This window comes from Siphateles boraxobius, unplaced genomic scaffold, assembly GCF_051911475.1.
Source record: "Siphateles boraxobius isolate OS27281-9 unplaced genomic scaffold, OSU_SipBor_1 41, whole genome shotgun sequence".
Lineage (NCBI taxonomy): Eukaryota > Metazoa > Chordata > Actinopteri > Cypriniformes > Leuciscidae > Siphateles > Siphateles boraxobius.
This window is the reverse complement of record NW_027509042.1, coordinates 2,309,436-2,453,614: the sequence shown is the minus strand read 5'-3', so window position 1 is coordinate 2,453,614 and position 144,179 is coordinate 2,309,436. Positions and strand designations below refer to the sequence as shown.

The following is a 144,179-nucleotide window of genomic DNA, read 5'->3' as shown; positions in this document are numbered from 1 at the left end:
AGTCTCAGCACAACCTTCTTTCACTGAAAGCAGCGCATGTGCCTGATCGCCTGAATCTTGGACCAGACAGACTTTTTCCAGAAACAATGTTCCAGCAGGAGAATGGATGCTGCGCCCGCAGACGATCCGACCGCTGTGGGAGATATTCGGCAGAGCACAGGTGGACTTGTTCGCGTCCCAAGAAAACGTTCACTGTCCGAACTTTTTCTCCAAGAGCAGGGATGCGCTGGCCCACGTATGGCCCCGCTGCCCCCTCTATGCTTTTCCCCCCGTCTCGCTCGTGGAATGAATCAGGGAAAACGGATGCCCAGTGCTGCTCGTGGCTCCGCTCTGGACGAACCAGATTTGGTTCCCAGTCCTGATGCGGGTGACCAGCACTGCCCCGTGGCCTATACCGGAGAGGAGAGACCTCCTCTCTCAGGCAAAGAGCTCGATTTGGCATCTTCGCCTGGATTTATGGTCCCTAGATGCATGGGCCATCAACGGGCACCCGCTAACCTCCCGGAGGGAGTGTTAAACACGATCACGCAGGCTAGAGGCGTGGCCTCGTCGTGGGTGTGGTCTAGCGGGATTTCCTTGCAAGATATCTGTATGGCGGCAGGCTGGGCCTTGCCGTCTACATTTATAAGGTTTTATAACCTAGAGGTTCCCGCCTTAGCAGGCCAAGCTTCTGTTGGTCTAGAATTCAGTACTATCTACCCCGCTGCGCCGGCGCAGAATGCTGAGTTTTGCTTGTGCATCGCTCAACTGATCGATAGAACAGCTCGATGGGTGTTGAATAACCCGTACTGTTACCCAGTTCAGGCTGAACACGTTCACCCTGTCTGCGTGAAACACTGTTAACATAACTAGTTCCTGTAGGATGCTATTTCATGGGGAATGATGCTTGCAGCCTCTCTTCTCCGACTCTCTGTAAGTCTATGGTGATTATGCACTATATGAGCCCCGGGATTCTGCCCTTGGGACTTTGGTGTCAGATCCCAGTACGCACGGCGAGTTGCATTGTGTTCCTCATAGCGTAAGATATTACGCAATACGAGAGATTACTAACTCGGTTACTAACGTAACCTCGGTTCCCTCTAGAGAGGGAACGAGTACTGCGTATCTTGCCGTGCATACAACAGCTCTGGTTCGCTTCAGCGATGAAACCAGTTTGTATCAGCCTGTCGAGCTGTATTTGTAGGCCAAGGCCACGCCTATTCTGGCGGGACGTGACGTAAATGGGCGCAAAGCGCCCCCATTGGGTATCACATCACGCAGGGCCTCTCTCGATAGGCTGCTGCTGTTGCCACAGGTCAGTCAATAGGCACGCGAGCCGCCTTGCCTATGTCTGCATGCTGTTGCAACGTGTTTTACATTGATTCAAAATTAACGAAAATTTTTGGCTTAAATATCTTGTGGAAAATAGGTTTTCCTCCCTAGCGTAAGATATTACACAGTACTCGTTCCCTTTCTAGGGAGAACCAAGGTTACGTTAGTAACCGAGTACGTTTCTCAGCTTCTCGTACCTCGCACCTCGCTTTCTCGCACCTTAAAACATCAACCTGTGCTCTTGACGAACTTCCCACATCTTTCTTCAAAAGTGTGTTTAACTGTTTAGAAGCAGATCTCATCACACCGCATCACAGCACAGAGACCGCGCTCATAAAGATAATAAACGATATTCGCTTAAATACTGATACAAGCAAATTATCAGTGCTGGTACTACTCGATCTCAGTGCTGCATTTGACACTATCGATCACAACATACTTCTTGACAGGCTGGAAAACTGGGTCTGGCTTTCTGGGATAGTCCTAAAATGGTTCAGGTATTACTTAGGAGGGAGAGGTTATTATGTGAGTATTGGAGATCATAAGTCTGAGTGGACATCCATGACATGCGGAGTCCCTCAAGGCTCAATTCTTGCGCCACTCCTATTCAACCTGTACATGCTCGCAAGTACGATGTCAGGCACTGTAATTTGCTCTGGCCCCCTTCCTGTTCAAAGGAGTGATGAGATAGTTAGCAGATTGTCATCACTCAATGGCTGGCTGTCTAAGTGGTGTCCGCAAATAATATAGAATTCATAGACAATTGGAAAAGTTTTTGGGGCAAACCTGACCTGTTGAAAAGAGATGGTATTCATCCCTCCTGGGATGGTGCTGCTCTTCTCTCTAGTAATTTGGCTCATAGTCTTAGAGACAAAACATGACAATCTGGGGCTCAGGTCAGGAAGCAGACAAACTGGCTAAACCGACCGTCTGCTAGCGGCCTCGCGTCACCAAGGTCAGATAAATCCCATCACATAGAGCCTCTTTCACCTAGATATCATCATATAGAGACTGTGTCTGTTCCCCGAATTTGGAAATCCAAAAAACGTCCAAACCGATCTAAGGTTAAAAATGTAATTGATATTCAACAAATAAAAAATAGATATAATACAGATGAGCAAACGATAAAGCTTGGGTTGCTGAATATTCGATCCCTTACTTCAAAGGCGCTCATAGTTAATGAAATGATTTCAGATTATAACCTAGATGTGCTGTGTATGACAGAAACCTGGCTAAAACCAGACGATTACATTACTTTAAATGAGTCCACCCCCCATGATTACTGTTATAAACATGAACCTCGCCTGAAAGGCAAAGGGGGAGGTGTTGCTGTAATTTATAGTAATATTTTCAAAACCACTAAAAAATCTAGTTTTAAATATACTTCTTTTGAAGTGTTGGTGCTTAATGTAAAAATATATAATGTAAACGACAAATCAAGTTTGAGAATTCTGCTGGCAACTGTATACAGGCCACCAGGGCACCATAAAGATTTTATCAAAGAATTTGCTGACTTTCTATCAGAATTAGTATTGACTGCAGATAAAGTCCTAATTGTTGGTGATTTTAATATACATGTAGATAATGGAAAAGATGCATTGGGATTGGCATTTAAAGACATTCTTAACTCTATTGGAGTTATACAAAACACGTGTCAGGACCTACTCATTGTCGTAATCATACTCTAGATCTAATATTATCACATGGAATCAATGTTGATGCTGTTGAAATTCTGCAGCAGAGCGACGACATCTCAGATCATTATCTATTCTCATGTAAATTACATTTAGCCAAGGCTGCAAAGCCAACTCCGTGTTACAAGTATGTTAGACCTATCACCTCTGCCACTAAAGATTGCTTTATCAATAATCTTCCTAATCAGTTTCATCGTCTCAGCATCCCAGATAGCTTAGAAGAACTTGATATTGCCACAGAAACTTTTAACTCTCTCCTTTCCAGCACTTTAGACACAGTTGCTCCGTTGCGCTTAAAGAAGATTAAAGAAAATAGTCCAACGCCGTGGTACAACGAGCACACCCGGGCCCTTAAGAGAGCAGCCAGAAAAATTGAGCACAACTGGAAGAAAACAAAACTAGAGGTATTTCGGATTTCATGGAAGGAGAGCTCGATTGCTTACAGAGAGGCTTTAAAAGCTGCAAGATCTGCTTATTTTTCAACCCTATTAAAAGAAAATAAACATAATCCAAGGTATTTATTTGAAAAAGTGGCTACACTAACGAAAAAGAAAGCTTCAAGCCCAGAAGTTTCCAAGAAACACAGCAGTAATGACTTTATGAACTTTTTTACTTATAAGATTGATAATATTAGGGACAAAATTATAACTATGCAACCGTCTACTACAGCATCACATCAGGGAGTGCATTATAGTCTCCCTGAGGTAAAATTTGATTCATTAGTTAGAATTTTGCAAACTCGTTAATTCATCTAAATCGGCAACATGTATGTTAGACCCTATACCGACTAAACTACTGAAAGAGATGCTTCCAGAAGTCATAGATCCTCTTCTTAACATCATTAATTTGTCTTTGTCTCTAGGATGCGTACCAAAAACCTTTAAGCTGGCTATGATTAAACCGCTTGTTAAAAAAACGCAACTTGATCCTACAGAATTAGTCAATTACAGGCCGATCTCAAATCAACCTTTTCTGTCAAAGATACTAGAAAAGGCAGTATCCTCACAACTGTGTTTCCTTTCTTGAAAGAAATGGTATCTGCGAGGATTTCCAGTCAGGATTTAGACCGCACCATAGCACTGAGACAGCTCTCATTAGAGTCACAAATGATTAGCTCTTATCATCCGATCGTGGTTGTATCTCTCTATTAGTGTTACTTGATCTTAGTGCTGCATTTGACACCATTGACCACAATATTCTCTTAAATAGACTAGAAAACTATGTTGGCATTAGTGGAATTGCATTAGCATGGTTTAAATCATATTTATCTGACCGCTATCAGTTTGTAGCAGTAAATGAAGAGATGTCTTATCGGTCAAAAGTTCAGTATGGCGTACCACAAGGCTCAGTACTAGGACCGCTGCTGTTCACTCTGTACATGCTACCTTTAGGAGATATCATTAGGAAACATGGAATTAGCTTTCACTGTCATGCTGATGATACTCAGCTCTATATTTCTTCCAAACCTAACGAAACTCACCAATTCACAAAATTATCGGAATGCATAGTTGATATCAAAAATTGGATGACTAGTAATTTCCTACTACTAAATTCAGAAAAAACAGAGATTCTAATTATTGGACAAAAAACTTCCGCACGTAATAATCTAGAATACCGTCTAACACTTGATGGCTGCTCTGTTAAGTCTTTGTCGTCAGTTAGGAACCTGGGTGTGCTCTTTGATACCAATCTTTCATTTGAAAGTCACGTGTCTAGTGTCTGTAAAACCGCATTTTTCCATCTTAAAAATATATCTAAATTACGTCATATGCTCTCATTGAAAATGCGGAACAACTAGTTCATGCGTTCATGACATCAAGGCTAGATTATTGTAATGCTCTACTGGGTGGTTGCCCTGCACGCTTAATAAACAAACTACAGCTAGTTCAAAACGCAGCCGCTAGAGTTCTTACCAGAACCAGGAAGTAACGCCATATTAGCCCGGTTCTGTCAACACTGCATTGGCTCCCTATTAAACATTGTATACATTTTAAAATATTGCTGATTACTTACAAAGCACTAAATGGTTTAGGTTCCCAGTACTTGAGTGAAAGTGAAAGTGAAAGTGACACGTGATGGCCAAGTATGGTAACCCATACTTGGAATTTGACCTCTGCATTTAACCCATCCAAGTAAGTGCACACACATTAGGAGCAGAGTAGTGAGTAGTGAACAGACCCACACACTGCAAACGTGGATACCCACACCCCGAGCAGCGGGCAACCTTGAGTGGCGCCCGGGGAGCGATTGGGGATTAGGTGCCTTGCTCAAGGACACCTCAGTCATATTCCTGCTGGTACTGGAATTGAGCGAGCTCTTAACGCATTATAGTCCTTCACGTCTATTGCGATCTCAAAGTTCTGGCCAGTTGATAATACCTAGAATATCTAAATCGACTGCTGGTGGTAGATCCTTTTCCTATTTAGCAACAAAACTTTGGAACAATCTTCCTAACATTATCCGGGAAGCAGACACAGTCTGTCAGTTCAAAGCTAGACTAAAAACACATCTCTTTGACCTAGCATTCAAATAACACTCTATAGACTTCTATAATTCAATATTAGGCTGCTTAGATTAGGTCAGCCGGAACTGGGAACACTTCCCTTAAATCCTGATGTACTCGTTACATCATAAGAAGAATGGCATCTACGCTAATTTTTAGTGTCTTTGTTTATCCCGAGGTTTTCCCGCAGCCTGCCGGATCCAGGCCGTTTCCAGATCTGACGAAGGACTTTCGCCTGGACCTGATGACAATGCAGTGCTGAAGTGCCAACTAGCCTCTCCCTATGGAGGATCCCTATACCACTCTACAGATAAAGCGTTGTGGAATTTTTCGGTTCTCGTACCTCCCCGAAGTGATAAGATAAAATAAAATTCTGCATCAAAATTTATAGACAATACAAGTAGTTTGTTTAGGCATGGTTTGTAAGGAATTACAAACCTGTGCACATATATTCAAACGCACATAACTATAGAATCAATTCTTAATGCGCATGTGAACGCCATCAGCGTCTATCACAGGTTCACATTTAAAGTCTGTTTAGAGTCTGTCTTAGCGGCCCCTAATTTAATAACAAAAGATCATTTAGACGGAATTGAATCAATCAAAACTAACTTTAGCTGGAAAAAACATTTTTCAAGAACCGCTATGAAACCAAACCAATCTCTGTTACCTTAAATTATATGCTTATCTCTGTAAAGCTGCTTTGAAACAATCTACATTGTTAAAAGCGTTATATAAATGAGGATGACTTGACTTGACTTGACATGCTCCCAATGAGCCAAATAATGAGAAATAACCAAATCGCTTAACCACAGCTATGCAGACGACACACAGCTCTCCTTAGCCCTATCACCTAACGATTACAGCCCCATTAACTCACTGTTCCAATGCATTGATGAAGTAAACAATTGGATGTGAAAACTTTCTTCAGTTAAACAAAGACAAAACTGAAGTCATTGCGTTTTGAAACAAAGATAAAATTCTCAAGGTAAACGCATACCTTCAGTCTAGGGGTCAAACAACTAAAAATCAAGTTAGGAATCTTGGTGTGAATCTAGAGTCAGACCTTAGTTTCAGTAGTCATGTCATAGCAATAACTAAATCAGCATACTATCACCTGAAAAATATTGCAAGAATTAGATGCTTTGTTTCCAGTCAAGACTTAGAGAAACTTGTGCATGCTTTCATCACCAGCAGGGTGGATTATTGTAATGGACTCCTCACTGGCCTTCCCAAAAAGACCATAAGACAGTTGCAGCTCATACAGAACGCTGCTGCCAGGATTCTGAGCAGAACCAGAAAATATGAACACATCACACCAGTCCTCAGGTCTTTACACTGGCTGCCAGTTACATTTAGGATTGATTTTAAAGTATTATTACTGGTATATAAATCACTCAAAGGCCTAGGACCTCAATACATTGCAGATATGCTCAGTGAATATAAACCCAACAGATCACTCAGATCATTAGGATCACATCAGCTTGAAATACCAAGGATTCACTCTAAGCATGGCGAGTCTGCTTTTAGCTACTATGCCAGCCGCAGCTGGAACCAGCTTCCAGAAGAGATCAGATGTGCTCCTACAGTAGTCCCATTCAAATCCAGACTCAAAACACATCTGTTTAGCTGTGCATTTACTGAATGAGCACTGTACCACTGTTCGTCCGACTGCTCGAACTGTATTTTATTTTATTATTCTATATTTTATTCTAAATTGTTTTAATTAATCTGTATTTTATCTTTTATTCTAAACTGTTTTAATTATTCGGATTTCTTTTGATTATTTCATTTCTTCTATGTAAAGCACTTTGAATTACCATTGTGTATGAAATGCGCTATATAAATAAACTTGCCTTGCCTTGCCTCAGAAATCACTTACTGCACCTTTAAAAGATCTTTCATTTAAAAAAAATATTTCTCTCTGGCAGGTACAAATCTACAGTCACTAAGAAGCACTCCTGGATCATTGCCGCTGTGTGCTGGATACTGGCGTCCGTACTGGGCTTCTTACCGATGTTTGGATGGTACAACCATGACACACTGACACATTACAATTCCTCCTCTATAGACTGTCAATTCATTGCTGTCATTCCTGATTCATACCTGGTCCACTTCATCTGTGAGTGGTGTTTTCTTCCTCCACTGGCAGTCATGATTACTCTGTATGGCTATATCTTTTTTAAAATGAGGAGACAGAGGGTGAGAGCAGGTGTGGCGGCTGAAACTGGTGCATATAACCAAAAGGAACACAAACTGGCCAGATCTCTGGTTTTGGTGTTGGCTCTTTTTATTGTTTGCTGGGTGCCGTTACACTTGATACAAGCCATCAGATACTATAACCAGAATATACACATACCGTCTATTGCTTTATACTTTGGCATTCTCCTTTCTCATGGCAACTCGATGGTTAACCCTGTAGTGTATGCCTTCAAAATCCCAAAGATTAAGCAGGAGTACAGGAAGATTTGGAGGAGGGTGATTGGTCGAGAGCAGCAGGCAGATATAAACACTCCTGCTAATAATACCTCAGACAGCCATGATAGACGAGTTCATCCGGAAATCAGCCCAGAGGTGGGATAATTCCATATACTGTGGAACTGTCACCATTAGGCTTCTTTTGACTTTCAGTTTGTTTTGATTTGCCATGTGTGTTCCCCATCTGAGTTTCCCGCCACCAATCTGTATCTATGGACACTGATCACCTCCCTCACAGCTGCCTGTCATTTGTAATCATCATTACTGTGTATTTAAGTTCCTGCCTGTCTTCTGTTCAGTGTCCGGTATTGTTAGTGTTTAACATGCTGTCACACCTGTCACACCTGTCACACCTGTCACACCTGTCACACCTGTCACACCTGTTACACCTGTTACACCTGTCACACCTGTCACACCTGTTACACCTGTTACACCTGTTACACCTGTCTGCCTGTCTGCCTGTTTGCCTGTTTGCCTGTCTGCCTGTTTGCCTGTCTGCCTGTCTGCCTGTTTGCCTGTTTGCCTGTCTGCCTGTCTTCTGTTCAGTGTCCGGTATTGTTAGTGTTTAACATGCTGTCACACCTGTCACACCTGTCACACCTGTCACACCTGTCACACCTTTTACACCTGTCACACCTGTCACACCTGTCACACCTGTTACACCTGTTACACCTGTTACACCTGTCTGCCCGTCTGCCTGTTTGCCTGTTTGCCTGTCTGCCTGTCTTCTGTTCAGTGTCCGGTATTGTTAGTGTTTAACATGCTGTCACACCTGTCACACCTGTCACACCTGTCACACCTGTCACACCTGTTACACCTGTTACACCTGTCACACCTGTCACACCTGTTACACCTGTTACACCTGTTACACCTGTCTGCCTGTCTGCCTGTTTGCCTGTTTGCCTGTTTGCCTGTCTGCCTGTCTGCCTGTTTGCCTGTTTGCCTGTCTGCTTGTCTTCTGTTCAGTGTCCGGTATTGTTAGTGTTTAACATGCTGTCCCACCTGTCACACCTGTCACACCTGTCACACCTGTCACACCTGTCACACCTTTTACACCTGTCACACCTGTCACACCTGTCACACCTGTTACACCTGTTACACCTGTTACACCTGTCTGCCTGTCTGCCTGTTTGCCTGTCTGCCTGTCTTCTGTTCAGTGTCCGGTATTGTTAGTGTTTAACATGCTGTCACACCTGTCACACCTGTCACACCTGTTACACCTGTTACACCTGTTACACCTGTCACACCTGTCACACCTGTTACACCTGTTACACCTGTTACACCTGTTACACCTGTCTGCCTGTCTGCCTGTTTGCCTGTTTGCCTGTCTGCCTGTCTTCGAAATTAAGTACGTTTTTGGATTTTATCTTCTGCTTCCCTGAACCTCCCCGTGACAGAATACCGGACCAAAGAAAATGGATAATATTGATTTTATCCAACTTGCTCAGAAGAGCAAAACTTTTCTGTCTTTCAAGAGAGACTTTTTTGTTCTAGCAGTCACCAGCCCACTTGACGACAAGACCCTAAAAAATCTGTTCTGGATCAGGGCCAATTTCCATCAACGCGTCAACCTTCCAGACACCTCCAACTTGAACTGGATGGAGGCCATCATCAGGTGTCTGGAAAGCGTCGAGCCCCGATCCAGCACACAGCCAGACCCAGAGCCCGGATTACCACCCTCGACCACGGAGAACCCGAGCGTGCCCCCTGCAGACGGAGAGCTACCACCTGCCGTGACGCGTCAGCCAGAGCCTGAGATGAAGAGGACAGAGCTGACCCCTGCCCTAGAGGAGGAGCTCCAACAGCAGTCTGACAAGGGGTGTGAGCCCACGACATCTGCGGACGAGGGGACCCAATCTACGGAACACGAAGACGGGCAGATAAACTTCAGTGACGAAGCAACTTTTCCCGCCCTATCCCACCCCTCATCTGCATCTTCGTCGTCTTCTGATTTGTCCAGTGACTGTGTCTGCCCTATCATCAGTCTGTTCAATACCAGTTTAACACCCAGCTCAGCCAGTCCTCCAGCCCTGCCGCTGCTGAATGTGCGCAGCCCTGCACCGTCTCCAAGGAGTACCCCTGACGTCAAGCCGCAGGTCAGCCCACCATCCGCAGAACCTGTACCTGTTTAACATGCTGTTACACCCGTTTGCCTGTTTGCCTGTCTTCGAAATTAAGTACGTTTTTGGATTTTATCTTCTACTTCCGTCTTCCCTGAACCTCCCTGTGACAGGAACGTACCAAAAGAAGGGGGGATTTATATGATTTTCTTCGAGTGTAATTGCAATATTGCTTTTTCAAGCTTTTCTGGCCTAAATATTGACAGATTGCAGTTACACTGTTGTGCCAGTAGGGCTCCTCCAAACACCACTGTCAAAGTCTGAGAGTAACTATAGGATTTGTTATTTTCCTGTTATCACTGTTAAGCTGCTTTGAAACAATCTGTATTGTAAAAAGCGCTATATAAATAAAGGTTACTTGACTTGAGGTGTCTTATAGCTCAATCTGAATAATAGAGGACTGTGTACTTTAATGCACAATAATATGGTTGTACTGTAGTGCAAATATGAGCCTGCAGTGATGTTTAAAACTATCCAGCTTTATATGTTCGTGTTGCACCTTTCCTGATAAGTTACGATATTATTTTTTTAAAAAGTTTGAAGCACTTAAATGAGGTGTGCAATAAATAAAATTATGCATAAGCACATAATTCAATTATTTGTGCATTTTCATTATGTTTATACAGTATTCATATTTTTCTTTGGAGAATAATACATCTTGTTCAGAAGAGACACTAAAAGTATCATCCATAAAAATTATTTCAATTTTAGTGTCCTTTATTAGGATGACAAAAACTGTAATTTTTATTTTCCAACATGTTTGCAGAATAGCTGTGAAAAATTGTGCAATGTAAAATAAAATTCATTCATTTATGTCTATCATCATAATAAGGTTTAGTTTTGTTTCATGTTTTTATGACTATGCAAATGAAATGTGACTTTTGCAATTTTCCGGAAAACAAAAATAGGATTAAGCAAATTTAATTTGATCTCAGACTTCTTGGTTTCTATGAAACAGTTCCCACTTATAATGGACACTACAAACCAGCCACAAAACTGACCTCAAACCTTTACATCCACAGCAGGGCTGTAACCACTATAATAATTATAAATGGCAAAAATTGAATTTCACACACTTGTATTAAAAATTATTGAACCCCTCTGACCTGCAAGACATTCTGGTTTTGTTTACAAAATTTATTAAAACACTTTAAACTAAGCCATCAGTAAATCATAAATTATTACACAATTGAGTGATTCTGAGAAAATAATGTTACTGAGTTCAAAAAATCAAACTGGCTATAAACAATATACAAAATTATTAAACTCCCAAAAGTACATTTTGTAGAGAACCCTTTACTCTCATTGTACCTTCTCTCTCCTTATTTCTTCTTTTAACACTGATTGTATTCTGAAGTATATTATGTTTTGGTGTTATAATATAGGTTACAAATCTGTACATGTTATTTGCTGTTAACAAAGCATTAAAAAAATCCTTTACTCTCGCTTACAAGCTTCTGACACCCTCTACTGGAATCTTAGGCCGTTCCATGTGTGAAAAAGCTTTCTGCTCATTGATATTCTTTGGTTTCTGTGCTGCCACTGCTTTCTTCAAACCTCATCAAAGATTTTCAAGGACCTTTTAATCTGGAGACTGAGCAGGCCAGGACTGATCCCTGAACAAAACTTTGGTCAATTTGGATGTATACGTCGGATCATTGTCTTGACCCTGAAGACAGTGTTTTTCTGGTCATAAGTCAAGCCTTTTTTGTGCCAGACTTCTGATCCATGGGTCCAAAAAATGGGATCATAGACTTAAAACGTATAAACAATGCAGCCAGCTGTGTCTAGGAACTTTTAGTGTCCTGTAGATGTTCTTGTAGCCATAGCCTTCTTCTCTGGGCTTTTAAGAGCTTTTTTGTCTTGGCCATATTTGCTACTCAACTTCGGCACATGGATGGGATACTTTTATGCATGGATTTCAATTGAATCTAATTAATTGTCATTATAGAGTGCCCAAAGGTTTATAGTAACCCTAAGTAATAGTGTAGCATAAAGAAGAAATTTTGATACCCATTTAATGAAAATGGGTTCAAAATAACATGAGGCTCCATTAACTTTCATTGTACAAAAAACCCCACTGATACTCATATTTAAAAATCTGTTGTGTTTCACAGAAGAAGAAAGTCAAAGGTTTAGTAAATGAAGTGGGTCATTTTTTGGGTGAAATATCACCAGTCTGACTCTATTGCGCCAGCAGCTGTTAGTTATAGAGAATCTGAAGTTGTTTGATTGACGTGTGTGTACACAGTACATTATGATTGTAAAGCTTTTTTATGAAGGTACAAATCTTTCTGTAACAGTCTCTAAAACTAGATTTAATTTCTTTGATAAAATGATGAAAATCAATGATGAAAAAATCAACAACCTTTTTTTTATGATTGCAATGCAATGCAATCTTGTTAATGGAAAAAGAAAATACAAAAAAACATAATCTAAAAAAATAGGTTGAACATCTAAAACCACAAAATTTGTCGTTTTCTGGAAGAGATCTGTAGAGAGTTTTATCGAGAGTAAATATAGCCTCTATAGTTCCTCTTTACATAAATTGTTAACAGAAAAAGACAATACAAAAACTAAATTTGTCTTCATTTTCAGTGACAAATAGGTAGACAAGAATTTTTATTTATTTATTATTTTATTTATTTTTTTGGTGGATTTTGTTAAATAAAACCTGACTAACAAATAAAAGGTCATGTTGAACATATATTAAACCACAAAACTAGTCTCTTTTTCAGGAAGAGAGTAAATCCAGCCTCTATATTTCCTCTTTATATAAATCAGCCGCTCTTTGTAACACACACATAGTCCTATTTCCAGTTCTGTAAGCACTATGGTATTAGGTGGAGGGATAATTTACATCTCTCTTGAAGTGCTCATCGCTGTGGGATGCTGTCTGGGCAATGTGCTGGTGATCTGGGCCGTGTGGAGGAGCGGAGCCCTGAACCAAACCCCTTTCTGCTTGATCGTGTCTCTGGCGATGGCAGATTTCCTGGTCGGGGCCGTGGCCATTCCTCTGTCTGTGGTTGTGGACGTCCAGTTGAAGATCCCTTTTCATGCCTGTCTGTTCATCAGCTGTGTCCTGATCGTCCCGCTACAAGCATCAGTGCTCACCCTTCTGGCCATTGCTGTGGATCGTTGCCTGCGGGTTTGTATCCCATTCAGGTGAATTAGCCTAGATGATTTTGAATGGCTTTAATGAACGTAAAGTTTGTTGAAAATTAACCTTTAAATTAATGCAATGTAATTTAGGTTTGCATTTGTCATGCTATGTTGTAGCCAATCAGCAGTAAGAGGGCGTGTCCACTCATGATAGGTTGGGAGAGAGAGCAAGAGGGAGATTTAAAGAAAGACTGTAGAAAGAGAGATGGCTGAGAGACATTACAAAAAAGAAAATCTCAGAGGAATCTCAGTGGATAAAGAAGGGTTATGATCAAAGAGTTTAGGACCTGCATCAATAGAGGGTTTCGCACCGGGTAGTTCTAGAAACTAGCAAACAGGGGGGTTCCCAGAGGTTGCATTCATACCGTTACTCTGAAGTGACGTAATCCGGGTTTGTTGTTGTGACTTTTATTTTGCCTGATCACAAAGCGCTCTCATTCTCCATCTTCATTAGTTTACGATCTGTTTAACAATCCAGTCTAATACTTTATTATATAGGCTAGAACTGTTATACAAATAAATTAAACTGTATATGAAAAAGTATTAGCCTTTGCCATGTGGTTGATGTCCAATCTCGCTAGCTGAGCATGTTCATAGAGTTAGTTTGTGACGTAAATATATAAGCTATAATCTGTGTGTACACGGCTCTTTTTTATTAAATGGTGGGTGCCGGTGTTTTGCGTGCGTTTGGCCAATCAGCGAACACTAACGTCACTGGTATTTCCTATAGTGCTGGTTTAGACCTGACTCTTAAAGGATTAGTTCACTTTAAAAAAAACTTTTGCTGATAATTTACTCACCCCCATGTCATCCAAGATGTCCATGTCTTTCTTTCTTTAGTTGAAAATAAATTAAGGTTTTTGATGAAAACATTCCAGGAATTTTTTCCACATAATCGACTTCAATAGGACCCAAACGGTTCAAGGTCCAAATGACAGTTTCAGTGCAGCTTCAAATGGCTTTAAACGCTACCAGACTATGAATAAGAGTCTTATCTAGCGAAACGATCGGTCATTTAAAAAATTAATAAAAGAGTTTAAGTTTTATAAGCACAAATGCTCGCCTTGCTCTGTTCTGTGATGCGCGTTCGTGACGGCACGTAATACGCAATTACGTTGAACAGGTCACGCTGACGTACTGAGTCAGTGTTTACAAATGTATACTTTTAGCCTTTTTAATATTAAAACACCCAGGATACACACACAAAATGGGCATTTAAACGGTAAACTGACACAAAGACATTTAAATATGTGTAAATGGTCCTCCTTCCTCACATTTGTAAACACTGAAGCATGACCTTTTCAACGTAATTGCGTATTACGTGCCGTCACGAACGGGCATCACAGAACAGAGCAAAGCGGGCATTTGTGCCTATAAAACTTAAACTTTTTTATTTATTTTTGAAATGACCGATCGTTTCGCTAGATAAGACTCTTATTCATCGTCTGGTGTCGTTTAAAGCCGTTTGAAGCTGCACTGAAACTGTCATTTGGACCTTGAACCGTTTGGGTCCTATTGAAGTCCATTATATGGAGAAAATCCCTGGAATGTTTTCATCAAAAACCTTGATTTCTTTTCGACTGAAGAAAGAAAGACATGGACATCTTGGATGACAAGGGGTGAGTAAATTATCAGCAAAAGTTTTTTTTAAAGTGAACTAATCCTTTAAGCTGATTTAGTTCCTCTAAAAGGAGTTCCCAGAACTAAAAGTATTCACAGTTCCTGCGGTGCTAATATGCCAAAAACTGTGTATTTCCGCCAATAGGAACTATATGAAAAGGTCCCTCTGATGCGAAAGCCTCTAAAATTAGAAAAGCTTTCAAGCGCTGGAGAGACCTAAGCAGGAAGGCCTTAAATCAGACACAGAGGACTCAGACTCAGTGTTGTTCTTGCTTCATACGTTGAGAAACATTGGTTTTGCTATTTCACAGAACCAAATGCTGTTGTTGTAATGTTAGCTGTAGTAACAGGACAGTTTTAAGTGTCATTGTTTGTCTGGAGCTGCTGGCGACTAACAACCAACTCTTGCTTATATTTACTCTTGTGTACTGTATGTTCTTCCTTGTTGTTCATTCAACATCTCTTTATTTTTTGCAAAGCATTATTTTGCTTGGTTTCAACTATAATAAAGAGACAACCATTCTTGCATTGTGTGTTCATGCATTTTTGGGGGCGGAGCAATGAAGGGAGGGGTGTGTTTGTTTGGGTTGATTGGTTTAACTCAAAAAATTTGAATATCGTGCAAAAGTTTGTGTATTTCAGTAATTCAAATTAAAAGGTGAAACTAATATATTTAGTATAACTATATACATATGCATGTTCATACTTTTCAGAGGGCCGACATTTCTGTATTTAAAATCCTTTTTTTATTGATTTCATGTAATATTCTAATTTTCTGAGATTTTGAGTTTAGGGTTTTCATAAGCTGTAAGCTATAATACCAAGCTCCACCTCTCGACCAAAACCTCGTCCACCCCAGTTAAGAGTCTGGGAGACTTCCGTCTACGAAACATTAATCGCCTCCGCCCCTCCCTTACCCCCCGACACACACTGCCGCCATTCTTGTCCACAGTCTTGTCACTTCCATTTTGGACTACTGCAACTTGCTTCTTTTCGGCCTCCCTCACAAATACCTCCATAAACTTCAAGTGGTCCAGAATTCAGCTGTCCGCATCATAACTCGAACACCCTCCATTCACCACATCACTCCTGTTCTCCAACAGCTTCACTGACTCCCAGTCCAGTTCTGTATCCAATACAAAGTTCATCTGTTAACATTCAAGGGCATCCACAACCTCGCCCCCCCATATTTGTCTGATCTCCTCCAGGGTTCAACTTCCACCCGATCCCTTAGATCAGTGTTTCCCAAACCAGTCCTGAAGGACCACCAACACTGCACGTTTTCTTTGTCTCCCTATTCAAACACACCTGATTCAACTCATCAGCTCTTTAACCCATGTGTTTTAAGATCCAATGTTTTAATGTTTGATTAGGGAGACAAAGAAATCATGCAGTGCTGGTGGTCCTTCAGGACAGGTTTGGGAAACACTGCCTTATGCTGCGTTCCAGGCAGGTTGTTGAGCACGTAAATCACGACTTCAAACCACGACTCAAGACTTTGTAGCGTTCCAGGCCAGTCACGCCAAACTACCTGAGCGCAATATATACTTATTGTTTCAGAGACACATAAAATTGTAATATATAATCGTGTGTGTATTATTATCATTATTATATTATGATTAATTTGACTGAAACGTTGTATTGTCCTAAAGTGTATTCTCACCGCGGGGGGGGGGGATGCTGCCATTGTTGTTTTGTATGATTTCGCGGGCTATTTGACGTCAGAGCTCGTAACTGGGAGTACATTGATCTAGTACGAGTTCAGGGGTGGGAAGTCACGGGTTTGACTGCCGTTTCAGTGCACTTTCACGGGTATAAGGTTGGAAAAACACGGGTTACAGGTTGCCTGGAACGCGGCATTAGATCCTCTTCCTCCATTCACCTGTCTGTCCCCCCCGCTCGTCTCACCACTATGGGGAGCAGAGCATTTAGCCGCTCTGCACCCCGTCTCTGGAATTCATTACCACTTTAACTCAGAAACATTGATTCATTCTCCCATTTCAAATCACAACTCAAAACACATCTGTTTAAAAATGCCTGTCTTACTTGATGTAAATTACACTGCCTCTTTCTATTGTTGTTTTATTTTCTATTTTTTGCTGCTTTTAATTGTCTTATGCATCCTTGTCAATGTCCTTGAGTTCCAAGAAAGGCGCCTTTAAATAAAATGTTTCACTTGTATACAGTGTTTCTCCGAAAACACTTACTGCACCTTTAAAAGAGCTTTAATTTTAAGAAATATTTCTCTCTGGCAGGTACAATTCTACAGTCACTAAGAAGCACTCCTGGATCATTGCCGCTGTGTGCTGGATACTGGCGTCCGTACTTGGCTTCTTACCGATGTTTGGATGGTACAACCATGACACACTGACACATTACAATTCCTCCTCTATAGACTGTCAATTCATTGCTGTCATTCCTGCTTCATACCTGGTCCACTTCATTTATGAGTGCTGTTTTCTTCCTCCACTGGCAGTCATGATTACTTTGTATGGCTATATCTTTTTTAAAATGAGGAGACAGAGGGTGAGAGCAGGTGTGGCGGCTGAAACTGGTGCATATAACCAAAAGGAACACAAACTGGCCAGATCTCTGGTTTTGGTTTTGGCTCTTTTTATTGTTTGCTGGCTGCCGTTACACTTGATACAAGCCATCAGTTACTATAACCAGAATATACACATACCGTCTATTGCTTTATACTTTGGCATTCTCCTTTCTCATGGCAACTCGATGGTTAACCCTGTAGTGTATGCCTTCAAAATCCCAAAGATTAAGCAGGAGTACAGGAAGATTTGGAGGAGGGTGATTGGTCGAGAGCAGCAGGCAGATATAAACACTCCTGCTAATAATACCTCAGACAGCCATGATAGACGAGTTCATCCGGAAATCAGCCCAGAGGTGGGAGTCAATGGCATTAATTTAACTTAATTCCTTGTACCATGGAACTTACCAAAAGAAGGGGGGTTTATATGATTTTCTTAGAGTGTAATTGCAATATGGCTTTTTCAAACCTTTCAAGCTTTTCTGGCCTAAACTAATATTGACAGATTGCAGTTACACTGTTGTGCCAGTAGGGCTCCTCCAAACACCACTGTAACAGTCTGAGAGTTACTATAGGATTTGTTATTTTCCTGTTAAAGCTGCTTTGAAACAATCTGTATTGTAAAAAGCGCTATATAAATAAAGGTTTCATGACTTGAGGTGTTTTATAGCTCAATCTGAATAATAGAGGAGTGTGTACTTTAATGCAGAATAATATGGTTGTACTGTAGTGCAAATATGAGCCTGCAGTGATGCGTAAAACTATCCAGCTTTATATGTTCGTGTTGCACCTTTCCTGATAAGTTACGGTAGAATATTTAAAAAAAAAATTGAAGCACTTAAATGAGGTGTGCAATAAATAAAAATATGCATAAGCACATAATTCAATTATTTGTGCATTTCATTATGTTTATACAGTATTCATCAGAATAATACATTTTGTTCAGAAGAGACACTAAAAGTATCACCCATAAAAATGATTTCAATTTTAGTGTCCTTTATTAGGATGACAAAAACTGTACTTTTTATTTTCCAACATGTTTGCAGAATAGCTGTGAAAAATTGTGCAATGTAAAATTAACTTATAAAATTAGAAAATAAAGTGAAATATCAGTAGTGCAAAATAAAAAGTAGCAATGTAAAATAAATTGGAATAACAAAACAGTGCAAAGTAAATTAAGAAAGTTATTAATCTTTATTTAAACTACAATATGACGTTGCAATACTTTATATTATTTTTTATGTAGTTTTAAAGGGACAGTTCACAAAAAATGTAAATTCTATCATCATTTGCTCACCCTTAAGTTGTTTCTTTCTTCTGCTGAACACCAAAGAAGAAATTTTGAAGAATGTCGGTAACCAAACAGTCGCTGGTCCTCATTGACTTCCATATTATGAAAAAAAAAATACTGTGGAAGTCAATGAAGACCAGAAACTGGTTACCAACATTCTTTAAAATATCTTCTGTTGTGCTCAACAGAAAAAAGAAACTGATAACTAATGATGACAACATTTAAATTTTTAGGTTAACTATCCCTTTACTTAAAGTTTTTCATTCGATCCAGACTGGTTAAAGATACTCCAGTAACTCTTTCTCTTGGTGTTCAGAATGATCTGTTTTCACTCTCGCTCATTGCGTCTCTCAAGGAAGGCAATAGACTGTATAGTTATCACCCAAATAGGATGTGATCCTTCCCACAAACTATACAACCTACTACCTCAGCTTGTAGAAACACAGATCTGCAGGTTCACAGTACGGGAGCATGAACTCCACACAGCTCCAGAATATAGAGTAGTTACACAGAACAGTGTTTCACACAGTCTCTTCAGTCGACAGCTGGTTAATCTGCCTCCGTAAGAAAGACAGTAGATTGTATAGTTATCTCAAAGGGAGGTTTTATACTCCACAACTATTCAATCTACTACCTCAGCTTTAGGGACAGCAAAAAAACATGCCGTGGCTTTAGTTTCTTCACCGGGTCTGCACAGGGACGAGAGAAAGAGGGGGAGAGAAATTATTTATTATGAGTCATACAAAAAATGTGCCTTTCAAATATTCATATTGTTCCTTTTAGAATAATACGTTTTTTTCAGAAGATACTAAAAGTATTATTGTTATTATTTATTTTTTACATTTTTAGTGAGACAAAAACTAAATTTTTATTGCCAAAGTGTTTGCAGTATAAAAAAATTGTACAATATAAAATAAACATAATAATAACATGTATAACATAATAATAACACAGTAGTTACCATAGTTATAACATAGTCATATAAATTCATTAACAAATAAAATGAAATATAAGTAAAAAATACAAATTTATTTGTCCAAAACGTTATTTATTTCAAATGTACGTATTTATTCATTGCAAATAGACTACATTTTTATCTTATATTCATTATAAATATACAATATAATGAACATGTATATATATTGCCTTTTACTTTACAAAAATGTAATTTTTTATTAAAATATCAATAGTCAAAATCACACATTATAAAGTAAAATGCCGGACTCCACCTTTGCATTTCCATTTATTGAAAATGCCACATTTGTTTTAGTTTACAAAGACCTTAAAGTAAAGAGGGAAATTTCAGTATGTCCTTCTTTGTCTCTTTCTGCTTTCATTTTGAAAGATTAGAAAAATAATGCACAATATGTATAACAATATATACATATCATATAAAGGTAGAACTCCTGGCATGAAGCAGAGGTGAGCAGAGCCGCACGACAAAATACCGTCCAATGTCTTTGCAACCTCCACACGCCTGTGGTGGGGCACGCCGCTTAATTGCCTGAAGTAAATCTTTGAATTTGAACGCAGCTTTCCCTCCTGTCTGCCTTTAAATATGCTACATGTTGTCTGCTAGCAAAGCATGAAAGGGAGGGAAAAGGTCCAAACAAAATGGCCGCCTTCCTGCCATCTTAAACGAGTGTTTAGTTAGAAGTCAAGAACGTGTAAAGACGAAACCTTCTCATACTTATTTCAAGAAAGGTGAATGAAATCACTCATGTTCTTCATATTGATTAGGAGGAACTGTAAATATACTGTAATACCGTGGTCTGTTTGATCAGCAAATCATATTAGAATGATTTCTGAAGGATCATGTGACACTGAAGACTGGAGTAATGATGCTGAAAATTCAGCTTTGATCACAGGAATAAATCACAGTTTAAAATATATTCAAACAGAAAACAGTTATTTTAAATTGTAAAAATATATCAGAATATGTAATATTTTTACTGTATTTTTGATCATTATTTTTAATAAATTCAGCCTAGGTGAGCAGAAGAGAAAAATATTAATAATTTTAATCCAAACTTTTGACCGGTTGTGCATATAACATATTTAAATTGTGAAAATATCTATGAAAATACATAATTTGTAATAATTACCTGCTGACTGTGCAATAGCCCATATATATATATATATATATATATATATATATATATATTATATAATAAAAATGTTGCATTGTTGTAATGCCATTTAATCTACACAGATGATGGTGTGGTGGACGGGGGTCACCAGGACAGGCCAAAAGAATGGACTGCCATGGCAAATCGTGGGACAGCGACACCGTCTCTTTGCATAAATTAGCATGTGAACCGGAGGAACTGAAAGACACTGGAGCAGGACATTAACATTCAGAATTCCTCTTTGGCCTAATTAATGGCAGTGATTGAAATGTTTTGGCCTGGCAGTGAGCCGAGACAGTGGGCCAGAGTGAAAAAGACCAGGCGGAGTGGAGGCTGAAGTCTCATAATTGAGATGTTGGATCAGACAAAGAGCTGATACAGATAATACAGAGCCCCGCACATGACATGCAGACAAATATATATATATATATATATATCGCGACCACAAAATAAGAACCCATTCCCTCGTTTTGGTAAATCGGAGCCACATTGAACTAATTCAATCATACGTTTTAGTAAATCGTACATACGTTGGACTAGTTCAATCCCTCGATTTAGTAAATCGTAGATACGTAGGACTAATTCAATCATTCATTTTAGTAAATCATAGGCATGTTGGACTAGCTCGATCCCCCGTTTTAGTAAATCGTAGATACGTTGGACTATTTCAATCCCGTGATTTAGTAAATCGTAGATACGTTGGACTATTTCAATCCCGTGATTTCTCAAGTGTTTCTCCGGGGCTGTTTCTATCTGGTACTATAACCTCGTTTGACATTTTTCTTGGATCTCAAAAGGACTGTTTGTTATTCCATCACAGTATATGGTCCACGTCTCACTGAAGTCCATGGATCATTACACAAAGTAATGGCTATGTCAACATGAGGCTAAATCTTCATGTCTTGTGAGAGATAATGTATGGAAAGCTAAGGAAAGGAGCTTTACAGTATTATATAAACTCTCTCCTTCAGCAGAGAGCAGATTCATGAATATATCTACTATATATGTATACTGTATACAGAACTCGATCATATCTGTGATTAAAAGACCATTTGGTATTATACATTTGGCAATGGCATGTTTGGAATAATATAGTGATTTCAAGAAAACTAGCAGCATGCTTGTCAGCGGAAGTGTTTAATTTTTTCTACAATCTCGATCTTGTGGTTTTAATTTCCACCTCAGCTGTCAACATTTCCCCATGTGTTAAAACCTACTTAACTTTTATTTGAACGTTCATTTAGCTGTAGAAAGAGAATACATCATACTTTTGTGCACAACATGCTACTTATTTTCTTATCATATTTAATAAAAGCTTAATTCAAGAAAATATTTCACTGATATGATGTCTAAATCATATTTTTCGCATTAGTTTATACCTTTTAATTATTTTTATTTATTTATTTTGGTTAATGTAGACTAATGCATCACAAACAATAAGTCACTAAACAATATTATAGGGTGAAATTTGATTTCTCAAACTAAGTTCTTTTTCAGATCCTAATCTGGTGCCATTTTTAATAAGAAAAGCCATTATTGCTGCAGTACTAGAGCATTGTAAGTTGGGGAACTGTTGGGGTATGGGAAACATGGGGAACATTTTTCAGCACACTTGATCGATATGTGTCTCAGTGTTATTAAATGTATTGTTACCATTAAGAAAGTGAGTAAATATAGTCCTACCTGCTCATTTAAAGTGAGATGACACTTCACTTCCCACATCTGAATTAGTAAAACTGTCATCTGCACCATTGTCTGCCAATGCAGGGTGTTTAAACCCACGGTTGTGCAGTGGTACAAATCCAGAGGCCTTTTAACACACAAAAATATCAATTCTAAACAGGAAGTGCCTGTTGACCTTGTTTGTGCATGCGCTCATGCTAAGTTCAGTGCTTATCAATGTGATAGCTGTATTGCAAACAGACACAGCTTACAACATTTGGATCTATGGTTGCAAAAATAGAGTGTTTCCAGAGCAGATAAACCGGGAAATGCGAAACCCTTTTTTCCTTCTAATTTGTTATCACAATTGTTCACACTTGTTAAGTAGGCCTCAACATATAATAAAAGCACATAAAGTGTAATTTCTGCACAACTATCATCACCTAATAGAATTGCAAAAATAATTATTGCTTTTAAAAAAGTTTCCCAAACACTCTATGGATGTTACATTCGGCCAGATAGTCCTGCCCTCAAACTCATGCCATTGGTCGAGAAGGTCAGGATTCTCAAACAAGCCGTTTTGAAAGAGTCTAAGTGTTATTTTTTAGGGGAATCAACCTCTGAACAACTTACTAGTTGTTACATTAAGCTAGGATAGCAGAGTGTATTTTAACATTGAAAAGTACAGCTTTAAATGGACATGCAGCATGTGCATGAAAACGCCATGTGCTTTGAAAGAAACTACTCTAACAAATAACTTGATCTGTTAATGTTTTTGTTGATACATGTGAGACAAATGTGATCTGAACTGCAACAAAATAAGACCTCGAATCACAAAAGCAACAAATACCTGTTCTGGTTAATGTCAGCCAGCTCTAAGTTCCTGGGTTCGGCTGATATCCTCTTTTTCTCCATAACGTGATGCTGTTTGTGGTGTTATTGCTTCTGAATTGCAGGTGATTACTAAAATATTTTTCCAGATAAAGGTACTGTGACTTTGTTTCTGGTTACCACACCGACACAGAGAGAAAGAGTGAAGAGAGAGAGGGAGGGAGCACAAAAATAGCAGGAAGTAGAGAGGGCAGGCCAGAGAAGAAAAAAATCATCAAGTAACGTGACAAGTTCATCTGAGGATAGTGAGGGAGGGGTGGAGGAAGTGTTTTCATTTTTTTATCTATCTCTCCACCCACCCACCACCTTATTGCTTTTTTTTCTTACTCCGTTTTCTCTTTGTAGGCTATAGTGTTCAGTGCAGCTTTCATTTACATCTTCTCTAAAGGAATTACAATTCTTTGTTGACAGTGTTAATGAACTAAAAGTAGTTGGACTAACAAAACATGAGCTACTTTGGTATGGAAACGCGATGTATAATCAAACTGCATAAAAAAGTCTTTTAATATTATTTGCACCATTACTTTTTGTTGTCATTTTAAAAATCTAAACATAGATTAAACAGGATTTTTAAAAATCTAAACATAGATTAAACAGGATTTTAAAAAACAGCTATATCAAATTATAACTTAAATAGAAGCATTTGCTCTATATATTTATTGTTTTATATTAATTATTAGTTGTATTTATTTATTTTTTATTTTTATTTGTAATATTAATTTGTATTATATTCATATACTTAATTTGAAAGTCTCGTTCTTTTGCCCCTGATCTTATTTAGCATATTCTTCTCTGTGGTCTCAGTGTCATCCTATCTGGCTCAGTTCCTCTAAACATGGTAGACGAGGTACAGATTTGTATGTGGTGTACCACTTAACAGCCAGAAGTAACAAAGAATGAATATGATATGTCAGTATTTTGCATCAGTTCTAGTGAGATTGTAAGGTTAATTTTTCTTCTCCCGATGTAGTTTGGCAAAGCACTGCTCTTTGTTTTGAAGGCCTCAAACGTGTAACTTAGCACAATAGAGAGTAGTTTAGCTTTATAATAACACGATGTTACAGTAAATGGAAAACCCCATGTTTGAATAGCCTCTGAAAACTGTTTATTGAAAGCTATTATGCGAACAAGTTGTATATAAAAAGAAAGACTGGTCATGCACGAACACAAGACAAATAAGGTATAAAAACATGCAAAATCACTAGCCGCCCGTTATATTTGTGGTTTATCTAACAATACTTTGTTTTTTCAAACAAATAAAGTGTTTAATGTCTCATCCAACAGAAACGAAAGACACTTTATAATGGCGGCGGCAGATAAAAGACATGTGCTGGAGGAAAATGAGGATGAGGAGAAGCGAAAGTCAGAGAAAATTACATTATTGCAACACCAGAAAGTAAAAAATGCAAGATGGACATTCAAACAAAAAATAAAATGCTGGAAGTACCTGAGTAAAGAGATTTTTTTTTTTGTCGCAGGACGGCGCGGGAGACTCCCCTTGGGGTAAAGTACAACTCTACGACGATCAAAAAATACAATAAAAACCAGCAGGGAGGAAAAAAGAAGAGGAGAGACCGTTTCCATGTCACTCGCAAGACAAGGGGAAAAGCAGAGAGAGGTGTTCGAGCGAACAGTCCTTCTCACACGAGCCCTTGCCAACGCTGAGCAGATTCAGCTATGCCCTCCTATTCGCCTGCCCACTTCAGCCCCACTGCCAAAAGAGCGAGAACGAGCGAGAGAAAGAAGGAGAGAGAGGTCACAACAGCATGAGAAAGGAAAAGAAAACAAGGCGGCTACTTTTGCTGCCACCTTTCACCATTCATCTGTTGTTGTTGGGTTAGCAGTCAGTCCTCCATGTTTAAGACCTCTATAGGAGTTGGCATGAAATGCAAAACACCGTCACCTGGCTCGGGCCTGAAAGAGGGGAGTGAAACTTGGTCCAAAACCAAGGCGAAATAAGCAAATCTCAACCTATCCCTCAGGAGTGTGTCGTTGCTCAAATGTTGATATGAGGAACATGTACTTACTCAGTCCCAGACAGCGTCAAAGATCTGACACAAGTCCTGAAATAGAGTTAAGTCTCCCCAAAGAAGTCTTTTGTCAGCATTTGGCATCCGTCTTAGGTATTACAAGCCTTTCGATTCCTCTTTTTCAGAAGTCATCGCAGCATCTTTAGCTGTCCTGCAATTGCCTGCATTTTTCATGCAGTATACTTTGAGATTTAATAATAGGCATATGTGTACATCAACTTTTGTTAGTGCCTTTGCAATGTGCATGTTCAAACTGAATCAAAGGTTGAAGTAAGGAAGGTTCGCGATCGTCAGCTTTTCTAGGTAAAACTAAAAATAATAATAATAATAATTCTGAAGAGTCTGAGTCCTCAAAGAGTTCTTGCTGTGCTGAAGCGAGAGGATGGAGTGAGAAAGTTCAACCCGAGACGCCAGGACAAAGAGAGCAAGGCAGTCACTTGTCACAGCACTTGTGATGAAAGTTTGTGTTAACGCTGCTCTGCTCAGCTGTAGAGAAAGCGCGTCCCAGCCAGAACGCTCTGAAATAATCCAGTCACCCTGCCAAAAAGTGTGCCACCCCTTTCCTGACGGGACAGAGATGGTGACAGAGAGGGAGAGAAAGAGTTGCAATCGTCCTTCTTTCAGGCATTGTCATGGGCAGCACAGTGTGTGACGTCAGCGTCCTTTTGTTATTTGTCCATTTATTTCTCACCATACTGTCCTCGTGTTGCATTTTCTCCCACTTTTGCTCTTTTGTTTCTTGACGCCTAACTGGGGGGGAGAGAGAGAGAGAGAGAGAGACAGAGAGAGAGAGAGAGAGAGAGAGAGAGAGAGAGAGAGAGAGACGGATATAAATAAAGCACAAGAGCACAAGTGAATAGAGAAAGAGAAGCTGTCCTTACAAATCTCTCAGTCTGTCTTCCTGCCTTCCGACCCGAGCGCTTGTAAAACTTTCAGCTGTGGCGTCCAGGGCCGGCCTCCATTGGCAGCGGTTCAAGAAGAGGGCTGGCTGCATCTAAAGGAAGATGAGCTTGTGGAGAGAGAGACAGAGAGAGAAAGGGGGTCGGGCTGGTACCCATGAGGAGGGTGCCGGTGCGGACAGTGGGTCAGGGTAAGGGGGGCGGCAGAGGTAATGCATGTCCCAAAAGAAACAGCTCTGGGAGTTCAGACAGGGAGCATGAACCAGAGTAGAAAGAGGACAATCTACATCCCAAAGTTCTCAATAAAACAAAAATTTGGGTAAAAAAAAGAACCTTTCATTGAAGAGTTCAGTGAAACCCTTTTTTTCTTATAGTGTGAAGAACATTTGAAAAATCTAAAGAATCTTTTTTGGAATGAAAAAGGTTCCATGGATGTTAAAGGATCTTTATGGAACCATGAATGCCAATTTTAAAAAAAACTTTATTTTTAAGAGTGCAAGACACAAAACATTATGCATATTCTAAAAAGAACCACTTCTCTTGATGGAACAAGATCTGTGTGTTGCAGGGTTCTGCACTATTTAGATTTGATTTGGTAATCCAGTTCAATTTCTGTTTTTGAAATAAGGATGAAAAAGGGGCACACAGTTGCAATTTCATTGGAATATTATAGAATCAAAATTGATTGAAATTTACAGATATTTATATAACAGACATTTTATTTAGAACAGAAAAAATTGCCAATACAAACATTCAGTGTATTTTGTAATAAAGTCTCCTCTGCTCTTCAAGGCTGCTTTATTTGATGAAAGATACAGTAAAAACAGTAATATTGTGAAATATTAATACAATTTAAAAGCATCAGAAATCATTCTAATATGCTGTTTTGCTGCTCAAAAAACATTTCTGATTATTATCAATGTTGAAAACAGTTGGGCGACAAAGGGCAGCCCTGCCGGAGTCCAACATGCACCGGGAACAAATCTGACTTACTGCCATCAATGCGAACCAAGCTCCTGCTCCGGTCGTACAGGGACCGGACAGCCCTTAGCAAAGGGCCCCGGACCCCATACTCCCAGAGCAGCCTCCACAGGACGCCGCGAGGGACACAGTCGAATGCCTTCTCCAAATCTACAAAGCACATGTGGATTGGTTGGGCAAACTCCCATGAACCCTCCAGCACCCTGGAGAGGGTATAGAGCTGGTCCAGTGTTCCACGACCGGAACGAAAACCACAATGTTCCTCCTGAATCGGAGGTTCTACTATCGGCCGTATTCTCCTCTCCAGTACCCTGGCATAGACTTTTCTGGGAGGCTGAGAAGTGTGATCCCCCTGTAGTTGTAAAACACCCTCTGATCCCCCTTCTTAAAAAGAGGGACTACCACCCCAGTCTGCCAGGCCAAAGGTACTGTCCCCGACCGCCACGCGATGCTGCAGAGGCGTCAGCCAAGACAACCCCACAACATCCAGAGACTTGAGGTACTCAGGGCGGATCTCATCCACCCCCGGTGCCTTGCCACTGAGGAGTTTCTTGACTACCTCGGTGACTTCAGCCAGGGTGATGGAAGAGCCCAGCTCCGAGCCCTCAGCCTCTGCTTCCTCAATGGAAGAAGTGTCTGTGGGGTTGAGGAGATCCTCAAAGTATTCCTTCCACCGTCCGACGACATCCTGAGTTGAGGTCAACAGCTGCCCATCTCCACTGTAAACAGTGTTGGTAGGGCACTGCTTCCCCCTCCTGAGGCGCCAAACGGTTTGCCAGAATCTCTTTGAGGCCAGCCGGTAGTCCTTCTACAGGGCCACAGCCAACTCCTCCCAAGCCTGATTTTTTGCCTCCACAACCACCCGGGCTGCAGTCCGCTTAGCCCGCCGGTATCCATCAGCTGCCTCAGGAGTCCCACAAGCCAGCCAGGCCCGATAGGACTCCTTCAGCTTTACGACATCCCTTACTTCCGGTGTCCTCCACTGGGTTCGGGGATTGCCGCCTCGACAGGCACCGGAGACCTTACGGTCACAGCTCCGAGTGGCCGCGTCGACAATGGAGGTGGAGAACATGGTCCACTCGGACCCAATTTCTCCAGACTCCCTCGGGATATGGTCGAAGCTCCGCCGGAGGTGGGAGTTGAAGATCTCTCTGTCCCCAAATCAATATTTGACGCGATTTGCCCCGTATTCTTGAGCAGAGAACTGTTGATTTCTCCGTCACTTACCGCATCTAGGTTTCCTAATTCCTTCGGATGAGTTTTGCCGCTTCACACAACCAAATGTAACAGCCTCTCACAAGTTAGAAAGAAAACACAAAACCAATCAGTTTAGCGATGTGTGTTCAGGAGGCGGGACTCAGATCTATTAAACGTTTGTGTAATTGGCCATTTTTTGAACGATGACAACCCGAAATGAAAACAAGCCGAAATTAAATAGGAGTAACGAGGCTATTTATAAAATGTAAGGAGTAGAAAGTACAGATAATTGCGTGAAAATGTAAGGAGTAGAAGTAAAAAGTCGGCTGAAAAATAATTACTCAAGTAAAGTATAGATACCCACAATTTCTACTTAAGTAATGTAACGAAGTATTTGTACTTCGTTACTTGACACCTCTGGCTATAAGCAGACCCACACCAGCCCGCCGCCTCTCACCGTGGGCAACTCCAGAGTGGTAAAGAGTCCATATTCTCTCAAGGAGTGTGAGAGAGCCCAAGGTGTGCATGGAGGTGATATCGACTATCTCTAGTCAGTATCTCTCAACCTCACGCACAATCTCAGGCTCCTTCCCCACCAGCGAGGTGACGTTCCACGTCCCTTAAGCTAATTTCCGTGTCAAGGGATCGGGATGTCGAGGCCCCCGCCTTCGACTGCCGCCCGATCCACTTTGCAGCGGCCCCTTACAATCCCTCCTGCAGGTGGTGAGCCCACGGGAAGGCGGCCCCACGTCGCTCCTTCGGGCTGAGCCCGGCCAGACCCCATGGGGAGAAGTCCGGCCACCAGGCGCTCACATACGAGCCCCAACCCCGGGCTTGACTCCAGGGTGGGGCCCCGGCTGCGCCATGCCGGGGGACGTCATGGTCCTTGTTTTTTTATGGATCATTATGGTTTTCGAACCGCTCTTTGTCTGAGCCGTCACCGACATTATAAATGTCTAACTGTCATATTTGATCAATTTAATGCGTCCTTGCTGAATGAAAGTTTTTTTTTTGATCATACTGACCCCTTTTGAACAGTAATGCAGACCAAACTCAGTGCCCAGGAAGCAAAGATGCCAAAGTATGTATCAACTGTCAATTGCCATTGAAATCAATGGGATCGCAGACAGATGTTTCCCTCAGATATATTAGAACCCCATGATTAGGTAAAGCAGTGTTTGAAACAGTGTTTGAACTCTTCAGAAACTCAACCTAATAACGCCTTAGAGTTGCATATTAAACCGCATGTATTTTAACATAGGAAAATTACATATATCAGCATTAAATAAATGTTGTTGGTGTTTATTTTTATCTCAGGGCTCCATTCACCTTCAACACACTCAGTGCTACCTGAGACCCCATCTGACCGTGCAATGGCAAAATGTCTCTGATAGACCGTTAGTCCTGCCTTTTTCTGGGAGATCTCGCCAAATGGCCCCAACTACCTTAATGACAATTAATCTTATCTAACATTCACATAGATAATGCAGAGAACAATATGGCAAAAGAAATCAAAACTGTTTTAAAAACTTTTGATCTGACTCAGCATGTACATGGAGCCACACATAATCGTGGACACACTCTAGATTTACTTATCAGTAAGGGTCTAAACATTTCATCAATTGTTATTAAGGATGTAGCACTGTCTGATCATTTTTGTATTTTCTTTGATATATTGATCTCTCCTGCCATTGAAGCTAGATCTGTGTCTGTCAAGAAGAGATGCTTAAATGAGAACACTAGTGTACTATTTATGAAGGCTATATCTTTAACACCAAGCATATCTGCTGACTCTGTTGATTTTCTCCTTGATTCTTTTAACTCAAAAGTTAAGAGTGTAATTGATGATATTGCTCCTGTGAAAGTCAGGAAGAAGAGTGGCAGACAAAAAGCACCTTGGAGAAACTCAACAGCAGTGCAAAATATGAAAAGACAATGCAGAAAAGCAGAGCGCATGTGGCGGAAGACAAAACTTGTAGTCCATTATAACATCTACAAAGACAGCATCCATGCTTTCAATAAGGAACTAAGCAAAGCTAGACAGACTTTTTTCTCGAATATTATAAACAGCAACATAAACAACACGCGCACTCTTTTTGCTACTGTAGAGAGACTGACAAACCCCCCAAGCCAGATTCCCAGTGAAATGCTCTCAGTGAGAAAGTGCAGTGAGTTTGCTTCTTTCTTCTCTGAGAAAATCAATAATATCAGAAAGGTGATCAGCTCATCCTTGAGTTGCGCTGGGGTCAGGCAGATCAGACTACAGGACGAGAAAGTAGCCACTATGTCTGATTTCGAAGAAATTGATGGCAAAATTTTGGAAGAAACCGTACAGCAACTAAAAACATCAACCTGCGCCCTTGATGCACTTCCCACATCTTTTTTCAAAAATGTGTTACACAGCTTAGAAGCAGATCTCCTAGAAGTGGTAAATGCCTCACTTCTCTCTGGGAGTTTTCCGACCTCCCTGAAAACTGCTGTTGTCAAGCCCCTCCTGAAAAAGAGCAATCTGGATAAGACCATATTAAACAACTATAGACCGATCTCAAATCTTCCTTTCATAGGCAAGATCATTGAAAAAGTTGTCTTCAATCAGCTGAACAAATTCTTAAGCTCGAATGGATACTTTGACCATTTTCAATCTGGTTTCCGACCGCACCACAGTACAGAGACCGCGCTCATAAAGATAATAAATGATATTCGCTTAAATACTGATACAGGCAAATTATCAGTGCTGGTACTACTCGACCTCAGTGCTGCATTTGACACTGTCGATCACAAAATACTTCTTGACAGGCTGGAAAACTGGGTCGGGCTTTCTGGGATAGTCCTAAAATGGTTCAGGTCATACTTAGGAGGCAGAGGTTATTATGTGAGTATAGGAGACCATAAGTCTGAGTGGACATCCATGACATGCGGAGTCCCTCAAGGCTCAATTCTTGCGCCACTCCTATTCAACCTGTACATGCTCCCAATGAGCCAAATAATGAGAAAGAACCAAATCGCTTACCATAGCTATGCAGACGACACACAGCTCTACTTAGCCCTATCGCCTAACGATTACAGCCCCATTGACTCCCTTTGCCAATGCATTGATGAAGTAAACAATTGGATGTGCCAAAACTTTCTTCAGTTAAACAAAGACAAAACTGAAGTCATTGCGTTTGGAAACAAAGATGAAGTTCTCAAGGTGAACGCATACCTTCAGTCTAGGGGTCAAACAACTAAAAATCAAGTCAGGAATCTGGGTGTGTCTCTGGAGTCAGACCTTAGTTTCAGTAGTCATGTCAAAGCAATAACTAAATCAGCATATTATCACCTGAAAAATATTGCAAGAATTAGATGCTTTGTTTCCAGTCAAGACTTAGAAAAACTTGTGCATGCTTTCATCACCAGTAGGGTGGATTATTGTAATGGACTTCTCACTGGCCTTCCCAAAAAGACCATAAGACAGTTGCAGCTCATACAGAACGCTGCTGCTAGGATTCTGAGCAGAACCAGAAAATATGAACACATCACACCAGTCCTCAGGTCTTTACACTGGCTGCCAGTTACATTTAGGATTGATTTTAAAGTATTATTACTGGTATATAAATCATTCAATGGCCTAGGACCTCAATACATTGCAGATATGCTCAGTGAATATAAACCCAACAGATCACTCAGATCATTAGGATCACATCGGCTAGAAATACCAAGGGTTCACTCTAAGCATGGCGAGTCTGCTTTTAGCTACTATGCCAGCCGCAGCTGGAACCAGCTTCCAGAAGAGATCAGATGTGCTCCTACAGTAGTCACATTCAAATCCAGACTCAAAACACATCTGTTTAGCTGTGCATTTACTGAATGAGCACTGTGCCACTGTTCGTCCGACTGTTTGCACTGTATTTTATTTTATGTTTTAATTATTCTGATTTCTGTATTTTATCTTTTATTCTAAACTGTTTTAATTATTCTGATTTCTTTTGATTATTTTAATTTCTTCTATGTAAAGCACTTTGAATTACCATTGTGTATGAAATGTGCTATATAAATAAACTTGCCTTGCCTTGCCTTGCCTAATGGCTGTAGCTGAAGGACGGCTGCTGGGGAAACGTCCTAGGCGTGTTACTGGAGCGCTGGGGTTACGCTGCGGGGTCGAATCGCCTGCTCGCGCCAGCAGCTGAAGGACACGGCCTCTCCGGCAGGAGCCATTACAGTACTAGAGTCCCACCACACTGATGTCATCCTGTGCAACGGAACGCTGAAGCCCCAAAGAGATCCAAAGTTCTGTTCACTTCCCCCTTCTCTGTGCCATGACATTAATCTGAAATAAGGACACAATTAAAGCTACTTCCTATATCGGTAACACAGTACGTGCACTTTCAATGTACTTACAGTGTTCTTACCACAAAAGTAATGAGTAGTGTATGGTAACTACATGGGTTAAGTTAAGGTTTAGGGGTAGTTTCAGGGTTAGTACCTAGTTAGTGTCTATTACTACAACAAGTACATAGTATGTTCATGCGAAACAGGACTGTAAAATAAAGTGCTACCGCTATCGTCACCTGCTTTGCAAGTGTATGATTGGACAAGAGTGGTAACTTTCAAAACAATCCTTGCACATTTTTCATTCACACTTAAAATAACTGAGAAAAAAACTTTGCAAGATGTTTCAGCAGGGATTTCTGTTGTAACATTGTTTGTGCAAGACCTTTCCTGATATGACATTGTAATAGATTTGAGTTTTACATTTTCTAACTAGATTATACACTTTTTATGCAAGGTTGGCAAAAGTATTGATTAAAAGTTTTGAAATAGTTTAAAAAATGTAAAAAGACAAATGGACAGACAGACAGACAGACAGATAGATAGATAGATAGATAGATAGATAGATAGATAGATAGATAGATAGATAGATAGATAGATAGATAGATAGATAGATAGATAGATAGATAGATAGATAGATAGATAGATAGATAGATAGATAGATAGATAGATAGATAGAGCATTATTTTGGGGGTTGCTGGTTGGTTTCTGATCTTTCTTCAATATGTCTATTTAATTTTTTTGCTGATTTTTACCAAATTATCTCTGATAAATTAAATTTGATCACTTGGAAAAGTTATAACACACCTCTCCTGAACAAGCTGATTTTAGGTACCATTCCTGTCTGTAGCACATGCAATTTTTAAGTACATCATGTTGCAGTGCACCTCTTGAAGCAGACTTCAGTTTAAGTAACAACATGTACTATTTATGCATAATTCATCAGCATGAGCATAAGAAACGGTACCTCAAATGCTCCAATATCCACACAACCAATCTTGCATTACAGATCATGTTTCTATTTTTTTTTTTTCGGTGCGATGTCAGAGGTTCCCGAGGGCATTATCACATGATCTTTGAGAGTTGTTCTGGGTAATCAGTCCCTGACAAAACCACACAAGTTTGAGTTAACTGTTCATTGACCAGCTGGTTACAATTTGGCACAGTAATTGCATTGCACAAAAGGGACAGTTGCATTTTAGTTGCATTAGACACTATGTTAAAAGATGATTAAAGGGATAGTTCACACAAAAATGTAATTTCTGTCATTAATTACTCACCCTCATGTTGTTCCAAACCCGTAAGACCTTATGGTTAGGGATTTGAATGAAAACCATCAAATCTAGCGATAAGAATATCTTATGGGATGAGCCAGAAAACTGCACTTTAGAAACTCTGTATACATTTTAAAAAACACTCTGAAAACCTAATGCTGTCACTTTACAACACACTGAAATACCTCAGCAGCATCTTTGCAACACCCTGGCAACCATACAATGCATCACAGTAACATTAGCCACATGTTAAAAAACACTCAGAACTTAAAAGCTGCATAGTAACGCCCTGGTAACCACTCAGAACATTCTACTTACTCCATAGCAACACACTAAAAACACTCCACAACTTGCTCAAAACCTGGCAATTGCTCAGAACATAACATAAGGCACCACATAGCAAAACATTATTATACCTTTTCATCTGTTTAGCAATGTCCTAGTAACCACCTAGAACATCTTAGTAATGGCATATAGCAACACACTAAAAATATCCTAAGAACTGCATAGCAACACACTATACCTTAGCAACTGCATAGCAATGCTCTGGCAACCAACCAGTGCATCCAAGTAACTGCAGACAAACATGCTAAAAACCACTCACACCTTAGTAGCTGCATGGCAACGCCCAGGCAACCACCCAGAACACTTTATTCACCACATAGCAACATGGTAAAAGAGTAGGGCAAGATTTGCATGGGCAATACCACTATAGTTTAAAATCTTTGCTTTCTATACTATTATCCCATTTTCTGGCAGGAGCGATTGCATCAGGGGAATACTCATAAAGGAGATCAGCAGGGCACTTTCATACTGTACTTTCCTCTGTGTGTTTATCTGGTGGTGTATCCTTGACCTATGCATTTGTTTTACAGTGAGACAGTTTCCTGTTGCCTTCTGTTTAGTTTGAGTCACGTTCAGCACACACACACACACACACACACACACACACACACAGACACATCCCTCAGGAGCATGTGCACTCCTCTGACCCACATCTCCATGGGTTGTCCTCATTGTGTGTGATCGTGAAGACAGGATGGTGAGTGTGTGTGTGAGTAATAAACCCACTGGAGTGACGTCATGTCCTTAAGTCACACAGTTGCAGCTGTGTGTACTCCGTTTTTCTGCTAATGCATTATTTAATCTCATCAGTTTCAATAAAATATCTTATATAACTTAAATAAATAAATATACATTTGTACTATAAATCACTGTTAGTCTATACCTAACCTATATAGGTTAAAGAGGAGCATTTCAGCCTTCCAGTTTCATATATAAAATTGTTTATACACAATACTGTACAGTTTCATCATAAACTGCACTGTGTCTTTAAGATCTTGAGCTCCACCTCTGTACTTAACCTCTTTTTCTGATTTCACTGGCCCTCCTTGAGCTCTGAGATCCTGATTCATGAACAGGAAGATGAAGGGAACAGCGCCATCTTGCCACCGGAAGAAGCACTGCAGCCCAGACAGCTTCGTTGAACAGGGGTGAAAAATCGTTCAAAAAGTTGAATCTGGATCAGAATTATCTAGATTTGGAAATCCCATGATTTGCTATCCAGCATCAGGTAATCCATCTTACTTTTGTGCTGGTTTTTCAAAGTAAAATAGGATTGGATCACCCTCATGCAGACACACACTTTTTTTTATATCACTAAATCTGGATTTGGATCAAAATCGGCTACCATTTCACAATGCAGGCTGCTATAAAGAACCAAAGGTAGAAGAGTCCATATGGGTGACTTTAGGCCAGGGTAGGATCGAAGAGGCTAGCAATAGCGAGCTAGCTTTAAAAGCATAATATCCCACCCTCCCTTCAGAGTCTCCAAAGTCTGAAAAGCGTCACGAGACACCGGTAAAATTACCTCATGTCTCAAAGTACAAAACATTACAATAATAATGAACATAAACAACTTACAGAGCTCTAGTCATACCACTTGACTGTTGCAGTTATGACGGTTATGACATGGCATGAACGCAGCATATGCTTGTTGTTTTGGTTTAGAAGGAACTATTAAAGGTGTCTATGTTTGTTTGTGGCGCTCGGTGACTGTGTGTCTACAGCTCTGCAGAGTCTCATGAAATCCTCTGATGGCGTGTAATGTCTGCGCCATGCATGTAAATACATAGACAGGCAAGTAGGACATCCTATCGTTCCATTCAGGCCAAATGCTATGATTTGACGAAAATATTTTGGTCCTGAGACTTCCACAAAAGTTATATGTAATTTTTAAAAATATTTAGACTATCTTCTATTATTGGTTGATATCAGGATGTGAAGAGAGTTTCAACCAGAATAGCAAAAAGTGTATTTGAAAAAACCTACCCTTTAAGTGCTTTTGTTTGAAAAGAAAGAAAACAACATAAACAAACAAACATGCACTTTAAATTTTCAATTTCCTTTAAACAAACAGACCCTTACAGAGGCACTAAAGGGATATGGTGATTGAAAAAAAAAATTGAAATGGGAGAAGAAATATTTTGCGTTCCCCTTAAGAAACTCTGCGTTCATTTGCAACGAAAGTTGAAAGAGAACGCAAATACATTTGCCTCCCATCCTTCAGGGTTTCCGTAGCCCGTCATCTGACCCACAACAAAAACAAACAAATATACATTCAATATGTGAACTATACATTCAGGGATGCAGCTGTTACAAACTACTTTCGACTGGTTCATCTCACATGAATATGCCAATGTAGTTTATATAGTAATTAAAAAAACACTGAAAATTATTATTATTATTATTATATTATGATAATAATAATATTATTATAATATTGAACTAAAGTCTCTTTTTTAATTTACTGTTTACTGAAAGGCTTAATAGGTATCCTAATGTCTACTTCTACTTTATTACTTTAACCGTTAAACTACCGGTGATCAAGAGCAAAATTAAAATATAAATGTGTGTATATTAGCCTGCATGCATGGTGTATTTTCTTTTTGACCAGTTTTAGGCACAGTTTCACAAACTTAGATTTAGCTTAGATTAACCAGGATTAGGCCTTAGTTTAATTAAGAAATTTAAGTAGCTTTTAATAACGTGCCTTGGAAAAAAAACATTACTAATGGCCAGTATATATTTTAAGATGTATTGCAAGTTGCTTTCAGTTAAAACGGCTCCAACATGCATTTTAGTCTGAGACTAGATTTAAGCCTTGTCTGTGAAACTGGGGTTTAAAGTTTTATTACAATTTTGTTTCTGAAATCCACCCTAATGTTGGGATCAGGATAATCCTCTTTTTTATCAAAGGTATCCCAATCTTACTAAAAACCGACGTTTTGATCAAAACCAAGGTGACCTTTTTTTAGAATCCCTTTTTTTTTTCATTTGAACAACCCATTTTAAAGATTTAATCCAATTTAATAGTAATTCATTTAATTTGCTCCAACATTATTTCCTGAAAAGGATTTTTTTTTGTCTAAATAAATCTATAAATATAATGTAAACAGATTCTAGCCACGCATTTTTTTACATTTACTGGAAAGATGCACTATCTTTAATTGCCTGTAGGTGGTGCAATATGACCATTCTAACAATACCTTCATCTTGAGTGATAATTAAGATAAACACTAACTAACATGCATTCTATGCCCAGTTACACAGAGGGAATATTAAATTACCTCTCATAGAAACTATATTGTATGGTTATTTGCCTGCTAAAATAATGGCAAATAAGATAAATGACACTTTAAAAATATGCATAGACTCATGCAGGTCGTTTAGTGTGAAATATATGTTAAAATCTTTAAATGTTTATAGTTTAAACAATGTGCATACTGCAAAAATAGTGTGATGGTAAAAAGTTGACTAGTTATGAATTATTGTGAACATATTTGATATATTGAGATATTTATTCCACAAGCGCACCAGCTTTTCTCTTTCTCTTCATGACCTGCTTTTTCACAGGCCAAGTACAGCTAAACCAATAAGAGTAAAAATCTCTAATTTCCCCCAGCGATAAGCTCCACATCCTGCGGCCTGGTTCTGTTCCAGACGGCTTTTACACCTCGTGATGGACAGATACTCTGCTTCGGCTCACAGAAGTGTATGTCAAAGGTCACAACAGTAGTTTCATCTTTGAATGAGCAAGCACCTTGTCTTCACAAAAGTGCACAAATGAAATTACAATATCTTTTCGTTCAGAAACAATAGAAGTGGTCTGATGTAAATGTGTATTTTGAGACTTTATTAAATGTTTGATCTCCGTTATGTATGGGTGTGTTTATCCTGCCTGTCTGCCCGCTTGGAGAACTTTCATTAAAATACATGTTTATAATGACCTTAATCTGTTTGTCTTCGTCTTCCTATCCAAGCAAACTGTGACAATAATGTGTTAAGTGGGAAACGGTGGGAAATATGGAGGACTTTTTATTTCTCAGTATTAATAAATCAGTTGATGGTATCATATGGTAATTATGACAGCTTGTATCACATTATTTGCATGGTAATGTAATGTGGATCATGTCTAATTGTAAGAAATCCCAGTATTTAGATCAGTTAGACTAATGTGCATTTATATGATGACTGTGCATGTATTGTTGTTAAATATGTTCATCCTGCTTGATGTTCAGCTGTAGGTCTACTGTACATATGCAGATGCTGAGATCTTTTTAGGCCAGATGACAATATTTCATGATTTTATTCAAAATAAATACATTAATTAAAATTTAATTAAATTTAATTAAAAGAGAAATATATAAAAAACAAATACAATGTCAATAAAATAAATAAGAAATAACATAAACAATTACATAAATAAATGAATAAAGAAAAAACGAAATCAATTTTATTTTATTTTTATAGTTTGGCTGGATAGCTATAAATAAATAAAAATCACAGAATATATCCATAATCATAAAATGATCTATTAAAATTTTTGTATTAAATTTTTTTTTAAGCAATTTCAAGTGAAGTGTCTCATCATTATTGTCACCGCTGTGTTCGTGGACTTTTCAGTTAGTTGTCATTTGTCACGTTCCTTTGTTCAGTTTCCCGCCACTAGTCTGTCTCCCTGGTTACCATCATTAGTTAATTTGTATCACCTGTGTCCTATTAATTACCATCATCTGTGTTTGCTATGTAGTTCCTCCTGTTCACTCTGTCTTTGTCTGATCTCCGTTATATATGGTTGTGTTCGTCCTGCCTTTCATTAAAATAGATGTATATAATGAGCTTAATCTGTTTGTCTTCGTCTTCCTATAAACCAACCGTGACAATAATTTGTTAAGTGGGACTTTTTATTTCTCAGTATTAATAAATCTTGAGAGGTTTATGTGGATATATGTCCATGCTCATTTATTCATTGAAAACAATAAGGCAAAAAATGGGTGAAAATTTTAAATTAAAAAAATGGTGATCAATCACAGCATATAATACATAAAAGTTCCCTTAATTAAAGTTTAGCCTACAGTCTTGAAGTTGATGTCCATTTGACACATCTCTTCTATTCTCTTTATTATTTCTTCCATAATGAGACATTCTCAGTAATGATCAGAAAATTTCCACTTAAATTTTTAAGTAGGCTATAATTAACTTGAATGTTTAAGTCCTTTTAACTTAATTTACATTAAACTCTTGTATAACTTGTAAAAAAAATTGTTTAACTTATTTTATTTTGAACAACAAAACTAAAACTAAAAATTGAATTAATAAAAAAAAGGGAAATTAAGATAAAAAGACAAGAGGGTAAGCATCAGTTTACAATGTCATAACTTATGATCATAATTTTTTACAGCACCTCACATCCAAAGATCTCCATGTGCTTCCCGTCCGTCACAGAATTGTGTGTGTGTGTGTGTGTGTGTGTGTGTGTGTGTGTGTGTGTGTGTGTGTGTGTGTGTGTGTGTGTGTGTGTGTGTGTGTGTGTGTGTGTGTGTGTGTGTGTGTCTGTCTGACAGATGGGGTCAGTGTGAAAATCCTCTTAGCAACTTTCTGCTGATGGAGGTTCATTGAGTAAAGCTCCACACTTTCGCAGTATAGCGAGGCCTCGCTCACTTTGAGTTCAACTTCATTGGATACAGATTCAGGATACGGACATGTCTACGGAAAAGGTAAGTTTGTTTTAATATACTGATTGCATGTTTGTTTTTTATTAGCCTATAGGCCTATCATTTTTTGAATCCCTGATCTAAATGTTGATTCTTTAAAGGACATTTGGTGATCATCTGTATTAGGCTAGTTTAGGCTAAACTACATACATCTGTTATCAGAATTGATCTGACCACACTGTATATTTTTTTTAACTTTAATAATTAAAAAAATTACCGTCATTATCTTGTTGGTTGATGTCATATGTTTAAATCAGTGAGTTCTGGTGAGATCAGTTCTAGTTTTTCAGGAAAGATCAGTGATATTAAGTGAATAATTGCGAAGCTTGTTACACACATTACTGAAACAAACACTTCCATTCATGAATTCACAAATATGTAACATGATGACATTTGCAAGTATTTCTTACTAAAATAGCTAGTAAGAAATGTTAGACTTTGCAGATTTATATATATATTGGTGATATAGTCCTTCCTTATAATCATGAATAGCTACATTTGAAAACTTTAGCTCCAGGGTTCAGAGCTTAAAATATATTTTTTTAAATTATAGAATTATAAATGGAACTATGTGAATGTCTCATTCAGCGCATGTATATGACCTGCAAACCCAACTTGAGTACATTTAGACAGCACAGATATGATAATTTTCTTTTCTTTATTTACCACAGAGGTTGTATTTAAAGTGACTAGCCTCATTGTGACTGATTTCAAAAATATCTTTGGTAAAATGTATAGAATTTGCTGTTAATTTGATGGAAACATGATTGAATTAGGGTTTGTGTTTTTCTCCACAACTCATGACAGGGATTGACTGAGGTGACGGTATTAATAGCCTTATTCTGGCTGTGTCTTAAGTGGATCTCTCACACACACACACACACACACACACACACACACACACACACACACACACACACACACACACACACACACACACACACACACACACACACACACACACACACGCACACACACTTGTCAGTACAGGCCACATTGAATATCTCATGCTTTTGGTCATTTACGGTAGGCAGTGGCAGAGGTTCATGTAGGTTGTCTACAAACTGAAAGGTTGGTGGTTCAATCCCCGGTTCCACCTGACCAAGTTGCGAGGTGTCCATGATCAAGACACCTAAACCCAGCTGCTCCCGACGAAATGAATGGCGCCTTACATGGCTGACACCGCCGTCGGTGTGTGAGTGAATGTGAGGCGACATGTAAAGCGCTTTGGTGTCCATTGGGTCTATGAAAGCGCTATATAAATGCAGTCCATTTACCATTTTACCATATTTTTAACTTACACATATGAAGACAGTCTACAACGAAAAAATGATGCATAGATATGATGTGTTTCCATAATTGACACCTTCGTTCAACAACAGGATGAGTTGCATAATGTTGTTATGCATCAGATCACTGCTATCAATAGATCTAGATTATGCATTTAAAACATATTAAATATCAAGGTGCATCATAAGTGATTGTTATCTAAATAAATAATGCATAAACAAAACTTCAAATGCATGTTGATAGAAAGTGTTTTTGGATGCTGTTTGACATGAATTTGTGTGCAGTGTTGTGCTTCAGATTTTTCTCCCACATCTTTTTTTTTTAATGTTCCTTTACATTTTCTTAGGATGGATGAAAATAATTGACTAAAACATCTTTTATCTTCCTCCGCATCAGACACATCCGTCAGCACAATTTAAGCAAAAATATGACCATTTAGCAATTAGGTCCTTCCATGTCAAATCAACCATATTTTGGAAACTTCCTGCTTGATTTTGATCATAGACAAACATTAGTAGTGATGAAAGCCAAAATATTAAACGAATCCAAATGAGTAATCCACTATTTTGCGGAGGGGATCAAAATTACTATTTTTATCAGAGATTTGGAGCCAAATTACAGGTGGGCGAAAATGACGTTAGAAAGATGGCAGCATTATTATTTTATTTTTACACAGAGATTGGTAGGTTTACTATTAAATTATTTTGTCTTCAGCAATCCTTGTTACATTATATGCCAATGGTGAAAGTTCAAAATGGGAAAAAGCACATTTCCTGTTTTCCCCCAAAGTTTGCATGCCTGTAACTCAAGAAGTATTAAAGATATCTTATTTATTTTTTCTCTGAGAATAAACCATATAGAGTCTTAAAAATGAAGAAAAGAAAAAAAAGCTGGTTAAGAACCAGATTCTAAAAGGATATTGAGATATATTTACTACTTCTTGAGTTACAGAAAAAAAGTTACAAAAACAAAAAGTGCTTCTTAACATTTTGAGCTGTCACCGTTGGCATATAATGCCACAAGGATTGCTAAACACAAGATCTACCAATCTCTACATAAAAATAAAATAATGAATGCTGGCATCTTTCTAAAGTCCTTTTCGCCCACCTGTAATTTGGCTTTAAATTTTAGGTGAAAATTGTCATTTGACCACACACCCCCACAAAATAGTGGATAACTCAGTAAATATTCATCCATGGCATTTAAAATTTAGTCTTTCTTCAGAGAAAAATATTAACAAAATGAATGATTTGAGCCTGGGACCTCTGGTTGAGGAATGACCCATATGACTCAGACAACACTAAATAACTTATAACCAAGTTACATAAATCCATTTAACCTTGAAGAAAATGAAGTGTGCAGTAGGATTAAGGATTAAATAACTTAAATAGATTGAGAATGATATTCAGAATGTTGTTCTCTTCTTATTTGTTGCTTTCACATGCATCATAACTGGTGAGTTCTCTAATTTTCTAACAAAAAATCTTTGTCTGTGCTCTCACAATTCCTTCATGCCTCCCTGTTTTAGCTTGTACTATTCTGAACGATATCTGACACTTTGCATTACTAGCATTTCTCGTGTTTATTGACTCTTCAAGATGAATTTCTTGATGTATTCCTCAATTGTAAGTCGCTTTGGTTAAAAGTGTCTGCTAAATGAATAAATGTAAATGCTTTATTTTTTATCTCTCCAACATGCCATTTACAATAATGTCATTTTATGGCTGCGCACATCAGAATATTACAGAAGCCCAAAAAGAAGAAGCCTGAGTCCACTCCAGTAGAGACCAACGGAAGCGAAGCCAAACCCAAAAAGCCCAAGAGCAAGAAGAGCGGAGATCTGTCGGCCGAGAGCAGCCCGGCCACTCAGAGTACGCCAGAGAGTTCATGTCCCGATTGTCACATCAATACAGAGTTCTGTCATGAAACTCTAGATGGTCTTTAACTCAAACTGCTTGCAATCACATCATTCTCTATAGGCATAGTTGATTGGTTCCTGCTGTATCAGTAGCCAATGAACTCAGTGCTCAACCTTAAAGTCGTCATGAAATCAAATTTTACCATTCGTATTTTTATATGTAATATTGTAGTGTTTATTATAAATGATTTATCTGTGCACTTCAATATTTTTAAAAAAAATTCATGTACCCTTATAATCTTTAATCAAATACGTTACCCTTCCCTCCCTCCTGGAATCGACTTCTCTTCCGGTCAAAATCTATTAAAGCGTGGCTATTGTGGTCTGTCTCTCTCTGTGCTCTCGAGGGTGAACGTGACTATCAGCCGCCTCATCTTAATTCGCGGGAGGCTCATATAAATATGGGGTGATTCCTTCCGGAAAATTTGTCTGCTCGTCCTCGTTCTCAGCGTCGGGTTCCTCAATTAAAAATGCTTCATGGGAGTTAACGGTGGTGAGTCCGGTGGAGAGAAATCCTCCACAACTGACTGTAAACTGGCATTCAAATCTGCTTCCATTTTGCCCAACCTCCAACGATCCAATCAATTCCCGAAAGACGAAATCAAGCACCACCCTACATTTTTTTTCTAATTTCAGAAGCCGTTTCACTCGGATATACGTCACAATAAGGAAAAAATGACAATCTCATCTTCCATTTCATGACGACTTTAAATACTTGTTAAGCATTTGCTGTAGCAGTTTGCTTTCAGAAACCCTCCACCTTCCCCAGCTCCACCTGTGTAGATCTGCAATGGGTAATTCATGTGCTTTATGTCTTACTTGCTCACAAGAGCGTGTCGTGTGTGTATTGGCAGTAGCAAGTATCGTACTTGATCTACAGCAATAACAGAAACAACAGTGTAGCAGATCTATTATGCCAAGACCAACATATAAACATTGTCATATCCATTAACATACCAAACACTCCAAGAGTTGTCATGACAGAACTGTGCTTCTGTCAGTCTGTTTACACAATTCTCACAAACCTCCCTCACAGATGGAGAGAAGGTGAAGAAGAAAAAACTAGAGAAGGAAAAAGAATCAACAGAGAAGGAGAAAGAATCCAAAAAGAAAGCGAAAAGTGCCCCAAAGAAGAAGAAGAGTAAGTGAATTGTGTATTGATATACTATTATAGTTATTCATATTATTAATTGGCTTTTATTTTTGTATTTTCAGTTTTTATTTGAATTGTGTTTTATTTAAAATGTGCTTTGTCGTATTTTTTGTGTACATTTTTATTTAGCTTTATTTTTATTTTATTTTTAGTAATTTTAGTACTTCAACTTGCCAAGGCAACATCTCCAATGTTAGGACATCATCTTTAATGTTAAGTTAAAATTAGTTTAGATGTAAACACTAACTAGAGTACATCAACATTTGAAAGAATGACTCTTCAAATAAAGATTGTATCATTACATCGTTACACCAGTAGGTGGCGACGAGTGACTGTTAAAAAATCTATTTGTCATTGAATCATTCATTCAAGAGATTAATAAAAAAATGCTGATTCATCCAGTAATGGAAGACGTGAGGTCTTAATGAGTGAGTCATTGAATCAGTCATTCGAACGATAGTACAAAAAAAAGAAAAATCACATTGAGACCTAGTCAAGACACGGTCGGATCGGAATAAGAAACCAATCACAACATCATCATTAGATACAACAGAAAACACAGCAAAACAAGTCTCCACAACAACATGTTATACAACACCAGGACACAGTACAAAACACAAACATTTAGGTATTACATAATACCCTACATAGTAGAAACAAACAGTATTAGATCATAGGTTTAATAAGAAGTTAAGTGGTAATAGAATTGGCAACGCAACTGCAATTAGTAGTGACCACCTCCTTTATTCTATGTTTAAAATCATTTAGAGAGATGAGGGATTGTAGTTTGAGTTTGGTCTGCACATCATTCCAAGACCAATGGCCATAATAGAACAGGGTTAGCTTTCCAGCCTCTGTTCTGATAACCGGCACTTTGAACTAAAGCCAATTATGTGACCTGAGATTATGATGGCTTTGAAATGATAAAAATTTCCTGTTTACATAATTTGGAAGTTTTCCTAATATATCCTTATAAATTAAAATATACCAATGTTCGAGCCTGCGCAAATGAAGAGATGACTATCCCACCAATTTGTACAATGTACAATGATGTGTCCTAAAACTGGAGTTAGTGACTAACTGAGAGCTGAGTGATAAATGGGCTCAAGTTTGGACAAGGTGGACAGAAAGATAATTCAGAATCGAGGGAGAACCATGATCTTTTGATTCTCAATTTATCCAGAATCGTGCAACTCAAGTTTCAGTTTTCATCTAATATTTTTATTTATTTAAGCTTTATTTCGGTTAATGTTTTCAGTCATTAGTTTTTATTAACAATAACAACACTGAAGTGACCTTTCACAAATTCGGTTTTATTGACGTCTCAATTTGTTTTTGAAAAACTATAAGACAATAACTGAGATAAATTAAGAATATATAGTTATGAATGTTTATAGCATCTCAGATTGGAAGAATTTTATCAGAAGTATTTGAGCGCATATTGATACTTTTGATTACAGACTTAAATATCTTGAGCTCATTTGAAACATTGATAATTGAAGTTTGTTTCTCAGGAGAAAAATCAATTCAACCCATTTTTCTCATGCCTGTCTTGGAGAAACAACTGTAATAATAAGCAATGTCTTCTCTCTCCTCGATGGTGTGACATTTGTACCAATTTTTTTTTACTGAGCACTTAAATGTGTTTATTGCAAAACAGGTTCTACAGAAGATGATGACGATGATGAAGAGGACGATGGGGAGACCTCTCAGAAGAAGACGAAGAAAAAGACTTTAAAAGAAAGTTCTGATGGAAAAGGAAAAGAAAGTTCTGATGGAAAAGAAAAAGAGAAGGAAAAAGACAAGAAGTCCAAATCAAAAGGTGTCCTCTTTTCAAATTAGTATCAAAGCTGTTTAAACTTTCTATTATGAGCTCTAATGTTACTTTCAACAATACTTGCTAACTATATTTATTCATGGATTTGTTTATTGATTTCTTGCTTTATGTGAATATGAAGACATCAAAGAGGACGCAGACAGTAAAGGAAAATCTAAAGCCAAGAAGAAGGAGCCGGCCTCCATGTTTCAGATAAATGGAGAAAAGCCTGAAATCAAGAGTAAAAAGAAAGGTAATGTTCTGAGAGCTTTTCTACATGCATGTCCGCTTGATGATTCAAAATAATGTATGTTTGCTTAACTTTTGGATGATAAAGTTGCCAAATCTGAGAGTGAAGATGAGAGCGAACCAGAAGCCAAAACCAGCAAGACGAAGAAGAAGAAGAGCAGCTCAAACCCATCCTCCATGTTTCAGACAGCAGGGGACAAAGAAAAAGACAAGGACAAAAAGACAAAAAAGACCAAAAGTAAGTTCTTTTCTTAAACCATTATGGTATGCACAATTTGACGTAAAAAGACATAAAAGCTTAAATTCTAAAAAAATATTTCATGTTATTATGTTAAATGTTACTATATTACTTTTGTTATATTATATATTTTGTTAATGATTACACTAAATTGTACCATTATAAATACTTCACAAATAAATAAATAAACTCAATGAATAACAAACAAATTCTATTTTAGAATTTGCTTTTATTCCAACAAGGCAATATGTTGTATTTTTTAAGAGAGCTAAAATTAAAGAACCATATTGAGGGTTATACCATGTCATTGTGAAGATTTTATATATATATAAATCTTAACTGATTTGTTTCCATAAAATGACAGCACATGGCTGTTTCCATGTCTGATTTGATCTTTTTCTCATCCTCAGATCCTGCTAAAGCAGAAGAGACTGAAGAATCTGATTCAGAAGTGACACAGAAAAAGAAAAAGGGCAAAGGGAAAAAAGGGAAAAAGGTAAATTCATTGTATTCAACATTATTCTCATTCTAGTATTCATTTTGTGTGGGATATTTTGTATGGTTACCTCTTTTCCTCATGTGAAGGAGGAGCGAGCACCTTCTCCTGTCGTCGAGTTTGACAATCTGGAGGAGTTTGTACTTCAACCCGCTCAACAAGGCGTCACCGTAAAGTGCAAAGTGACCCGGGACAAGAGAGGGATGGACCGAGGCCTTTACCCAACTTACTACCTGCACCTGGACAATGAGAAGAAAGTATGACATCTACTGTAATGCTTGTATTTATCCGTAGTCTCTCATGCTGTTGGAACATTGAGTTGTTGAGGACTTTGCAGTTTGCGTACTCTACTCAGCCATGATGGATGAGTGGTAAACACAGACACTCTTAGAAAAAAAGGTTCTATATAGAACCTTAGGGTTCCGTCACGCGCTTCATATATAGAACCTTATAGGGGTTCCCATCATGGGATTATTTTATGGATTTAGTTTTAATTAATTTTGTTTCAATTATTTTTTAACTTCAAATAAATGTTATGAATTAAGCAACATGAAAGTATTGCACAATTTTTTAGGCTCTCCTTATATAAAACCTTTTTGGTAATAAGTAAAGAGTCAAGAACCTTAGAGTTCTAAATAGAACTCCATTGGACCTTTTTTGAAAAAAGAGTTTCTTCAAAAGTTTGTGGCGGTCAGTAAGATTTGTTTGAAAGATGATTTATTTATTTATTTGTTTGATCAAAAATTTAGTAAAAGCACTAATATTGTGAAATATTTTTACAATTTAAAATAACTGTTCTATGTGAATTTATATTCTGCTATAATTTTCAGCATCATTATTTCAGTCTTGAGTGTCACATGATCCTTCAGAAATCATTCTAAATCTATAAATGTCTTTAATGTCACTTTGATTAATTTAATGTGTCCTTGCTAACTAAAATAATGAATTTCTTTCAAAAAAACTAAGAAAAACTTTTTTCACTAAGTTTAGCTTTGCAAATGGGAGTAATATGAATTCCTATGTAACACATCTTTTTTTGTCCATTGTACATCTAGGTGTTTTTGTTAGCGGGAAGGAAGAGGAAAAAAAGCACAACGTCAAACTACTTGATCTCCATAGACCCCACCGACCTCTCCAGAGGAGGAGAAAACTTCATTGGGAAGCTGAGGTACGTGGGTTTGGACCATTACCAATGTAACTGCTCTATGATACTTTTGTAGGTCTATGACACAGTCTCATTGATTTAAAGGTTATTTGCAATTGTATTTCAGGTCAAATCTGATGGGAACTAAGTTCACGGTGTTTGATAATGCACTGCATCCGGACCGAGCTCTGCCGGACATGTCTAACGCTCGGCAGGAATTGGCAGCCATTATCTATGCAAGCCAACATTACAATACTGCTATATTTTTGGTTGAAGCACTAATCAATGAAACAATATCAGTTATATTTCATAATATTAATTTGATATTATATTGTGACTTTAGGAAACAAATGTTTTGGGCATGAAAGGACCGAGAAGAATGATTATAGTTATTCCTGGCATGACCAAAGATGGTGAACGAGTCCCCATACGACCACGTAGTGTAAGTAAATCACAAATGTATACATACGTACACACACACAACCATTTTAAAAAAAAAGGACAACTGAATATTCTGCTTCCCAACAGGACAATAATGGCCTCCTCATGAGACATCAGAACAGAAATATGGAAAACTTGATAGAGCTGCGCAATAAGACGCCAGTGTGGAATGAAGATACGGCGTCACATGTGTTAAACTTCAACGGCAGAGTCACACAGGCCTCCATCAAAAATTTCCAGATTGTGCATAGCAAAGACCGTAAGTATCTCAGCTACTGCAGAGCTGTGTTGATACTGCTTCACAAATAGATTATGTTTGAAAAAGCATTCTCAAATACTACTAATTTTGCAGTATGCAAATCATCACAGCTACTACAGTTGCCCAAATGTGAATTTTATAACCTGCAGTGTTATTTTAGGATTCTTATATACTATTATAGTATTTATTCATATTTTAAATTAGCATTTATTTTTATATTTTAATTTTAGTTTAAGTTTTAGTACTTTTGTTGTGCTTTATGTCATTTTTATTAGTTTGCTTTTAAATTTCTATTTGGTGATAATTTATTAATTTAATTTAATTTAATTATTTATATATAATTTATTAGGTTGTAGTACTTCAACTATTTAAAGCCAGATTAGTGCCAAATTAGTTAATGCAATATACTGTATCCCACAATGCAATGCACTTGACTTCACCATCCATTTCCAATGTGACAAACGTACCAGAAATAATATCAACAGCAATTTTTTTATCTCTTTCTTGACTTACTGTTTGATTAAACTGCGAAAAGTTAAGACATTTAAATGTAAAAATTTATTAAAAATGCTAAATAATGTTATGTGTTTCGAGATGCAACACACTGAATTAAACATACAAAATTCTAAAGTGTTGCGTACTAGTATTTGAAAAGCTTATTGTTCCATATTGCATGCTTTTTCACTGTTTTATATAATAGTACATACAAAGTGTGCAGTATACACTGTGCAGAAGGATGTTGTCAAATACATTTATAATTAATGGAAGTATTAATATGTTAGTAATGTAAATGTACATGACCATTTTTATTCTGTATTTCAGTGGACTACATTGTGATGCAGTTTGGGAGAGTTGCAGACGATGCTTTCACTCTGGATTACAGGTATCCTCTTTGTGCCGTACAAGCCTTTGCCATCGCCCTCTCCAGCTTTGATGGCAAAATCGCCTGCGAGTAACAGTGGCAAGATTTCCTGCTGGTCTCTTTCTGTGATTTTCTCACATGCAAACGTTCTCACTAGGCATCAGCTCAATTCTCTACAGGAAGACCGAAACCCATAACTGTAAAAATAAAGCACTATTGCTTGTGGGGTTGCATGATTTTACATGCCGTAGAGAGATCTGTTGGTCATATCCTCTAATATGGGCTAAAATTTAAATAATGGGTGTACTGGATGTTTGATTTGAGGATGTGAAAGATGCAAATGACCCCTGGTGGTGAGGAGGTCACATTAGACGTGGTATGTGCTTAAAAAGGGGGGGAAAGAAAGTGAACTGTGTTGTATTCTTTGGTTGTATAGAATTTAATTAGTATTTTAAACATGTCTTCACATTTTAGCAAACAGGGTTAAAACAGTGTTACATAACCTAATTTCACAAGTAGAAAAAGCACAGTTGAACTTTTTTTTTATTGTATGTTTTATTGGCAGTCGTGCTATGTTTTGTGTGTGTGTGTGTTTGTATGTGTGTGTGTGTGTGTGTGTGTGTGTGTGTGTGTGTAACTGTGTAAAAATGTGCAAAAAAGATGTCTGTGCAAGTGTGCCGAAAGCTGAAGATTAAAGCAAGGTCCAGATTTATCAGAGCTGATGGCAAATTTGAGATTCTTGCACATGCAATATCATTGGCATGACTGATGCGTGGAGTATGTCAAACATCTCAAAAACTCAAGCGGTTTCTTGCTTACTCGGGCAAAAAATTATCTGGAATTATATGTGTCATTGCTGAAATAATTCTTTGATCATCTGATACAGCTGCGAAAACCCATTGTTTGATGTTTAATTTATTTTGTTTTGCCTTTTACATGTCATTATAGTTTATGATTACTTTAATGAAATTGATAAAAAACCCATAACTGTCTTAATGCATGCAGACAAAAGTAAATCAAATTAGACATGTTCTTCCATTTTTACTCAATGTGAATGTAAATTTAGGAAGGAAAATGCAATACTGTGAAATTAAATAAAAGTGATTGTAAAAACGTGCTTCATTTAAGAATTTCTTTTATATGTGTGTTTGACTGATGTGCAAAAGTTAAAGTCAATATGATATAAAACTACTTTAATAATGGTATTTTTTGTGCATGGTATTTTAAAAATACTTATCTCTACCAGCCACTTACTTTTTCACTTGATGCCACCTAAGCAGCTTTTACAGGGAAAATTATGTTAACCAATAGCCAATTTTGACATTTGTTTTAGGCTTTTAAAGCTGCCTAATGTTAATTTAATAAATCCCTAGGCAATAATAGCAAATTTACAGATTTAATTTTTTTTTGTAAGTCCAGTGGATTGTGAATGCTGATTTATATTGACTAAATGCCTTTCTAAAGCGCTAGTAAAGTAAAAAATATACATATTGAAGATTAAGTCATTGCATGGGGATGAATTAATGAACTGTACAACAAATGAAAGTCTCTGTGGTAATATTCTCACTTCAGCGCAGCTTTAGCTGTGATATTACACTGAGGATCTCTCTTTAAACCTTCAGCCTCAGGCCAGACCAGATGATCTGTCACAGCCTGCTGGGTTGGTTGTCCAAACATGTAGATCTTAGAAAAGTTTACCGCGTAGAGTTGCTGTGATAGTTTCAACTACTTCCTCATCTGGTCCCTGTTGCTTTTCGTAACCTTTGTAAAATGTTAACTTTTCTTAGCTGATCTTTACTTTGGACTGTTTACTCACATGTTTCAGGTTTGACCTACAGACGGAGCTCTATGGCTGTAGAGATGCGTGTTAAAGCAGCATATAATAATCTCAGGCTTCCTTCCAGGATATTACATCACTGAGTTTGACTCTGCTCCCCTGAGACGGTGGTTGTGGTGAAGAGGTTTCACTGTACACACTCATCGCTCTGGAATGTTGCATGGATTCTATTAGAATTCCTGGACAATGATGATGATGATGATGAAGGACTTCTAAAAAGGGTTTGGGAACCATTTGACCTGCAAAGATAACAAAGATAATCATTGGTTCATTTAGTGATTTTTGGCGGATTTTATGAATTCTTCAGAATTTTTGTTCAAACCTTCTTAAAAGTATACAACAATTTATTTTAATTAGCACGTGTATAAACCAATGTTTGATGAACAAATCTATATCTAAAAATATACATTCAGAAAAATATCTTTTATATCTACAAAAGAAAAATACTGAATTAGTTAACTTGTAAAAATCTAACTTTATTAGTGTTTATGCACTAATACAGTACAAATTAATTGTTTGAATATTTTAGATAAATGTGTAATAATACAATAAACTGTGTTGGTGATAAAGGTGCAATTTAAGGAATGTGTTTCTCTGTTTTTGTATTTTTTTGTCAAGATTATTCTTTGCATTTCACATGAAATAAATAATTAGTTCCAGGGGCCAGTTGCATAAACATAGCCGACAAGTTAAGACTGTGTCTTATGAACTAGTCTGACTGATAACTAGCAGTTAGTTAGGACTAATTACTCTTAATCTTCAGATTCAGATTAGACCAATCTACTTTTTCATGTAAACACCTTATGATCAGTCTTAAAGAAAAAGATAGATTGTAAGACTATTCTAAGCATTTTTATACAACCGGCCTTATTATATTTACATATGATCTACCCAACGCTCCCTGTCAATGGGAAAAGTAATTACTTTAATCTAAACTTTGGTTTTTCATTTGTACAGTAGGCTACAGTAGCTCAAGTACAGCTTTTCTTCATTTGGCCCAAAAGTGGGCGTGGTATCTGGAGAACGCTCCGCCCCCAGCCGTGTTGATTGACGCTCAACAGTGGCCCCTCCTTAAACTTTTTTCCCTCCTTCGTTTTCCACTGAAGTGCGTGAATTTCATACCAAACCCATACTTCGCATTCCACCTTTACTGTCAAACCGGGAGAAATATAACTGAAAACAATAGAGCACCAAGATAAATATAACTTTAAAGACATAAACCTCGTCCTGTTCTTTCGGTAGAGGTGTTTCCTAATAAAGGTGAGTTTTAGATTCACTCGTTCCCTTTGTCTGATCGCGTTTTTCACTAGCGAAGTTTTCAGATCTTTGTCATATTTTGCATTTTTTCTCGGAACTCCCTGCGTTGGGTGGGATGAGGGACACAATTCCGTGTGGATATGCTGTAATTGTGCGTGTGTGAGGTCGAGGAAGCCGCTTTAGTGTGATAGCCGGGAACTTTTGCCTTAGAATTAGACTTTTAAGCTAGAAACATTATTCCAAGTAACGCTTCCATTGTTGCACGTAGAAGTTGAGTCGAAAATGTCATGCTCGTTTGCACAGGCTCTTATTTACTCTGGTGGCAGGATTTTCCAAACACTTGTATTTGAAAATAAGCAACAAGGTTTTGTTGTTCCAGAAAATTGTCAGAGAGAAAAGACAGAAGTGTTTGGAGAGATCGTTTGCCCTTTTTTCTGCGTTATCAGGTAAGTGTAACTGTTTGTTTCACTTGACAGGCTCAAGAAGTGTACTAAGATTTCATATTTAGTGATTTTTGTGAGGTTAACACTGATATGTTTTTAAGAGTAGAGAAATGTATGCATAAAACGTTATGTCCTTTGTTTACAAGACTTTCTTGTAAATAACTTTTTATTTCATAACGTAAATGAAAACAAATGACACTATTGGGAAGAAAAATATTAATGTGGATTCAGTAAACTATTTAAATATTTTCATAATATATTGTTTTTAAATTGAAACTATTTTATAAAATATTTTATTATGAAACTCTTTGATATGATAATGTCAACTGATTTCTGTGGAAACGGTCGTATTTGCCTTCAGGCACTTTTCATATGGCAGCCAACTGGTTTATCAACACCGATTTATATAATTTTTATATTTTTGTATGGAGCTTGATGTCTTAATGTCTGTAATATATTGTTTATGCTATAATATTTTTTTATAGTATTGAAAAAACATTTTTGCTAATAAAAAAAACCGATCAGTTTACCTCAGGTAAAGCAGTGACGTTGAGTGATCTTCCCGCCCAAATAAAGTTTAAAGGTTTCGATATTAACCCTTCAATGGTTTTAACATAATGTTGACTCTTTTTGGTGTCTGAAGCCGGCTTTTTGACATTTCTAAAAATATCTAAACAAAAAAACATAAAAGCAGTTGAGAGTTTTGTGTAAAAAAATAGTTTTTAATAAAAAATATCAATTTTTCATCTGTGGTCTTTATGGACAAATTTGTCAACGAACCAATCATGCCCCTTCAACATATTATAAAACATTATATAGTTTCTGTAAATCTATGAAATAATTTTTTCAACATCATATAATTTGCGGCCAGATTAAATACATTGTCCGTAAGGAGAGTCTTTAGACCCTTATGAATTTAATTATTTGCAATGTGACGCAAACCACGGGTGGATGAAGTTTCTTGGGACAATAGGAAGGTTAATGAATTCTCATATTATTAATAACTTTTCCATCTCATCAGTGTATTAATTTGCACTTTACAGTTATTTTTTTTTTATTGGTGAGACCTAAGTATTTTCAGTTTTGTCCTCCTCGTAAATATGTGAATTTGTTTTTATTTCTGCCACACATATGGCAAGTATGTGTAATGATGCTCTCCACATTTTTATTGTTCCTCTGACTTACTATTAATGGACAGGTTTCGTTAAACAGAAATGCTGCACTTCAGGTTCGACTTAGTCAGTTCAGCCCAAACTGCTTCTTCAAGTTCTGCTGCTTGTTTGGGTTGACTTCTGATTTAACTTCTTTTAGAAAGGTTGGGCTTCTTAAAAAAAGGTTGAAAACCATCTAAATATAGGTTAAGTGCTGTCAAGTTTTGCTTAGAAGTGATTGTTGTTGTGTGAAATTATTTTCTATGTTTGTATATTGTTTCTCTTTGAATAGACTGTATGCACACCAGATGCTGTGGTGTTTTTTGTTTAGTCAACAGTTGAAGTAACTAAATGTTTTCTAATTTGTTTTGTCAAACTTTTTGTTTGAATTTTGATTGGTTCATTTAGAGTCAAATCAATGTTGTTTTTTTTGCCATGTTCGAATTCTGAAATTTACTGAAATGTTGCCCCAATATCTGATCAACAACAAATTAAACCAATCAAGAGATTTACACTAAGTATTTTTAAAGTTTGGTCTAGTTTAGCGTGTGACGTGCACTTTAGGCAACCTGTCCTGGTATTTGCCACTTAAGTGAAATGTGCACTTTACTGTAAGTCAATGCTGTGGTACGGAAATGTCTGTTGAAAAATTCCTTTGGGTAAATATGTAAACAAAAGCCCTCTAGTGTCAATGTCAGTTGTCCCTTATGCAATATTCAGTGGCTAATAGTGATGCAGATCAGCATGGATAATATCAACACAGGCACCACTGGCCTAATGGTTAGAGAGTCCGACTGGTAACCGAAGGTTGTGGGTTCGATTCTCAATAGTGGCAGGAGGTGTATGTGTTCACTACTCACTGCTCCTAATGTTTGTGCACTCACTCGAATGGGTTAAATGCAGAGGACAAATGCTGAGTTACAGGTACCACACTTGGCATTCTCATCATGTCACTCACAATAATAGAATGCTAAGTATTTTAGACTTGATACAGTTTTATGATCGCAAATGACATGAACAACATTTAGGTAATAAAATGATTTCCACAGCATTGTTTTACAAAGTATTCGCTCAAAATTCACAAAAATGTGAAGCAGATTTTTTTTTCCATTGACCAGGTTTTGAGGAGATGTATTGGAACGGAGGGGATTTTGTATATTAATTTATGCACAATTGGATGTTTTTCTCGATTGTTTTAATGGCAAAACATTTGTGCATTGCATTTTAAGCAGACATTAAAAATATTTTTTAGGGGGGTGAATTTAAACAGATGCCGCACGCACGTTGCCTTTTATGGCTTCCGCGATGGGCCACATTTGTTTCTCAGCTGCACATTTTCTGTTTGCGGTTCTCATTTTTTCAGACATCACAAACTAACCCCGAACTCCCTCCATTGTCACGCTTTGCCGAGCGAGGGCATTTGCTCTTCCATGCTAAATAGAGCTTCACTGTTTAATAAGCTAACAAATCAATTTTAATGATTTGTTTGTTCTTGCATTGAGCATTCAATCCAGTACACAAACCAGTCCTGAAGTTTGCAATCATCTCCATGGCATTTCTAATAGTTCTCGATGCAGAAAGTCCCGAGCGTATCCTCCTAAAAGGATAGAGCATTTGCGATTGGAGCAGATTGTTTGTGCCATATGTGTTTATGTTGCTGGCCAGTTGACAGTTCCTTTAGCTGGTTTGTGTTAAGGGCTCAGCTGAGAGCGTAATGAGCCTCTTTCCATTTGTGCAGACTGAAGCGGCCTTTTAGCACCCGCCACAGAAGTGGCTCTCCAAATGGTGACCACTTACCTGTCTGTCAACAGAGCTCTGAACAAATATCTAGCTGTGTGTGTTTTCAAGCATTTGAGAGAAAGAGAACATCTTGCATGATTCACTGCCGTTTGGCCTCCTCACCTCCCTGTGTTTGCAGAAGGAAACATTTTATATGGTCTTCAGTTCCCCCAAAATTTAATTTTTCCCTTTCAAATTAAAGTCCTTTTATTAAAGCCTGTGGCGAGACATGAGCCAAAGCATACAGAATGTGTCGCTATGCTTTATTAATTATAATGCAGAGGCGACCTATGAAAGCATGTTTACATTGCGCTGGAAATTAATGCCCGCTCTGGGGACTCTTGTTTACATACATTTCCTGCGTGAGACATTGGCAGATAAGATTTTCTGGCTTCTCCGTGGCCGTTTTTGGATTGAGGGAGGGGCGAGCCGTGGGCCAGAACAGTATAGCCTTTGTTTCTGTCTGTCTGAAGTTGCTAAACTTTCCAGTTGTTCTTGAAACCAACTGTTTGTGGCAGTGCACCGGTTCACACGGCAGTCAGATACGCTCCACACACACATGCGCCTGAGTTGCATCGAATCTAAAAATGTGAATTGAAAAAAGGAATGCTTGTTGATTATTTTCAGCCTTCTCTCTTGTAGTTACTTTTATTTGAAATTGTTTGCTAAGAAGATCTTTCAGAGTGTGATAATCATTTCAGTGAACATTGTTGGCATTTTTTTGTCATATCATCATGACTTAATGTATATATTATTAATTGCCTTCAGTTATGGCTCATACTTGGAGGCTTTGGGTTTCTTCAGATTAGGCTACTAGCTCTAAGTATTAAAAGAATAATTGACACAAAAATAAAAATTCTGTCATTGTTTACTCACCATTTAGTCATTAAAAACCTGTACACAAAAGAAGATGTTTAAAAAAAACTAAATGGGATGCAAAACAACATTGGACCCATTTATTTTTATTGGTTTGCAGTGTCGTTTTGGACCCCAATTAGTGTCCAAATGTGATCTTTTGCGTTCCACAGAAGTCAGTCATACAGGTTTGAAATGTCAAGAGGGCAAGTTTATTTTTTAGTGAACTGTCTCTTTAAATTATGTATGAGATGTTAAATCATGAGGCTTATTGAAAAGATGTGCTTTTCTTTAAGGAAACAGACTCGCCTGGCAGATGATAAAACAAAGGAAATATTCCCCTAAATCTAGTGTTGTTTTTATATATTATCACATGCATCTACTCCAGTTTTAAAGTTGTACAGATAGATAGTTTATCTTTTTAGATCAAACAAATGAATTTTGCTATTTTGGTGGCTATCTTTTATACTTTTGCGATATTTTTTTTAGAAACCTCTTATCTAAGTATTTTTAATATATTGAAAAACATATGGTGTAGGATTTACTTTGAAATCTTTTTCACTCAGAAATAATTACAAAGAAATTGCAAGTAACACATTAAAATAAACATGATATTTTAAGTAGAAAGTCTAAAATAGTATTTTCTTGTTAAACATACTCCAATAATTTTTCTTTTATTCACCACTTTGAAAAATCAGTTTTACAGTGTACTCAAGGAATGAGATTTTCAAATACAATTTGTATTTGCTTGAGTAGATTGTATCTTTTTGGTGTAGGTGTGACTCAGAGATCAGCACATGAAGCCTCTTTCTCTCTGCCTTCCCAAGAGTCCTGTGAGCGTTTGTCTCCTTATGCATGTCTTTTCGGTTTTCATGGGGTTTGGCATGAGCCCCTGCCTCAGCCACTAAATGACCAAGTCAGGCAAGAGCACTCCTTCACAAATTCGCTTGACGCTTTTCCTCGGAAAGTGCTGAATCAGACGTTCGAGCGAGTCTTCTGGCACACACGGCGCTCTTTGTGTCAGTCTTTCCTCTGCTGACTGAATCAGCACAAGAGTAAACCATATGGGGAGATCTGAGAGCAGACGGCCATCCTGGAAAGTAACCCCCATGGATAATGTCGAAAGACAGGAATCGGGAGCTGGTAATATACTGGAGATTCATGTCTAGCTGTCTCGTATGCGTCAAGGGTCATTTCCACCAGGGGCTTGTGTGCATGTAAAGAGTCATATAAGGCTCTTAGTCGAGTAAGAGTGTTTTATCCCTAAATTTACTCCCTAAGTAATTTAACACTTTCCTCGTCTGTCGAGCAGATCGGCAGCTCGCTCTCTCTCTCTCTCTCTCTCTCTCTCTCTCTCTCTCTCACACACACACGCACACACACGCACACACACACACACACACACACACACACACACACACACACACACACACACACACACACACACACACACACACACACACACACACACACACACACACACACAGACTCTTCAACTGTGATTGTTTCCTGAGTGCCGAGCCAGAAAGGAAGTAAGAGGAAGTTGTTGGAGGAGAAGGGTAGAATTTATTAGAGCTAAATGTAGAGAAGGAAAGAACGAAAGCGGGTGAATGAGCGTGACGGGGAGATGGAGAATTTAAGAATGAGATACAATGCAAGAGAGATGTGTTGAGACCGAAAGCGTTTACTCTCTCAGACAAGCTAATAGTACTGTAAGGGATTTGAAGTGATGTATCTCTACTAGTTCTCTGACTTTTAAACAAACTTAATATAATAGCTTACATTTTGTGCTGGAACTCAGAGCTTTGACCTGCAAGACTTGATTTAATCCTATCAAACTGGGTTAAGATCACATCTAAGGCTCTAAACATACTCTATGCAAGTATGTGTCGACTGATATTACTAGCTACAGCAAGCTTGGTCATGCGTTGTAGCTTTCCTACATGTGTCCGAATGTAAATAAAAATTAGTTTAGTATGGTAATGTTTAACTGTTAGCATGTTTGAAGCTAGATATCTGCATAAAAACACATCTGGTTTAAAGGATTAATTCACTCCAGAATTAAAATATCCTGATAATTTACTCACCCCCATGTCATCCAAAATGTTTGTCTTTCTTTCTTCGCTTGAAAAGAAATTAAGGATTTAATCTCCATATAGTGAATTTGAAGGTCCAAATTGCAGTTTCAATGGAGCTGCATTGGGCTCTACACAAACACAGCCGAGGAATAAGGGTCTTATCTACCGAAACAATCTGTAATTTTCACACAAAAAAAATTGTATATACTTTTTAACCACAATTGCTCGTCTTGCACTAGCTCTGCAATGGGCGTCCACGACTCAACGCATTACTTAATCACGCTGGAAAGGTCACAAAATGTAGGGCAGCTCCATCTCAATTTCTCCTCCAACTTTAAAATCGCCCCGTCATTGTTGTTTTACCTTTTTTTTGTAAAGGGCGTTTGCACGTTCGCTTTGTAAACACTGGGTCGGTACTTGCGCCTACGTCACGTGTGAAGTCGTATGTAATGCGTGAAGTCGTGGACGCGTATCGCAGAGCTAGTGCAAGACGAGAATTTGTGGTTAAAAAGTATATACATTTTTATTTATGTTGGCCACCCATAGGTTTTATGATGTCCAGTTCCTGGTGTGTGCCCTTGGGTCTACAGGCCATAAACGGTGTGTTGACCATCAAAGCCAATGAACTAAGAAAGAGAAACCAACCAGAGCGAATGGCAGGTTTACGTATGTTTGTCACTTTTGGGCCCACGTATATCAATATAGACATGTTCAGACTTGAACTGCTGCAACGATCATGTGAACAGACACTGAAGTGTGAAAAACCTCGAACCAATCACAGTCTCTGATTTTGATTGACCCAGCCATCAGATTTGCACTAAACTCTAATAAATCAAGCTAGTCCTTTCCAGTGATTCTCATTGCCAGCCAGTAAGAGTGATGCTGGGAAGACACAACTTCCCTGGAATAGATTGAGTCATACTCTCTCTCAGCCTAGTTTAAGAGGTTATCTTCTACTTTGGTGAATCATATTAGTAAGGGATGGCCTAAAACACATTTCGTCTCCAGTAGGAAGTAGAAGAGTCTCATGGTGTGAACCATGTGTGTAGTTGGAAATCTGTGCTGGACAATGAGGAGAAGAGAAGGAAACACTCTAAACGTCTTTATCTGTAATCTGAACCCAACCAGCAGCTGCTGCTACACTTGTCCGGCCCTGTTGTTCTCCCGCTGCTGCTATGTGTGTGTGTGTGTGTGTGTTTGGGAAGGAGCAGAATACACTGAAGTGTATTCGGTGTGTACTCTCTGTGCGTGAGTGAAGGGCGGGTGTGTGTTGGAGGCTGCCCTGAGGGAAAAGCTCCCCGGAGGCGTCTATTGCCAACAAGTGTTCCAGCTGCAACAGTTTCCTAACAAATCTCACATTATGAGCTGCGTTAGACAGAAAAACAGTTTGTTGAACGAGCTTTATGCTTTACTTTCAATACTAAAAAAGGGAATTCGCTGTCTTGTAAATACCAGGCTAGTTCTGACACCTTAGTGAAGTTTCCTCCAGATCTCCTACATCTCTCTGTTTAGGTTTCATATCTGCACGGAAGTGTCTGACTCCATTGAGTTGACCAAGAATTCACGTTTGTGTAGACTTTTCTTATGGGATGCACGATTTATCGGTACCATACATTATTGTTTGTTTAGAGCTTTTTTTCTTTGATGTTCTAATGCATCATCATCATTTAAAATGGTAAAGTTTTTAATTGATTTAGACATGGAATAAACAATTTATATATAATATTAATATATGATAATAGAACAGTAAAAAATGTAACATTCACCAATTGTTGATTAATGTCCATAACATGAATATTATTATTGGCCAGAATTTTAATTTTGCTGCATTCCTATTTTCCTTGCGTTATATGATATTAACATGTCCAACAGACGGGAAAACAAAAGGTAGGATTTGGTCGTTAGGTTTGGCTCCCTGCCGGGCATCCATTACCTTCCCCCGATCCCTTCTTTCGCTGGCAGGATGGTGTGAAGACCTCCTCCTGGACAAGACCCTCCACTCGCTTGTTTCCCGCCAAAAAAGTCCGACTGGGATGACTAACACGCAGATGGACTCCAGCGCTCACTCTATGCACTGGAAAGTCCCTCCGCTCCTCTGACGATTAGCGGAGACCCTGAAAATGTAATAAGACTTATTGAGAGTGGAAGAGACTTTATAATAAGCAAGACGTGGAGATCTTGCTTCTTTTAGAAGCATAACACATTATGAGATTATAACAGCGTGACTTATGGTAAAATAGTTTTGAGGTGATGTAGAAAAATTTAGATATGGATTAAATTCCATGATAGATTCGTGAATCACTCTGTTCTGATTAACCGAAAAATTGATTTCTGCCGAGACTCCTCCACGGCATTTTCTTGATATTGGGCGATAAATGTGACTTTTATCTGCATTGGTCTCTTATAATCACATTTCTAGTTAACTTGCCTATTGTAAAAAAAAAACAACAACAACAACAAACAAATTGTTATTTAGGGCATCAAAGATTTTTTTAAATCATTTTGTAATTCCTTAATTGATTTTTTTTTAATTATATTTATATAAATTATAACTAATATTATTTATATTTTATTTTTAAAAGTTTATGAATGCATTTTTTATTCTAATAGTAGGCCTAACAATATGTTAAATTATTGTGGGTTAAGATTTTTTTTCTGTATTTGTACTGGTTTTAAATTTGAAAGCAGTAGATTGATATTATAGACCTAGAAGATCTAGATTAGTCTGCCTCATAGATCAAATTAATTGGTTATTTGCTTCAAAATATAAATAATTTTTTGAAGCTAATAACCAATATTGTTATTTATAATTTTATTATTTTGTCATTTGGCTTTGGTCGATCGCTGGACAATTTCCTATTTTATATGAGCCCAATTTAAGCTTTGTTGGCTTTTTTTAATCTGTTTTGCGATTTTCTGCGAATTTAACAATAGGCCTACTCCATTTTATTCCACTGGACATGGAATCTCTTGTTTCTTTTCCCAAATCTTCACTTATGTCTCACCCATTTTCGCAGGGAATCAGCTGTGTAATTTGATGTGCTACGTCATGAAGACACTAGGGCTAGGTGATATATCAAATTTAGCGATAATATCGCAATAATTTTGACGACGATGTAAAATTTGATAATATTGTCAATATTGAATATTTCAAATTCAAGCGTACTTATCTAAAGAACGCGCCGAACTTCCAATATTACGCCCCCTTTTCGTGTTGTCATGTATTACAGCGCAAGAGACGTGAGGTGGGGGAGGGTCTGCAAGAAGATAACATCTACAGAGTGTGGTAGCACTACTAATCTCTTTCATCACCTCAATTCTGCGCAGTACAAGCAAAGCAGCATCACTAGCCTCGGCCTCTTCATCCGCCGAAAAATCTGGTAGGCCTGTTGTCCCTAAACAAATAAAGCTGGTCGATTCATTCTATGGAAGCTTGTTTCCGCCACAGAAAAGTCAGTCTTTTTTTTCTATAGAATTGGACTTTATAACTCGCAATTGAGAGTTTATATCTCACAATTCTGAGAAAATATGTCAGAATTGCGAGATATAAACTCGCAATTATGTGTTATAAAGTCAGAATTGCGTGATATAAAGTCGGAATTGCGAGAAAAAAAGTCAGAATTGTTCGTTTTTTTTCTCGCAATTCTGACTTTATAACACGCAATTAAGACTTTATTCACGCGATTCTGACCATATATCTCGCAATTCTGACTTTATAACACACAATTGCGACTTTATTTCACGCAGTTCTGACTTAATATCTCGCAATTCTGACTTTATATCTCACAATTGTGACTTCTTTTCTCACAATTCTGAATTTTTTTTTAAATGGAAAAACCTGGCTTCAAACACCTGCTAAAGGCAATCCACCCCAGATACAATTTGCCTTGCCGTAAATACTTCGCCCAGGATGCGCTCCCGAAATTTAATTTTAAAGTTGGGGAACAGCTGTCACAGAAGCTTTCTCAGATAACACACTTCGTGACCACTTCCGATCTGTGGACGAGCCGAACCTGTGAACCCTACATCAGTCTTACCATTCATTTTATTGATGGCTGGGAGCTGAAATCCGTTTGTCTGCAAGCCAGTTACTTTCCAAATGAACACAGCGGGGAGATCATCGCATAATGCACTCTCTGTACCTGTTTTGCTCTTCTTCAGTTACATTTACATGTGTTCATTTAATAAAAAGCAGGAAGTGATCACAGATTTTTTTTAACTGCTCAAATTTGCACTAAACATTTTTTATTGACTTCGTAACAATAGCTGTTCTATCTAAATCGTTTTTGTTGTTTTTTAATTGGGGCAAAAGAAAATCATGTTTTTTTAATATTTAAAAGAAAATGCAAACATGTGGAGATGTATATCGAATATATATATATATATATATATCGAATATCGTAAAAACGTTGACAATATTGAGATATAATTTTTTTTAAATATATCGCCCAGCCCTAGAAGACACCATTCAGATTGCCTTTCCATGTGCAATGTGACCACAGTGTCTGACGTTGAGTCATAAACAACCTCTCTGAGAGGAAAATCCAAAGAGGCCACCAAGTAAACCTCAATCATTGCCCCTTTCCTGGAACGGCCGGATGACTAAGTCTTTATGATTCTGGTAAGAATCATATGAAGTCTGGCAACTTCAGTTCCCCCCCAAACTCCTCCATTATTCCATGCCCGAGCCCATTGGTTAGAAGTGTCAGCTCTGGGAAAACCTGGATATAAATCAATGTTTTGTAATTGATATTGGATCATGCTGTATTTTGAAGTACGTTTCCCTGGACTTTCCCCTACAGAGATTGCGAGGAATCGGTGCTGGAGCCAATTCAACACTTCAGCCGACAACAATACGCACTGTGTTGGAGCTCTGTGAGACCGTGGGCAGGGAGGGCTTGTGTTCATTCAATGGGCATCTCAATGAATGTGTGCGCTGCATTGCTTTTACTGCATTATTTACATTCCTGGACCACATGGAAATTCTTCTGCATTATATACTGACTAAGAGCTCTGTTTGGTTGGGAGGGAGAGAGAGGAGGCGGGAAAGTGAGCCTGTTTTGGACTAAATATGTGTACCATGCCATTCAAAGTTAAGTCCCTGCTGCCTTATGGGAAAATTAAGTTTTTGTGTTTGCATCGACTGCATCACGTTGAGCTGAATGGCCTTTAGCGTGTTTGTTTTGCAACAGATGTTTTGCAGTTTTGTCCATCTGACCTATTCTTGCTCACTTGCCATGTCTCTTTTTGAAAGAAACTGAAAGTTCATGTTGGAAAAGTTGATTCGAGATAGGGGCTAAGATAGAGAAAATGCACTGCCAGATGTTAGTTGCCTATTAAAAATAAGCTTTTATTCTTTGTTCTTTGTTGTCAGGGCATTGCATCAGTGTGTTTTGCAACTGCTTGTGTGTGTGTGTGTGTGTGTGTGTGTGTGTGTGTGTGTGTGTGTGTGTGTGTGTGTGTGTGTGTGTGTGTGTGTGTGTGTGTGTGTGTGTGTGTGTGTGTGTGTGTGTGTGTGTGTGTGTGTGTGTGTGTGTGTGTGTGTGTGTGTGTGTGTGTGTGTGTGTGTGTGTGTGTGTGGACAGTTTTGTGAATTTGTATTTCTCATTTTTTCCCCAATTTATTTTTCACTACCAACGTGATATTAGCATAAAAGTGTTTTTTTCCAACTTAAAAAATACCATGGTACAAACATGGCTTTTTTGACATGCATGTAATTCAACACCATGGTGTGTGTTTTTATATGTATGTATGTATATTAGGGGTGTAATAGTTAATTACTCTGTAATCAAACCATACCGGTTCGGCACACACTTGCACCGTAGTTCATCTCAAATCTGATGACGCATCTATAATATGGTTGGTTGAAAATAACAACGCGTAAAACAGACGCTAATGTATGTTTCTGCCTATTGATGCACATGCTGGCTCCCCAATAATACATTACAATAGCGATAATTAAAAAAACATGAACAAAACTGTCACTCTTTGTAAACTTTGCTCAATGCGAGTGCCGTTTGCTCGATCAGACCTGAACAGCACACGTTGCTATCTGTCTGTGTTTAAACTAAACTCAGTTAAGCCTTGCTAATTTAAACATTCAAGAGCAACACAGGAAAGAGAACTTTAGGAATATGCTAAGTAGCCCCGCCTCCAATCACTCACACCAGCTCAGAGATTCACTCGGCCAACTTACTGAGGTAAACGCTGCACACAGTATCTCTCTTTATAATGTAGGACACATAACAGTAATTAATATGATTAGCTTTTTGCTTGACTACGTATGTTAGCATACAGCTAATAAAGTGTTGCTAATGTTACACAAACTATGTTCCCATTCGCATCTGAGTTAGACCGCTGCCTTCTAACAATCATCAACTTTCATCAAAGGCATATAGTTCATCATAACATCGTAATATACATCATACACCCGCTATATTGCTAAATCTACCTGATTTTTTCATATCAACTGAAAAATATACCGGGATAACCTAGCATCTCTCGAGACTCCCCTGCTAGTTCAATCTTAATGATATGCTAAAGCACATCGGCACGTTGACGTGATTGGTTACCCCAGCGATTTCAAACCACGTTTTTGAGACTGCGCAAAGACGACGCATATGTAACAGTATCAGTATTTTGGATCCATGCATTATCTACTGTATGTCTTAAAGTGACAGCAGCCTAATACTCCTGCTGTCTGTTTGTATATGGTGGTTTTCACAATACACATTGTTTCAGAAGCAGCTTTACAGAAAATCATGATCTTAAAATCTTAATACCATAGTGTTCTTTGAAGTACCTTACAGTGCATTTCTTCAATATCCCATGGTGAATGAATATGTTATTTGTTTTATTTTCTGTATGAATAAGCCATGTGAGTTTCCCACTGTTAGCAGTAGTACTAACTTTTCTTTATCAGGAGTGCCGAGAACGCTCCGGTCCCCAGGCGTGCTGATGTTGCGTTTTGTCCAAAACAATCCCACCGTTTTTCAGACTCTGAAGTAGATGTCTAAATTGGTCAGTCCTCCCCTCCCATCGCTCCTGCTTTGTCCCGTCCCCCCCTTTCCCCACCGACACCCCTTGACTCCCACACTCCTCCCTCCTCTACCTCCCCCTCCCCTCATCCTTTGCTCGCCTCTCCTTATTTGGGCAGAGTGCTTGGGAGCGCAGGGTGGGGAAGAGAGTAGAGGGAGAGGGGGCTCGGTTGACATAAGAGAGAGAGAACTCACGCCGCACTTCCTTAATAAGGACATGTCTGGAATTCAAGCCCAACTCTCCAACAGAACGGCTTCTCCGTGCTCCCCATGCACACACTCGTCTCTTACCCTCTCCCCTGAGCCCTAGTACACACACACACACACACACACACACACACACACACACACACACACACACGCACAAACACACTTAATGGAGTGTTCTGGTTTTTTCAGGGCAGGCATCCATGCCTTTTTTCATTGAAAAGTTAGCTTGTTTGTGTTACCTTGCATTATGTGCATTATTTGGTGACATTGCAGAAATCACTGCATATAGATGTGTAGAATCCAGACCCTATGGCCAGCTTCAGCTCCATATCGGCGTGATGAATCAAAATTACAACATGTTCGTTCATTGTCATCCATTCTTCATTCTGTCACCTGATGGAGTTTGGGTTCCTTGGCACTGTTCCTCTGGCTTGCTTAGTTGGGGACACTTACCCCCGGTTTCACAGACCAGACTAGTCCCACACTAAAATGGATGTTTGAGCTGCTTTAACTGAAAGCAACTTGCACTGGCACATCTTGAAATATATCAGGGTCATTGTTTTGTCTCAAGATGCACATCAGTAAGGTTTCTTCTAAGGCACGTTTATAAAAGCTACTTGGATGTCCTAATAATTAAACTAAGGGCTAAATATGTGTCTGTGAAACCAGGCCTTTATATTCAACAGTTTTATCAGTACGCCGGTAGGCTATATATTTGAGTTCCCCTTTGCATCTTATCATGCTTGAATGAATAAAAAAAAAGCACTTGAATGAATGTTAGCTGATCATATAATGTAACGCTAGCCAAAGGATGCCAGGAAAAAACGGATGCTGCATGAAGGCTGTGGGCACTTCAGAGCGCTTCGGTAGTGGAGCGTTTTTTTTATTTTCTTTTTTTTATTATTAATAAAAAAAATTCAGTTTAGACGCTTTCCTTGCTATGATACGGAATTTCTGCGGAAGTGTTACTAGTATATAATTTCACAGATAGTTTTTCTGTATTAAAATGTTGATAAAATTTTAATTATTTGCTTTGACTCTTGTTTTGAAATAATTTACTTTCATTATTATGCTTCTTGTTGACGTTGTATGAGCAGAATGTGGCAGTTGGTCATTGATGTATTTGTGATTGGGTGACTGGGTAAAAAGTGACAGTAATAAGCACTGTGTTTTGTGGAACATTCTTCAACTCTCGGCGACTGGTAAAAACCGGCCAGTGCTCAGTGTGAAATAGACGCTCAGCGCCTCGTAACGCTGCTGCCGTTTTAAATAAAAATACGCTAGCCTCAAGGGGAAAAAAGCACATAATTAAATTATTGAAACTTGAGCTAAAATTTAATATTAATATTAAATATTAATAAAGTAATATTATTTTTAAATAATATTAATACATTATTAAATTAATTCAAATAAATTAATACATATTCAAAACATGAATAAATACCAGAATATTATGTAAATAATACTAAAATAAAAAATGGGTATCGATTCAGAAGTTCCAATTCGATACAATTTTCGATTTCAATTCAAAATTCGATTTTAATTCCCGATTCGACTCAATAAATATAGTTTTAATACAAATCCTATATAGAACAGTGAACATAAGTATACAACACGTGGTTAATTAATAAGAAATTAAGAGCCACAAACCTGTATATTAAACTCTTTTTGTTTAGGTACACTTGGGTACATTAAAACAGAACCTATATTTCAAATGCATACAATGAATAGACAGGATTTTGATGCAAGATTAAAAATTGATGCTGAAAATTGGGCAAGTCAGAACAGTCGCATGCCTTGATCAAACAGGATCAAGTTATTTTATGTTTAAGATAAAACAAACATAAAATCTCACAGTATTAGCTGTAACATGGAGGCTGCAAGCTTATGAACAGTGTAGAAAAACTAATACTGACTTTTGGGTGATCGATGGATAAATATGGGGAAAAGAATCTCTTGAGAGAGAAGCTTGAAAAAAGCTTTTGAGAATTGATTTTGAATCGACCAAATTTAAAAAAACGATGAATTGAAAAATTTTTTTTTTTTTTGCCTAGCCCTACTATTTAATTATCAATATCGGAGTATTCAATTATTGAATATGTTGCATTTGCAATATCTTTTCTCTTAATTTCCTTCCCAAAGAGAGTGCTTTTTAAAAACTTCTAATACTCATTAACTTCCTATATTAAGGGATTCTCAAAGGGAAAAAAAATCAAAAAATCTTCCATTGTTTTTTACATTTCGGTAAATAATGGAAATGTTTCTGTTAATGCATCCTTTCATGTGACATGCAAGTAGTGATTTGCATTTTAAATCTCTTTTTGATCACACTGGAGATGCTTTGGAATGGAGTAGGCCTAAATTTAGTCCTGCTAAAAAAATATATACAAATACTATCCAGATACAAAATGTCATGAGAAAAAGCATTGGGCATAGATACTTGGGAGTGGGCACTTTTGACCTAGCAATGCACTAAAAGTCTCTCAGATCATCTTAGCAACCGCATAGCAACACCCTGGGAACCGCCCACAAAAACATAGTATTTTGGCGGCAAGTTTAACAAGTGCATTCAAAGCTTATTTTGCTTGAATCCCAGATCATAGTCTTTTATAATTCAGTTTTGACTGTTTTGGAAACTGATGCCTAATTGCACCAAATGTTGGCTCTTACCTTAAATTATATCTTTATCTCTGTAAAGCTGCTTTGAAACAATCTACATTGTTAAAAGCGCTATATAAATGAGGATGACTTGACTTGACTTGACTTCTGCAGGATTAGACATTCTGTAACTTCTGTGGAACATCCAGTGACTACAACCATCCAGATTGCACTTCATGAACATTGTTTCTTGTCGACTAAGAGGCAAATGAGATTTAGAAATGTATCGCTAATTGTCCTGCAGCATTAAATTGCGCTTTGGTCTGAGGTCTGCAATGTCGAAAAGTAATTAGTCCGCTCACTTATTCCAGCGCTCTCCGCTCCGCTCCATTGTTTTGCTCATTCTGTGTCTTCGGGCTGCCAAGTCAAGCTTATTCTTTCAGCGTGCGTGTAACCAGAGCGTTTGAATATCCCCTAAGGAAGGTCTCAATCGGAGTCGGCCGTATTTACCCAAGCCGCGTTTTTTCGTCAACATCAGCAGAAAGTGAAATAAAAGAATGAAATATGTGGGCACACAAGTGACTCGGGACCCAATCCTCATGAACAATACCATGCGAAGAAGAGGCAGCCTGAAAAACGCTTAAGATCCTTGAACCATTTTCAGACATTTAGACAGCCACACTGGACCGCGCGCTCCCGACCACAAGCATTTTTGCAGGCTAGTCCTAATTATCTAATCCTTTTAAATGGGGCTTTATATAATGTTTAAAAATTCATTTGTCATTTTGGGAGCCTTTGAGGAGAGGAAATGGTAATAAGAGTCACAGCTGCCGTTGTCCTCAGTTGAATTGAACACGAGCTTTAAAGGTGTTGAAAATTGCACAACTAAAGAGAGCGGTTTTGAAAGGATTTTCTCTGCATAATTGCTTAATCTTTATGCCCACAATAAAGTAACAATCCCTTTCTCTCTTTCCTTGCTTCTTTCTCGCAGTACTTGTGTAGCGTGGGGGCTCGTGGAAGGGCCCGGTAGGAGCCGGCACCATTGCGTCCAACAAGTGGAGTGCCAACGGCAGCCCGGAGCAGGGGCTGGAGGATGGGGGTGACGAGCTGGACAAGGCCATGGACGGAGACGCCGAGGGTGTGTGGAGCCCCGACATCGAGCAGAGTTTTCAGGAGGCACTGGCTATATATCCGCCCTGCGGACGCCGCAAGATTATCCTGTCGGACGAGGGAAAGATGTACGGTAAGTGAGCTTGCAATGCGATGTAGCGACATGCACAAAATTCTTCACTTTACAGGGCTTGAATTTCGGTGCGGGATTGCGGGTATTGCGCATCATTTTAATCATTCCCGCAGGTCTTGCGCTTATAATGCGGGAAATTCCCGCAAACATTCATTCAATCTAGCATGTAGGCCTATGAGTAAATTTAACCTAACAGATTATAAGATCAAATCAGTCATTTTAAAACATTCTGCGAGACGCAATTTCACAAACAGCGTGAGTGATTCTGCCAATGCCGCGTCTTCTCTGTCTCTTAAAATAGGTTACACAAGGCAAGCCAATCGCGCTGCAGCTGCAGGCGATGACTCTCGCGTATCAGGAGTCGGGACATATGATGGAAATGTCACTATCACAATCGGGCCATTGCATCGTCACTATTGTTTATAATTTGTGCGTCTTTTTAAGTCTTACCTATTTAAACATTCAAGCAATTTTAAACCGCATAACAAACAGCTCGTGAGTAACAAAACAGTTATTTTTCTTGAATTATAGCGCTTTAACGGTCAAAAGCACACAACATTGTCTAAATTCCGGTCTTGGGGAGTATCCTCTCAAACACAATCGGTTAGATCTTAAAAAAATAATACAAAAAGAAAATGCATGTGAGACTATAATGAAAACAGTATGGGCCGTTCAAGTTACGTCTTTTGCGCGTTCATCCTTTGCTGAAACGTCTTCGTCTTCATAGAGAAGGTGGCTCATGATTGCTTAGCAACAGGGAGCCCTTTTTAAAAGAGGAGAAAGTGGCGCGGACTGCGCTTTACACGCAACATTTGAACGGCCCCTTAATGGATCCGTGCACTAGTTCTTAAAGTGAGAGTAGCCTAAAATGTGTCTGTCATTATTGTATATAAAACAACAAAAGATAGCGTTAATTGTAAGGAATCAGGATTAATAGCCTATGTATTCAAATTATACAGGACTAAAAGACTATTCCGTGGTATTTTTTAGTGTTAGACCTAAACTTTTCTCTTTATTTCATGTATTTATTTGTGCTACTTTTTTCAATTTAATTCAAAGATTGAAATCAAGCTTCCTTTTGTTGTGTAAACTAAAAAAAATGACCCCATTGTAAAAACACAAATATAATGAGTGAGCAAACATTTAGTTAAATGTATTTTTTTAAATAGTCTAAAAAAACTCCCCCCTCGAATTAATAAATCCCCCCCATAAGAATGGCCTAAAGGGGGATTTCCCCCCTATTTTCCAAAACGAAATTCAGGCCCTGCTTTATAGTAGGGGTGTAACGATACACAGCGTCAGTACGGTACAGCAGGGGGGGGAGAAAACTAAACATGAAATTGCTTTTTTTTAAAGGTGGTTTACTGAACAATTTGTGTCTGTTTTTAAATGTATTTAGCTATAATTTAAAGTTTCTTAAGGATAAAAGAAATTATCTACTTGCAGTGTTTCCCCTAGGTTTACAGCTTTGGGGGGGGGGGGGGATTGACAGACACAAACACTTAAAGGAGTCATGGTGTTCACTTGTTTCTTTTAATGGCCGCAGTGAATATATTAACTGCATTTTATAAATTATTTAAAATTTTAAATTATAATAAAAAAATATATATATAAATAAAAAATGTAAAATGATTAAAGCATTAACACACAAACCACTGTTTGTGTTATAACATAAAAGCAAGCAGATACTGCGTGCATGGTTTGGCATGACTGCGGGCAAAGTGCGCTCCCTTAATAATTCCTAAAAAGCTGTCATCAGTTCATCGATCTCACACATCTCTGTTATTATCAATGAAGCTGACTGCACAATGAATCTTTAATAATATATACACTTTGTTTGTTATAAGTAGAGGATTTGCCAGCATAAAGAATTCAGCACTGAACAAAACGTCCGTTTTGAGCAGTGAGGGGAGTCTTATCTTGAATGCTTCTGATTGGCCATTGCGTTCAAGAAATCAACACATATGTCTGTGATTGGCTACATCGCTCAACGCTGCAAACATGTTATAAAAAGAAACTCTGCCCTGTAAATCGTTTCTATTTTGTTTTAGTTGTTCTTGTTGCTTTTCTGCAACAGATGAATAAAAATGTATTAGTTTTTATGTTTTATTCATAGATATCTCTAGTTTGCGGGAAAGGTTAACAGAGCCAAAACTATTAGCCTTGTAACTTGTAACTTTAATTATGTTTGAATTGAATTCTTTGGAATGGTTGGAAGTCGATAATCCTGATATACTAGTAATTGTTCCTACTCAACCGCTGTATCCAGCGCGCTCCTTTGGATTCACCACATCGTGCCACGTTGAATTTTAACTTTAGTTCTTTGTGGTCTCTTTTAGGGCTGCAACTAACATTTATTTTGATAACTGGTCTGATTGGATAAAACAATTTTATTGACAATAACATAATATTCCACAATCGGCCCAACATTGTCTGTCATTTAAATTAAATGTAAATCCAATAAATGTAAATGAGCCATAATATACACATAAGCCATGATGTACATATTATTAGCGACCCCCATTTTCGCAGCCCTGTTCTATTTTGCTCATGTCGGCACAAATCATAAATGCTAATTTAAAATTAAACACTATCAGTATTAGCTTTGTTAGTTTTTGCTCTTACCTGTTGTACTGGGTAACACCTGTTGTAGAGTCCTTGTGACTAAGCTTATAGCTAACTAATTATTTTGATGTGATTTGAGTTATGTAATTATTGGCTTTGTAATTTGTGCTGCCCCTAGTAGTATTTTTAATATTTTAAGTAGTAAACTAGTTTGCATTTTTGAACTGAAGAGAGTCACTCATGGACTGAGATGAGTGTTCAACGGCCGAGATTGTATCACTGCAGTACAGGTTTTCTGACGGAGATGTTTTTGTACATTTAATGGCTGCAAGACAAGTGTTTCTAGATAGAATGCTTCATGGGAAGGGTTGTGAAAGGAGGGATGGAAACTAGAAAAAAGATAAGAGGGTGGGAGATAATGGGCAGATAGGGCTGGGTTGTGATATCCGACACACTTTCATCTGCATGCACGATCCACTTGAGGATCCCGTTGCACATGCCACCAGCGAAATCCATGCATGCATAAACCATTTCCACTGTTTCATATAGCATCGTAAAGTGTCTCTCGTTCGTACGTACGCCATCTGCTCTCTTACATAATCTTGTATTCAGTCATGCTCAATGTCTAGTAGTCATTCACTACCACCCGTCAATGGCTTTATACTATGATGTGGGTGTTCAGTTTTGTTCGATAAACTGAGGTTCTCGTTCACTTATACACCCACGCACCTTACAAACACAGATACGTGCATGTCTTAGCCAGCAGTTGTGTTTTTTCAGAGCAGATAAAACAGGCCTGCACTTGTCCTGGAGTAGTGCTGTGGACTACAGGCCTGGCAACAGACAGGTTTCTCAAGAACATATCTCTCTTTCTGTTGGTTCTTTGCCACTGCTTGCTTGAATGCCCCCTTCTCTTGTTTTTCTCTTTTTTCAGTTCCTCCATTCACCCTCAAACTGGATTTATTTGTCATATCCGATCATTGGCAACTCTTTTTTTTTCAGCCCTGTAAGAGAGTTGTCGTTTTATTTTCCTTCTGCCTCCCTCTCACCCAGTTGAAAAAGTGGCAAAACCAGCTCTGTTTGTCTTGCTCAATCCAGGTTTTTTCCCCCCACAAGATCTCACTCACCCTCCCTCCTCCATTTTCTTGTTGTACTTTTTTTTTTTCCTACTACTTCTTCCTCCTAAACAAGGTAGGTCTTCCCCTGAGGCAGAGCACTTTAATAACTCCAGGTGCAAAGTAGTATTTCCAGTGTTAAAGCGTTACACTCAGACTGAGGACAAGAATCTGTTCAAGTATGTGAAAGCAAACATTTCTAGAGGTGTAATCTTGATTGTTGCGTTCCAAAATTTCTAATATCACAGGTATGTGATGCAGTCTCAACATTGGTCCTTTGATTAAATTGTCTATTTCTACTGTCAATTTTCTTTTATGGTGAAGCAACAGTTAAACTATAGATAGCTACCTGTTTCTAGTCTAAAACTGCTAATTAGTCAAGGCAAGTTTAAAGCAGTCTGCTTTATAACTGTAAATGTATTGATTTACGGATTATAAAACAGCTGTATCCAAAAGTTAACAGGACAGAACCAGCAAATCTGTTGTTCAAGTTGTTAAATTGCGAAAGTTACCAAATCCGGTTGGTAAATTCTAGTTTTGAGCGATATGTCTCTTTTTCAGTTGTGTATTCATAATGGCAGATGGACGCTCAAGTTTGGCTGGAATTGGGAGGGTCCAGGTGTTTGGCGTTGGTCCCCTCCTCCTCAAACTGTCGGCTCTCCTTTCTTCTCCTCTGAGAAACAGACAAGACAAAACCCAAGCGCTGGTTTGAATTAGCAAGCCAAGCCTCGATACAAACCAGACCAAGAGAAGCCATGGCAAACTGACAGAGAGCGTCCTGAACACAAACCAGTGTTCGCGAAGTAACTTTGAGGATCATTTACGGTTGTGATTGTCTTTCCTTGGAGAACCCTATGTTAAACGCAACTCTTGTGATCATATTCATTCTTATTTGTAGTGCATTACTCTAAAACAAAGTTGTTTTTAATTCAAAACATTTCTTTTTGGCTAGACTTATTCAGAAGACATATACTTCATATCACACATGTTCCTTGCAGGTAGTTTCCTCAGATCAGCGTTTATACAGGCTACTAAGGAGATTTATTCATAGAAACCAATCTGGAAACACTGATCTGATCGCAGTTTCCACCTTCCCGGGGTTTGAGTCACTGCTAAGGGACTCTACTGATCGTAAATCAGTCATAGTCCTTGCATGGCTGCTGGTTCATAAAGCTCAAGTGTGGCCACCCAGTTATTGAAAAAAAAACGCTGCACTGTTCCAAACCCCAGTGAGCGTTCTACCTAAACAGCATTGTATCATAGGTATGCTCCTAGTGCAAAAATGTCTAACAGTAGCTTGCATCTTAGATCCAAGATTCTTTTTGTTTAGTCACAGAATGCATTGCGACAAATTTTTTAAACTTTTGATAGACTTTAATACTGTAGGGCAGGAATGTCCAATCCTGCTCCTGGAGGGCCACTATCCTGTAGAGTTTAGCTCCAATTCTAATTGAACACACCTGCACCAACTAATCGAGGTCTTCAGGAATACTGGAAACGTCTGGGCAAGTGTGTTGGGTTGAAAGCTAGGGGTGTACACAAATTGTAGAATATTCGATCTTTAGTTATTATTATTTAAAAAATAAAAATACTATTTTGAATTCGGCACGACAACTGGCGCAGTCTGCTTTAGCGTTTTTTTTTTTTTTTTTTTTTTCGTTAAACTTCATTTAAATAAACAAATATTATTTTTTTTATGAGCCCAAATATTCTAAAACATTATTTTTGAAAAAAATTCCATTCCTAGTTGAAGCTAAACTCATTGGCCCTCCCGAAGCAGGATTGGACACCCCTCCATTTGTCATTTTTATAATTCTCAAGCTTGGCATTTGGGACAAGGCCTGGGTTGAGGGAAATGTCAATTTTAAGTTTTTATATATTATTCGCCTATGAAGTGTGTATATACACAACAGTTCCATCTAAATTAAAGTGAATGAATTAAGTGAAAATTTTTTGTGTTTGCTTATTAGAGGTTTTCTTTAGTCTAGCTGCATGTTAACACCAGTCTAATAGAATTTACTGTGAGCGTTTGTGCGTCTCTTGTGGACTTCATGCGAGAACCTTCATTTATGCTGCATGTGTGAGTGAATGTCAACAAAGCTTCTGCCTTTTGTAGAGCAAATTAGTCTGTTTCATCGTGCCTTAGAAGGTGCAGAGTTGCTTGTGTTGACTGTAGACGAAAGGACGGTGCACTAAATCTTGCAACCAAGCCTCCAGAGTCTCTTCTTTAGTCAGGGATTACATCATCCAGGCTTTATCCTCCTTTCGCCGGTAAATCTAAACATAGACTGACTCACTATGAAGTCAGAAGGACATTGCGCTGCACTGTGCGGTGCTGCAGATGCCGAGGCTGATTCCAGAGAATTCTGGAATATTGACATTGATGACATTGTTAGCATTTTCAGAAAGCTTATGCATAATATCTGTTTTATATCTGTCTCTTTTTGTTGAGGGATTCCCTTGAAACCATGTAGCCTCATGTTGGTAACCTTGGTTATGCTTTCTGTTGTCAGTCACGGTATGTTTGACTCATACGCCGCAGGTTTGGTTTTTTCAAATGGGGGAAAACTGGTGTGTGAGTTAATTTGACATTGAGGTCTTACTGATTAAGCAATTCATTTCCACTAGCCACAAGTCATTGTGCCAATTATGAGTTTCAGCAAGTCATTGTGCCAATTGACTTCGCAAGGAGTTTGATTGATAGGCGATCTGACCAATCATAATCCGCCATCCGCCATTTTTGTCCGACAAGGAAGTCAGTAGAGTTAGTATATTAACATTGGAGGATTTTAATTTGAAAAACTAAGTGTACTGACGTCTTTCCGCGGTTAAAATAACATTCCTTCTTGTTCATTCTTGTTTATTCGATGCTATAAATTAACTAGAAGGAAGAGATGATCAGCTCACGAGCAGCTGTAACTGAGGCTCTTAAAGCGATCAGTCAGACACATTAAAGAGCCACAGAACGGTATTTATTGTTTAAATTTCTTTAAAAAATGACCAAATTTGAAAGTTGTTACTTTGTTTCATATCAAAAGTAACCTGGTCTGTAGTGTCTGTCAGCGCGTTGTCAGTGTCCTCTCTGCTCTGCATTGTATTTTTCATGGTGTGTGTCGTGAGAGCGGTGTGGCTTGTCGGACATAGCAACAGTAACTAAAGGGGGCGGGTCTTTGCAAACGGTCAATTATGTGAAGTTCCACAAATTGGATTTATTAATAAATCGAGTTTTAAACGTATCCCAGCATGTCATTGACACTCTTTGCTCTCGCCCTGTCCAGGAAAGCGTGTGCTGGCCTCATGGAGAGCCTGCTCTTTCCAGCGACTGTAAACACCTTATCCATTTACATGCAGTCATCTGCCTGAGCTCTGCCACTGAAGAAGCCCACTCACGAGGAGAATGACGTCAGCGCTCTTAATACCACTGCTGACGTGAGGCCTTGGGAACGCCGACTGCTTCGGTCCTGTTAACGCCGCCAGTATCAGGCCTGAAAAGCTTGTAGTGTAATGTGAAGTGCAGAACCGCCACTTCTTCTTTCTTTTTTTTATTCCACCAACATTGATGGGTGGAAATGAGTGTGTTGCACTGAGACAACTTTTATGAGAATGAAATTTAATTTAGTCATCTCTCCAGCAGGAAATGCCTCTAAGAGCATTAACTTTTTTGTAGTTGTATTTCAAATCATCGCCCAATAGCAATTTTTTTCTGGTAAATGTAACTCATTGTTGTAATGACGACTATATCGCAGAATTGCACCTTTATATTTTTTAGTTGAGGCCTCAGTTAAAGAAATAAATAAAGATGTGAGGTCACAGAGATTTACAGTTGTTTTTACGAAAAGTTCTCTTGATCTTCTCATCCATCTCAGAACAAACACACACGTGACATCTGTACATTTTGTGCACCAAATGTCAAGCCAGAGCTTAAATGTATGAGTTTTTGTACAAGTTTTGATGCTACCTGGCCTTCCATCATCTCTGCCTCTCAGCATCTTGGCTTTGCCTGGTTGATTTACAGCCCAATTGAATGGCAGAAATGCCGTCTGTCTGGTTTCATAGTTGTTATGGTGGCAAGATATTTTCCACCTTTTGAGATATTTTTCCACCTGTGCTTCAATGGGAACAGAGGCTTGCAAAAATGCCCTGCTCTCTGAGGATGTAGCAAAGTCCCATACACTCCTTGACTTATCAGATCCATCTTAGCTGTCGTCTTTGCTCAACAGCTTCTTCTTCATGCTCCGTCTCAGAGTATGAAAGGCTTTTGAAGGGAGGGCAAGTCTGAAAGATGCATATTATTTGATATTGATATTGTAGTTCGATTAGTTGATCACACCCCATTTCTTTCAGGGATTGATCCAGCAACCTTCTAGTGACCAGCTATGAGGTTTGACCACTGCATCACACCACCCCAAGAAGTTATCAGGTGTTATCCCGGACCGAAACACTCTTGCTTGAACTTCCTTTACAGACACACTCAAAGAGCAAAGATTGAGAGGAAACCTGATGAGGGAATCAGAGCAGGGAGAGCAGTATATGTGACACAGGGGGTCTGTGTTATTCTTTGCCTCCTGCAGGGACTGTTCGTGGCAGGTGTGGGTGTCCGTTTGGTAGGACGATCTTCAGCTGCCAGTTGTTGGCAGAGACAGCAAAGCTTTGTTTCTCTCTCTCTCTCCCTCGCTTTTTTTCAGGCCGTTCTTTCGCTCTCTGAACGCATGCTCCAGGCTGTTGCCCTCATCAAATCAAGTTGTGTGGGGCAGATGTCACAGGCGCAGTGGAATGCGAGGAATGCGGAGGCTCAGAGAGAGAGCGAGGGAGAGGAGGGTGTGTCTGGGGAAGGGTGTACAGACACCAAACTCAAATCAGTGCAGTGCTTTCTCTGCTGTTGAAGCCTGTTTCCGCCTCAAGAGTAAAAAAAACAAGACAATTGGTGCATTGTATTAATAACGACTTAAATTCTCAGAAAATGTATATAAGAGTTGCAACTTTATTTTGTTTGTTGTTTCTTTATAACACTTAGGCCCTGTTTACACAAGAACGTTCGCGGGTGAAAACGTAAAAATATTTTATCAGAAGTGCCTTTCGTTTACACGGCGACGGCGTTTTGGGGGCTTAAAACGCAAAAAAGTGAACGCACCTTCCAGAGTGGAAATCTTAAAAACGCTCCACCGTCGCGTTCCCGTCTAAAGGGTAAAAAACGCAAATCTGCTCACTGTGGCTCTCGTCACGTACGCGTTTGCGTCACAGGCATGCGCCAGTACAGGAAAATTACAACCAACATGTCGGATTACTTCCATACGTCGGACCTTCAAGTTGCCCAAGCAGCTCTGATAAACGTACAAGAGTCTTTTTGCAGTTCGCTTCGCCATGTTTTGATTTTGCGCTACTAGGCAGAGAAGTAGAAGGAAGGTTGTACGCAGGCGCGCGGACTTGGTGTTTTTGTGTGGCAGTGCTTCACATCGCAGAATAAAAGCGAGACGGCCACCATTCAACCCGAAAAAAGTCATATAATCATTCCAATAACTCCGAAGCTGTTCAGTTAAGCAAAAAAAAACTGCATAGTTCCCCTTTAAATACAAACACTTGTAAATGTGTCAAAATGCCCGTCTTTTCAAGTATCCTTGTAAATACAGTAATTTATGTCTTAAGTGAACAGAAACACAGTTGAGAAAGGAAACACATCTGTAACACAGTATATTGGATCCGGGGAGTTCTTAAAGTGATAGAAGCCTAATATTCCTGCTCTCTGTCATTCATGTTAATCAAGCAACAAAAGAAATTTAAAAAATCTCTGACTGCTCTTGACTAAATCACTTTTTGTAAATTTAATAAGAACAAATGTATATTTAATTTACACAGTGGAGACCATGCAGTGTTTTTTTTTAATACATTTGATTATGTTTTTCAGGTAGGTCTTTTTTAGTTGTCTTTGTTCTAAGTAAGTGTTGTAGGGTTTTTTTTGGACTATTGCCTGTAATTATTTTATCACTGACTGTTTACATGTCTTCAGTAAGCTTTTTTTTAGTTTTTTTTTAGGTAGTTTAGTATTAGTTTTTTGTGATATTGAAATTGGTGGTTTCTGTTTAAATTACCATATTATATTACACAAAAATAGCAAATATTGAGCATGGTAGATTCACACTGCAATTTTTTTTTATTTTTGTCTTTTACAGTAAACAAAATCTAAACAAACTCAAAACATGTCTTAAGTCGTTTTTTAGTTAAGTTTTTTTTAATCTGAATAATGATGATGTGAATCTTTAATAGCCAATTAATTGATACATATCATGTTCACTTGATTACTTGATGCATGTTATATAGAGCACTACAGAATGGTCACTTTTTTATCCTTGTTAAAGATTTTACAGATAATGCGTTTATTACCACATCACTGAGTGCTGTGGTAATAAAATGGTCCAATTGAAAGCTTGTTTTTTTCCATCGTTTAAAGGGAAATCTAATATAAAAAGGCAAAAACTTTACTTTATTACTTTTCTATATGTGGTTTTCAGTCTCATGAAGTCTGTAAGTGTTGTTGAGAGATATGTGCACCTCTTTCATTGCTTTTGTCGCCACCTTTTGGTCACTGAGACTAACTTTTTGTTCCCCCCCTCAGGTCGCAATGAGCTTATTGCCAGATACATCAAGCTGAGAACAGGCAAAACTCGCACACGAAAGCAGGTATTTAATGTTCATGCAACATGCACTTTATATATACTACTGATGACATTAAATATTTGTTTGTCGAACAACAAATAATGGGATTTAATGACTGTTTTCAGTTGTAGGTAAAATAGTTTTGTGGGTGTGCATGTGTTTTTTGTTAAACTGTCTCAAAATTCTTTAGGTATCTAGTCACATACAGGTGTTAGCACGGAAGAAAGTTCGAGAGTATCAAGCAGGTATAAAGGTAGGTTGGAAACGCTGTGGCGCATCGTTTCCCTCTTTGGTTACGGCGTCTCTCTCTTTCTCCTCTTCTACCTCCTCTTTTTCTTTTCTTCCTCTTTGGCTTTTCTGTTCTGCAGGTTTCTAGCCATTTGCAGGTTCTTGCCCGGAGAAAATCTCGCGAGATACAGTCAAAGCTGAAGGTATGCGCTGTCCTGCGGGTGGGGCGGGGCTTAATGGCATTTGCCTTTGCACAAACCAATAAGAGATCGCTATAAGTTCCAGGAATCTGTTGGCTGAATAAAATCCAGAGGAACGAGTGTTTGCATCAGTATTTGGTGAAAAAACTAAGATGGAAGTGCTACGGAAGCTCAAACCTGTGTCAAGTAGCAATAGTGCTTTGCGTTTGGCGCTGCTGAATGTCATATAGAGGCTGAAAGTGCATGATTGGCTGAGATCTTTGCCTGTTGGCTTTCCTGAGGCTCACTGTTTTCTTAACCTTCCTTTCTTTGCTTCCAGACTCCATATGTCTGTCACCAATACACCGTTTTCACCTGTAAAATCTAGGCCTGTCATGATGAAACTGCTTTGAAATAACTTTAAATAATGAAATAACTTTTTGTGGATATATATTCATAATATAACAGCATAATAATGCAAGTAGGCCTACACAGTTTCACATGACAAATTTTAATTCTTAAGAATATTTAGATACTCGAATGGACTACTTGCACAAGTACTTCTGTGTTCTACTTATAACATCTCAGGAGATTCTGTTAACAGCGTTCAGCGCACCTACATAAATGAGAACGCAGATTATTTCTACATTTTATAGCTGTCAATTCATTAAAACAATGTATTATGTTATCTGCTTTAACATTAGTTATCTTGAACCTGCTGAAATGTTCCTATAAATATTTTCTTTCCAACTGTGCATTCTGAATAAAAAACAAATCTATTTCCCCACTATCCTGCAGCAGTGCAGTGCTCATCTTCTCATTAACAGTGTTTTCCTCGTACTGATCATATTTCATACCTGTCGAGTTTACATTTTTAATTGTCCATATATCGTGCGACAAGTCGATATATTGATTATCGTGACAGGCCTTGTAAAATCTGTGTGAGATTAGACAAAGTACTGCGTATTAGCACTCGACCCAAATTATTTTTGTGCAGATTATCTTGTGAGCAGGCTGACCGAGACTTAAACTTGTTGAAATTAAATTAAATCTTATTAAAATTAACTGGCCTGGCATATAAATGAATAGGTCTGTTAATGCTAAAAAAAATGTTTTACTGAACTTACTATTTTTAGATTGTGTATAAATTTGGAAAAACAAAGTTTTAATAAAATCCAGACAAAATTACTGTTTTTGTTGATTTTGTTGTTGTTGTTGTTGTTGTTGTTTGGTTTTTTTTGTGTGAAATTGAATTTGTGTGAAATTGCAAAAACATAATTTTCACAAACATAATGAAGTCTAAACATTAATATGTAGAATTTGCATTAAAAGCCATGCAGTATTTTTGGCAACTTCTTTTTCATGTTTTATTCTGGTTGCATTTTAGATTGTAGTGTTTAGCGCCACCTGCCAGTGTATATATGAACTACAAGACAGCAGTAAATTCTTTTCAGAAATGCACAGTATTGTTATTATGAGTGCTTATTATATTGTTTTTGTTCAGGTAGATTAGGCTATGAAAACATTGAAAAAATGGACTTGCAGTATGTGGTACGTTTTTGTGCAAGCTGTTCATAGGCGCATATTTTCTTTTTTAAAAATCACACTAATATCTAGAATAGAATTGACTGTGACTAGTTTATGTAGTTGGCGTACATCCAAAGATTTTATTTTCTGTCAGAAACAATAGGTTTAGTGAAATTGCACTCAAAATATTGTACTAATGGTCTTTCTTTCTTTTGATTCAGGCCATGAACTTGGTAAGTGTGGATTTGAATTGTGCGAATTATTGTTGACTTGATTTTTGCTTCGCTTTGCTTGGCTGTCCTGCACAGGTTCAGCTTACATTCAGCACTGCCATTATAAAGTCCTCTTCTCTGGCCTTGCGGTGTGCATAGATTGCTCATAATTCTTGTGTAAATAATGTGCCCGGCCATTTTGCTCTCTGAAGTTTCCATGTCGTCCCTCCGTTTTATGATGTACTGCAGGCTTTATAAATTTAAGAAACCTAATTGTGAGCCACCACTTATTGTGGTCATGCTTACGAGTCTTTTTATTATCTACATCCATTTATTGTGATGCAAAGTGACATGCTTCACGCTCAGCCTTTGGTAAACTGGAATTTCATGCCAAACTTATAGTTAAATTCTGCTTTCATTTGTGAGGCTTGTTTTTGATTGGGCATAATTTAATATCCTTGATGAAGGAGCTTGACCAGGATGTATTAGGTGAATGACTGTGGGCTAAAAAACAAAACTTGAAAGTGGTTTCAAAAACATGTTTGTTTGACATATCCCTGGCTGTTGCTGTTGCTTTGTTGGCTGTGCTATAATTGATATCTGTCAGATATCTGTATTGCTTTTGCTTTTTTCTTCTCATTAAAATTGAAAACCAGAGATGCTAGTTACACATGATTTTGAGAGGCTTTTAGAAAAAGTGCATGTTCAATATCCAATTACAATAACTGATTATCGAAATAGCCACATAATTATAGTGTTTGCAGTGCAGCACTGAATTGGTTATCTTTAAACATTATGCTTAGGGTTTGTTCTAAACCACTACCTGAACTATTAAAGTTTTGGGCTTAACTCAACCTGAACAGCTGAACGATAGTTTCAGCCTTAGATGTGCTGGAGAATTTTAATTTCTATAGACTTTATAGACCTACTTTTTGTAGGACTTGTATTGTTAGAATGTTCAGCGTTCAGACATCATCATATTTGCATACTGACTTGTGATTGGTCTTCTTTCTGACATCTGTTTGCATACTGTATTGAGATTTTTTTTTGTCCAATTCTTGCATCCATTTAACCATCTAAATCCGCCTTTATGCTGTAGAAATGCAAGGATACATGTTGATTTTCGTGTACAGCTGAAAGAAAACAAGACATGATAGGGCTGTCAAAATGGCTTAACTAAATTTGAATTTTATACTTAAATATTACAAATATTCTAATTATATTCTAACCTAAAAGGCCTAATTTCAGTAAGGGGAAAAGCTTTTGGCTTGTCTCCTGAGGCCACAAGAGGGCGCAATGAGCAAAATATTAATGCATCACATTAAATTGTTTATTCAAAGCAATGAAATGAAAGCATGACTGTCTGTACAAAATAGTGCATAACATTTAAAATAATGTTTGCAAATATAATTCTGTAAATTGCATACACAATTATGAACTAAACAACATCTTGTATTTATTCATAGTTTACTACAAAGATACGAAGCTCTGATCACACGAGTGCTTTTTTGAGATGCAGTGGAATGGGGAAAACCCGCAATGTTTTTTGAAAGTTGAACTTTTAACTTTACGTGGCATCTCTGTTGTGAGACGCGAGTGCAACAGTCAAAGATGTCTGTCTAGCGTTTGTTTACATAGAAAACAATGGAAAATCAGCACAGAAAATGCTTTCTGTGTGAACGGTTTGGTTATCGTTTTGATGTAACCAAGATCTGCATTGAACTTCTCTATTTATGCAATGTTTTGAATGAACAATGCAGCAGCATCGTTGCACCGTTTTTGCATTCGAATGTGGATTTTAATTTTAAATTCGACAAATAATTTAAATTGAATTTTAATTTGACAACCTTAACATGTGAAGCCTTAAAACATCAACTTACTCGAAACTTTAACACATTTCCTTTGCTGTCTTGCAAACACTGGAAATGCAGGTCATTTGGTTCTCTCTGATTTCCTATTATTTCCCCTTTTTCTAATGCTTTTATCTTGCTTTGTCATAAATCAGCAGGCTGCTTGCATTAAAATTAACAGTAATTTTTGCCATGAATTTGTCTGTATTTTCTCCTGGATTATTCTGCTCACCTGGGTCTTCGTCTCCCCAGGATCAAGCGTCCAAAGACAAGGCTCTCCAGAACATGGCGGCACTCTCCTCCGCTCAGATCGTGTCTCCGAGTCTGATCAAGACCTCTCTTCCTCCTCTTCCACAGTCCCCTTACCCTCCGTCTGCACGAGTACGCTTCAGATGCTTACTTCAAGATAAAACTATTTCAACAAATCATGAAGTGGTTTGATTGGTTTCGTTGTTTTGTTTTCCAGTTCTGGCCGACCCCCATCCCAGGTCAACCTGGACCCTCTCAGGAGTGAGTAACTCATGAACTCATACATTGTGTTTCTCGGTGTGTTTGTGTATCTGGCATATTTAATGGATCACGTTTTTATGTATCAGGCTGGTTCTTAAGCACAACCCAGGAAGAAGTCCTGGGCTTGGCCGCACCAGCTACGCGTAAGTTCCCTCCACAGAGCTTGAACTGATATTTAGCTAGCACTGCCTCACTGCTAGAGATGGGAATCGAAACGGATTTAACGATTATAAATCAGATTCCAGTTACACTTAAAATAGTGACTCATGAGTTGGAGACAGTGTCATTTTAGTATTATTTTGATATTATTAAAGAATTTATCATTTATTTTGAATTAGCTATTTAAAAAAAATAAAAATCCTTTTATTTTTAGTAATTACTTTTGTTATTAATCTTTGTGTTTTATAAATATTTGTATTTCGCTTTAATTTTAAGCTTTTTATTTAAATTTTAGTACTTCAACTTATTTATTTCAGTTCGCTGCTAAGGCAACATCTCTAATTTTCATTTTAAGTTTAATACGATTTTTGTCTCATTTTTTTTAGTTCAGCGTTCAATTTCTATTACTGAAAACTATTTTTAATTGCTTTGATTTAAGTTACCAAACTAGTTTTGATCTTATTTACCAAAAACAACATGGGTTTGACACTCATTCATTAAAATGATCTGACGACACTGGCCGCACTATTTTTTTCTGCGTCCAACTTAGGTGTGAGAAAGAAGGTCTGTTTATTGTCTTTGTACAAGATTAATATACACTTGGAAAACCAAGAAATATTAGGGAAATTCCTGTGCTTGGAAATACTATAAAAATTAATAAAATCATATTGTTATGGAAGCATAATGTAAATGATTCAGTAACACTTTACAATAAGGTTTTTATTAACTAACCATTAGCAATACATTTGTTACTGTATTTGTTGATCTTTGTTAACGTCAGTTAATAAAAATACAGTCGTTCATTGTTCATGTTTACAGCGCATTAACTAATGGTAACAAATACAACATTTGAGTTAAATAATGTATTAGTAAATGTTCAAATTAACATTAACAAAGATCAATAAATGCTGTAGAAGTTCAAATTAACATTAACAAAGATCAATAAATGCTGTAGAAGTGCAGTTCATTATATGTTAACTAATGTAGTAACTAATGAAACCTTATAGTAAAGTGTTACCAATGATTCTAGTTGTGCTTAGCTCTAAAAATATTTAACTGGCTAGAAATGTAATTTTTTTTAAGTACAATGTTATTAAACGATCAACTGAGAAAGTCATGGAAATTAATTGGTTAAATGTGTGGAAACTCCCAAACTAAAGATTTTCCTAGTCGACTGTTAGTTGTTCAAACAAGCCATTAGTCGGGGAGAAATACATTTATTTGGGTTAATGTTAATGCGAGCGGCCATGTAAAGCGGCTAACGTTAGGTTACTAAGTTTTTAATGATAGATCATGTTTAAGTTCGCATATCACCTTTTTGTGTTCATTCTTTACCATCTCGAAATGTTCCCACACTTTGAATTTTCCTGCCCGACATACTGTATTACCACATGGACCAGCCGTGTTAGTTTATCATGGCTACTCTCTCATCACATTCGGATTCAATTTCAAGCTCACAACTCTGATAAAACTTGGTTTGATTTTACTGTAGATTCAGAAGTGATGCATTAAAATTCCCTTTGCTTCGCTTCCCAAATTTTGATTCCCAGCCTTATTCATTGGCAACATACTGTGGTCTCAAGCCTCTGTTGAGATCTCTCGAGCATGTGTGTTATCAGACGTGAGCTAGCGCATGTGACTTTTGTCATGTTGCACTCGCTCACAGAAGTAGGTGAACTTACGCTTAGCTGATACGGCCGAAACGAACAGTTGTTGGATAAGTGAATTTTTTAAGGTGTGAAATGTACCACCTTGTATGCCAACCAAAAAAATGTCAGTGCATAAGAAAGGGTTCCCACAGTCATGGACAACAAGAAGATATCAGGGAATTTGTGTTTAGTATGACTTGAAAAGTTCTGGAAATTAATTAGTAAGTGATAATATACAGTCAGCTAGTCATTATCACAAAATTACCCCCATGTAGGGTGATCAGGATCCTTGTGGATTTTGGTGATAATGCCTGGCGTTTTGTTCAATATCCTATGTATTAAACTTCTATATACAGAATTAATAAATGTATGGAAAATAAATATTTGATTTAGTTTCAGAGATATTTTTTAAATAAAATAAGTCATGACCATTTCTATAATTAATACACATTTCCTAGTTATGCTCTGCTCTAAATTTTTTAATCAGCTAGATATTGCTCTTGTCTAGCATAAAACATGTTTATACAGTGATAGTTCATAGTGATGTTCGATTTGTGAGTGAATCATTCTTTTGAGTCAGTTCTTTCCAATTGATTCATTTGAACTGATTACCAATCAGTCTAAATGTTTTATTAACAAATCAAGTCTGAATCAAAAGTAGTCAAAAATGATTGGAAATGGTCAAAAAGTGTGGGAACCCTAATAAGAGAATGTTTAACCCAAGTTCATAACTTTAAATAATAACTTGAATTTGATTCTAACAAATCCTGAACACTTTTTCAGCATCAAGCCATTTGCACAATCTCCTTACCCAAACCTATCAGGACCCGTTCAACCCTTATCATGTAAGTGTACTAGTACACTAGTAGTCCATTTCGAGCACAGCTCACGCCTGCCACTATTTCTTCTCGGTTTATGTCTGTGGTTGAGTGTAACTGGCGCCCCCTTGTGTTTGTCCAGCATACGAGCCTCTGGCCCCTCCTCCCCCACCGGTGGCCACCGCAGTGCCCGTGTGGCAGGATCGCACCATCGCCTCCTCAAAACTGCGTCTTCTGGAGTACTCCGCGTTCATGGAGGTCCCGCAGGACCAGGACTCTGTGAGTAGAGAGGAGCTCTCCACACAAATGTGCTAATCTACAGAGTAGAGCCTAAAAAGAAGTGAAAATGCTTTTGGTTTGCATTGCTCTAACTTTTTTTTAAATTTTTCATTTCGTTTCAATGGTATGTTATCAGTATAAAATTGAGTAAAAAGCTGGATTAACATATATTTCATTATTTTCGGATTGCCTTTCGCTTTGGAGGTGACGTTATCTATAATGCTATTGATTTGTAGACATTTTAATTCATTCGTTTTTATACATTTCATTTTTTTTTTTATAAAGTCTTACTTTTATACTGTAATAAAAATCTTCCTTATTTTAGGTTTCATTAAAATTTACATAAAGGTACAGCTATTTCTACCATGATGCATAAAAACTTCACAATTTAAATGTACTTAGATGTCATCAGAATGCATAATGCATAAATAGTTTTTTTTTAACAAATGTTAGTAACTCTTTACATTAACATTAACAAACTTGATTGTTACAGCATTTATTAACCTTTGTTTTTAAATTAAAAAAATACATTTATGTTAGTTCACAGTGCATTAACTAATGTTATAGAAACAACCTTTGATCCTAAAAATGTATTAGTAAATTCTGAGATTAACATTAGCTAAGATTAATAAATGATGCAGAACTATTGTTCATTGTTAGTTCATGATAAGTAATGTAGTTAACAAATGAAACCTTATTGTACATTGTTACCAAAATATTTTTATAATCATTTTTCTTTTGATTTTGGGGTTTAAATATGACCTGGACATATTCCTAATGATTTGAAGACATTTTAATTAATTCAGTTGCTATACATATTCAATTTTTATTTTGCATCCTTCATTAAAAGACAGATATAGCAGACGGGGTGTATAGTTTAGCACTTTTATTTCAACCAATAGCGAAATTGGATTCAGAAATACAGACTACTCTTACATGAAATGAACTTTAATAACAACAATGTATTTTGCATGTCTATTTACAGTACAGCAAACACCTGTTTGTTCACATTGGCCAGACCAACCCCTCCTACAGCGATCCTCTACTGGAGGCGGTGGACATCCGACAGATCTACGACAAGTTCCCTGAGAAGAAGGGAGGCCTCAAGGAGTTGTACGAGAAGGGCCCTCAAAACGCGTTCTTCCTCGTCAAATTTTGGGTACGTCACATCAGCTACATCTCATTTAGAGCTGCACGATTCTGTATAAATTGAGAAGCATGATTTTTTTTTTTTATCTTATCACTCTTCCACAATTCTTAATAGACAACTAAACAAAATAACGTGATTTACTAGAGGTTCTGACACTATGTTAATCGCTGTAGTCTATTTAAAACATATTTAATTATTATTTTAAATTGTTTAGTGAATGATTCAATGACTCGCACATAAAGACTTCACTTTATTCCATTACTGGATCGATCAGCGTTTTTGAACGAAAGTTTTGAATGAATGATTCAATGAGAAATACATTTTTTCAGTCACTTATCGCCACCTACTGGTGTAGCGATGTACCTGATTCAATCTTTATTTGAAGCATTAAGTTACTTTCCAAAGGTGATTTACTCTATTTTGTTTGCTACCATAGACATCAGTGTTCATATCTGAACAATAAACTTTTATCCCAGTACTTCTGTAACCATTTGAATTATTGTAACACAGAAATAATGATACTGTGTGGTTGAAAAGACTGATTGTGAAGCCGTTTCATACCTATACATGCCAACGCAGATTTGAATGTTCGTCGGGATTGCACTTGTCAAACGTTTAACAGATGTAGCCGAATCAGTCATTTAGCAATAAGATCGCATGGGTGTTTGAATCGAGAACTCAATCTTTTAAGGATAAATCGTGCAGCTCTAATCTCATTTATGTGAATTTGACACATACCTACCTTGTTCTGTTTTTGTGTTATTGTTGTACACATGAACGATTCCTCAAAGCTTGAGTCTAGTTGGTTGTAGCATGGCATGCGCTACAGTACTGAGTGTGTTTTTTCTCAGGCGGATCTGAATAACAGTGGCGTCCAGGATGGACCGGGCTCCTTCTACGGAGTCAGCAGTCAGTACAGCAGCTCAGAGAACATGACCATCACCGTCTCAACCAAAGTGTGCTCCTTCGGGAAGCAAGTGGTGGAAAAAGTGGAGGTGAGTCTGATCGACAACACCATTGAAATGACTGAAAAGTGCTAGTGCTTCTCTTTTAAAAAGCCTTTTTGGATTTACAGACAGAGTTCGCTCGTGTTGAGGGAGGGAAGTGTTTGTATCGCATCCATCGTTCTCCCATGTGCGAATATATGATCAACTTCATCCACAAGCTCAAGCTCCTGCCTGAGAAATACATGATGAACAGCGTATTAGAAAACTTCACCATCTTACAGGTAAAAGGCCCAAGAATATTTCATAGTTGATTTTGAAAGATTGTTAACAGTCAAGCTTTCTACAGTTTATCTGTATTGTTTTATAGAGTTCATTTCCACCTAAAGAAATGAAAAGTACTTTTCATAACATTTACAATTGGGCATTAACTAAGAATTAATAAATAGTTTGTCAGATATTTTTTTCTGTAATTAATGGGAAACAAAAAATAAAATTATAAATATTTATATAGTAAAATTTGCAAAACTAACATTTAATTATTTTAATATACCTGCTGTTTTCTTTGATAAGAATCAATTTATATTTAATTCATACAGTGAAGACTATGCAGTGTTTTATTTTTAATAGGGCTGTCAAGCAATTACATTTTTTAAATCGAATTAATTACACAATGTGCCGATTAATTAATCTAATTAATTCCAAATTAATCACACATTAAATTTGACTGAGAAATGAAATGTATCCAAAAAAATACTTTAAAGTCATTATTGTATTAAATGAGAAAAGCATCAAATAAACAGTACAAAAGTATAAAAAAATACATTTTATTTGATTCAACATTTTATTAGACATTAACTTTAAAGCTTCAACGGCCATGATAGTGAGTACATTTTTTTTTAATTAATATGGAAATATGAAATACTTTTTTTTTTTTAATGAAATTATACTCTAATTAAGAAACCAAAACTACCAGTAGGTGGCGGTAAATGTCTAAATAAGTCATTGAGTCATTCATTCATTTATTCAATTTGTTCAAATGGTGGATTAATTCAGGAATGAAGTAAATGGCTCTCTTTCTGAATGGGCCATTGGATCATTAGTTCACCCGATTGATTCCCTCAAAACACAGATTCATTCAGAGACGTGAATGTTGCCCAGAGAAGCACAATCGTTCTGCTCTGGCTTTATAGGTAATATTCTCATTGGCAAAACTGAGCAATAGCAGACATTATTGTATCTAAATATAGCAAAATATTGAATTTTATGTATTGAACTGTGGTATAAAATCATTATCACGATTGCATATGTGCTATTCGGGATGAAAACGGCACTTATGTGATATATCTTAACTATATTATGATATAAATATAAGGCAAAAACTAAAGGTCTATAAAGGTATATAAGCTCTATCATGCAGCGAGTTGTTGTTAGTCACCAATCAACTGTATACAATTTAAGATGAACTACGTAATTCTGGGGCGGGTGCGTTGAATGCGTTAATAATTTAAACGCGTTATATTTTCCCATAACTAATTAATTCAAATAATTAATTAAATCTGTTATATTTTATATATATAATTTATTTTGGTCATATCGCTCACCCCTAAATGTGTGAAATAAACATTACACGTTTTTTTGTTGTTGTTGTTGTTTTTTTAAGAAAATGAAATCAGTGTTTTATTTTTCTGTAATAGAAATTCTCTGAATGTTTTTGTCTTCTCTGTTTGCATGCTGCAGGTGGTGACCCACAGGGAAACCCAGGAGACACTACTGTGTATAGCGTTTGTATTTGAAGTGTCGACAAGTGAACACGGGGCACAATACCACGTCTATAGGCTCATTAAGGACTAGCACGGCCGAGAGCTGTTCTGTCAACAGACTTCTGTTGCTTTGCACAGTCCCTCCGTCACACATATGGAGGAATATGCCAAATTGTCCAAACATCGGAGGAATACGCCAAAATGTTACACAAAACCAAATGTTTTGCTTCTGTTCTGATCCTGGTGCAGAGTTTGATTTGAGTCTTTGAGGACATGAAAAAATATAGTGTTACTCTGTTTAAAAAAACTTTTTTGTATTTGTTTTTAAATGCCTTAAATACAAAATGGGTCACATTGGTTTTGTTGCATATACAGATCATAGATGTCTTTTTAAGTTTTGTTGTGTCTCCATGGAGGGAATGTGAATGTGGATGGGAAAGAATGTCATGGAAGACAATGTGTGCCGTTTATAAGTGGTGCATGCAGCATTTTACAGTGATATAAGAAGGGTGAATCTCATGAAGAAATCTCATTTTACCTTTTAAATCAAAAGGTAAAAAATACCTAAAAGGCTGTTTTTAGGGGGGGGGGGGGGGGTAAATGCATTTTGACATTATTTTAATAAAGCATGTTGCCTCCCTAAATTCTTATCATCATAATGCAACAGAAAATGCTATTGTCATTACTCTAAAACACTAAAAGAAATCATCCTGTTTGAATGCAATGATTTTTCTTTAAGTAGCATAAAGGCAGTACTATTATTACTAGCATTACATTACTCAGAATTGGGAGGGAATGTGTTAAATTTTCATCAATATAAAGTCATAATGCAATAAAATTAAATAATGTTTTTTTCCCCTTTATTTTATATATATATATATATATATGAGAAGATTTTTTTTTTAAATTACTTTTGATTTTGGGGTGAAATATGACCTGGACATGTTCTTGACAGGTTTCATGAGATTCACCTGATTTGTAAATGAGGACCAGGTCGGCCAGCAGAGGGCTTACGTTCAGTTTTATTAATACAGGCCTACTGAAAACACACTGCAGTTTGAAAACCTTTTCCTGACCTAAAACCAAATAACATAAGATTTCAGTTCTGCAGATGCTAAAAATGTTTTAACACCTGTCGTTTGAACAACAGAAGAGGCGTCAGAAACCGTTTTGCAGGTACTAAAGTATTTTGAGTAGTTGACCCAAATGTGAGTGCCTTTCTTTAAAGAACACAAGTTGATTGATACTCTGAAGTGCCTTTTGACTACCTCTCGACGTAAAATAGTAGGAATAGATAAAGCGATCAATTTCTTTATGCTACAACATGACAAAGTATTTGACTCTGCTGTTCATTGAAGCTTTCTCAAGATGCGTGATCTGAGGAAAGGTCAAGCCTGACGCCGGTGAACGTGATCATCTGTCAGGTTCAATGTCACTCTGGTACAACACAGTTGCTGCCCATCGAGATTTGAAATGTTTAATCCTGGAACAATACCTCGATAGAGTTGCTTGTTTTTTGTCTTTTTAAATCTGAGAATGTTGCATTGCTGTCGTACTTTCTGGTGCTTTAAACCCTCAAAGGGAATGTTTGCATTTTCAAGCCGTTTCTTCTTTCTTTCATCTTCATCTTCACGTCGTCCCTGCACTGTTTACCTTCTACATTTACCCGTCGGATCCTTTTAGTTTTGAGTTAAACGTCAGTTTTTTTGTATTCCTGGTGTTGAAGTGTAAAAGGAAATGTCATTAATTTCACCATGTACGTCATCACAACTGTGTTATAGTTCTTATTGTTTGCGCATCTCTTTTTTTCAACTCCCTTTAGATGTAAAGTCTGTTTCTTTACTATTACTTATGGATTACATGAATGCACCAGGTGTTTGACATGGTTATGCATGTGTCATTTTAACAGTGCTGAACTGAGATCATGTGTGTCTTTTGCTACTACTGAAAATTTAACCATGTTTATTTTCCCCATAGAGAACTAAAAACTTGAATTTTAGGTCTGATTTGATGTTTTAAATACCCGTACTTGATAAAGCCATGTAGCATTTTTGTTCCACTTGCCCTTTAAATTCAAAGACAGCACAGTTTGTATGGAAATGTTCTTGGGATGGTTTTTAGTCATGAGTTGGCACTCACTAATAGCAGTTTTATGTCTAGATAAGTTTTAAAGGTACTGCTAATTATTGGGTACATTTAATGTATATTGGTACAATCTTAACCTGCATTTTCATGTTTGAACTTCAATGACGAGAGTTTCCTCAATTGTTTTTTTTCTTACAGGCTTTTTGTTTCCATTTTTATAATTATTGTTATTATAATTATTAATTTTATGTTTGCTCTTTGACTTTCGATTGATCCTATATGCATACATTGAAAATTTTGTGTGTTACTTCTGTTATTTTATGCCATAATCTAAGTGGTGTTGGCAAAAGCTTTCCCCTGTTTTTAACAGTTCGTTGTGGCCTTGGTTACCAGTTGTGCATTGCAGTTATATATCGAATATCTTCAATGTTAGGGGTTTGTACAATATAATCAAAACAATGTATAGCAATACCAATAAAATGGCATGGGTCTCCTTGGACCATATTTCTTAAAACACACTTACAACTTTGTAAAAGTGTCTTATTCTCTTTCACAACAATGAGGTTGACAAAAAAGAGAATATCTCAGAGCAACTTTCAAGAGGCAGAATTAAAATGTTGATTGTGTTTTGTAATGAATTCTCACCACTGCAGGTTTACTGACTGTTGAGAAAGAGTATTCCTCTTACAATAAAGTACTATGGTTTTTTAAATATATATTTATACACTGTAAAAAAAAAAGTTGCTGCCTTAAATTAAGTGCAATCAACTTGGATGTTTAAGTAGTTTCAACTTAAATTACATTAAACTTGAAAATTAGTAGAATCTTATATAACGTACAAAAAAAGTTTCTTTTGTCGTTTAACTTATTTTGATGAGTTAAGTTTTTCTCGAGAAAGTACTTTTCAATTCATTCCAAGGATTATTTTTGGCGCACCCAAATACATTTAAAAAGATCTTAAAGGAATAGTTCAACCAAAAATGAAAATTCTGTCATCATCTACTCACCCTCAAGATCCGATCCTATATTAATCTCTTCTGCTGAAAAATAAAGAATACATTTTGTAAGCAAAAAGTTGATGGGCCCCATTGACTTGCATAGTATTTTTTTTTAAATATATATATCACCTGTTTGGCTACAAACATTCTTCATAATATCTTATTTTGTAAGACATTTATTTAGGTTCGGAAAAAATTGAGGGTGAGTAAATTACAGAATTTAAATTTTTGGGTAAACTATCCCTTTAAAAACATCCCGTCCATTATTCACCAACGCATGTGATTGGTCAATCCTGTAAAGCGCTGAGAAAAGTAACAGTCTTGAAAATAATTTTCACCCGAATGACGATTTAATAGCTTAATTGAGTTTAATTGAAATTAGGCAGTGAATAGTTAAAATAGGACACCTATTATTTTGATCTGTTGTACCTGACCAAACAGATTCAATGAAAAGTAAACGTTTCTTTAAAAAGAACTCATTTTCCCAACAATCCAGTCATCGAGGCGCTTGTTGATGACGAATCCGTTACGTTGAACGTCGGCGGACTCACGCGTAACGTTACCAACTTCATTGCATTTTGCTGCAAAGTAGCACTTATGAGAAAACAAACGAACAAATAAAAAAAGCTCTTTTGAACATTGTATTGCAGAACTCTGATTATGCGCCATACAAACGCGTGTTTCAGTCACAGAGAGACGATTGATAACGCTTTATTTTGATTTACGTGAACACGTTTACTCATTTTACAGGTTAAAATGTAAAGTTTAATGTAAAATGTCCAACAAACGCGTTTGATAAAGCCGAATGTCTTTTCTTCAGAGGACATCTAACAGTGCTCGATGAGGAAGTCGCGGTCTGACTTGAAGAAATGGACAGGATATGACTCAAAAGCTCATGAAAAATTGTCTATACCAGAGATTATAGCGCCGTAAACTATTTTGGATTGATTATTGAAACATTTCAAGTATAAAGGTAAGATTGGATCTCCAGCATATAAGATCCTGCATCGTTTGATCGCAGATGATACTTGCTCTGATGTTTGTTTGCATCGACATTAATTTTAAAGTGTGATTTAAGCGTCTATATTTATTTACATCACATGTTTGCACTACCTTCAATAATGTACCTATGTGTGTGTGTGTGTGTGTGTGTGTGTGTGTGTGTGTGCGTGCAATAATTATTTATGTTCAGCAATGCTGCATTTATTTGATTACTGTAAAAACAGTAACATATTAAAAATAAAATAACGGTCTCTTTTTTATTATATTCATTCATATGCTGTGAATTCTAAGCAGCTATTACTATGTTGTTTAATATGGTCTTACAAAAGAAAAATTAGCATGTTTGTGCATTTTATAAATTTGATATGATTACATACAACAGCATTTAAAACGTTTTATGTTGCTTAATATGGACATACATAAACACTTTGTCTCTTTCTTTCTATATATATATATTTTTTTTTTATTATTATTATTTATTTTAATAACATGTTTACTGTTTTTACTGTGATCAAATGAATGCACACACACACACACACACACACACACATACATACATATATATATATATATATATTATGTATATGTATGTATCTATATATAGACACACATATACATGCACATATATATGATTGTAACATTGGCTCAAGCTTAGTGTCTGGTCTCCCTCATAGGTCAGTAAACACAGATCCTCCTGGCGCCTGTCAGTGTTTGTGTGGAGCAGCTGTGTCTGTGTTTACTGTCCCTGAATGATCATAACGCTGGAGCAAATGTTGATGCTTACTGGTGTAAAATTAATACAGACTGATTTACTGTCATCACAAGCACATGCTGCCATTACTATTCAGATCAAGTATGTAAACTTGCTGTGAGTTTATGTTAGAAGGATCTTAGGGGATTTGCAAGAATCTTGTATCATAACTTCTTAAATTAATGACAGTAGGGAATGATATGCCATAGTATTACCGTAGTGTGATCCGAGTATATGTAAGTTGGGAACACTCAAAGCCTTTATGTATAATGCATTATTAATGTGTTTATAATGTATGTATAATGCATTAAATCTTGTCATAAATAATTGTAACCAAAGTTAAAATGCATTATAATATTTGCAGATTCCTTGGTACATCTGAAATGTGGTGTTTGTCATATGATTGAATGCATTATACTTTCTAAAGGTGTAACAATGAATAGATCAGTACTATAATGAATTATAACTGTGGTGGTTACAATTATTCATGAGACCATGCAATGCATTATAACTTGCATTACAAGGCATTATTTATGCATTAAAATACTTAAGTTTATTATATATATATAAGACTTTATATGAATATATATAAAGACCTTAAGTAAAGTTTTGCTTGTGTTTTTTGTTGTAGTGATGGTAATATGTTATTTTAGTATACCATGGTATTACAATTTTATATTAATTAGTAGTATTTTTACATTTTGTTACATTTTTACTTATATTATTTATAAAGAAAATATATTATAGATATTTTATACATATATTATACATGTGTATATAAGTTTATGGTCACAGCCAGTCTGCAGGGTGTGTTGTGTACAGTGTCACCATGACAACACAGTAAGTGGACCTTTGACCCTCGGGATTGAGGTGGAACCATAATAATATCCACCAGCAGCCGGGCTTTATGATTTATGAGCGCTGTATATCAGACATGTGTTTCTGAGCTGATCTCTGTCCGTGGATTTACTCTCAGTCAAAGGTATTTAAATGACTTGCATGGCTTGTTCAGGTTCTTGTGAACTAGTTTCTGTTAGAAAGCTTCTGACTAAAGCACACCGGTCTCGGTTTAATGCAGATTTTAGCCAGGTCAGGTAAATATGAAATATATTTTATTTTAGATTGGTTTTGAGTTGTTTTGTGTTAATGTATTTGATTTTGAATGTATTTTTTAATAGTGCTTTTTCACAGTATGTTTCAATACATTGATGGAGACAAACCAGTAACGTTAACCACTAACTTAAGCTTTTAGTGCACTAAGAAAAAAGGTTTTCTGTGCACTATTTTGTGTAAACAGTTTCAAACGTAGTGGAACGCTCATTCTGAGAAGTGCTCAACTGAATCAACCCAGTTTTGTTTTGTGTGTTGTAAGGAGTCTGAGCTCAAACTGAATTCTCTCATCTATCCTTACAGACCATCCCATAAGACGTATCGCCATGACAACCTCAGCGCCACTCCGGTTACGTGTCTTCTCTCTCAACTGCTGGTTAGTTCACTCTTTACATCGATACGCGTTTCCTTTTGCTAAAGAAATGTGCACAGGATTCTGATATTCCTAATTAATCTATCTAACAGATCCTACTGGGAATATTTTATAGGATTCCATCTTAAAAAGAAAAAAAATGCCAAAACAAATGATTAAAATATTATCTGAAAAATATTTACTTTATATTAGCTTTCTACAAGATATTTGTTTTCATACCAAGTGATAAAACAATTTTTTTTTATTCAATGAGATATTTAGAATAAATATTTTTCATTTCATAAAAGTTATAAAACAGAAAATATGTATATAAACATTTTTACTGTGTGTTGCAGAAATTTGCATAAGCAGATTTGTGATTTTAATTTCTTGCTGTTAAAATAGATTTTGTAAAATCTTATTTTCTCTCAAATGTCTGTGCACTGAATTTATATCATTTACTAATAAATGCGTAAAGTATAAAACGCATCAGTTTGCTGTGATTGTTTCAGGGGGATCAGATACCTCAGTAAGAACTGCAGGGAGAGATTTGTCCTGATCGGAGATCTGCTGAATCAGGAACAGCTTGATATAGCGTTACTGCAGGAGGTGAAGCAAACTTGCACACGTATAGACGTTTACACACACACACACACACACACACACACACACACACACACACACGCACACACACGCACACAAAATATACAGGGATTGGACAATGAAATTAAAATGCCTGGTTTACCACAGTAATTTATTAGTATGGCCTCCTTTTGCATCAATTCATCTTGGGAATGACCGACACAAGTCCCTCACAGCGGCCAGAGGAATCTTAAGCCGTTCCTCTTCTGGAACATTGACCCGTTCACTAAAGCCCTGTTTACTCCTGCTTATTAAGATGCGTTCTGGTCGATCGGATCACGAGGAGACGAGGGAGACACATTCCCATTTACAGCTGCTGTTTTAATCCGTCTCTTTTGTCCACTTTCAACCACTTCTGTCCCGATTTCTTCGAGTGGAGGGTTTAATGGCGGGTGTTTTTTTCAGATCTTTTGATCTGATGGACAAAATAAGCTTGTGCAGTTTACATATGAACTCGACCGGAGACGACGGAGAAACACACACACAGAGAGCATCAGCTTTAGTTTCTGTTCTGACAGACGCAAGACCAGCCGAACACTGAGTGTGTGTGTTAGAAATCAGGAATGGTGAGAGAACATTGTGATGGGACGTTTGTGGTCTTCAAACCAAACTTTGGTGTCCAGCCGACAAAGTTTAAATCCCGTCTGGATAGTGCGCTTCCCATGATGTTTAATGTTAAGTAAGTAGGCGGAGAGAAGAGCGTTTTTTTGTGGCTGTTTGAACACATTCGTCCACATGAGGGTTTACACTACGAAAGCAATCCGGTCGAATGTGTTTTCAACTACCTCTGGAAGTGTTCGAAAGTGGACAAGATCAAAACATTTTAGACCCTGTTTACGCCTGTATTATTTAGCGTCGTCCACTTGTGATCCGACACGCCACCACCTTCAGAGGACAGTGTGTGAACCATTAGGCACATGTTTCTCCAGAACGGTTCGGTAGTCTTTGACAGAGACGTGTCCATCAAGCACAGTAGAGAAACCCATGATATTCAGCCCAAACCATCACTGATCCACAGCAACAGACCCGTGTTCACCGTAACTCATACGGTGTGGGAAAGACACTGATGGACTCATCAGAGAACAAGACATGTTTCACACTGTCCACATCCCAAGATTTCCTCGGTTAACACCAATGAAAGTGACCCATTGATTCTGACACAGGTGACCAAAGGTTTGGCTATGAATATTGACTCTGTGGAGCTCCTGACAAACAGTTGTGGTGTAAAGAGGAGTCGGGGTGCGCATTTAACAGTGGAGGTATGCCAACAGTAGAAGAAGTAGTTTTATTTATATTGCTCCTTTCCGTAGCTCAAGGTCGCTTTACATTGTACATTACAATACATTTACACACCTGCACACACATTACAGTCGCATAGGATAAATACAGTCACATTATACGAAATACATGTTAAATAGATCTGAGTCTTGAATGAAGCCACAGATGAGAAATTTCGAAGTGTAAGGGGTAGTGAATTCCATAATTTTGGAGCGTTAACAATAAATGACCTTCCACCTACTCTAGACAACCGGAAACAAGGGACGGACAATAAACCAAGTTCAGCTGATCTAAGGGACCGGGCAGGGCAGTAAGTGTATATCAGACCATTTAATGGCTTAAACGTTAGAAGCAATACCTTAAAGTGGATACGTGATGCCACGGGTAGCCAGTGAAGGTGATGAAGCAGAGGAGTAATGTGAGGAGAGAACTCTTGCTGCTGAACATACTGTAATCTTGCAATAAGTTTCTTTGGCAGACCAAGAAATAACCCTGGAGACCACAGCTCTCGATACACCACAAACTCCTGCTGTCCTGGTCACAGATGCTTTTGAACTCTATGTCTCCCATTATGTTGTGTGGATTGCAATATTTAAAGTACTGCTGTTTTATTGCTCTACTAATTCAACCTATATAAAACCTCCAACACTATATTGGCCAGTGTTTCGGTTTCGTTGTCTGACGCCTGGTTTGCTGTTTTTAATAATTTTGATTGTCACATATTCCACACTTTTAGAGGAGCCACTTCTCTCACAGTTTAAAAACGATTATTCATCAATAAATGAACTGTTTCAACAATATGATTCAGATACATCTGTTGTCTTTTAGCTGATTGTTTAACAATTAACAGGATTGTACTGTAGAATGACATGTTTTTTGGGGGCTGGTTGGTTACAGGTCTGGTGTGAGAAAGACTTTCTGTTTTTAAAGAAGCAGCTTGGCAGTGTCTATCCGTTTTCCCATTATTTTAAAAGGTAAATCATCTTTAAATGCATGAATATATCAATGAAGTTCTGTGTCCTTGAAAAGTTATTTTGGCTTAAATCCACACATTTATAAGTACAGGGACACAGTTGTGAATGCATTTTCTCTTAAAGTAACATTTTTTCGTCTTCAGTGGATTTATAGGAAGCGGACTGGCCGTGTTTTCCAGACATCGAATCCATGACGCCTTTCTGTACAGATACTCATTAAATGGATATCCCTACATGGTGGGTCTGATCAATTATATGTACAGACATCCTGCTTTTCTACTCTTATATAAATGAAGTTTCCTCTACTGCATATTTAAGAAATTATCATATTCACAACATGGCGCATCCTTGAGTACCTTATTGCATCGGTTCCCAACAGGGGGGTCTCGGCGAGCTCTTTGGTTCATAAAGCAGCAGTCCATAAGTTTTTGTATGTTCAAAATTGACTAAATTTATATAATGAGCGAGTACATCATGAATCCATTTTTCAAATCGTGTTTTTCTCTTATCCTGAGTCACTATGGTACACCTATAATAAGTATTTATATTGGGACTATTTTACACTGGTTCGGGTCTCACCGCTCACTTTTTTTGCAAGGCCGTTCACATTTCCAATTAAATGCAACCTTTTGTGATCTCCTGTGTGAACGTGAACGTGACCCACATGCGCAGAAGAGTACTCAACAGTCAACGACGTCACTTGTTGTTTCACTTCAACGCAGAATTATAACGTTTGTCGCATATCAATGACGTGCGGGTCGGATACATGTGACCTGGCCGTTCAGATTGAAGTCGCATTTGAAAAAATCGGATACATATTGGATTTGGACCACATACCCAAGTAGCCTGGGTCGCATTTAAAAAGATCGGATCTGTGTCGTTCAAACTGTCATGAAAAGATCATATACAGGTCGCATAGGGGCAAAAAATCAGAATTGGGTCGTTTCAGCCTGCAGTGTGAACGTAGCCATAATGACGCACTCCTCACACTAATAGATAAAGCCTCACAAATAACATCCAAGTATTGAGTTCCCAGACACCAGTTATTTTGTAATGGCCTTTATTAATTATCTTTTCCTTACACACCAGTTTGAATACTGATATTTTTGTTATTGCATTTCAAATAGGGCCAATTAATAGGCTACTCCTAGGCTTACGTTTTTAAATTACAAACGGCCTACTGATGTTTTTGTTATAGTATTTTCAATATTATATGCTATTATTTGTGCATAAACATATCTGTTATAGTAATAAACATACTGTTTGTTTATAAACAAAACATTTTGTCATCCTTTGCTGCAAGCTTACAAGCGACAATATCATTATATGTGAAGGGGCCCTAAAATATTTTCTTGGGAAAAAGGGGGTCTCAAACAAAAAAGGTTGGGAACCACTGCCTTATTGCATTTATAAAATACCTAATAATGTACATAATAAAGATATTATGGTTTTAAACATTATTTTACATCCTAAGGAGTCGAGCCTGTAAACCATACCTCCATTATTGACACATACTTACTTTTGTGTACATACTTGTAACATACTTACATCGGTTGTTGTAAATAATCTAACTTCTACTGTATGTTCCATTTATGTGGCGTCAGTTTCCTCTTTCAGTGTCAGGCCTGATTGGTTGGTCTATAAAAGGCTTGTTAATGATCTGATCTTGTGTCAGGCTCAACATGGAGACTGGTTTGGTGGCAAGGCTGTCGGGAAGGTCCTGTTTAACATCAGTGGGCTGAATGTTCATGTCTTTGTAACTCATGTAAGTTCATGCAAAATGCGTGTACAAGTCTTATTTTACTATAATTTATATATTATTAAAGTATTTATTAATATTTTGAATTTACTGTTTATTTTTCATTTTAGTTATTTTTGCCATTAGGATTTATTATATGCTTTCCATTTAGCTTTAAATTATTTTTATTTTTATTTCAATTTTAATACCTAAACTTAAACTTGTTTCATTTCAGTTAATTGCTAAGGCAGCATTTCGAATGTTCATTTAAGTTTTTAGGTAACACTTTGCAATAAGGTTCCATTTGTTAACATTAGATAACTACATTAGTTTAGTTAACATGAACTAACAATTAATAACTTTCTAAAAGCATTTATTAACCCTAGTTACTGTTCATTTCAACATTTGCTTATACATTATTGAAATCAAAAGTTGTATCCGTTAATATTATTTAATGGACCTGAGCTAACATGAACAAACAATGAACAGTTGTATTTTTATGAACTAATGTTAACAAAGATGAATAAATACTGTAAATTGCTTATTGCTAGTTAATGTTAGTTAATGCATTAGCCGGTGTTAACTAATAGGGCCTCATTGCTAAATAAATTTTTTTTTAATTATTCTGATTTCTTTTGATTATTTTAATTTCTTCTATGTAAAGCACTTTGAATTACCACTGTGTATGAAATGTGCTATATAAATAAACTTGCCTTGCCTATTGTAAAGTTTTTCATCTAATTTTTCACTTAATTTTAGTGTTATTTTCAACTACCAATTTTTTTGTTGTTGAATTTCTGTTTAACAATAACAACACAGGCCTGAATGTTTGTTTATTCCAGCTGCATGCAGAATATTGCAGAGAGAAAGATTCATATCTCCCGCACCGAGTGGTTCAAGCCTGGGAGCTGCAACAGTTCATAAGGTCATAAGTCTCTTTTTGCAGTTTTACCCATGGCTGTGGGTTTATTTTCATGCCTAATATGGTTTTTAATTGCTTGATATTTCAATGAAATGTGCCTGAGATCACACTGATCTGATCAGGGATTTTGTTGAAAATAAACATAAGCCACTCAGATTTCTGCTCTGATTCCTCAATGCTTACGACTCCGTGTGTTTCTCGAAAAGGCACACTAGTTCTGGAGCGGACGTGGTGATTCTGGGTGGAGATCTGAACATGCACCCGGACGATCTCGGTACCAGACTGCTGAGAAACTACACTGGACTGCTGGATAGCTTCAGTGAGGCCCACAACTTTGACGTTAGTAATGCAGCGTGATCCTGTGATGACTGTGTGTGTGTAATGATATCGCATAGCTGTCTAAGGCCCTGATTACTCCTGCTATTAAGATGCATTCTGGTCGATCGGATCACAAGTAGACGAGGGAAACACATTCCCGTTTATGTTTTAATATGGGTTTATGGGTGGGTGTTTTGATTTCAGATCTGATGGACAAACGGAGACGACGGAGAAACACACACACAGAGAGCATCAGCTTTAGTTTCTGCTCTGACAGACGCAAGACCAGCCGAACACTGTGAGTGTGTGTTAGAAATCAGGAATGGTGAGAGAACATTGTGATGGGACGTTTGTGGTCTTCAAACCAAACTTGGGTCTCAAGCTGACAAAGTTTGAATCCCGTCTGGCTAGAGCACTTTTAACTTCATGGGATTTAACCTAACGGGGTTTAACCTTTGTTGGCTGAAGACCCAAGTTTGGTTTGAAGACGACAAACGTCCCATCAAAATGTTCTCTCACCATTCCTGATTTCTAACACACACTCAGTGTTCGGCTGGTCTTGCGTCTGTCAGAACAGAAACTAAAGCTGATGCTCTCTGTGTGTGTGTTTCTCCGTCGTCTCCGGTCGAGTTCATATGTAAACTACCCAAGCTTATTTTGTCCATCAGATCAAAAGATCTGAAAAAACACCCGCCATTAAACCCTCCACTCGAAGAAATCGGGACAGAAGTGGTTGAAAGTGGACAAAAGAGACGGATTAAAACACCATCTGTAAACTGATACGCGTCTCCCTCGTCTACTTGTGATCCGATCGACCAGAACGCATCTTAATAGCAGGAGTAAACAGGGCCTAAGTTAGGATTTATAATGACATCCTGTCGTTAATATCAGGGATGTGAGGAAGGATTCACCCATATATCTGAAAACCCTTTCACACACACGGATGGTCTCGTTCAATTTGGGGGAGGAGTCCGGATAGACTACATCCTGTTCAAGGTGAAGGATAGATAATACTACGATTTTCTACTATTTCTATTATATTAAGAGTTTTCTGAGACTCAAACTGTTGCTTATAGTCTGGTTTAATGATCTGAACAAACCTTAACCCAAAGTATTAAACTCATCCCGCAGACATACATAAATGATACCTCAGAAATTTCTAGTTTTCTAACTATTCTTAGAACTATAGATTCTTCTAACTATTAGTTTTATCCTTCTTTGCTCGTATGCACATAAATACTGACAGTGCTGTTTCTCACAGGGATCAGGGGAAGTAGATGTGAGCTGTGAGTCTTTGTCCACCACTAAGGGTCCAGTTCCTGGACAGCCCTTTCCTTATTCAGACCACGAAGCGCTCACTGCAGAGTTCCTGTTTACGCCAACTAAAAAGGGAAATGGATCCAAAGAGAGAGAATATGGCTGTATTCCAGGTACTTGACCCAGTTTTTGGGGTCTTGAAATATTATTACATGCATTTTTGCATGCAACAACAACGCCAACACAATAAACCCTTGCTGTTATTTTCTGCTCCATAATAAAGTTTGGAAATTGACTGTTTTTTTTAAATGTCAAGGTGTTTTAAAGGAACAGTTCACCCTAAAAATATTCATGTACTCACCCTCATATTGTTCCAAACTCACATAATGTTTTTTTTTTCTTCGTGAAATGCATTGAGAAATCTTCACATAGCTTGTTTGAGGAGCTAGTACCAAAAATTATCCTTATTGATCCATCAGATCATTTTTCCCTTGTGTTCCATGGGAAAAAACAACACTTTTGGGCTTGAAACATCATGAGTGTGAGTGATTTATTTTCATTTTTGGGTGAACTACTTCTTCTAAGATTGTTTTGACATCATCAACTATTTGAGGCTGGTAATATGTTTAAAAAGAGGTTTTTGAAAGAAGTATATTTTATTTGATAAAAAATACAGTAACAGTAATATTGTGAAATATTATTGCAATTTCAAATGTTTTATATTTCAATATATTTTAAGTTTTGTATTTATTTGATTTATTCCTGTGATCATTTCTCCAGTTTTCAGTGTCACATGATCCTTCAGAAATCATTCTAATATGCTGATTTGCTGCTCAAAAAACATTTCTGATTAACAATGTTGAAAACAGTTGTGCTGCTTCATATTTTTGTAGAAACCGTGATACATTTTTCTTTTCAGGATTCTTTAATGAATAGAAACTTTAAAAAAAAAACAGCATTTATTTGAAATAGAAATTGTTATAGACATTAAATGTCTTCTGATCAATTGTATGTGTCTGACCGCAAACTATTTAATGCTAGTGTATGTATGTTTCTCTCTTAGATAAGCTTCCTGAGCTGGTCAACACAGTCAATGAAGCTCGTACTGAAGTAAAGGTGGGTCTACACTGCTCTGAGCGCATGCGCCACACCGCGGCTCGTACAGGCATTATGGGTCTTGTCCTGCTAGTACTTGAGTTAGCCATCGCCGCTGTCCCATTGTTTGCTCTGGGAGCTGAACAGCCCTTTCCTAAAGCCTCTTTCTACCTGCTGGGGGCGCTGTGTTTTGCTGTCCTCCTCTCTACACTGATGCTGTACGTCTTCTACAGCATGGAGGTGAAGGCTCTGCAAGGCACTGAGGACCAGATGAGACTGGCACTAAGTAGCCTTCAGGAACGGATTAAGGAGTACCCCAAGGTTTTATCATCGGACCATTTGCGAAATTCACTAGACAGCAAGGATTCTGTGCAATGGTAGCAAGAAAGCTGAACTAAATGTGGTGTTTGGATGGAATACTGAACTGAAACTTTATGAGAAGGAGAATGGGTCCTTATTTTTGATGTCTTAACTGAACTGAACGCAACCAGTTGTAACATGCAGGTTTTTTCAATATTAATATATATATATATATTTTTTTAACTAGACATTGAGGATAAATCTTCTGGAAACAAAGAAAGCAGAAAATTAGACAAGTTAGCAAAATCAATAATTCCACATCGATTTCACTTCGACCTCATTTAGTTCTTCAGTCCAGGGTCCTCAGCAAACTTCCAAGGAGGCCGCATGATGACTTAAAAGTGTATATATATATATATATATATATATATATATATATATATATAATTCATATAATAATTACTTAATATAGTTATTATAATGCGTAAGTATTTTTTTTTAGTAATTATAGGAATATTATTAATAATAATTTTAATGTAGATTAATATGATTAATTTTAAATATATAACAATTAAAATGCTAAAAAAAAAACATTAAATCATGAACTGAATTGCATTTCTTTTTTCCCCTCAATAATTAATAAATTATTTTTATTGAAAAACATATAGTTCTTGAAACTTCTGAAATCATATGTATGTATGGATACCTATAGATTTAGAACCACTGCTGTAGAATTATTTACCACTATGAATCACATATGACAGCTCATAATCACTTGCTAATTGAATATTCCTTTGTTCACTTTTTTAAATGGAGACCATTTAAACCATTTATGTTTCTGTCCTTTATATGTCAAATGTTTCCAATCATCCACTTTTGAAGTGCTTTCATTGTAAATGTGAATAGTTATGTTCATGATAAGGCCATTTTGGGACACCAGAAACAATCTCATATCTCCAGCTATCTTACAATTTCTGTATTGGAAAAGTCAAGTGGAGAAAGAGGAATCATATAGTGCGCCGTAATAATGCGGTCATTTAAATTGTTTTGTCAAACCACTCCATATAACTGTGTCCATAAAGTTATTTTCCTTTTGTTTAACCTGACAACGACCTCATTTATCTCTAATATAACTGTTTTGTTACACAAGTCTACCTTTTTATAAATAAATAAATAAAAAATGCAAATTTTTCCGCAAGCTGGTGAAGTTGTATGTTTATTTTACTATGATCTACTTGCCACAAGTATGCAGTGTTGTTAGAAGAGTTATAAGAATCTTTGGTGAGTTAAGAAAAAGTTTCATGGTAGCTATTATTATTACCCAAATATATAGTATATTTACCACTATGAATCACATACGACAGCTCATAACCACTTACTGCATTTAGTAGATATTTAAACCGTATTATTTTTTTTATTTATTTAACTTGCAGCATGATAATGCACGGCCCCATGTTGCAAGGATCTGTACACAATTCCTGGAAGCTGAAAACATCCCAGTTCTTGCATGACCAGCGTAGTTCGTTTTCGTTTTGCCTAAAATTAAGTTTGGCCTTTCTCAGAGTTTTCATCTATGAAAATGCTAAAATAGACATATTACGCAACTTTAGTAATCACAGCAAAATTACGTTTTTAATATGTTTATTTATTCTCACTTAAGTACAAGAGAAAGTGAGCTCACCTCGTCTTTGTTACTTAGGACAAACATTCATTGTCTGAAACATAGACTGTAAAAAAACGCCTCTTCGCTCTCTTCCATTGGTGAGAAGTGAAGCCGCCAGTGTCCCGGGACACCTCGGGACCCGAGTCTGCGCTGTAGCGATATGCAAGGGGAACTTGAGGTTTTTGAAGAATAGAGAAAGTCTTTGGAACGTATTATACATTTAATACTCTCGGAGGCATAGATGTTTTGTTGAAATGTAATTTTTCTGCTGACAAAAATCCGGTAAAATTGGCCAGTTTTCACGGGCAAGCTCTGCTAGCATGGAAATTGGTATATAAGCAGAATTTTTCACCACACAACTATTCAATATGGAATAATAAAGACATACTATTTAAAAACAAATCACTTTTCTATCATACTTGGTTCAATGAAGGGGTTAAATTGGTAAAAATTCCAATGGATATTTGTTATCATATACTGAATTTCTAAAAAAATTTGATTTACCAGTTAAACCAAGAGAGTTTGCTATTGTTCTTGACGCGATTCCAAAGAGTGTGACGATACTATTGAAAAACGCTGACTCAGTGGAAAATAACATGGACAATCTGTGTGGTAAAATGTTCATTAATAATGTTGATGTTTTAAAGCAAAAATGTAGCAATAAGGAAGGCTCTGTCTTTTCCTGCAGCAAGATTCGTTTGGTCTTCTTTATTTGGTGATATCTCTTGGGTTAAAGGAAATTACCAAAATAAGTTTTGTGTCAATAACAAAATTAAGGAAGTGTCTTATAAAATACTTCACAAAATGTATCCTGCTAAGCATGTTTTGGAAAGATTTAAGCTTAATATTTCATATACTTGTGAATTTTGTGCACTAGAAAAAGAAATAATTTTGCATCTGTTTTTTCACCGTATTTACTCAAGATTATTTTGGAAAGATTTAGAAACCTTTATTAATAGAAAACTGAAGTGTATGATGGAAATTTGTGTTTTTGATGTGCTTTTTTATACTCAGAATGACAATTTGGAACGTAAAGAACAACATATTATGCAGTTTTTGTTTTATTAGGAAAATACCATATACATAAAAAGAAATGGGCTCAAGGTAAACCAATTTTTTCACATGACTTTACACTATATGTAGCTACATCTTTTGGAACAAACTAAAATCAAAAAAAGCAATTGAAAACATGTAATACTTTGAAAGCACAGGATTTTATGTAAAACAGCTTTTTTTATTTTTTTTATTTCCTGGCAGCTAATTTTAATGTGATATTGTGAATATGAATTACCTCTTGTTCTTGTGGCATTGAATAAAAAATTAAAATAAAAAAGTAACTAAATAAAAACAAACTTATTTTAAAAACAAACAAGCATGATAAAAACTACAGCAAATGACAGAAACCATCTTTGGAAAAAAAAATATTTTAAGTGTAATTTAATTGTTTAGTTTACAGGGGGGGAGTTTATGATCTATACTAGGACCAGCCACCGGGGGGCGATCGAGACGCTTTAGCTTCACTTTTCCGGGCTTGAGCTGAAATTATGGAAATGATACTCTGTCATTTGCAGTTGACACATTGTTGATGAGACATTTGTCGAGCGAGACCTGCCCATACAGAGGATTTCTTATCATGGGTGTGTCAGACCTGCTGTCTGCACATGTGCTCTTACTAATGCTGTCTGATGGCCTGATGAGTCTTCAACACGTAGTCATGGAGGTTCTCAGCTTAAGCTCTCATGGCTGCAGTCTTTTGTTCATATTGGAAAATAAAGTTTATAACTCCAATAACTCCATTATTTCGAGTTAATCAGATCGGCAATCCTAAACCTTTCTGTTCTTTACATGTTAAACTTGATTGGCAACTTTTCCCTCAGAAAATGTTTAGCCTTTATATATTCAGCTATAAAGACCCATTTATACCGTATGCGGATCTATATATATATATACAATAGTATATATTTACGGTTTGTGATTGCACAGTAAAACATTCAAGGCTCATTGGGGCAAAACACAGTAACATTTTGAGTTATGACCAAAAGCAGGTCTGTTAGACTATGAACTGTCTGTGACAGATGGGTCAGGCTTCAGTACAGAGAAAAATTTGAGAAATTATATTCATAATTATATTAATTATAAGAACTTAATTTCTAGAATAGTATGTTAAGCTAATTGTAGTCGCAACATGCTTTTTAATTGTCATATTTACTTCACAATAAATGCATTTAAATCAATGTAATTACCTTGATTTAACTTGTGCAGCAAATATATGTACCAATATATGTATTTATCTTAGTCAATGTTATTTTCAACATTTACTGATACATTATTAAAATAAAATTTTGCATTTGTTAACATTAGTGTGTAGGCTACTGACATGAATAATTAACCGTTGGATTTGTATTTACTAACATTAACAAAGTTGAATAAATACTGTAACAAATGTAACATTATTACTCATTGTTAGTTCATGTTAGTTAATAAATTAACTTATGTTAACAAATTAGACTTTATTGTAAAGTGTTACCAATTTATTTTATATAACAAATGAATCATTTTTTTTTCATCTGATTTTATTATTTTTATAGAAATAGTTTGGTCCTGAATGCTAAATACTATATTGCTGGTTACTGTATATTATTTAAAGCATCAAGCGCCGTTCTCTTATTGTTTACAAAGGGACTATATTTTCTAGCGGAAGTATGTCACTAATGAATTTGCGTATTTTTAAAAAAATGCTTTAAATTGGAAATCGTCTCGTCTGATATTTTTATGTAGTATTTAAATATAATTATGTAGTGTATTAAAGCATAAAACAAGTAGATAAGCAATAAAAAAATAATTTTGTGAATAAATACACCCTGCGCGCCGTGCCTTACAACGCCCTTTACACAATGTTACATTAAAAATCAAACGCTTTTAAAGCACATCTATTATCCTTATTAAAAGTGACGTTTGTTTTATCATTAAAGGGCTTTCTTAGAATCATCATAAGTGAGAGGAGCAGAAAAGGTGTTGACTGGGGTTTTGGGCGTCATATGGACGTGAATAAGGGCAGGTCCAGTTCAATCTCTCTGTGAGTCAAACCCTGAATTAAACACACAGCAGTCAGACGGAGCAGATAGTTGGAGCTTTACGAATTGGACCTCACCTGTCTCTGGAGGAGAGGCAAACGGCAAAATGATGCCCGAACCTTTAAAATCGGCTCTTTCGATGGGATATGTGGAGGACACGTCGCTCGCGCTTCCGTCCGATCGCGAGCTGAGATCCGCGCAACAGAGAGTCCTGGACCAGGTCCACACGATCAAGAGGAGCAAGTCCAAATACAGCAGCAAGAGTGTGTCCGGGCTCGCCTCACCCACCAGTGAGTACATTACTGAACTACATTTAATGCAAACTTTTTTTGCATTAAAAAAGTCCAACTTTTTTTTTTAAATGTAGGCTATAGTTTAAATTGATAGTTTGGTTATTTAGTTAAAGAGTCCATGTAGAAACAGAACAAAGACACATTTTGGTAGCACTTTATTTTACAGTCTTGTTCACCATGCACATATTTTGTATTAGGCTACAATAATAACTGGATAATAACTAGTGCTAACCTGAAAGGGATAGTTCACCCAAAAAAGAAAATTCTGTCATCATTTACTCACTTGTGTGAGTTTCTTTCTTCTGTTGATCTCAAAACAAGATATTTTAAATAATGCTTTTAAATCGATAGCCACCGACTTCCATTGTAGAAAAAAAAATACTTTCCTTTTTTTGTGATCTATCCCTTTAATAACCCATGTAGTTTCCTTGTATTAACCATGTACTTTCTTAGGTAATTACACTGCATCTACATGTAAGTGCACATACTGTAAAATAAAATGCAACCCACATTTTATTCTAACTGCAGTATTAGTGTAGAGTAAAAGTGAAATGATTCGACATTATTTGGATTTGCTCACATCTGCAATCCTAAACCTTTCTTTTACTTACAATGGTTAACTTGATTGTCAATTTTTCTTTCAGTAAATGTTTATACTGTATATTCAGCTGTAAATTATACCGTATGTGGATTTATATTTTTTTATATATATAGTTTATAGTGTATATCTTTGCTCTATGTCTTTGCTCAATAAGACATTCAAGGCACTTTCCTTGGTGGAAAAATGTTTGGTAACATGGTATTACCATATTTTTTTCTATCACATTTTTGTCTGATATTTTATGCCACGTTTTACAGGAACGGTCACAAAAAAGTGACATGATAGCAGCATGGTATATTCTTTGAAGAAAGGAATGTTTTTGTTTTAGATTGGGTGCCAGAGTAATGTTTCCATCACTAAAACTTCTAAAGTAATATTTCCGGGGGGTTTTCAAGAGAGCAAAGTAAAATAAGCCCTATTTTGAGTGTTTTCTAAAGCTTTTTTCCCACCATAAATAGCCTTTAGCTAAACAGCTCCTCAGAATTTGTTTACGGGTAGTAAATTTGCATACTGGAGTTTAAAATCTGTTCTCTTGATTTTTGTCCCTGGCCTGGAGATCATTACGTAAACTAAATCAAATTGTCTATTGATTTCTATTATAAACTCTATATATCTATTTATATGTTCGATAGACAATCCAATACTGTACAACTGAAAATGTGCATGATTTTCTTTCTTCTTCTTTTTTCTTCTTTTTTTAAATCACTTTAATTGTAATCCAATTTGTTTCATTCGGGCATATTAAATAAATTCTTGAAAATAAAAAAAATAATTTAGAAACAGTGAAGACTGTGATCTCTCATGTTGATATAGAGAATAATATGGAACGCTCTGTAAAATATGTACCTTACTATAACACATTAGTTATAGGTTAATACTGCAAATATTCAAAACGTCCCTCAATGCATGTTTTATTTCTGACAAGAATTATAGCAACTTATTGACCTAAAACCAGTTTCTTCAATTGCAGGCCCTGAAGGTGACAGTGTGTTTTACGACTTCAAGTTTTCTCCTGGCGCGTCTCTCAACGGTCCCTCGTTCAGCAGAGGAGGAACCATGACCAATGGGGTAAAATCATCTTGTGTATTGATAAATCATTTCATTGTTCTATATGCATCCTTAATACACGTGTTCGCTTATATATCTTTATATTTTATTAATGCAGAACTTCCGGTGTGAGTAAATTGTTTGAATTTTCCCACAGTTGGGTGTGTAAAACACATCTTTTATTCACTAATTTGAACGCTTCTCTTTTGAGTCATCTATGCAAGATAACAATAGATAATTGTGGAATTCCAAACAGTCCTCAGCTTGTAATTAATACCCTGGTTATTTTCCTGCTATATTTACAAAATAACATGACATGAGAACGGAAAAAACAATCCATCAATGCGTCTAAATCCAATAATTCATTGTCTACTTGCATTAAAAACTTTAGATTTGCTACTGACACTAACCTAGTTCACTTTTTTCTTGTTAGAGTTATGCCAGTACAAAAAAAAAATTGTGAAAAAGCTAAATGAAACCACTCCTCTCCTTCCCTTTTCTGACTCATCCCAGTGTTGTTTCCAAACAGCCTGGTTTCTAGGCATTCGGACAACTTTTCTTTACATTTTGGGTGTATCCACAGGAATCTTAGTACTTTCAGTGTTTTAAATGTCTTGTTTGGCTTTAATGGAGCGTGTAATGCAGCCGTGTTGTGTAGCCTCATTTTTTATGTTGTTTTTACTTGCATAAAACCTTGTTTTGACATCCTGCTAAAGTTGTCACCTTTATTTTCTATAGCGCTTTAAACTATACAGATTGTTTCAGGAAAGCAGGAAAGTAATGATCAATGATCACTGATGCAAACAGAGTTCAGTTCAGCTGGAAAGCATCTCTAAAAAGACAATAGTGTCAGTGTTCAGCTGAAGTCAGTTCAGTGTTGACTCAGTTTGGTTCATTAACCGTTTAGTTCATCATCAGTTATGAAATGAGTTCAATCCAGCTCTGGAGAAATCAGCGATGTCATCATCTAGCTAGGTTCAATTCTCATCTGATACTGTCAGTGCAGTCAAATTAAAATTATTGCTGGATATTATGTGAACTATAAGCAAGCCAAAGGTGACACTGGCAAAAGATGTAAAACAGTGTTGTGGTTTGAATTCTGCATGAACACACTCCTGTACAAATTAATCAGTTATTTTCTCGTAAACGGCACACTGTTGCTTCATAGAAGTAGAAATACTTTGGTTGCATTTTAATCCATGGACGTGCCCATAGTAACACTTTCAGCCAACACTCTTGTTCAGCCAAAACTGTGGCATGGATTCATTTAAAGGGATAGTTCACTCAAAAATGAAAATCCTGTCATCATTTACTCACTCTGAACCAAACCCGTATGAATTTCTTTCTCCTGCTGAACACAAAAGAAGATACTTTGAATAATGCGGTAACCAAACAGTTGATGGGCCCTGTTAATTTCCATAGTATTTTAGGTCAGTGGACATTCTTCAAAATATCGTATTTTATGTTCAGCAGAAGAGAGAAACTCATACAGCTTCGGAACAACTTGAGGGCGAGTAAATGATGACAGAATTTTCATTTTTGGTTGAACTATTCCTTAAAAATATTGATTACAGAATTGTTTTTAGTGTATACTTATAAAATTAGTACTAAAGTAGTATACATTTTAGCATGCAGTCTGATCACACTAGTTAAATGCTCTATTTTGCATTTAATCATAAATTAAAATGTGCATTTTTGCACATAATTTCTTTGCATTAATTTGTTTGCATTTCAATTTTTAACTATAAATATTATCAGAATTGTCTTTAAAATGTATAGTAAAGTATACTTGTACAATTTGATAGCACTAGTTAAAATGCTCTATTTTGCATTTAATTAAATATTAAAATATTTTTTTGAATGTAATTTTTCTTAGCATGATTTTTTTTAATGTATTATTTATGCTTTATCGTTTTGCAATTCATTTTTTTTTTTGCATTTTTTGTTTGTTTTTGCATTTAAATGCTTAATGAGAAATTATGATATCACCTTGACAATGTGAGTGAAGAACTGACTTTAAAACCATTGTTTCCATGTCCAGAATATGCAAAGGCAAAACTATGTGCAAAAGTCCACCCACTCCCGCAGCTCCAGCGGTCAACGGATGACCAGTAACGCCAGCAGGATAGATCGGTCCTCGTTCTCGCCGACCGGCACCCTCCCAGGCCAGTCACGGGCCAATAACCAGCTGTTAAGCTATAAAGCCACTCGCAGCGCCCCGGATCTGGGCTTCCAAACCACAGTGAACGGTGGAGGAGGAGGAGGAGCTACTCAACGCAGTCAAACCGCCAAACAGACCTTTCGGATGCAGAAGACCTTCAGTCAGCCTAACCAGGCTTTCGGGAACGGCACTGTCGGCAGAATGACCAACAGCAATCAGATCGGCTCCTTTCAGGCCGTCAGCAGACGCCCGTCTTCCCTGCAGTCCAACGGGGAGTCCAGGACCTCTATGATCAGGAGTGGACAAGCCAAGGATATTTCTGGGTGAGTTTTGCAGTGTTTTGGTTATGATGTGTTGATTTATGACTGGTCTCACACACTCACTCGTGTTGGCAGGATGAATGCAGAGAAGCTTCTGGTCGATTTGACGATGCGAGATGCGGTTGAATATCTGTTCAGCCCGGATGAGAACTACCAGCTGTGTGGAGCCGCTTACATCCAGCACAGCACCTTCACCAACGACAAGGCCAAGCAAGAGGTCTCGGCCACAAACCACCATGCTTTTACCATGCTTTTAAAAGTGTACCCGGGCTCAGGGTTTTTAAATAATGTGTTTTTAGTACAATTAACATGGTATTACCATAGCGTTTCTTTAAATATGTTAGAGTACCTTGAATTAAATACCATACTGAATGACATCATGTTTTCATAGTATATTTTGATGATAATACCTTAATAAAATATCTGTGAATTGACAAAAAAGTGCCATGCTATTATGAAAACACCAAAAGGTACCAAAGAATTACCATGTTTTTTAGACATGCACCATGTAAATGTGTTTTTTGGACATTTACCATGGTATTAACATTATATTACTTTACATACATTAGAGTACCGTCTACCATGTCAGTACTATAGTATTTTAATTATATACCATAGTACTGAATGGATAAATGACCAAAGTACCTTCTGATAGGATAATGGTAGTACCATGTCAATACCATAGTATTTAATATTATAACTATTTGTACTGACTGAATGTACCATCTTATTACTGTCAGATGGTATTGCCATATTTTTATGATAATACCATGGTAAACTTCTTTGTAAGTGTAGTACTATAGTTATATCATGTTATATGGACAGGTACCGTGGTATTCTTTGAAATACTGTACAGCATACATATTTTACATCAAAGTATAATATTACCACGGTTTATACTGTAATTAGTGTTATTTTAGTATTATTAATATACTATTGTAGAGTTTATTAATAATTTGAATTAGCCTTTATTTTCATTATTTAGTTTGTTTTAGTTTAAATAATTATATTTTATTTTATTTCAGCTTTATTTGAAGGACTGAAAATACTTTTTAATAGTTCTACTTTTAGGCTCAGCTTTAGTTAAATTGTGTGACAACACTGCATCTGATACCATCACTGTACAATGGTATCACCACCACCACCACCACAGTGCCCTTTAGCAGTGGTTTGACGGTCTGGCTTATGGTTTCACAGGTGCTGACCCTGAAGGGCATTCTTCCGCTGGTCAACCTGTTGAACAGTCCCAGTCCTCAGCTCCAGGAGACGGTGGCCGCTGCCCTGCGAAACCTGGTCTTCAAAAACCAGCCTAATAAAGATGAAGTGCAGCGCAGTGGAGGAATCACACAGGCTGTGCAGTTACTCAGCGATGCCAACTCAGAGACACAAAAACACCTCACAGGTGACTCAGCGTGCCTGTCAGTGTCATGGTCATATCTCTCACACACACACACACACACACACACACACACACACACACACACACACACACACACACACACACACACACACACACACACACACACACACACACACACGTTTGTTTCACTATATTAGTGAGGACCAGTAAAAGGGTTATCAGAATATTTCACTAGGTAAGTGAGGACATTTTTTGGCCCTCAATGTACAGCCAAACCTGTATACACACACACTCACTCAAGCACACACACACACACGCACTCAAGCACACACAAACACAAACACAAAGCACACACACGCGTAGAATATGTCAACATAGCCATTTAAAGCACTTAGCAGAATAGTAGACAAGATTATGTTCACTCTCTACCTAAAATATTCAAATGATTATAGTTTTAATTTTAATTTAATTTTGTCTGAGGGTTTTTATCAGTTTTAATGGCATGTGTAGTTTATATTCAGCTTTTGTTTGCAAAACTAATTTAATGAAAATTCAGCTTTGACATCACAGGAATAAATAACATTTTAAAATATTTTACGATAGAAAAGCCTTGGTGAGCACAATAGACTTATTTTGAATACATTAAACAATCTTGGTTAATTCATGAATATAGGATTGTTTGTTATCAATTCATGTTTGTTCAGAAGACTAATGTTATCTTCTACGATTCGAAAAGCTAAAAATGCATTAGTAAATGCAGAAATCACCTATACTAAAGCCTAGATTACTAGTAAAGAGTTACTAATAATTAATGAATCTTTTTAAATTTTTTGCATTTATTGTTATTTTTTGTTTCTTACTGTTTCTTTCGCTGTGTTTATTTTATGATTCTTTTTTTTATTATATTAAGCACTTTGAATTGCCCATTGTATGAAATAAGATTGGATTGTGTTCTTCTCAAACTGATCTCTGTGTTTTTTTTCTAGGTCTCCTGTGGAACCTGTCCTCCGCTGATAACCTGAAGCCCGAACTGCTCCGCACGGCTCTGCCCGTGCTCACTGAGAAGGTCATCGAGCCGTTTTCAGCCAGCACAGACGACAATGCCAACACAAGCCTGGCACCAGAGGTCTTCGCCAATGCCACGGCATGCCTACGGTAACATCACACGCACTGGATTCTGTTCTGACTGCTGTATGTGCTGTAAACAAGGGAAACGTCAGGACTGGCTCCACTCATAATAGCACTATTGTTGTTAGAGCCAGTACCTGACGCTCCTTATTGCTCATGTTATATTTTCACCAGTAAGCTGTTCAAATATTTTATCTGGGTTTATATTAGCCTTGGCACACCCACAGACCACCTACTGTTTGAACAAAACTGTAAATCAATTTCTGGATTTGGCAAGTGGCTTTATTGAACTTTTGACTGCACGTCTTTTATTGTCAGTCCATCATGAGCGGAAACGTTAAAACTAAGAGCGCTTTTGAGGATGATCATTTTGTCCTGTTGCTGATATTAAGGCGAGACACTACAGGCAAAAATTTTTTTTTCATGGATTTTCATTTTGCTTCCATAACATGTCTACTCTCAGAATAGTGGAAAGAAAACATCTAAAATACACATTTTATTCCTAAAAACATGGTAAAAAAAAAAAAAAATTCTGGCTGTTGACAGTATTGTTTGATTTATGAAGTGATAAAAATAATCCAAAAACCTTTAACTCTGATACAGTATGTCATCAAAATGAAACTTAACTTCATCCAATGTTCACCTTTCTCTTCTGAAAATGTATGCAAATGAGTTCATATTTAATTACATAATGACTCCTTTGAATATTTAAGCATATGTAATACAAAAAATGTGTCTTAATGTACTGTGATTAATCAACTGATGAAGTATGCTGTTATCTATTAGTTCAAGTATTTACTATATTAACCTGTGGTAATTCTCATTTTTGAACTGTTTTCTTCAAGGCACTAATTAAACTAGACACATAGTCAAATACTCTTGGTGACTTTTAGGCCATCAGAAATTCTGTATAACCACAGTATAACCTTAAACAGCACATAAACCAAAACAGACTGCTATTGGTCGCTTCACATGTCAATACGTCCCCTTTTGTGTGAGTGGGCGGGTCTAGGCCAGAATGCATTGCGGTGTGTATCAGCTGTGCATCAGCTGTGCAATATTGACATACCGAGTATTTGCATTGCATGATGAGTGTGCCATAAAAGTGGCAGTGAAGTTATCGGAAGTGTAGCTACAATATTGGCTCAGATTATCAAAATAGCGTATAAACATTTTTAATTCAGTTCCGACCTTAGATTGTTTGTTGCTTTTGTGAAGTCCAGTGCTAAAAACATAATGTGACTGTTTCTCTGTTTGTCGACAGCAACCTAAGCTCCTCCAAACTGGCAAACCGACAAGCCATGCGCAACTGCAAAGGTCTCATCGACTCACTCATGCGCTACACGGAGAACTGCATTAATGCAGGAACGCCAGATAGCCAGGTAAATCTTTCATTTCTATGAGCTACTGAACGGAAACAGGTCATGGAAAACCTGCAAATATCAGGAAATTGTGTTTTACAGGCCTTGCAAAGTCATGGAAATCACAAGCCTGAATTGTGAGCAAATTGATCAATTAATTGCTCAAACTTCAGCTTTCTGTTTATTAGAGTTATTCATTTAGAGTCAGTCTGAATCTAAATATCTTTTGCAACATGTGATTAAAATTGGAAAAGTCATTGGTCAAAAAGTGTGAGATCATTTCTCTGTAATAGTGCAGTAAAGAGTTTTAAGACGGCATGAGATGTCAAGTTGTTTTCCTAGTCTCGGTGGGGAATGTTGGTGTGGCATTGATGATTTTTTTACTTAAAACTTTATTATGTTGTGGTACCGAAACGTTAAAACTCCCTGAGGGAAAGCATGTACAAACACAAGGTGTTTCCAACAGCCAAACTCTATTGTTGTGGCTTAAAAAAACACTTCATTACTCACATCTTTAATTGACGACCAGATTTGATCAGAACCTCGCAAGCATGTTTCAACATCTGCTTTCTGTTTCAGTGGATTTATAAATAATAAGTGCTTGTCAATTTTCAAAAACACGCATTGTCAAGTTCACTTCATTCTCCCAGCTAAACAAATTTGCATATACTTAAAAATCTTGATGCACATTTAACAACTATGCAATGGCATGTCAGCTACGTAGAATTTATGTAAATATCTATTTAAATAAATAGTTATTTATTTATGAATACATTTGGCATAAATTTAAATTATATTATTAGCATAACAATGAGTTAAATGTTAAATTGAATTCAATTTAAGAAAATAACAGTATTTGCTTTTATTGTGTTTATTTTAGCTGCTCACCTAACCCTGCTAGATAGTTACTTAATATGAGGCCACAAAGCTTGCATGCATAACAATTATGCAATAAAATTGTTAAGAAAAACCAAGAAAAATAGTTTATGGATTTTAAGTGTCACATGAATTGAGTGTATAGTATACAAATGAAAGCGTGTCGGTGTCGCACTGCAGGGCACAGCTATGTCATAGTGAACCATCCCTTTATTTGTTTTTAATTATGAAAATGATGCTATAATAGTCTTTATTGTGTTCTTGTGTTGCACCCAGTCTTTGGAGAACTGCGTGTGTATTCTGCACAACCTCACCTTCCAGCTGGAGGCCGAGATGCCGTCTCTCTTCACTAGAATAACCGCGCTGGCAAGCCAGGCTCGCAATCGCTCCAGTGCTTCAGACGCCGGTCCGATCGGCTGCTTCAGCTCCCAGAGCCAGAAACTGCAGCAGGAGGTTCGTAACTTCACACCAAGCTTACTTATGACCCTGGTACTGTCATACAGTGCCTAGCATAAGTGAACACACCCATGCTAACAACCCAGTTGACTGAAAAGAGGAATAAAAAATCATCTTTTGGAAATTGATCTTAATGCCTTAATTTAAAAAATGAGGAAAAATCCAATCTTTAAGGACACCAATTTTCTTTGTGAATGAATAATGTATCGTAAATAAATAAATGTTCTTCCTTAAAATACAGGGTGCATAAGTCAGGACAGCCCTATGTTAAATTCCCATAGAGGCAGGCAGATTTTTATTTTTAAATGCCAGTTATTTCATGGATCCGGGATACTATGCATCCTGATAAAGTTCCCTTGGCCTTTGGAATTAAAATATCCCACATCATCACATTTCCTTCACCATATCTAGAGATCGGCATGGGGCACTTTCCATAAGATCATCTCTCAATGCAAATCAAACCAGCTATTAGCCTAACTGAAATAACACCATGCCAATCTCTAGGTATGGTGAAGGGAATGTGATGATGTGGGATATTTTAATTCCATGCTATGGTAAATGTGCAAAAAGTCTGGCATTAGGGATGTTAGTTTTTATTAAGTGGCTTTGTGTTGTTGTGTTGCAGAGTGTTTTTGACTATCCTGTGATGGAGGATAACAATCCTAAAGGCGCCAACTGGCTCTTCCACTCTAAAGCCCTGCAGATGTACCTCAGTCTGTTGAGCTCCAGTGAAAGAGACGCCACACTCGAGGCCTGCTGTGGAGCACTTCAGAACCTCACGGCCAATGAAGGCATAGTAAGACTATGACCAATCTGTCTGCTTTACTGTGCACCTGTACATCAGTTGGATTCAGAGAATATTTTGATTGTATTTGATGTATTGAAATAGTACATTTAATGTTAAACAGTATTAAATTACATTTAATTTATTTTTTTGCATGTTGATGTTCATGAATTAAACTCAAACAATATCAATTATTTTATTTTATTGCGTTATATTTAATATAAATATTAATTATATTATTTTTTTAAATTATTTTAAATGTAAAAATATTATTTTAATAATTATTAGTTAAAAATAACTTAAAAAAAATAATAACTTCATTTATTTTATTTAATTTAAAAGATTTTGCATGCTGTTGTCCATGACTCTTTATTTTATTGTATTATGATAATTTTTATAATTAAATAATATTTAAAATATTAAGCATAATTTTTTTTTTTTTTTATGTAGACTAAATCAGTTTTCCCCATGTCTGATTTTGTAGGTATCAAATGTGTTTAGTCACACAATTGTTCAGAAGCTTAACGGTCTCAAGTACATCAACGCATTGTTGAAGTCGTCCAATCCCGGGTTACAGAGCAGCGCAGTCTCTCTCCTCGGGAATCTGACCAGATCTACACGTACAAACAAAACCATGGGTGAGTTAACGTGCCATCATTCATCATTCATAGAAGACAGCTTAACATTGTGATGATATTGTTTTAAAGAGTTGCATCATGGTTTTAGGTCTGTGAGGTTCTATGTTTTGGTTAGTTGTTTTTGCATCACTTCTGTTCTGATTGCATTGGATTAATGTTGCAGTTTTTATGTGTTTTGTCAAATTAACTGTTTTTGTGGCATGCCTGTATGTTTCTAGTAATCAGTAAAGTAACAAATACTTCGGTTAGATATTATTATAACTTAAAGTACTGTTTGTTTTTTGATGTCAATATCTTGCATAAGGGTTTCATTGAGATTCATGAGATTGTGATAGAAATGCAAATAGCAAATTAAATAAAAATATATAATGTTAAAAAACATTTTTCTTTTTACATAAACCAAAAATTAGAACACTTACTTTATCTTATAAAACTTATTAAATTAGTCCTTACCAAGTGATCATTTGCTATTAGTGATACCAAAATATTAAGATATAGCGTGTATATTTCTAAAAGTCTAATGCTTTGAGCTGACTCATTTTGATCATGTGTGCTGTATGTTTTTGTCTCCGTTTCTGTAGTCCGGGATTGTTTTTGACAGTTTGAGGTCAGCATGATATTTCTGTTGTTCTGATGAATGTTTTTTGTTTGTCCAGCCCGTCAGACTCTACCGCAGCTGGTTGGTTTCCTGAACTCAGGACTCACGAAAGGCGATACCTCTCCCGCACACGACAAGATCTTGACAACCGCTCTTCGCAGCACACACTCCCTGCTGAAGGCCGATCCTGAGGTCGGCAAGAGTCTGCTGAACAACAGCTTGATCAACTCCCTCAACAGTTTGAGTCTCAATACGTGAGTGCACACTTCTGTCTGTACAGTTATGCTAGTAAACAAAGTCTTGATGTATGAATTAGAAGGGGAAAAAAAACACATGGGCCAAAAGTGTGTATGTATATATATTTTTTCTATGTATTTTTGTAGCACTTTTTTTAGAATTCACATTGTTTCAAAATAACTGCAGAAAAAAGAAAAAAGAAAGGGAAAAAATGAGTTAAAAAGAAATTATAAGAATTTATAATGACATTATTATTAATGATATATGTATACATTTTTCTATGTATTCTTTTAAAAAACATATGGGCCAAAAATGTGTATGTATATATATTTTTTCTATGTATTTTTGTAGCACTTTTTTTTAGAATTCACATTGTTTCAAAATAACTGCAGAAAAAAGAAAAAAGAAAGGGAAAAAATTAGTTAAAAAGAAATTATAAGATTTTATAATGACATTATTATGAGTAATGTTTTTATCAATTTTTCTATATATTTTTTCATATATTTATATTTATTGTAATACATCAGGGGTCTGCCAAAGTCCAGCACTGCGGCAGGAGTTCTCCTTCACAGTCTGTGGTCGGAAAAGAACATTCAGAGTTTTCTTAAAAAGGTAAGACTGCAAACAGAATCCATATTTACTAATAGGGCTGTCGCGATAACCGCAATATTGCAGTACCGCGCTACTGACAGGCCAAACGCAGAGGAATGCAAGTAACCGCAGCAACCGCGAACCGCGTTTTCTTTTTTCATAAAGCCACCCTTCGTAGTTCGTACCATGTGTATTGAATGTTAAATAAGTTAATAATGATAACAAGACTGTTAATCATGGTGATTTGTACAGAGGATTCGTGGATTTGGACTTAAGCCTAAACAGACAGTGAATGTGATCGACTGAGCGCGTGCGATTACCTGCGTCTGTCTTTGAAGTCAAGTCATGTATATTCGTGAAAAGGTTGCCGTTTCCAAGGAACGCGAAATATTTGTCGTAGGCTATCATCCTTTTAACGTTTAAGGGTATTTACGATGAATGGCGTCAGCGCTGGTCAGCATTACACAGCGCGAGGAAGCCGTGGGGGGAAAGCAGCGAGTCACGCATTGAATCAATGCCATTGTCTCTATTAAGTGAAGCATTGCTTCAGCTTTGCCCAAAAGTGAAGCATTGCTGGCCACCTGAACCTTGAAAAGTGGAGCTCAAAGTTAAACAAACATCATTTAAGGAATCAGCTTTTTTGAACGTTTTCGTTGAATGAAAGGTTTAATGACTCACTCAAAGACAGTCCGTTGGCGTAACAACTGCGCGCTGAGTGACAGTCTTTCAATGCGCAGAAACGCTGTTTAGTTTCGGTTAGATTGGTTACATCGTTTTTGTGTATGCTGACCACATCATAACACGTATTTATATAGCAACAAATAAATATAAATAAATGAATGGCGGTAAAACCGCATATCAACTCAAAATTACCGCAAGGGAAATTCCTTCACCGCGACAGCCCTATTTACTAAATATCTGCTAGAAAATATTTGCTAAAATAAATAAAAGAACTTAGAATCAAAAATGGCTCTTTACAGCTGAGAACCTTTATCAAGGTTTCTCGAGCTGCTATATTGTTCTTTGGAGATGTAAACAGTTCCTAAAGCTTCATAATAGGTCCTTCAGATCAGTATTTTAGTTTGATTCATTAAATCATCTTATCGTAGACGTTTGTAATGATTTATAGATCTTAAAAAGGTTCTCCAATGGCATCAGGCTGTAAACACCTCTGTGGTAACTTAATTTTTAGGCGTGCTTATATAAGAAAAGTAATGTAACATTTTGTCAATGTAAGTTAAAGTAATTATCCAAGCACATGGAATCAGATATCTCATTCCCGAGGCTGGTTGTGGGATATTATGCGTCAGTGTGTAGTTTAGTGTCTGTGACGGGGCGGTTGAGGATTAGTGGATGGGTGTGGTACGGAAAACTAGACATGAGGTGTGTGAGAATGCTTACGGGTGTGGGTGTGTGTCTGGGTGTGTGTGTGTGTGTGTGTACAGATGACCTGAAGAATCTTACCTCACTGGTTTCATAATACTCAGATAATGTCATGCTAGCTGTAAAGTCAGTCTTTATGTAAACATATATTGGTAAATACTGGTGTTAGGTCATGTTTACTTGTATTTAAAGGGGCTATATGTAAGAATTTTCATGTATTAATTGCTTTTTTTTTATTGCCAATGTGTGAACAGCTTGTAACAAAACTTTAAAAAACAAGACCTTCCCTGACTTCTTAGGTTTTCTATTAAAACCTGTAGACTAGTTTTTAAGTGAAACGGGATGTTTTTGCCGGGTAAATCAAAAGCATGTGACGGTTAGGTACACTCCCGAGAGCCTCTCTTCCGTTCACTGACACGTGAAATTAATGCTTGTACGATGTTCAGGATCATGCAGAAAGAGCCATTCTGTACTGTAATGTCAATGTGACATGCGTAATGGCAGTAGAGTCTCAAATATACTTTATTATCAATCAATCAATCAACATTTATTTGTTGATTTTAAAACACATTTGATTGATTAAGCACATTTAAAAACGACACAAGTTGACCAAAGTGCTTTACTACATGTCTAAACTGTAATTAAACTATCACAACCGTGTCTGTTGACATGATGGTGAATTGGAGAGTTTCTGCTAACATATCCACATCCCTATGATCAGATTCTCACTGCTGTTATTTTTGTTGTGTGTTTATTTGTTATTGAGAGGAAAGCGCACAGCACTTGTACACGTGCACTCACGCAAACGCGAGCAGTTTCTGACTGCAGTTCACTTAACGGCCACAGGTGTCACTAATAACATGATCTGAATTCTACATATAGCCCCTTTAATATTGATTTGTGTTAATGTTTAGTAATATTCACAGTAAAATATCTAACCTGGCTTGTGTGTTTATCTTGCAGCAAGGCATGAATAAGAAGTCCTTTGTGAATGACATAACGTCGGCAGCTTTCAGAACTCTTCAGGTGGTTGACTGAGAGGCACTTTACAAACAAACTGCATTTTAATGCCAATTAACAACCCGAAATGTCTTATGTAGTTATTTTGTTAATTGAATGAATTATGTTGTTTATTCTGTTTTCGCCATGAAAATAGCCTTGTTGCTGATATGGCGTAAATAAAGACATATTTTCCTTTAAGTATTGCAGAAGAAATGGTAAGAATTAGCTTTAATTTTTTGGGGGGTAGTAGAGGCTTTTTGTTAAGAACAATGCATGACAAATGCAATGACAAAAACTGTTGTTTTGTCTTCATTTTGACACAAATTGTTTTCATGTCTGTAGTATTTTCATTAAGTTAGGCAGTTCTTACATTGTTAAATATTCATTGTTTGTCTTTAATATGTTCTAAAATGCAAATGATTTCGAAAGAGTGTTACAGGTTGTGCAAGTTCAAGATATCATGTCATATAATTATATTATATTTTATACATCAAAAGTTTTATATATAAATATATATCTATATCTATATATATCTCTCTCTATATATATATATATATATATGGCACTATAAATATATATCGGGGCGTCTTTGGCTCATTTTGACGTCTGTTCATCATTACAAATATTGTGGTTGTGTTAAGGGTGTGGATAAATTTGTCATGTTTTTCAGCTTACATTGACTTCAAAGTTTCAATAAAGTTTTCAACAGTACCATGTGTCTGTGTCACGCTTTACTGTTAAATATTTATAACTTTTACAGAATCACAATTTCATCCATGCAAAAAGAAAGGCAAATAGAATAGAATAGATTTAACACCGGGACATCATAAAGCATACACTGTTAGTCTAAGAAAAACTGATATATTCTAACATCTGTACTTCCTGGTAATATTTGATTAACCCTTTATGGTCGTGCTTTGCATGCCAACTTTTCAGCTTTGTCTTCAATTATATCTTTACTTTCACATTATGTATATGATTCATTAACAATAAATCAACAAAAATATCATACATTATAGCTGATAGCACATCATGGCACGTTCCATATAATTAACATTGAAAAGAGTAATTAATAGCATATTAATATGACACTTGTGGACTGTTATTTATTAGTCACTTAAAATCCAACTTCACTTGGTTCATTCTTTTCAGATTGCTGATTTTATTCTTTGTAGCTCCTCAATTCAACCAGAATTGTATTCATTTATATTTAAACGTATTATCAATGCAAATCATGTTGTAGAGGTTGCTGCCACATATAAAGCTGCATTATTTTCTTAGTCCTCTCTTAGTCCTGGATCCTTTTGTACTAAGGGGGAAAAAAACAAATGCATAATTATTATGATTTTTAATGCATTTGTAATAAACGGTACGTAAATTATCAATGCAGAATTATATGCTTGCATTTTATAATTTTCATCTAGCAATGTTTTTCGGATCAGAACAGACCTGTGACCTATTTTTGGGTCGTGATCTACAAGGTCACACAGAATAAAACAGTTATTTATTAAACCTAAAAAAGATTCTTCAGATGCTTCAGCCTCAGTCTTTTGGATCCATGTCTTTATTCGCAGGAATGTAGCATGACCTAATATACAGTATATGCCAGTAGTACATCAGGTGTTACCAGAATCCATGTATTTATACCACATCAGATTAGTCTTATTCTGCAGCAGCTGTACAGTATATCTCTGGCAGTAGCGGGGTCAGACCGGAGCAAAGTTCCCATTCTTCTAGCGCTTAGAACAGGATCTCCCAGGAGCCCCGGGTCTGTCTGACCCCTTTAACACTTGAACAGCTGCCGGATCTGTCTCCAGTCTCATTCTCATGCTCTTCCTCGTGCCAGTCTGCCAATAACAGAGCTATTAAATGCACTAACATGACTATGTGATTAAGTGGAACAGAATTTGCAGTATCGTAACTGGAGACTCTAAACTTGCTGTATCTGCAACACTCCTTTGTTAGACACCTGGTATTCCCACAGTTGAAGCTGGTAAAAGCTCCCAGAGCTCAGTTCAGTACCGGTCAGATCAGCCATAACTCGGCAAGTCTGTGCAGATTTGGCATGAGTCAGGCCGGAGTCATGTGTTTTTGGCGTGAGATATACAGTATCACCTATACGGGACACGAGAGAACTGGGTCTGACTAATATGGAAGTAAAATAATGCCAAATGTTTTTGAAACGAAAAAGCCTGTTGAATTGCACTACTTAAAAAAGAAATAGGCATTGCATTATGCTTGCATTTTAATGCATTGTATTTTTAGGGCTTGCATTTTTATGGGCTGAAATTCAACATGGTTGAATATTTAAGCTGTGAATATTTCAATTCAAAACATTTCAAACACATTTTCATTATTCAGAATTCAATAATCCATATTCACCTTTCATATTTCACTTCCAAAATAGTCAAACTGTTTAAAAATACCACCTATAATATTCAACAGGCAATTTTCGGTCCATTTTATTTCGCTTTGCAAATTCGCCTCCACAAATTCAGTGTTTCAAATTCGACCGTAAATTCAACATTGACATTCAGTAACTGCAGGAAAAGCAGTAGATTACCGAGCATAATCTCCATCTGGTGTTAGTCATCCTCACCAGCAGGGGGTGCAAAAGCGTGTGTTGTTGACGAAGACCAGAGCAACAGTTAGAGCAAGCCATTCATTCATAAAACTCATTTACAGCAAATTGTGCAAGCATTAAGTTTTTGTGATGATTATCTGGGTCAGTATATATGCGGAAAAGATTATAAAGACACAAAATCTATGTTTGTTTTATTCAATAACTTTCCTTTTTACTTTCCCTGTGTAGCCTGTCAGATTTCTCTACATGAATATAATCGGTTTCCCTCAATATATCATCATCATACTCAAGGATATCATAGCTTAATGGATTAATACATATTAAAAACCAAACTCGCACCATATTACAGGCAAGCAAATGGACTCAGAACTAAACGCGCAAAGTTTCATGCTGAGCGTTTCCCAGTGATATAGCTATAAGTTTAAGTAATTTATTTTTAAATATTATATCAAATATGATAATACCATGTTTTGGACACTAGCATGATGTAATACCATGTTATTCTTTAAAGTATCTGACAGTGCAATTTATGATAAATATGATAATTCAGTGCAATTGTTTGATTATTTTCATGATTAATAAATTATTTTTTGCATACATTTAATTTAATTGGATTGATTCAGTTTGACTTGAATTAAGCCAGTTATGTTAGATGAATATACTTTTAAGTTGATGCAGAAATAGTGTATATTTTGCATAAAAAATATATTATATAGAAGCTTGTTTTCTCCATGGAATAAATAATTAAAAAGGAATTGCTACCTTTATCTTACAATTCTGATTTGCAAGTTTATGTTTCATAATTCTGACTTTTGACAAACAGTTCTCACAATTCTTATTCACAATTAAGAAAAATGCCCGAATTGTCAGTTATAAACCTGCAAATGTGAGGGGGAAAAGTCAGAACTGTGAGATTAAAAAAGCTCCCATTTAATAGCATGTTTTGGACAATAGCATGATGGTAATCACTTGTTATCCTTACAATGCCATATAAATATGATCCTTCAGTAAAAAGGCGTATCTGTTACGGTGTTTATTCATTTTGTCATGTTTCTGGTTTGTGGTTTCTCTGTCTTTGGTCTTTTATTCAGTTTGTGCCTTGTTAATTGTAGTCTGTTATCCTAGTCATGTCATTATTAGGTCCCTTGTTTCAGGTGTGTTGTCTTGTTAGGTTGTATGGTCCCGCTCGGTGTTCTGATTTGCCCCAGCTGTGTCTTGTTCCCTCATCCCGTCTGTGTATTTAAATCCTGTCTGCTCTTTTGTTCGTGGTCAGTTATTGAATGTATGTTTTAATGTGCGTACCACGAGTATCTTGTCTGTTCTGAATCTGTAATTAAAGTCTACTGCTGCATTTAGATCCGCCTACTGCCTTTGCTTCCACGCAAATTCGTAACAGTATCAAAATACCAGGATATTAGGCTACTATCTGATCCTCTCATTGAACCGTGGTACTTATGTGTACATCGCATGCACACAATGCGTCATCTGTCTGTCTGTTTTTGTTTTGTTTTTTGAATGGCTTTAAGATCACAATCTGGTCAATGGTCATGCTAAAACAATGCAGCAACTGTTATTTCAGAAAGTTCTGGAAACATGATGCTATGCTAGATTAGCTTAGCGGCATTACGCATCTTAGCTAGGTCTTTACCAAGGCCTGTCACTGAGGTCAATATGTTATTTTAGGAATATTATTCATCACTGAGCTGAAGGTAACATGTTTTCTTGTTCAACAGTTGCTCGATATTTAACACCTGTGGGGGGCTAGACAGGTTGAATGTAGCTATTGTGACAAAAGAACAATATCAGAACAATCTAACTGAACAATCATCATAGGTCATGCTTGATTTACTCCTGTGGTGAATCATGACTTATGGATTGCACTATATGAGGTATTGCACATACAGTTTAAAGATACGAATGCACATTACTATCAATAAGTTTGGGGTTAGTAAGATTTTTGTAAAATAAATGAATAATGTTATTCATCAAGGATGCATAAAAGTGACAGTAAAGACATTTATAATGTTACAAAAGATTTCTATTTCAAATAAATCTGTACATTTGAACTTTCTATTCATCAAAGAATCTTGAAATAATGCATGATGCTTTCAACAAAAATTTGAAGCAGCTCAACACTGATAATAATCAGAAATGTTTCTTTTCAGCAAATCATCATATTATAATGATTTCTGAAGGATCATGTGACACTGAAGACTGGAGTAATGATGCTGAAATTCAGCTTTCATCACAGGTATAAATTACTTTTTTAAAATAATTTAAAACAGATTTTTTTTAACAGTTTTTACTGTATTTTTGATCAAATATATGCATCTTAGGTGAGCTAAAGAGACTCCTTTGAACTATACTATTGCAAAGATCTTCTAACTTTAATCATCATATTTTTGTAACTAGGCCTAGTGTCTGATACGGGACGTTTTTAATAGCTCCTGTGAACAACCTCACCAACAGGGCCGGCCCTGGCCAATTTGCTGCCCTAGGCAAGATTTTACCTGGTGCCCCATGCATCACAGCCCATTTCGCCCTGTCATTGTGTTCATTATTATTTATCCTATATATATATATAAATATATATATACACACACACACACACACACATTACAGCCTAAACACAAATAGCAAGAGCATTACACCTAGCATTCAAGTCAAGTCCCATTTATTTTTATAGCGCTTTTTACAATATAGATTATTTCAAGGCAGATTTACAGTTTGACAGTTTTGTTGCGTTTATAATTTTGTTCAGTATATATAGCCGCTCTGGATAAAACAGTGATGTCATCGTCCAAATGTCATTCATGCACAAACTATTCATTGAGCGCTAGCAAAAGTGTTTGTTTTGCAGTTGATGGCAGCAATCTTCCATTAAACTATGGCACGTTTCATGTTTTCACCATGAATGAAACTGCGAAATGTCTTCTTTAACGTTAATTTCACATAAAACGTTGCTACTTTTAATAAACCTGTAGCCTATATATCATTAATAATTTTGGCAAATACATTTTAAAAATGCCATATATCCCCCTCAAAACTGCACAACTGTAGAGTAAAACATTAATTAATAAAAGTGATAGTGAATGCGTCTAAAAAAACGTGATTGTTACAAATCACACTGTCTGGGGCCTCTAGACAGGGCCGGCCCGTGGCATAGCCGGACTAGGCAAATGCTAGGGGCGCCACTCAATAGGGGCAAGCTTTTTTTTTTTTACTAATACTATTTTAAAAACATTAATTCAAAATACTATAAAATAAAGCAAAAAAACTCCACAAAAACTTAACTAAGTCCCCCGACTTCGGTCCGGCGCATCAATCTTCCCCCGCCCAGCGAGTGCTTGAGAGCGCGCGTGATCAGTTTACTGTTGGTAATTTGTTGTGTAGCTTCGCCCCTCTCTGCATCCAATGTAGACAGCATTTCTTTCGTTTGAGGGCACTTAACACACTCAAGCACCCCGTAGAAACGGGCCTGGCAGCTCGTGCCAGGTCTAGACATGGTGAAAGTTACCTGATTGTGACGGATGGCCAAATTTACATGACATATTTTAGATTAGCATTATAGTCTGCCTGCAATAGATACAGTGCCAAACGGAAGAGAAGAGGATAAAAGGGAATAAAGACAGAGGTAATGTAATGAATGAACAGTTTATCTAATTGCATAGTAGTAAGATATATAATTTAATGGCAGTTATTTTTACCTTAAACTTTAAGCTTACAATTGTTCTGAGTTCTCCAGAGCACCAAAATAAAGTAGAAAATCTAAACTGGGCATTTTCATTTGTATTGTGAATGTAGCGTTTGATAACGCATGGATAAATCAGTTCCATATCACAGCCACTTACATTTTCTGATGGTCACTCACGCGGTTCCTGAGAACGGTGATCTATAAGACAAAAAATCATATGAATCAATCTCGGTGAATCATTGCCGTACAACTTTTCCTTCTCATGTCAATCAAACTGAGCCTCTGGGAACCGGCCCGCTTGATTGTTCTGTGCTGGGTGTGACTGCATGTATGTGTAATTGATGGATGTATGACATTTCATAAACGTCCTGTCCTTATGTTATGACTTTCTTCTCTAACATCCTGATCTGGTGACGCAATAAATTGGCACTTTGTGTATAAGAAACCCCACCTCGTATTTCTGGCACATGTACTTGTATTGCAGCTCAAACTTCTCGGCCTCAAGCTGGCGCATCCACGTCCAGAGCTCGTTCGCAGTGTCTCTGCATGAAAACCCACATGAGAGCATGATTAACCAGTCTCTGAATATGAAGCAACAGCCTGTGGCTTCATGTCACGGTGCATGTTAAAGCTACCTCACTATATTTCATGTTGGCAGAAGTATTTGATGTTGTGTTTTGATATGTTTTTACCTCAGCTTGTCCGCGCCGATGTTTTCTACGTTCAGTTCCTTACGGCGTTCGCTCAGGATCGTTTTTTTCTTCTCTCTCTCAGTTTGCTTCTTAGGCCCGCCCCTTTTATCTGTCTGTCAATCAAATCCAAACAGGACATGAGCATTTGTGACCTGATCACTGTGACCTTTGACCTATGAGCTGCCTTACCCTCTGCATGTATCCGGTGTACTGAAAGCTTGCGAGGACCTTTTTCTTCTTAGCGTCATCATCAGCCTTCCTCTTGGCCTCTTCCTCCTCTTTTCGTGCTTTTTCTTCCTGAAAGAAATAGAAATAAATGACTAATCACACAAGCGACTGTTTCTTCCTATGATCGCCATGATGTCCTCTTGAAGAGACTTACGGCTAGTTTGTTTTGCCGCTCTCTGTCCCGCTCTGCGCGGATCCGGTGTTGCTCCGCTCGCTCGGCCCTGCGGTTCTCCTGATGATCAAAACACACACATGATCCCACTAATGATGCAAAGCTGTTTTCAGCATCATTACTCCAGTCTTCAGTGTCACATGATCCTTCAGAAATCATTCTAATATGATGATTTGCTGCTCAAGAAACATTTCTGATTATTATCAATGTTGAAAACAGTTGTGCTGCTTCATATTTTTTAGGAAACTGTGATACTTTTCCACCCCAGGATTCTTTGATGAAAGTTCAAAAGAACAGCATTTATTTAAAATATAAATCTTTTGACATTAAACACAATTTTTTTTTCAATTTAATGCATCATTACAGAATAAAAGTCTTTTTTTGCAAGATTGGGAAAATTGAATGGTAGTGTATCACGTTTTTTTTTTTACGTGGGTCTGGCACTTCCGGAATGGGATCTTGACTCTATTTAGTGATAATCTATGTCACGTTTTATCACATACAATGAATGAAATAATCTTTCTTGCAAAATAATGTTATTTATGCATTAATTTCCAGGAGACTCACATATAATTTGATATAGTTTTCTAAGACACTCATTCATAATTTCATTTTAAATAAATCCAAATTGTAGTATATTTTTTTGACAACAGTGGATAAGCTGGAAGAGTTAATAAGTTCATATATCAGGAAATGGTTGGGAGTTCCAGAGTGGGACTTATAGTTAAGGAATATTGCAGCTGCCAGTCTCTACTTTAACCGAGGAGTTTAAGTGCGCCAAGGTCAGACTGGAAATGACCTTAGTAGAGTCACGCGACAAATGTGTAAGGTAGGCAGCACCTGTGTTAAAAGAAAGTGGTAGACCACTAAGGTAGAAAGTGGTCAGCAAAGAAATCTGTGGAAGAGGCAAAGGCTGCCCTTCAAATTGGTGATATCGTGGGAGAGGTACAGCATGGAAGAGGGGGTTTTGGGCTGAGTTTAGCTCCTCCTAAATGGCACAAGGCAGGCTCAGCTCAAAGGAGGAAGCTCGTAGTCAACGAGGTGCGAAAGCAGGAGGAGAGGATGAGGTGTATAAAGGCCATTTCCCAGGCCAAGCAGGGAGAGTGGATGAGATGGGAGAGTGTGGAACAACGCAAGATGGGCTGGCAAGACCTTTGGTCAATGGAAGAGAGTAGGATCAGTTTCCTTATCAGGTCAACATATGATGTTCTCCCATCACCGCAGAACCTAAACCTCTGGGTAGGAGAGGATCCCTCTTGTCCTTTGTGTTTATCACCTGTCACATTAAGGCACATTTTGACAGGATGTAAGGTGGCTCTTAGCCAGGGTCGGTTTACTTGGCGCCATGACCAAGTAATCCGATGTTTGGCTTTAGCATTGGAAGACAAGCGTAACATGACCAATAAGTTGCCGCCTGTTCTAGCAAAACATTACACACAGAAGACAATATTCCTCCACCCAGGCGAGCAACCACCAAGAAAAGGTGCTAACACCAATTCTCGCCCAGGACAACTGGAAGCTGCTAGGGACTGGAAGATGCTGGCTGATCTTGATCAACGGCTTATTTTTCCACCTGAGATTGCCACCACTAACCTACGACCAGATATTGTTTTGTGGTCTGGATCAGCACGCATTGTTCAACTGATAGAGTTAACAGTGCCATGGGAGGATGCGGTAGATGAGGCATATGAGAGGAAGAAACTGCAGTATGCTCAGCTGGCCACTGAAGCAGAACAGCGAGGATGGAGAGTCCAGGTTTATCCAGTGGAAGTGTATTCCACTGGTTCCTCAGAGACGTCGGATTCAGTGGGCAAGAGTTGCGTCGCACAGTAAAGAACTTATCTGAAGCAGCAGAAAGGAGCAGCAACAGGCTGTGGTTGAGACGGAAAGAGTCTGGCTGGCTGTGTACAGGCCGCCATGCTACGGTTTCGAAAAATTCTTGAAAATGTAATGGTTTATTTGTATAGTTTGCATAGTGATTACAGTTATTACGTTCCTGTGTATTTTGCGTGAATGAGGTTTGGTGTTTGGACAGATATTGTGTTTTGCGGTAGTATGCCATACGGAACCGTTGCCACTGACCGCTTTAACGTCCGGAGTGGGGCTCGACAGCCTTAGTCAAACGGGTTGGCCCGTATGGTCGGGTTGTGGAGAGGTTGTGAGAGATTGTGGTTAGGTCACATGTGAACTATGAGGAAGGAGCAACCTCAGCAGCAAGAAGGATGTAAAGGTCAGTAAGCTGGGCTGAGTTGAGTGGGGGACGGAGGGGGGTGACTCTGGCGTCGAGCCCTCTTGAGGTGTCGTGGGCTAGTCGACGAACCACTGAGGACGGAAGGTGCCCACTTGAAGACCCTAGAGATTTTCCCCACTCCACTCAATCCAGGCGGTTGTCATGAGGGGACCGCACTGTGGTTGCAGCCGTTGTGTGTGCAAATACACTGCAGCTATTAACACCAGACAGAAGGAGATTCACATCACCATTTGGAAAGAAGCGTAAATGGATTGAGAAGCATAGGTTACTGTAAAGCTCGTGTAATGGAAATCATATTTTGCTTTGTTGTTGTTTTTTTAATTCGGTAAAATATGAAGTACTTTTGGATGTACAAGAGTTCCGATGACGAAACATTTAAAAAAATGTGTTGTTTTACCGAAGTTTATGGAGTCTTGCCTTTATTTGAATGTATCTACTGTATTTATTTATTTAGTTTTTGTAGGACAGTCTGGTTCTGTGAGGCTATAACCCCAGTCCTGCTGGCTAGATTGAGTTTCCATGCCGGTTAGAGCTGGTTTGTTGCTAGTCCAGCCAGTGGACCAGTATAACCTTAACGTTTACCAACAAAACCTAGCTAGTCAACAAGCATGTCTTTTCAGTGGGGTCATTTCACTTGTCTTATCGTGGTTGCAGTGGTAGGGTGTTTAATTATTTATTTGTAAAATGTCTTACAATCCGTTGGGTGAGGTTGATTAGCTCTTCTTCTTCTTTCTTTCTGCTCTCGAAGTGCACTTCAATGAGAGTCTGCAGCTCCGTCAGGTCTTTCTCCATACGTTTGCGGTGAATATCCTATGGATAAGTTTTCAAAGGTATGATAATGTACAATGCAGTATAAACTACTTATGGCACATGTTTTATGTCATATTTTATTAAAATCTACAGGTCATATTACATTTAGTTTAGTATCTGAAAGTTCAGAGTGATTTATTGGTATGACAGTAAACGTATGTTCGTATTTGCGAAAGTATTTGCTTCCTATAGCTGCTTCATGCAAACAAAAGAATGAATTGTAATTTAAGCAGACAGGTTTATACTTAAATTAATGGTGTAATATAATACACCACTAAAGAATAATAATAAAATAAAATATAAAATAAAATAAAGAAATAAAATATAAATTAAAATGAAAAAATAAAATGAATAACATAAAAATAAAATATATAATAAAATAGAAATAAAAAATTATAGAAATATAATATAAAAATTTACTCACATCAAAATCAACTTTCTCTCCATCAGGAATTTTGGGAGGCACTAAAGCTGGCACAAATGGTCTTAAAATCAACAACAATGCATTAGTTTTTTTTATCATAAAACAGTCTTTTATTTGGGACTTTTTGGTAATATATTATAGTTAGGCTATGTATCATGCTGAGTGGTAAGCAACATGCACAAACAAGAAAATACTAGAATAAGTCTTTAATGAATCATAGGGGACAAATTACCCTAAACAAATGCAACTAAACACACAGGTGCAAATCATAGGTAACCGTGAAAACAAACAGGGACACAATCAGTAACCTAGGAGACAGATAAGCGGGAACATATTGGGAACAATGGAAACAGGAACAGAACACAGGGAAACAACCTGAAATTATGTGTTTTTTAATTTTATATTAATTTATATTTGAAAACTCCACTCACTTATGCTTCGGCTTTGTTTCTTCTGTACCGTTCAGTTTGCAGAAAGGGAAAAGGAGAAATACGGATTTATGAAAACACTTGCATACTAGCAATGTTGGTGGTTCGGTTCAAAGCTCATCGGGGCCCAGTTTCAATTGTAAAACCAGTTTTGAATGAGTCTGATGGTATCGGGTTTACCTTCCTCTCCATGTTCCTCACCAGCATCTAAATAAGAAAAGACAGCATGTCATCTATGACAGCAATGTTGTAATCCACAGAGATACGGTGAAAGCCCCGAAGACACGTCTCTTATCAGACACGGGAATCTTGACTAAAAGCTATTTTGTCTAAGCAAGAAAATCCTCTGTAACACTTAGTGCATATTTACGAATTCTTATAATAAAGACAATTAGCATATATTTCAGAGATGTCAAAGTTGCTTTGGGGTCAGTTTGACCCTGGAGAGTTTTAGATATGATGGATTGATCCATTAAGCTGACAATAGCCGACATTGTTCGAAACTTCATCCCAAATGTGTCACTTATTTTAATCAGAGACTTTGTGAGAGTATAATTATTGGGTGTTGTTTAAAACACTGAATAATCCTGTATTTTGTTTTTACCTGCATGATGTGGATTGGGTGTTTGCTTCCCAGAGGCGTCTACAAGCCCTAAAAATGAAAGCATAAACAGTGTTTTATCCGAAAACACTTAGTTTTGAAGTCTTTACCTCTGTGTCTTTCCTTTGAATCATTATACGTGATTTGTGTGAATTATATATAATTATTAACTTTAAGTAATTATAGTACTTATATAAAAACAAATGGTGTAGGATTCACAAATAATTACAAAGAAATGGCAAGTAACACTGCTGAATTAAACATTAAAAAACTGAAAAGGTATTTTCTTTATACAAATAACCTTTGTTTTATTTATGACTTTGAATCTTTCTCTTTTGTACAGTGAGTCTAGCTGTTGTTTATAATGATAAATATTTATATAATGTGCATAATCCATTTTTTTAAGCACAAGCACAAATAAAGCTAACGGTGAATTTCGCAAGGAAATATCTGGGTTTTCACCCCATAATCAAAAGATATAACAAAATTATATTTTGATCATGAAAAAATTTCCTTATGGTCTAAAAATGAAGCATTAGTTTTCATTCTTTTGAATTTCATAAAATATCAATAATATTTGTTTATGCAAAACACCATTTATTTATTTTTATTTTAGGATGACACAATTCATGAGATTCACCCGACAACACAATCTGTTTATTAATTGTGAGTCCATTATGGCAAACCTCATTAATTATTAGGTGTAGCTTTAGCAACAGCATTAGCAGAAGCGCACTACCTTCCTCCTCCTGCTCCTCTTCCTCATCCTGCAACTCCTCTGTGCAAAGCAGACAGAAAGCATGATGAGAAAAATTTTCATTTAATGATCATGCATATGGTTGCAACTGAGCAATGCATGCATGCAAAATGCACACACTCTCAATCTAAGCCAGAACATATTATTGCCATAATGCTATTTTTTAAAGAAGATCTATGCTTTCTTTAGTGCGTAATGTTGCTGTTTGAGCATGAAAAAGGTCTGCAAAGTTCGAAAAGGTTATTCTCATATCAGTTTCACTGTTTCTGAGCTCCCTGAAACACCTCTAGTGTAGTCTCAATATTCCTATTCAAATAATGAATGCGCAGAATAAAGGGGCGGGGCCTGGTTGAGTTAGTTAGTAGTGTGTTGTTGCTATACAGTTTTTTCCACCCCGGTTTTAACATGATTATGGTAACGATCGTGACATTTCCAAAACATACTCAAGTGATTAATCAAAACACACTGATCCAGCTGACCAATCAGAGCTCATTGTGCTTTTAAGAAGGAGGAGCTTCATAGAGACAGGAACTAAACAGATCGTTACCGACAGATTGGGAAGAGAGGAGCTGCAACAATGGAGAATAATCAAGATTTAAGCTCGCTAATGGGGACAGTTTTGTTACCAAAGTATAATAAAACCCAAACACACACACACACACACACACACACACACACACACACATACTTCAGAGTCATTTAACTATTTAAATGCATATGAGTTGTTTCAGGGCAGAGGAATGAAATCATGCCCCTTTTAAATAATAAAGGATTGGACTCATGAATGGTGTCATTGCATAATGTTGTCCTGATCCTCCACCCTCCATCTAATCCAGCCACACACAAACACACTCTTCACCAGAAGCTTCTGCTGCCAAAACACAGCAAACCTCCTTCTCCTGCTCTCATGTGGGGCAGGTTCAGACAACACAACTAAATACAGCTGCCACTTTCCTGGAAGACGGTTCAAATTGTTCATATTCTTTAAAATTATGTTTCTTCGTTTTCAACAAATGATCAGTGATAGGAGGTGCTTAACAATCCAGTTTATTTTTAAATTAAGAGGTTGTGTTAACTCTTTCCCCGCCATTGATAGAAATGTAAGGGGGTGCTATAAGGCATCTTCTGAAAGAGAACAGAATCTCCTGATCAAAACACAGGCAAAGAAGAAGCAGAAACAAGAGATATCATTCATAAGCAGATGCTAATGTAAAATAACAAAATCATCAACATTAAACAGCATATAAATCAAAACTGCCTTGTTACTGAACGAAACGTCGACCCAGGATGAGCTACAGGACTGAAGCTTTGGGGTGTTGATGAACTCCATCTGTGTTCTGAATCTCATCCAGACATAGTCTTCGACAAAAACACCAGTTTCTCAGCTTTTTGCTCAAGATGTTGTTGTTTTTTATTAAACTTACCCACATACACGTGTTGATTAAAAAGGAATGCATGAAGCTAGAATAAAATGTAAAAAGCGGAGGCTTTTATTCTTTCTTTTGATACATATTCAGATATTCCTACAAGAAAATATTCTGGGGGCCATTAAACTTTTGTAAAAATGATCAGAAAATGCTGGCGGTGGCTGGTAACTATTTAAAAAATGCTGGCAGGGAAAGAGTTAAATATATGTTATCTGTTTTATTTATTTATTTATTTTATTCATTTAATATGAAGTTTGACATTTGTACTTGTCAGGATGGGTTCTGATTTTTTTAAACTAATTTTGCCATTTTAGTAACACTACTATAAGGTTTCATTAGTTCACTGTGCACTAACGAATGTTAACAAGTACAACTTTCTATTTTAATAATGTATTAGTAAATGTTCAAATTAACATTCATTTAGATTAATAAATGTTGTAGAAGTATTTAATTAATGTTAAATAAAGTAGTTAACTAATGCTAACTATTGAAACCTTATTGTCAAGTGTTAATGCAATTTTTATTATGTCAGAATGAATCATGTGTTTCCAAGTAACAGGGTTGGATATTTGCCCTAAATATAATAGACAATCAGTTGCTAGTTTGGCACAAAACTTCACTTTAATTAGTGATAGACTTATGCGTGTTTCCCATAAATTAAAGTATTTAAAAATATGTATATTTTTCTTAATGAATAAGTATTTCATTATATATGAATTAAACTAATCCTATTAAAAACATTACATGTTCATTTTTAATTTTTCTTGGTTATTGAGATTATTTATGGTCTATTCAGATTCACTATTTTATGATGAAGGATATTGGCAATAAAAATGCTAATGCTTCAAAATAAGCCAAAATATGTCCTGTTTGTGGAAATTGCCAGATAAATTCTTCTCCCTGATCCCTTAATTGTTTCTTAGGTCTATTTTCAGATGGGCTAAACACACATTCCTGTCTAAAGAAGGAAAGGTTTGTTTTCGAAATGCATCTCTTTGTTCAATACAACCTTGTTCACTGTGAATCTCACCTAGCAAGTAACTCTCTTCGTCGCTGGTCAATAAAGGTAACATTTAACTGGAGTATCAGGGTAAAAGCCCAGGAGCCGATGTGCAAACCAGATCATCTACATGGAGGAAACCTGATTCCCATTTGGGCCGCCAAGAGAGGGACAGACTGAGATTGCCATTGTGCTCAAACAAGAGTCCCTCTCGACAGCCTCAAACACACCACCTTTTCTCCGCTTCAGCAACTCCAACTGGGCTTAACTCAACTTTCTCCAACTTTACATGATTTTCAATCATTTCTCCATGATTTCAGCCCCTTATATCTGGCGGAAATGGGTTTGCACAAAAGGGGAAATGTTCTACATGAAAAAGTATTTATTTGAACATCTTTTTTATTTATTTCATAATTATGACATAATAGTCACATTTTTTCACCCCATGATAGCTATTTCAGTATGTTAGGTTGTTGAATGTAAAGGTATTTTGTCAGGTAATCTAAATTATACTTTAAATGCAATCATCTAAATTTACATTACTTAAGTCAATAATATTACTTTTCACTTTTTACAGTGTGTTTTGTATGTATGAATGTTATATGTATTTAAAGTGAATGTTAGGCTTTATGGACACTACTGTGAGTTTAAGGCTGGGCTCAATGTAGATTTATTATTTACAGAAGAGGAAAACTCAAGAAAGTCAAACTTACCCTCTTGCTCACTGGAACAAACAACATGAGAATGTTAATTTAACTTTTGAAATCACTATAAATGTGATTACATTATTCTCAATGCATATAAAATCCTGTTTAATGAAACACAAAGACACTTACTCATTCTCAGCGTCCTCTCTGTGTGACATGCTTTGATGAAGACCTGTTTCATATACAGATTACAGAAGTGTCCGTTTTTACAGTCATTATAGTAGTCGGACAACATGCAGACGTTCAATAAATCATGCATTTGATGGAGACATGCAGATATTCATCTTACCTGTCTTTAGGTTGGATCGAGATGATGCTACACACAAGTTTGTTACCGAAGGCTGTTTGCTCTTGAAGCTGAACCCCAATGATATATAAATTATCCAAAGATCACATGATATGTGATGTTTTTTCTTCATAGAGGGTGGGCTGGATTCACATGCCACTGCACATATATATGCACCTATGAAAACATAATACATGCACAAAACATTAGACACATTCTCTGTGGCTGTGCATCGTGTCTATTAATAGATTGGTGGACAACTGTGTTCTCATATCATGAGATCTGAATGTTTTGGAGGGATACATTTATACATAACAATACAAAATATTGACTTAAAGTACATTTAGGTGGTATGATATTTGCATATTTATTGTTTATTCTAACAAATTCCTACTGTTGCAGTACTAAGAGGCACTGAAATTTAAGGTGTTTAACATCTCTAATCACATCATTTGTCTGTCACTGTAAAAATGTCTAGTAAATGTATTGTTCTAGACATTTTAGCTGCATTCTGCCATAAGTAGAGCTTGTAAACGTTCAGGCTGAAGTGTGAAGTTGAGTTGACCTGCGGCTCAGTTTGCTCAGTTCCTGCGCCGTTTGAAGGGTCACGGGATATTAACCTTACAGGTGAGATAATGAACGTGTGACACACCTGCTGTCTTCACCTGCTGCCGGAGAATCTCTGCTCTTTATCACCGTGACAGATCTTTATTAGCTTCAGGACAGTCAGAAGCCGTCCCATTAAACAACTGCTTGACATGCAGCCTGACTTCTGCAAATGTATTATTTTTCTTTGGAATGAATAAAAAAAATAAAAAAAAATAATTCACATAGGATCTAGTTGTCAGTTATGTGGCAGCTTGATATTTAGCACCACTGTCATCAATGCAAAAAACGATAAAAAAATATAAAAAAATAATATGGGAGATTTTTTTTATTACTTTCATCATGTTGATCTTTATTAAATGATCATATCCAATATGATATGCCTATATAAATAATTAAATATCGAAATATAAACAATATTGTCTCCTGAATAAAGCGTGGTTTTGTTGAAAAGTTTGACAGGCATAGGCTAGATCAGACAGGACAACATTAGCCTACACGGATTAGCTAACGTGTTTTTCTTGCAGGTGAGTCGAGCACACGAGGAGACCAGACTTTACAGAGTTTACAGAGTAAACAGCAGATCAATGAAGGAACAGACGGGTAAAATCAACACAAGAGACTGAACAGTCTTAACAATCAATTGACAGGGTCCCTACGAAGTGTTCACTGCTCCCTGTTCCCTGAACGCGGGGTAGTATCCGTTGAAGTTCACTGCGCTTGACACATTTTTTATTTATTTATTTATTTATTTATTTATTTATTTTTATTGAGAAACAACCAAATTTACATACAAAATAGTCATTGTACAAGCGTTATTAACAATTCAGCTTGACAAAAAAAAAAAAAATTTATTAACATCCTGCAACGTCATCAAGCGTAGACGAAACAACAGTAGCCTAACACATATCCTCAGTAAATAAGAAAGCAGTTGAAACAATTTTAAATTGTAATGTCTTTAATTTTTGTAGCCCTACTCTAAATGATGTATAAAATAATATCGTACCCTCCTATTT

The 144,179-nt window shown here is 37.0% G+C and overlaps 7 protein-coding genes and 4 long non-coding RNA genes across 21 annotated transcripts in view; 9 read left to right on the top strand and 2 right to left on the bottom strand.

The window, feature by feature from the left end:
* The window catches only part of LOC143706137 (adenosine receptor A3-like), a 12,128-nt gene extending 3,842 nt beyond the window's left edge, over positions 1-8,286 (top strand). The window contains exon 2 of the mRNA XM_077197766.1: positions 7,440-8,286. Coding sequence (XP_077053881.1) covers positions 7,440-8,091 — 652 coding nt within the window. The 3' untranslated portion in view covers positions 8,092-8,286. The remainder of the gene's footprint in view (positions 1-7,439) is intronic.
* A 4,653-nt stretch (positions 8,287-12,939) lies between these two features.
* On the top strand, positions 12,940-17,816 carry LOC143707088 (adenosine receptor A3-like). Its single transcript, XM_077199795.1, has 2 exons — positions 12,940-13,271; positions 17,144-17,816. Exons 1-2 carry the CDS (start codon positions 12,940-12,942, stop codon positions 17,814-17,816), a joined length of 1,005 nt encoding a protein of 334 aa, XP_077055910.1.
* Positions 17,817-24,063: 6,247 nt separating this feature from the next.
* LOC143706139 (uncharacterized) lies at positions 24,064-26,171 on the top strand. 2 transcript variants are annotated; one of them, XR_013192939.1, is made up of 3 exons: positions 24,073-24,312; positions 24,688-24,799; positions 24,882-26,171. It is a non-coding gene; the product is annotated as an uncharacterized LOC143706139 (long non-coding RNA). The 2 variants fall into 2 exon arrangements; XR_013192938.1 differs by having other exon boundaries at positions 24,064-24,312; positions 24,688-26,171.
* LOC143706140 (uncharacterized) lies at positions 24,486-26,614 on the bottom strand. Its single transcript, XR_013192940.1, has 2 exons — positions 26,315-26,614; positions 24,486-26,183 (listed from the first exon to the last, which is right to left on the bottom strand). It is a non-coding gene; the product is annotated as an uncharacterized LOC143706140 (long non-coding RNA).
* Positions 26,615-37,859: 11,245 nt separating this feature from the next.
* Positions 37,860-38,380, top strand: LOC143707168 (uncharacterized). Its single transcript, XR_013193094.1, has 2 exons — positions 37,860-37,896; positions 38,057-38,380. It is a non-coding gene; the product is annotated as an uncharacterized LOC143707168 (long non-coding RNA).
* Positions 38,381-40,013: 1,633 nt separating this feature from the next.
* tulp1b (TUB like protein 1b) lies at positions 40,014-50,256 on the top strand. 2 transcript variants are annotated; one of them, XM_077197794.1, is made up of 13 exons: positions 40,014-40,151; positions 43,186-43,309; positions 44,393-44,497; positions 46,170-46,331; positions 46,468-46,578; positions 46,663-46,812; positions 47,223-47,308; positions 47,398-47,565; positions 48,364-48,476; positions 48,580-48,688; positions 48,796-48,894; positions 48,981-49,152; positions 49,975-50,256. In XM_077197794.1, the coding sequence occupies exons 1-13, from the start codon at positions 40,137-40,139 to the stop codon at positions 50,106-50,108; spliced, it is 1,548 nt and encodes a 515-aa protein (XP_077053909.1). In that variant the 5' UTR covers positions 40,014-40,136; the 3' UTR covers positions 50,109-50,256. The 2 variants fall into 2 exon arrangements, with proteins under 2 accessions (XP_077053909.1, XP_077053908.1); XM_077197793.1 differs by lacking the exon at positions 40,014-40,151 and having other exon boundaries at positions 43,083-43,309.
* Positions 50,257-52,950: 2,694 nt separating this feature from the next.
* tead3b (TEA domain family member 3 b) lies at positions 52,951-92,458 on the top strand. 8 transcript variants are annotated; one of them, XM_077197801.1, is made up of 15 exons: positions 52,951-53,111; positions 53,488-53,554; positions 70,251-70,502; positions 80,793-80,857; positions 81,202-81,264; positions 82,989-83,000; positions 85,082-85,210; positions 85,296-85,339; positions 85,426-85,482; positions 87,931-87,992; positions 88,108-88,244; positions 89,230-89,403; positions 90,246-90,389; positions 90,470-90,622; positions 92,079-92,328. In XM_077197801.1, the coding sequence occupies exons 3-15, from the start codon at positions 70,379-70,381 to the stop codon at positions 92,190-92,192; spliced, it is 1,278 nt and encodes a 425-aa protein (XP_077053916.1). In that variant the 5' UTR covers positions 52,951-53,111; positions 53,488-53,554; positions 70,251-70,378; the 3' UTR covers positions 92,193-92,328. The 8 variants fall into 8 exon arrangements, with proteins under 8 accessions (XP_077053916.1, XP_077053915.1, XP_077053920.1 ...); XM_077197800.1 differs by lacking the exon at positions 81,202-81,264 and adding an exon at positions 81,024-81,086; XM_077197805.1 differs by lacking the exon at positions 85,426-85,482 and having other exon boundaries at positions 92,079-92,458.
* Positions 92,459-95,637: 3,179 nt separating this feature from the next.
* On the top strand, positions 95,638-107,431 carry smpd2b (sphingomyelin phosphodiesterase 2b). Its single transcript, XM_077197763.1, has 11 exons — positions 95,638-96,157; positions 98,351-98,423; positions 98,912-99,008; positions 101,217-101,293; positions 101,437-101,530; positions 102,969-103,058; positions 103,874-103,956; positions 104,160-104,292; positions 105,163-105,267; positions 105,533-105,701; positions 106,592-107,431. Exons 2-11 carry the CDS (start codon positions 98,374-98,376, stop codon positions 107,002-107,004), a joined length of 1,311 nt encoding a protein of 436 aa, XP_077053878.1. The 5' UTR covers positions 95,638-96,157; positions 98,351-98,373; the 3' UTR covers positions 107,005-107,431.
* A 4,191-nt stretch (positions 107,432-111,622) lies between these two features.
* On the top strand, positions 111,623-127,207 carry pkp1b (plakophilin 1b). Its single transcript, XM_077197785.1, has 13 exons — positions 111,623-111,950; positions 113,525-113,622; positions 115,643-116,085; positions 116,158-116,299; positions 117,280-117,484; positions 118,429-118,597; positions 119,835-119,952; positions 121,084-121,260; positions 121,889-122,059; positions 122,532-122,685; positions 123,342-123,537; positions 124,048-124,132; positions 126,458-127,207. The coding sequence occupies exons 1-13, from the start codon at positions 111,767-111,769 to the stop codon at positions 126,530-126,532; spliced, it is 2,217 nt and encodes a 738-aa protein (XP_077053900.1). The 5' UTR covers positions 111,623-111,766; the 3' UTR covers positions 126,533-127,207.
* A 434-nt stretch (positions 127,208-127,641) lies between these two features.
* On the bottom strand, positions 127,642-139,232 carry tnnt2b (troponin T type 2b (cardiac)). Of its 2 annotated transcripts, XM_077199917.1 has the most exons (12): positions 139,120-139,232; positions 138,384-138,431; positions 137,960-137,986; positions 137,783-137,804; positions 137,352-137,412; positions 136,811-136,927; positions 133,849-133,926; positions 133,656-133,763; positions 133,467-133,579; positions 133,226-133,316; positions 132,932-132,972; positions 127,642-127,805 (listed from the first exon to the last, which is right to left on the bottom strand). In XM_077199917.1, the coding sequence occupies exons 6-12, from the start codon at positions 136,907-136,909 to the stop codon at positions 127,766-127,768; spliced, it is 570 nt and encodes a 189-aa protein (XP_077056032.1). In that variant the 5' UTR covers positions 136,910-136,927; positions 137,352-137,412; positions 137,783-137,804; positions 137,960-137,986; positions 138,384-138,431; positions 139,120-139,232; the 3' UTR covers positions 127,642-127,765. The 2 variants fall into 2 exon arrangements, with proteins under 2 accessions (XP_077056032.1, XP_077056031.1); XM_077199916.1 differs by lacking the exons at positions 137,783-137,804; positions 137,960-137,986; positions 138,384-138,431; positions 139,120-139,232 and having other exon boundaries at positions 137,352-137,415.
* On the top strand, positions 136,701-137,902 carry LOC143707167 (uncharacterized). The gene is made up of 3 exons (XR_013193093.1): positions 136,701-136,773; positions 136,866-136,947; positions 137,818-137,902. It is a non-coding gene; the product is annotated as an uncharacterized LOC143707167 (long non-coding RNA).
* Positions 139,233-144,179: the final 4,947 nt, after the last annotated feature.

Excerpts from the sequence above, each read along its gene's own strand:
- smpd2b (XM_077197763.1), top strand. The coding sequence starts at position 98,374 with ATGACAACCTCAGCGCCACTCCGGTTACGTGTCTTCTCTCTCAACTGC. Across the intron at positions 98,424-98,911 it reads GTCTTCTCTCTCAACTGCTG|GGGGATCAGATACCTCAGTA; the intron begins GTTAGTTCACTC and ends TGATTGTTTCAG. Across the intron at positions 103,957-104,159 it reads GAGCTGCAACAGTTCATAAG|GCACACTAGTTCTGGAGCGG; the intron begins GTCATAAGTCTC and ends TTTCTCGAAAAG.
- LOC143707088 (XM_077199795.1), top strand. The coding sequence starts at position 12,940 with ATGGTATTAGGTGGAGGGATAATTTACATCTCTCTTGAAGTGCTCATC. Across the intron at positions 13,272-17,143 it reads CGGGTTTGTATCCCATTCAG|GTACAATTCTACAGTCACTA; the intron begins GTGAATTAGCCT and ends TCTCTCTGGCAG.
- tulp1b (XM_077197793.1), top strand. The coding sequence starts at position 43,159 with ATGGCTGCGCACATCAGAATATTACAGAAGCCCAAAAAGAAGAAGCCT. Across the intron at positions 43,310-44,392 it reads GAGCAGCCCGGCCACTCAGA|ATGGAGAGAAGGTGAAGAAG; the intron begins GTACGCCAGAGA and ends CCTCCCTCACAG. Across the intron at positions 47,566-48,363 it reads ACCTGGACAATGAGAAGAAA|GTGTTTTTGTTAGCGGGAAG; the intron begins GTATGACATCTA and ends TTGTACATCTAG.
- tnnt2b (XM_077199917.1), bottom strand. The coding sequence starts at position 136,909 with ATGGAGAAAGACCTGACGGAGCTGCAGACTCTCATTGAAGTGCACTTC. Across the intron at positions 133,927-136,810 it reads TCAACCTCACCCAACGGATT|GAGAACCGCAGGGCCGAGCG; the intron begins GTAAGACATTTT and ends TTTGATCATCAG. Across the intron at positions 133,317-133,466 it reads ATCGGCGCGGACAAGCTGAG|AGACACTGCGAACGAGCTCT; the intron begins GTAAAAACATAT and ends GTTTTCATGCAG.
- pkp1b (XM_077197785.1), top strand. The coding sequence starts at position 111,767 with ATGATGCCCGAACCTTTAAAATCGGCTCTTTCGATGGGATATGTGGAG. Across the intron at positions 116,300-117,279 it reads ACGACAAGGCCAAGCAAGAG|GTGCTGACCCTGAAGGGCAT; the intron begins GTCTCGGCCACA and ends ATGGTTTCACAG. Across the intron at positions 123,538-124,047 it reads AACAGTTTGAGTCTCAATAC|GGGTCTGCCAAAGTCCAGCA; the intron begins GTGAGTGCACAC and ends GTAATACATCAG.
- tead3b (XM_077197801.1), top strand. The coding sequence starts at position 70,379 with ATGGACGGAGACGCCGAGGGTGTGTGGAGCCCCGACATCGAGCAGAGT. Across the intron at positions 89,404-90,245 it reads TCTTCCTCGTCAAATTTTGG|GCGGATCTGAATAACAGTGG; the intron begins GTACGTCACATC and ends GTTTTTTCTCAG. Across the intron at positions 90,390-90,469 it reads AAGTGGTGGAAAAAGTGGAG|ACAGAGTTCGCTCGTGTTGA; the intron begins GTGAGTCTGATC and ends TTGGATTTACAG.